Raw genomic sequence first — 139,827 nt, 5'->3', positions numbered from 1 at the left:
GCAAACAAATAGTGGGGTGCAAAAAGCTGTAGCCCTCAGGTACTCGGCTGACTCCTCATCTCTCAAAGCATTATGGAAATTTGAGCATGATGGCTGCTTAAACTGAAGAAGGCTAATGTATCATAATACTAATGGCAAAAACCTTTAATATCACCCTTTGCATCAGTTTTGTCTGTAACCAAAATCTAAATGATTTCATTGAAAAAAAAATGATAAAGAAGAATAACATCACTGACTTTTTTGCTATTCTTCTTTTAAACAAGCCTCTGCCATTACTGCCATCACTACTTGAGCCGAAAAAATAAATGCCGCAAATTCGTCCTGTGAAATGACACAATTGGTGTGAACGGCTGCATTAAGAACAGGCGAGTCCGAAAAATATTCGCACAGAATTTATGCGTCCGGTGTGTAAAGGCCTTAAATGGAGCATTTTTACGGACTAAACTAACATGAGTGGCACTTCATAGCATACACATTCCCGCTGTTGTGGGCATGTGTAGGTTGTAAAATGATGTTATGATGAGCTTTATTATTTGGGTATAAAGGGCCCGGCTCTGATTTGTGCGGCCAACAGTAACAAAACTGAATTGTAAATAAAGGCAACTTTTGCTGGCAGTCTCTCGCCAAACCTTTCATCCTCACTGACACTGCCATATCAAGATTAACGCGGAAGCCTATGTACTAATATTGAAAAGTTTTACGAGATCTCGCAAAAGTGCCTCTTTTTTTTTTTTTTTCCCTCCCTCGCTCATTACCCCCCAAGTGGAGTAGTGCGGTAGGCGCTGCTGCAGCGATCCGCTATTGGGGGGGGGGGGGGGGGGGGGGGGGGGGGGGGGGGGGGGGGCACTGGTGGGGATGCTCGCCCAGGACGCCAAACAAGCTAGGACCGCCACTGTACACACACATATAGGCGTAGGAACGGGGGGGGACGGGGGGGAAATGCCCCCCCAATATTGGAGACAGGCGCATTTGTCCCACCCAAAAATTATACCGCGGAGGAGAAAAATCTTTAATTCGCGTGCTTTTATTTTGAAGGCGCAACACAGCGTCATGCCACTGCGCTCCCCGCCCCCCTCTGAACGGCTCCGAGTGTTGGGAGACATCAGCAGGAGTCAGAAACTCCTTGAATGAGGTAAAACGGTCTGTCGGGAATGTTACCATGAATATGGCTTGTTTGTCAGTTTACTTTCATACATAGGATAAAGTTTACTTACTGGACAAGAAGTCAATTTGCAATGAATTTCAAATGAGAGGCGGAAAAATCATTTTGGCTCTTCTGCTTAGGCCAATGTTTTTAACTTTTTGTGTACCTGTTTGGCTAAATGCAGGGCTGTAAAGAGGCACACAGCTTGTCTATTAAATGTGAGAGGTATCACTTTTATTTATTTATTTTGCTTATTATTTTTATTGATATTTATTTTGATTTAGTAGATTAGAGTTTCAAACTGAATAGGCATATTTTAATAGCTGTTTTTTTTTTAACTTAAGGTTTATATTAAAAAGTGAATAATTTGTTCATTACATTATCTGTGAGGATTCTTTCATGTCAGAACGTCAACCTACACAAATGCATTTTTGACCATTATTAAATGTTTTCGACCAATAAAACATGTCAAACTTTGCACTTCTGCTAGTATATGAAGGAGTGTGAGGGCCACATTGAGAAAAAAGATCATTTTGTGCATTTTGAGAATACAGTCAAAATCGTCGAAGTCGTCATTTCAAGTCAAATAATGGCCACAGCTGCTATACTCTCTACAAAATGCCTGGGGTAGAAACAACTTGATCAGCTGTGTTATTGTGTCTTGTGGTTCTACATGTCCCCTCTGTACTACTGTACAAAGTTGCAGCCATCCTTCCATCTAACCATTGCCAGTTTGTGTGGTTTTTCCTTCTGAGCAGATGCAGCTTTCTGCACTCTCTCTTTAACATCCTCATACTTATCACTACATCGTGTTTATGTACTAAAAGAGAAATCATTTCCTTGTTACTAAAACCGATTCTAAAGTATAGTTTCACTAACTCATAATACAGGACATTCTGGAGGGGATAACAGACGTGTCGTGGCAGTTGTTTGACTTGAAACGACTTTAATCTGCACATTTCGACTTTTTTCTCAAAATTTTGAATTTATTCCCAAAATGCACAATTTTTTTTTCTCAACGTGGCCCTAATACTCCTTTTGTATTAGTACCAGTGGGGCTAGCTGATAAAGTAAGCCCTACAGCCTGGAATGACATGGTCATTATGCTTCATAAAAGACTCAAGCCATTTTGTTTGGTGGTGTGTCCACATCTTTTGATTATAAAACATATACATATGTAAATTATACATGCAATAATATCGGTGTACACAACACTATTTTTCCAAGAAACATTTAAAAAAGAAAAAAGTAAAAGATCAAATAGCATTTTATATGCTTTCCTCCAAGTATTTACGGATCTGTCAGGTTTCCTCTATGTGTCCCCCCCAATAGTAAACTCCTTCCTACGCCCTTGCACACACGCACACACAAAAAGATAACAAAAGAGCAAAACATACATATTAAAAATGTGAAAACTGCAAAGCAACATAATTGCATTCGATACATTAACACTAGGTTCAGAGTGCAAGAAAAATCAAAGTGGAAGTAACACATGTTTAGTACCTTCTTAAAACACATACAGCATATTTACATGTAACAGGCACAAACGGCATGAACACTCATTATTCAGTAGTCAGACTGCCAAAGTGCTAACAAAACCCTGTTAAGCTCATCGGTGTGAGCACACCCAGAAGAAGACTCTGCTCTACAAACACTGACACATCATATTGTGCTACTGCAGGCGATCAGCGTGTAGTAACTGGAGCCTTTACAATCGATACACATCATCTCAAATAGAAACAAATGCATACAATGACACTTCGGTTCTAAAATTAATACAATTGGCGTAGTGTTTTTTTTGTTATTTTTAATTCAACATCATCTAGCGTGTGTAATGACTTGTTGTGACTGAGATGTGTTTAGTTAACAGTAGATCGTGATGTGTTTCTATCCATCCCTTAAAATCAGGTAATAGTATCACACTAGCAAGTACTTCAAAACACTGCTGCAGAAAATGTAACTGTATTTTATTTTATAACCTACGTTGTAATAGCTGCGTCTCGCAAATATACTATAGATGTTGAAAGAATTTCAAGTACAGTGATGGATCAATATATTTTCTGTGCTATAACAGTTAGGAGCTGTATAAACTTACACGTTTAGCCACCTGAGTTTCAGAAATCCAATCCATGCTGTAAATTCCAGCATTATGACGACTTTTTTTTTTTTGTTTTGTTTTTTTTGTCATTCTGGTTGTACCCTGCAGTGAAATCTGCAACCTAAAGAGGTAAGCTTTTGTTTTTGAGAAAGCCTTAAAGAGGCTTTTGTTCAGGCTTGGCAGTGCTAGACTACATTGCTCTCATCCTTATACAAATATTACATTTGATGCAGATGGCTCTAGCTTACAGAACTCTCCTTGTTTTACTTGTTTCTCAAACGCTGCTGCATCCAAACAACACACAAGCAAAGACATCATCTGTTGTCAGGGGATATGGTGCTGCTGCTGGATGAGAAGAAGTCTTTGCCTTCTACATGCATAAATATATTTATTTCATATCTATATGGACCTGAAGGGGAGAGGGACTGCTGCTAAACCCTCCTCAGTGTTGTTTTTTTTTCTGCCTAGTCAAGACATCACGAGTCCCTCCCCCTGACAACAAGGCATTTCAGACAGGACATCAAGTCAAACTTGTCTTTTTTTTTTTTGGGTCAAACAGCTGAGTTCCAAAAACCAGCTTTTCAAGCTTGACCTCAATACATAAACCCCTAAATCCTGCAACCTTTTAACACTGAGAGTAGCTGAAGACCTCACACAGAGCATATGCTGATCCTCTTATGAGGTAAAAAAGGACGGGGGCTGGCACCGGAAATGTCAACAAACCTTAAGTACTGGTAATTCAGTTAAGTGTGCCCCCTCTTTAAAGGGAATTAAATTAAAGGAAATTCTGTAATTAATAAAGCATTTCTAACTTGGGGGTGGGGTGGGGTGGGGGGTCTTTAAAAACACTATTTCATTTTTAAAAAGGCACTTTAAAAGCATACATTTAAAATACTAAAATTATTTTGCATTTAGTACACTGAAATGGCTTCTTTAAAACACACACCTTTCATTGTTTCTGAGGTATGGAATATAACTCTTAATATATAAATATAATATATAATAATAGAACTCTTACAGTAGCTATGTGCAAGAAACATGTTTGCCTGCGTTGCTGCACCCAAAGTCTTCCTTCGTATCTTCTACAGGTATTCATTTTGTTTCTGAAGGCAGACTGACCATGGGAAACTTTTCTGTGGGGGACATAGGTGGAGGTTCTTTGTTTTCAACGACAATTGCCTCGGGCACCGAGGAATGGGGGGGTTTCCCTGTACTGGCAGCGAATCCTTGTGCAATGTCATCAAAGGTCCTTCCTTTTGTCTCAGGAACTCGCAGGTAGGTGAAGATGAAGAACAGGATGAGGAGGACCATGAAGATGAGAAAGACATAAGGACCACAGATTTCCTGAGAAAAGGAGAAGGAGGTTTGTTATGAGACAAACTTGAATAATATTTGTACATGTGAACATTTTTTGCAGGGGTAATAAATGTGAAAAATACCTGCAGTTCAGGGAAGCCCAGCGACACCAAGAAGTTCGCAGTCCAGTTCAAGCAACCAGCAACGGCCATGGCAGCAGGTCGAGGCCCCTGGGAGAAGAGCTCAGCCACGATGAACCAGGGGATGGGACCTGGACCCATCTCAAAACTGGCAACAAAGCCGAACGCAGCCACTATTACCAGAGATGGGGTGGTCTTCTGCTCAGAGAAAGAAATAAAGAAAATGAGGAAAAAAATGTCATTCAGCCACAACAGGATGGGTTTTAATTGTAAGCAGTACGACAACAGGCACTCACCACTAACAACAGAGAGATGGTCATGATGAGGGCGCAGATGGCCATTCCACCCAGTCCAATAAGGTGCAGTGTCCTGCGTCCCGCCCGTTCAACCAGGAAGAGCTAGAGTTCAAAGAGACATAATGATCGACTGTCATTCATTAAAATATTAAACCTGCACTGGATTAAGAAAGCACCTGTGCTGTAAGGCACTTACAGAGACAACAGTAAACACTGTGTTGACAGCTCCGACTCCTATGGTGGCGTAGATGGGCTGAGTTACACCAGCGTTACTAAAGATGCCCGTAGAGTAGTTAATGACCTGAAAGAAGGAATGAAGGAACAAATGAACAAAAAGTGTTTGCAATATGATTTCACTGCACATGCATTAGTTTGGTCATCTCTAACCCCTGAGATATTATCTGATTCTCTTGTAACCAAATTCTCTTTTATGCTCAGTCAACAATGGCTTTAATAGTTTCTTCCTCCTGCTGTGGCTGGAAACAAGGTTGCTGAGAGTGCAAGGATGCAGCAGAGTTGAGTGGTAATTCTCCATGTGTAGTCATTTGACTATAAAACTACTGGTAAATGCACTCACTGGAACAGTTACAGAAGGAAAATGACTCACGCTGCACCATGTAAAACTGCACTGGTTGTTTCCTGGTGAGTGATATGGGTCATGAGTGTTAATGCTGAATGTTGCAGCCTTTAGCCCCAGGCTGCAGCTTCATGGTGCCTGTCAGATCAGACAGCAGCTGCTAATGAATTTAGTCAGCCTGGGTACGTGACCTTATTAACAAAATAGCTATTAAATACCACTGTGCTTATCTTGTTTCAATCACCCTTAAAGACTTACATTATTCCACTCAATCTAGCACTGCCTGAAGCCAAGAAGCACCTCTTCTCGTGTGCTTGTCAAAAACATTTGTACAGTTTTAGTGAACGCTCCTTTAAACATTCCTGGTTGACTTTAAAGATTGCTCTGTCACTTCATGTGGACTGACATGTGATAATTATATCCCTATCATGGCACTGTATTATGGGATGTGACGTCTACTCACAGTGTTGATGCCAGACAGCTGCTGTGAGAGATGGAGGATAATAGCGATAATGATTGGCTGTCGATAGTTTGGAGAGCGGAACAGTTCTAAGATGGTCACTTTCTTTTCCATGGACATCTTCATCCCTTCTTCCTTCATCTCTTGAATGTCATCCTCCACGTCTTCAGTGCCACGCAGACGTACCAGAGCTACAAGAAGAGAAACAGATAAGAGAAAATACAGGGGAGGTAAGTACAAGTATAATCTGCAGTAAAAGGCGGCTTGGAGCAGTGAACTTTTCTGCACATCATTAAAAATAAGTCATATTAGATTCAGCCTCATTAATCCGATGTTGCCAGCTCGATTTAGAAGTATGCAAACGTAAGACTTAAGACTGACCTTTTCTTGCCTCTTCCTCCTGGTTGAGAACAATGAGGAGGTAGCGAGGGCTTTCAGTGCAGAAGGGCAGCATGATTGTCTGCAGTACGGCAGGGATGATGGTCAGAGCGAGCAGCAGAGGCCACAGAGCGTCTGAACCCAGGAGAAACTCCAGACCAAAGATCTGAAGAACACACAGGCAAAATATAGAAAATGAGGTGCATAAAATAGACCTATTTGAGTCAATTTACTCCTGGTATATAAAATTCTTCTCTTTCAGCTTTCAGCTTTCAGCACACACACACACACACACACACACACACACACACACACACACACACACACACACACACACACACACACACACACACACACACACAGGTATGTGCAGATGAGTGCTCCTTTCATTTCATGAAGGATGCTATTTTGATGAAATGAGGTGGAAAAAGCAAAAAAAAATGTGTTGCTTTAAAATAAAAAAAACAGGTTAGAAAACATCACATATTTTGTTTATTTATGCTCATCTAAATTTATGTATCTGCTGAGAGCAAATGTGTTATTCTGTAAAAAGGAAAATATTATCATGTTGGTTTGCATATTTAATATTCATCACGATAGTGTACCTGTGCCACCAGGATGCCAATAACTACACCCAGCTGGTGCAGTGTACCAAAGGCTCCTCGGACCGCAGTGGGACTGATCTCGCCCACATACATGGGTGTCAGTCCTGTGCACAGACCGCAGAACACACCGATGATCAACCGGCCGATGATGACTATCTCATAAGACTGACTCAGAGTCGACAGTCCCATCAGACCACCGCCCAGAAGAGCCAGGACGTTGTTTATCAGCATGGACTTCCGCCTGATGGTAAGGGACAAAAACAGAAGTGAAACAGGCACCCAGAGAAACCAGAGTGTGTACAGTATTCTCAGTAGTAGTGCGGTTTGGTCCAAATATGAGTCCAAAGCAAATATAGTGAAATTACATGACATAGAAAGATTTTATTATATGAGAAACCAAAACCAAAACACGTTGCTGCTTTTTGTTTACTAAAAGGCTGAAATGATTAGCCTGTTGTTTCAGCTGCAAAGGAAACAAATCATAATAGATATATTTGTTTTGTTTTTACCAATGTGAGTTACATTCAGAAAAATGGGAATTCATATTTTACTGCCTGATACGCTGAATGAAACTCTTCATCCAATCTCAGTGTTTAATCCTTCATTTTCTCACCTGCCAAATTTGTTGACCATCGCTCCAACAGAGAAGGACCCGATCATGCCTCCCACACTGAAGATGGCCACGGTAAAACTCCACACCAGGTTAACTGTCCTCGAGCTAAAGGGCTCCCCGTATCGGTCCTGGGACACATTAGTGAAAAACGTGCGCAGTTTCTGCCACGCCAAAGGAAAAAAAAAAGGGTGACAAGGTCAGGAGTGGCTTATTTTATGAAACATTAGTTAAAGTCTACCAGAAGTAGTGGTGCTTAGGAGGAGTTTCTGCTTCTACCACATGGTGGCAGTATTGCTTTTTGCATTGTAATAATAGAAATGAGAACAGACACATTTAGGTCAGAACTGCTAAACTAAGGAAGCACAAAAGATAACAGACATAGAGAAAGATTGATTAATGTTAATGCTGAACCTAAAAAGTGTTAGGATACTTTGGGTATTCAGTACTGTGCAGTTTCAGCCATCACTGCAATATTAATACGAGGAAGTGAGAGGGATGCATATATTATTAATCTAGGAATGGTGCAGACTCCTTTAAAGGCTTGTGCTGCTGTCCTAAAACATGGAAAAACTCTGCATGAATTCAATCGGCTGCAAACACGCACCTGCTCGGGTGCATTGATGACACCGATGTTGTAGCCAAACTGTAGAGAGCCGATGACTGCCGTGGACACACAGTAGAGCAGGTAAGGTGTCACCTTCTTCTTGGGCTGTTGAGAGAGAAGAAAACACTCAGTTATGATGCACTGTCACAATAAATTGCAGATGACACTTCTGTCCAATCATTCCCACAGTCTGAATGGCCTGTTCCTGGCTCTACAAAGCTTTCGTTGTTTACAGTCACACTGGTAATTACAAACAATGAGCCTTTCTCCATCTGCTCTCGCTTCTGGTTTTAAGATTGCTGCATTAGTAACTGTGGGCTGGCTGCAGTGCAGTGAATCTCCATGATTTGTAGCTCTAAATTACTTCCCAGATAAGTAGGTAAAGACTAGAGTTTAATCCCGGGATCCGGGATTCCCGGGAAATGCGATCAGAACCATTTCCCGTTTCCCGGGAAACGTTAAGACGGGAAACCGGGAAAAAAGTCGCGCGAAAGAAAAGAAAGTAAAGAAAAGAAAGAAAAGAAAGCTTCAGAATGTTAAATTTAAGGAAATATTGAGAGAAGGGTTCGTTTAATGCGAAAAGCATTACTCTGCATTTCAGGCACGTTCAGCCTCCGTTTAAGGCTGGCGTCAGCCTTCATCTCAAGCGTTTTAATAGAGGTATCTACACTTTAAGTTTTTGAAATCGTAGGCAATGTGTTTAGCCTAAGGTATTTTGCATTATATAATTATATATTGTTATATTGCATTATATAGCCTATAAAATATGCCTGCCCTGAACAATAAAGAAATATCTGTTTAACTTCGAGTGTTTCTTTTCCTCGTTTGCAGCCGCTTACTAACAATCATGAATTAGGATACGGGCCTATTGTGTGAAGAAAGTATCATGAATTACTTTAACATATTTCGCTTTTAAAATGGAGTTGAGTAAAATGTATATTTTTTAGGCTATAAGGATTGGCGGCCAATTTTTCAAAAGACGATTCACAACGAACCTACTTTAACCCTTAGACACGGCGTTATAAATTTGCTGTTGCCAGAATGGCAATGACCAAGTCGTAGTGCATTACTCAAGGCCCTGTGTTTTGTCATGTTATAGTGAAGTACGGTAGTTAACTTTTCAATGACTATTACAGCGTTCCACCGGTGGAACGGTGTGCATTGTGGACAGCGCAAGTAGCTGAGCCTTTATCAATGCTGTGTGGAGATGAACCGTATTGTTTTGCACCAGCAATTGTAAATAGCTTGGTATAATTCCATGTACAATGCAGGAATATTCGAATTATATTTGTTAAGGGAGCGTTGAGGAACAATACAACACCATAGCTCGAGCACTCGAATGCCAAGATGTAGGTTTTATTGCATTAATCAAGCCAACATTGCCCCCTACTGGACATAACAGGACATAGCTGGAAAGCTACCTCTACAATATCAAAATCACAAGCTACAGAAGGCCTAATTAAAATTAAAAAAAAAACTTTTTCCCGGGATTTGATTCATGTCATTTTTGGGAAAAATATTAAACCCTAGTAAAGACACTGTGAGACAGTAAGACTGAATCCTGTTGTGACTGTTTTCTACTGCAGGTTTCAGAATTAAACTGGGCTTAGCTCATACTAACAAGCTAATACACCTTACATGAATCCCTCACACTGGCATGCAAAAGCATTCAGTGAAGCAGACCTGCACACTGGTATAAATGACATTGTAACTTTACTCATGCAATGTGTGGGCAGCATATGGATAATATGGAAATTTCAATCCAAGTTTCACTTTGACTTTAAAACTAGCCCACAGAGATTTGTCCATGATATCACTGTCTGCATGGATTCAACATATTGAATGCTTTTTAGAACAGACTTCCACAATATTAGCAACAGTCTGACTTCAAAACAAGCAGCACACAGACTCCCCCAAACAAACTGAATGAAAGTTGAGATGAAGAAAGCTAAAATGTTACATATCTTAGGATCATCTGACTCGGGGTTGTATCGACCTGTCCTGAGGCATGCGGTTGCACAGGCACACATTCATATGTTTGTTTATACATGTGCCATTTGTAGCATTTGTAACATCTGCAGCCAAGCCCACAAGATTACTCAATATCTGCGGGTGAATTGAAAAAAAAAAATGACTGAAGAGTAGAATACACACGCTGGCCCAAATTTGTGTCTGCAACTAAGGATGTTGTAAACTTTACAACATCCTTAGTTACAATGTAAAGTATTCACCTAAAAAAAAAAAACCTATCATCTTCTAAACTTCACTCTTTTAAATTCCTGTATTTATTGCTGATTGATTTTTCCTCTTGCAATGTATAATTAAATAGAAGAATAAATAATAAGCACATGCAGTTAAACTGATACCAGCCTTTAAAAAAAAAAAAAAAAGAAACATGGCACAACTTCCACATTCATGTCATCTCGCAATTGTCTACGATTATGCAGAAAAAAAAAGTTTGGAAACAACCGTGAAAATGAAGTAACTGTAAGAAACTGATTACAAAAGACAAAGGTTTGCAAAAAAGGCCGGAGGTCAGAGGTAGCGGCGAAATGAATGCATTTAGTTGATTTTATGATTATCAAGAGTACTTGAGTAATAACACTGACTCTCCTGTGCTGCACACAACATTGTGCTATTGTTGTACATGAGTTTTCATGCCCCTTCTTCTCTGTCAGACTGCGATTCCCTCATCCCACCTCTCCAGGCAGGACGCAATAAAGACGAGGAACTGTAGCACACTCAAGTCTAGACTTGCCAGTCCTGACTCCCAGTCGCGCTCTCTTAGTCACGTCCTAAAGCGCTCAACTCTCACCAGATGGAAAGATACAGAAAACCTGCAGGTCTGTTGTATAACCCTCTGTCTGGTGTACTTTACATAAACTCATCATTTGGCAGTTATTGCTGGTGAAATTCAGCATCCGTTTCAGGATAAAAACGTGGCTTATTGTTTAAAGGGTGAAATTAACTTCTGATCATTAAATTGAATAAACATCAAAACAATATGAGCAACCCTTGCAACAGCATAAGTAAGAAACTGCTCTCTTTACCTTGTCATCATCCAGATGCTGCATCCTGATCTCTGCTGTTTGATGTTCACAGAAAGGATACTGAAGCTCGTCAAACTCAAGAGTCTAATTCCTTATGAAGAGGCCCCTGTGCAAGCAGTCAGCAGAAACACCTGAAAACAAACAAACAAAAGAACCATATTTTGCAATTTTAATGTAGATTTAAGATTAAAATCCATGATCAGAACATTCAAATAAACCCAGAGGGTTACAAAGGAAATCATTACCCTCTTGAAGCCTCTTAGAGCTTTTATGAGCTATAAACTGCATACCTCTAATGGAGTCTGGTAGTGGAGCTCACTCAGGCAGCTTAGGCACTTCTCAGCACTGTCTGAAATCTGTCAGTGGATGGAGAATTTGTTAGTGCTAGTAATGACAGTAAGTGTTAGCAGAAGGGACTCTAATTGGTTGGCTGCTATGAGTGGGAGGCCGTGGTATAAAACGGTGGCCTGCAACAGCATATGGCGATCTTGCTTCTGGTGACGCACACACTTCCGGGTTCTCATTCATGCTTTCTCCTAGCTGTAGCAGGTTAGAACTGAGTACATATTGTTGTTGCTGTAGGTCTGCTTGCTCTGGTCCTTACGGATATTTCGTGTTACAGAGTACACTGGTGGTAACCCCATTAGGAGCCCTCCCTCCATAAGCTTTGGGTATGGTATACTTCCTTTTATTGTGATGCAATTTTATCCTGTAGCTTATTGGTCTTTTAACTTGTAGGTAGTAGCTGGGGAAGCCCCGTACCGGCCAATTTGGTTCCCGCAAGCATTGACTGACTGGTATGTAATTCCGTAGGATTTCTGTTTATACTCATTATCTTTGCCAGTCATTTTAATATTTACTGTGTGTTATAGGGTGTTTGGGCCAGGGTTGGCGGCATGTTGCTTACCACGGCGCTGCCATCGCTTCCTCAGGATAAAGCTACAGCGTGCTGCTGTTTTGCCTTTCCCTCTTTTTTTTATACAAGTGTTTTATGCCCGCTGCCTTGTTTTATTATTAGTGCGATAACTTTGTTGTGCCGGCAGGAAGACTGCACATTGGAGAGTTTTAGCACTATTGCTATGTGCAGGCATGCTTTTTGTTTTATTGTGTTACGGGTCTGTGTTACACATGACAGATGAATGAACTGACTAGGCGTCCTATTGGATTCTGACATATATAGGGTGCATGACAGGTAAGTATGAATACTGGGTTAGTGGTGTGTATTGGAATGGCGATGTATATGGCTGGATGTGTCAGAATGAGGGCAGGGGAAGGGGTAAGCATCTGTTGTATTTACAGATAAGTGAGACTCATATGTGGGATGACCAAGAGATGGGTAAGTAAGTATTTGAGGTGGGTGTCTCTCTCTAGTGGATCGCCTGGGTGGGATAGGCAAACTGGGTTGAGAGTTTTGTCCATGTTCCTCAAAGTATGCATGTTCAGGCAGTTCTTGCACTTCCTCAGCCAGGGGCATGTTTGAAGGTGACAGCTGGCTCGCCTCCTGGTCATTTTTGTCCTGTCCACTAAGATGTTGTACTCCACTCTGCTTTTGTTCATACTCCACTTCATACTGACCCCCCTTCTGTGTTCCAGTTTGAGGTGGTATTAAGTTAGGTTCTGGTGTGCTTTGGGCCTCCATCTGTTCTGGTTCATCCAGAGTCCTGATGAGTCCCATTGCTCTTGAAGTAGGCATCTGCCTGGGGGGAACTTGAACCTCGGAAATGCCCATTGGCTGTTCACCGAGTGTAGCCCGTGAGTCATCCATTATGTTTGGTTCGGCCCAGTTTGAAGTAGACCTCAGCCAAAGTAGAAAATGAGGCGAGTAGCCAGTGGCTTCGTGCCAAGTACAGTTGTACGAATGTACATTATGTGGTAGGTTTCCATGACTCCTTTTCTTGCTCCGTCAGTGTCCGCAGCATTTGCAGCAGCGTACGGTTGAACCATTCAGCTGGATTACCCTGGGGATGGTATGGAGATGTCCGAGAGTGGCTTACTCCTGACAGCTGTCCAAGTCTTTGGAACAGTTCATTTTTTGAATTCGTGTCCTGGGTCACGATGCAGTTTGTGAGGGAAGTCAAAACGAGGTATGTAGTCATTGTATATTCGGTCTGCAGCTGTCCGTCCTGACTTGTTCTTGGTTGGATAAGCCTGCGCAAACCTGGTGAAATGGTCTATGACAACCAAAATGTATTCATGCCCGCCTTTGTTTTTCTCAAGATGCAGGTAATCGATACAGACCAGTTCCAAAGGTGACTGAGGGCACAGACATGAACTGTGGGCTTCTTTTGCTATATACAGGAACACCTTTTTGTCACATAATCTTCAACAGACTGTTTCATATAAGGCCAGAAAAATCTGTCTCTGGCCAGGTGGAGTACTCTCTCTGTACCAATGTGCCCCATGTCATTGTGGAGGTGGTTCAGAACAACAGCCAGGTGCTTTTGTGGCAACACTAACTGCTTTCTCTCAGGTGTCTTACGATACAGAACTCCATTTTCAAGGTGCAACCGTGTCCACTCATGGAGAAGTTTGCGGGCCGGCCCCCTCGCTGATTTGCGGATATTATCAGTGAGTCTATCACTCACTTCCTTCAGCCTCACTATCTCCCCTATTATCAAGTCTTCCTTTTGAGCTTGAGCCAGCTCATCTTGGCTCAACCTCTGCAGGGGTGTGTTAGGCTGTGGGACAACCTCAAGGGACGAGGCAAAGATGGCAGCCACCCAGGCCACATCTTTCTTTTGGGCTGCATGGCTTCCTTCCCAGGCTGCACCTACAACTTCGTGCGACAGCTCCTCGGTACACGTTGACATGTAATGGTCAATATCCAGTGGGACACGAGAGAGGGTGTCTGCATCAGCATTGACCTTCCCTGGTCTGTACTTGATGTTAAAGTAAAAGTCTGACAATTCAGCTACCCATCGGTGACCAGCTGCATTGAGTTTGGCTGTGCTCATAATGTAAGTTAGGGGATTATTATCCATGTAGATGGTGAATTGTGGAGCATAGAAAAGATAATCTCTAAACTTCTCACACACTGCCCACTTTACTGCAAGGAACTCCAACTTGCCGCTGTGTAAGTGGTAGTTCTTCTCTGCTGACGTCAGAGTTCGAGACCCATATCCAATGACTCGTGTCTTACATTTTGCTGTTGATAGAGGACAGCTCTGAGACCTTGTTCAGATGCATCAGTGTGTAGAACAAATGGTAAGTCAAAGTCTGGGTATGCCAGGACTGGAGGGTGGGTTAGCACTCTCCAGAGTGTTTTGGTGCACAGCAGTCCACTCTATTAGAGTTTTGGATGACAACTGGGGTCCTCTATTTTTACTTTTGTCTTTACTTGAATGGGGAAAGGTGGATGATGCTTGAGTTTTCACTTGGAGAAGCTGATATAGTTGCTTGGCTATACTTGAAAAAGTTTGTACGTATGACCGGTAGTAGCTGAGGAATCCCAGGACTCTTCTGAGCTCACCTATGGTCTGTGGCGTCTTGGCTTTGAGGGCCAGTACAGCATCCAAGTCCTTGGGGTCGATACGAACCCCTTCCGCAGAGACTAGGCAGCACACATAGCGGACTTCACTCTTAAACATCTCACACTTCTCAGGCCGGAGTTTCACCCCATGACATTGTAGCGCTTGGAACACCTTGCGGATGACCCCCACATGATCCTCGAATGAGCGGGAGTAGCAAAGGACATCATCAAGATATGGTATACAACACTCATCCCTCAAAGTACTCAACATCTCCTCCATGCTTCTCTGGAAAGCAGCAGGTGCGTTTGACAGACCAAATGGGATTCTCACCCATTCATAAAGCCCCCAGGGAGTGATAAAGGCCGTGAGGTGGCATGAACCCTCAGCCACAAAGCCCTGGTGATATGCTTTACCTTGGTCTAAAATGCTGAACCATGAGTGTGCCCCCAAAGTATCCAACAGGTCACGTGTCCGGGGCAAAGGGTGTCTGTCTGGCATGGTTTTCTGATTCAGCAAGCGATAGTCTATACAGAGACGTAATGTGCCATCCTTCTTTTGCACACACACAGAATAGGAAGACTTTGATTTAACAATCCATCCTTTTCCTAGGAGATCTTGGATGTAGTCTTTGACCTCCTGCAGAAGAGGCTTTGGGATGGATGTATATGTTCTCTGCACAGGGATGTCATCTTTCAGATTTATCACCATTTGCAGGCTTGGGAGACAGCCAATGTCATTGTCATCCCTTGCAAAGACTGACGACTCTTCATATAGCATCCTCTTTACGCCTTCTCGTTGCTCCCCCTCTAAATGATCAAGATTCACAGGTGGGTGCCACAGGGTTTTGGTTGGCTCACTTGGTGGCATGGTATGGGTGATCACCTCATTAACAGCTGCAGAGAATAAGGATGCCTGCCCACTGTGTGGGTAAGCGTCTATGATCCTTTCGAAGTGTTGTAAGGTGCCTAACACAGTCTTCCTTGGTAAGGTGATATCATGTTTGGTGTTATTGCCAACCGCCACTGTTACATAGGGTTTTGTGGGATTCTGTGTCTTGAGGAAGCAAGCCTGGTCCTAGGTCTAGCTGCTCCATTGTTTGACTGTTATCATCTGCTTCAAACAACACTAAGCGCTCTGTGGGGTTAATCGTTGATGGGACCCCACACTTCACCCAGGCAACCTGACCAGCAGAGACAGCAGAGCTCCGAAAGTGAAGCGTCTCAGCCCGGCGTGGCGCCTTGCGATCAACCGCTAGCTAGAACACCCCCCCCCCCCCCCACACACACACACACACACAAAACGCACCATCCGCATCCTCTCAACGCTTACTGTGTTCATGTGTGCAGATCACTTATTCATGGACTTATAAAATACAAGACTTCTATGACATAACTTACCGACTGTCTTTAAATGGGACAGGAGGAGGGGAGGTGAAGGAGCGCAGGGGCGCCTAATCAGCGCAGCGCCTCTGTTATTGATCATGTCATATGCACAGCTGTTCAATACAGAAAATGCAACTAGAGAAATATTTTCCCAAATTGTTTTGGCGACCCCCTCTTGTGCGGCGCCCCTATGCATTGCATATAGTGCATACCCCCTTTTTGCGCCACTGGGTATCGGTATCGGACATAAAAAAGTGGTATCGTGCCATCCCTAATCTCTGCCTCTCTGTCCTCCTGGTGTGAGATATGAATGAAATAATATGACCCCGAATAAAAGCCTTAAAGGCCTCCCAGACAGAGTGGATTCCAACCTCAGTAGACGCATTAACAGAAAAATAAAAATCAATTTGGGATGTAATTAATTTTTTAAAGTTGTCTACCGACAACATGTAAGAGCAAAACTTCCAATGCCTCTGGCTAAAAATGACGGTGGGAAGACATAAGTCAATAGAAACAGGAGCATGGTCTGAAATAACGATGGGATAATAGACCGAGGATGAAACCTGCAGAAGCAATTTATTATCAAGTAGAAAAAAAGTCAATCCTTGAGTAAGTATGATGAACACCAGAAAAAAATGAAAAAGTTTTATCAAGGGGGTGGGCAACTCTCCAAGGGTCAGAGAGACCAAGTTGGGAAGCATAATGAAGCACTCGGGCCGCAGATTTAGACATAGACAATTGCATGTCTGGGGGAGGATCTATCTAACAACGTATCCTGTACCAAATTAAAATCGCCGCCGATAATGACATGGTGCATATCTACATTGGGGAGACTAAAAAAAAAAATTGTCAACAAAAACAACGTCATCCCAGTAGGGGCATAAATACAGGCCAATGTTACTGGAAGGCCCGACAGTACACCAGATGCGATCACAAAACGACCATTGGGGTCTGAAAGTGTGTCAGTCAGTTCGAAATCAATATCCTTATGGATAATGATAGCCACCCCTCTTGCCCGAATTGAGTACTTGGAGTGAAAAAGATTATTCATCCAGGGCCTTTTAATGCAGTGGACCTCTGAGGCCTTGAGATGAGTCTCCTGCAAAAAAATAATGTCGGCCTGAAGGTGTTTAAGTCGAGAGAAAACCTTACCAATTTTAATAGCTTTGTTCAGGCCGTTAACATTCCAGGAGATCACTCAGAGACCAGTTAACATATCATGAAAAAGTGGCGGGACTGGGAGTCAGCAGAACAGTGATCACCTCCAGAAACGAAAGGGGGGGCAGAAGGGGGGCCAAGGGGTGAACTGGCGGGAAGGAAGGAAGGCAGGAAGAAAAAAAAAAAAAAAAAAAACATACATCCAAACAACACACACTCCCACATATACAAAAACCCAACATGGTATTCTAACGCACCATAAACATACCCTAATCCCACCCCTGTACAGTCCAAAAGGCTAGGCCTACAAACTAAACCTATCTAACACTCTTGAGGCTCAGTCTCCGATCACAAATGGAAAACCCTCTGTATTAAAAAATAAATAAAATTGTTGGAAAAGGCTAGAAACAAAAAAAATTAAAACCAGTCAATAAGTATTGACAACTAGCAAACCAATAATAGATGGCCTAAACAAAAAGTCACTTGAAGCTGTCAAGACAAAACAATGTGCAGCCGCACGTAACAGCTAGCTGCGTAACAGTCTACAGCCAAAGGCTCACCAGTCCATGGCAGGTCTCAAACGCTCATGAAACAACACACTATGGATCAGGGGATCGCTGTAATCTGAGAAAATCATCTGCTTCAGCAACCGAATTGAGTCTCTTCTTGTCGCCACCAGGAGAAGAGATGAAAAGTCTAGCTGGGAAGCGTAACACCGGGCGATGGCCCACATCGTACAGCTTCTTAAGCACATCCCTATATGCGGCTCGGTGTTCAAGGACCTCAGGGGCATAATCCTCATAAATAGCGATAGGGCGTCCGCGGTATTGCAGATTACCTGTCCGAGAGCGAGCTTCACGGATGATGTTCTCCTTAACTTGGAAGTGATGCAACCTGATGATAACAGCCCTGGGCTTGTTAGTGTTCTGAGACCTGTTAGCCAGAGCCCATCTATCTTTGGCGGAGAAGCGAGCACATCCCCAAAATACCTCTGACAGTAAATCAGCGAAAAAAGCGGTAGGGCGTTGACCTTCAGCAGACTCTGGCACACCAACAACACAGATATTATTGCGTCTACTGCGAGATTCCAAATCAATCATTTTAGCGTGCAGCTTAGCATTAACCTGTGTCAGCTCGTAGCATGTCGCTTCCAACGTCCGAACCCGTTTATCCAGCGAGTTCGAGTTGGCTTCGAATGAGGCAATTTTTTGACCATGGTCAGTTACCGTAAGCTGCAATTGGTCCATCTTGGACTCCAGCGTGGAGAGTGCAAGTCTGTGGTCCGCGCAGATAGCATTGCGATGTTCTTCGAGAAGTGCGGTTAGCTGAGCAAAGCTAACCTGCTGATCCTGGGCATCAGGTGAGGTAGCCTGCTCCTTCTTGCTCTGCTTCGTCGCCTTAGAAGACATCTCCAAATCAGACACAGCTACTATTAGAAGTGGTTATAGTGTCAATAGTAGGTGGTAAATAAGAGGGTTAAGCAGAACTGAGGTAGGAAAGTGAGATACAGCAGAGACCGAGCGGGACACGTCTTACTCTCTAGCCGCCGTCTTGGTCCGCTAATTTCAACTGCTTTCTTGAACTTGAGGTTTTCCTCAGTCAGAAGGCATTTCTGCACAGCTTCGCATTTCAATCCGCAAACAAATCTGTCCCTCAGAGCGTCCTCTAGGTAAGCCCCGAACTCACAGTGTTCCGATAGCTTCTTGAGCACTGCTACATACTGTGCTACCGTTTCTCCTTCCCCCTGATTTCGCTTGTGGAACCTGAACCTCTCGGCTATAACAAGCGGTTTTGGTGTGAAGCGATCATTAAGCACAGTTACAACCTGTTCGTAAGTCATTGTGCCAGGTGCCACGGGAGCTACTAAGCTACGAAGCAGTCCATACATTTTAGGTCCCATCACACTGAACAGTACTGAAACTTTCTTAGCCTCGTGAATGTCATTAGCCACCAAATAATGCTCAAAACGTTCAATATACGTTGTCCATTGCTCACCAGACTCATCGAAAACGTCCATATGTCCATATATTCCAGCCATCATACGTCTTTCTGGGATTACTTGCACTGTAGACAGTGACGCAAAAAGGGGGTATGCACTATATGCAATGCATAGGGGCGCCGCACAAGAGGGGGGCGCCAAAACGATTTGGGAAAATATTTCTCTAGTTGCATTTTCTGTATTTAACAGCTGTGCATATGACATGATCAATAACAGAGGCGCTGTGCTGATTAGGCGCCCCTGCGCTCCTTCACCTCCCCTCCTCCTGTCCCATTTAAAGACAGTCGGTAAGTTATGTCATAGAAGTCTTGTATTTTATAAGTCCATGAATAAGTGATCTGCACACATGAACACAGTAAACGTTGAGAGGATGCGGATTAGGGTTTAATCCCGGGATCCGGGATTCCCGGGAAATGCGATCAGAACCATTTCCCGTTTCCCGGGAAACGTTAGACGGGAAACCGGGAAAAAAGTCGCGCGCGTTGATTTGACTTTCAGAAAGAAAAGAAAGCTTCAGAATGTTAAATTTAAGGAAATATTGAGAGAAGTGTTCGTTTAATGCGAAAGGCATTATTCTTCATTTCAGGCACGTTCAGCCTCCGTTTAAGACTGGCTTCAGCCTTCATCTCAAGCGTTTTAATAGAGGTAGGGCTGCATAAAACGATTATTTTAGTAATCGAGTATTCTATCGATTATTCCATCGATTAATCGAGTAATCGGATAAGAAATACTTTTTTTATTAACAGTTTATCTGCATATTTTAACTTCCGTACTGCAGTTTTTCGCCGTGTGAACAAACAGCGGTGGATGGAGCAGCTACAAAGTTCTCTTTTCTTCACCTTAACACTTGCTGATCAGGTGCTTGATGAAGGACCTCCAGCTGTTTCCCAGTAAAGATTTTAATGCTGGTTACTAAAAGAAAAAGCTGCTGTTTTGGACGCTGGAAAAACGTTTCCTTTTGCACTACTTGAGCTCACCGTCTCTTTGCGCTTGCGCAGTTAAAACCGCTGCCTGCTATGAGTGTTTTGAAAAACTAGTGGCTGTGGGAGCCATGGTGCATGTGTGAGTAATGTTGTAATGCTTTGTATTCACAAGCAATCTCAAAAATACGTTTCTACTGCAGGTCTATATTTAGTCACTAATAAGGGATTAAAAAAAAAAATTTTTGACGGAGCCTCCCGGTCCTGGGGGGCGGGCCTTCCGGTACCGAACCATCGCTAGTGCTAATGGCCGGCGCTCTAGCAAACCAGTTGTGCTAGCTACAGCTGAAGTAAAGACAAAAATAACAGCTGAAATTGTCAGCGAGCACAACACACACAGACACACAGAGAGCAGTGGAGGCGTGGAAATGCATGTCAGCGATAGTTGCCACCCGTCCGGTAAAGTACGGAACCCCGCATGTTACGGAGCCGTATTCCGCGGAGTCCCGTAACATACGGGGTTCTGTATTTTACGAGACAGGTGGCAACTCTAGCGATGATCCACTCTGTGTTAAAGGAAATCCATCGCAGCGACGGAGAGCTTTTTAGAATCTGTGTGTGTGTGCGCGTGATTCACACTCCAGTCCAGTAGGTGGCGGTAATGCAGTTCTATGTTGGTTTGCCAGCCACCAATAAACCCACAAAAAGGCGACGGAGCACTAGTGCTAGTGAGGAGCGCTGCTTACACCGAGACAGCTGAGCGCTGCAGAGTTTAAACGAAGCATCGACACAGTAAATTTGTGTCGATAATTTTTTAGAATCGAATTAATCGAGTTAATCGATGAATCGTTGCAGCCCTAAATAGAGGTATTACACAATTGTACTTTTTTCCTCTTTAATTTGTTGAAATCGTAGGCAATGTGTTTACCCTAAGGTATTTTGTATTATATAATTTTATATTATTATATATTGTTATATTGCATTATATAGCCTATAAAATATGCCTGCCCTGAACAATAAAGAAATATCTGTTTAACTTCGAGTGTTTCTTTTCCTCGTTTGCAGCCGCTTACTATCATGAATTAGGATACGGGCCTAATGTGTGAAGAAATTATCATGAAATAGATTGCTTTAACATATTTCGCTTTTAAAATGGAGTTGAGTAAAATGTATATTTTTTAGGCTATAAGGATTGGCCAGTTTTTCAAAAGACGATTCACAGCGAACCTACTTTAACCCTCAGACACGGTGTTATAAATTTGCTGTTGCCAGAATGGCAATGACCAAGTCGTAGTGCATTACTCAAGGCCCTGTGTTATGCCATATTATAGTGAAGTACGGTAGTTAACTTTTCAATGACTATTACAGCGTTCCACTGGTGGAGATATAGCGCAACAGATGTCGCCACGACAGCGTGGCTGAGCCTTTATCAATGCTGTGTGGAGATGAACCGTATTGTTTTGCACCAGCAGTTGTAAAATAGCTTGTTATAATTCCATGTACAATGGAGGAATATTCGAATAATATTTGTTACGGGAGTGTTGAGGAACGATACAACACCGCATAGCTCGAGCACTCGAATGTCGAGATGTAGGTTTTATTGCATTAATCAAGCCGACGTTACCCCCTACTGGACATAACAGGACATAGCTGGAAAGCTACCTCTACAATATCACAATAGGTTAAGGCCGACACAGGCTACAGAAGGCCTAATTAAAATAAAAAAATAAATAAACTTTTTCCCGGGATTCCCGGGAAATGGCTCGTCATTTCCCTGGATTTGATTCATGTCATTTTCGGGAAAAATATTAAACCCTAATGCGGATGGTGCGTTTTGTGTGTGTGTGTGTGTGTGGGGGGGGGGGTTCTAGCTAGCGGTTGTTTGCAAGGCGCCCCGCCGGGCTGAGACACTTCACTTTCGGAGCTCTGCTGTCTCTGCATTTAGCAAACAGGAGCCCACCCCGCGGACTCCGCACCGGCTAGATCGCTGCTTTTAACCCCTGTATTATTTCACTGCAAGTTACAATCTACCACAGCGCAGGGAAAGTTCACAATGTGCACGTTTGGTGTCCCTAAGGTCATGCGCACTTGATTTCGCGGCTGCAGAAATCGAAATGACAACCAGCATGAATGAGGAGAAGTAAGAAGAAAAACGAAGATCATGAAAATTTCAGGCATGATTTAACAGGAGTGGATCATCGCTGACAAGTTTTTTCCACGCCTCCATTGTCTGTGTGGTTTTACTGGCTGTGCAGAGAATGTGCTGCTATTTTTTCCTTACATCAGCTGTAGCTGCCAGAACGATCACTATAACCTCAATCTGGTGGTTTGGTTTGTGCGATTGTTTGTAGAGAACTTTGTAGCTGCTCCATCCACCGCTGTTTGTTTCACACAGAGCAGGGGTGTCAGTCACAGGACGGGCCAAAATTGAAGACACATTCTGAGTCGCGGGCCGAACAGGATTAAAAATAATTATTTGAATCAGTAAAATAAATTTGAATGGCCAGAATACAGCAGCTTTTTCCCTCAACACATTAAATAAAATATAAAATTATATTATTCTTCAAAAATCACGCCAGGAAAAATGAATATATTTCAAACTGATGAAAAGTTGCAAATTTTTCAGGTAAAAATTGAAATGTGAATTTCTGCGCTTCACAGTCGGAAAAACGCTGCATAAACTGCGCAGTGTTTCCAGTTTATCAGCAAATAGCGCAGCTGCAAACACAGCGGTGGAGACTCACGCGGTCCAGTCCCCAAAGCTGCAGGGAAGCATTATGATGCTTCATGAGAAAAGCCGACTCTCACAGCCACCTTTCATCCCGGAGCCCTGCTGAGGCTTTTCCTGCACTTTCTATGAACTGACAGATTTCCTCAGGCAGCTCATCGCACCTGTGTAATAAGGCGTGTCACCAAATTCAGAAACTATTTACTCCAGAAAAGACTGAAACTGCTGTGATTTAAACCTTTGCCTCTTATATGTCTGTGTTTCAGTGTTTATGACGCGTTCTGTCTTCAGGACTTTGCTGCAGCGTTTCCTGCTGTGTGACGCAGTGATGGACTGTCAGCTCACCTGTGCAGGTCTCCTCTTCATCTTTTCCCGTATCTGTCCCACCAATTCGCTCTTTTCCCCGTAGCGCAAGTGAGGAAAAGAGACAGATGGTTTACCTGCGATGTCAGCGTTCAGGTCTTTTGCCTCCCACCTGATTGGAAAATCCCTGTTTTCCACTTTTCGTTGGGTTATTTTTGGGGAGTCAGGCAGCTTAAATGTCACTGTAAAAAGTGCTGACCGATGTTTTATCCACTGATCACTGATCAATCGGCAATAGGGAAAACGGGTTAGCACACAGTTCTTGGCCTGCCGGCAGCTGTTGCAGTGCCTCGAATTTGTAGTATAAGTGGTGGGAGCACATTTGCCCGCGGGCTATTAATAATAGCTATATGAAATCATCTTGCTGGCCGTGTAAAATTAGATCGTGGGCCGGAAGTGGCCCGCAGACCTTGAGTCTGACACGTGACATAGAGAAAAACTGCAGTATGGAGGTTAAAATGGGCAGATGAATTGTTAGTATGAAAAATTATTTCTTATCCTATTACTTGATTAATTAATGGATTAATCGATACAATACTCGATTCCTAAAATAATCGATAGCTGTATTCAGAAAGCCATAGTCAAACATTAGTTTTCAGCACCAGTGGAGCTGTGAAAGGCCTTTAAGAAAAATGACACGCACCTCAAGAAATGGAACTACAGGTTCACGAAGACTGTGATTAGGATTTAGATGTGCTTTCTGATTACATGTGTAGGCCCCTTCCCTCAATTATCAAGCAGGAGCAGCTTTTAGCGGTTAGTATTAGCTTGCTAATTAGTATTACCACCCCCGCCCCTCGGGGGGGGGGGGGGGGGGGGGGGGGGGGGGGCTAAAAATGTGTCCGCATACACCTCAGAAAGTTTAAAGCTGCGCCCCTGACTGTAGATGAACTCGAAGCAGGTATGAGCTGGGGGAAAGAAGAGGAACAAGGCAGGTGATGATGAGGACAGAGAAAAGAAAAAAGAAAATTTGGCTAGTGGAAATTCTGATTGGCCGGTAACTTTAGAGAGTTACCAGCCACATTGGCTGGTGATCAAAAAAGTTAATTTAGAACCCTGCCTGTAACCACCATTAAAACCTTTACTGATAAACAGGTGGAGGCCTTTCATCAACCACCTGATCAGCAAGTGTCAACATGAAGAGAACTTTGTAGCTGCTCCATCCACTGCTGTTTGTTTCACACAGTGAAACATCTGCAGTTAATATAACTCATTACTAAAACAATCGATAGTTGCAGCCCTAGATGACAGTGGATTATAGTTTTTAAAAGTTTTATATATATCACGCTATTTTAACTCTTTTGTATTGGCAGCATCACTATAAGAATTAAGTTCACTCAAATTAACATGAAACTCTTTAACTACATCAATGAATAAGGATAGTAAGTTTAAAGGTAAAAGTTTTACCGTTATGTTGGGTAAGCCTTTATGTATCCAGTAGAAGAAAAACAAGTCGTGTCTACATCACCCTCTGTATCTTCAAAATTAAATCCGCCTTGCTATCGGGGTGTTTTATAGAAAGCTGTACATGATCAGAGGCACGTTGCCTTCTCTTACTCACTCTTGACGAAAGCGTCGCGATGCGTAAAGTTTCCCGACCGGCCCACGCTTTTCAGAAGAAACAGCGCTTCCGCTCAGCTGGAGAAGGAGGGGGGTCAGGGAGATGGGTGAACAAACGGCGCCGGTGAAAAGAGGAAAAAGTGGTTTTACTAAAAGTACACGTACCTAAATTAAAAGGGCATATTATGCATGATCATATAGGTTATATTATCGACTGATCAATTATGTAGCGTCACTTAGTAAATTTATATTTTAAATTTCCAAAATAAAACAAGTAAAGGACAATCTTTGCATCCGAATATAGTGGTGCAGAAGCAGAAAGACCACGTGTCATAAAAACAAGAAAACTCAAATATTTTAGAAATCTGTTAAAAACATGTTTAAAATTCAATTCAATTCAATTCAATTCAATTTTATTTATATAGCGCCAAATCACAACAAACTGTCGCCTCAAGGCGCTTTGTATTGTGGGTAAAGACCCTACAATAATACAGAGAAAACCCAACAGTCAAAACGACCCCCTATGAGCAAGCACTTGGCGACAGTGGAAAGGAAAAACTCCCTTTAACAGGAAGAAACCTCCAGCAGAACCAGGCTCAGGGAGGGGCAGTCATCTGCCGCGACCGGTTGGGCTGAGGGGAGAGAAAGACATGCTGTGGAAGAGAGCCAGAGATTAATATCAATTAATGATTAGATGCAGAGTGGAGTATAAACAAAGTAAATAAGGTGAATGAGAAGAAACAGTGCATTATGTGAACCCCCCAGCAGACTAGGCCTATAGCAGCATAACTAAGGGATGGTTCAGGGTCACCTGATCCAGCCCTAACTATAAGCTTTATCATAAAGGAAAGTTTTAAGCCTAATCTTAAAAATAGAGAGGGTGTCTGTCTCCCGAATCCAAGCTGGAAGCTGGTTCCACAGAAGAGGCGCCTGAAAGCTGAAGGCTCTGCCTCCCATTCTACTCTTAAGTATCCTAGGAACCACAAGTAAGCCAGCAGTCTGAGAGCGAAGTGCTCTATTGGGGTGATATGGTACTATGAGGTCTTTGAGATAAGATGGTGCCTGATTATTCAAGACCTTGTATGTGAGGAGAAGAATTTTAAATTCTATTCTAGATTTAACAGGGAGCCAATGAAGAGAAGCCAGTATGGGAGAAATCTGCTCTCTCTTTCTAGTCCCTGTCAGTACTCTAGCTGCAGCATTTTGGATCAGCTGAAGGCTTTTCAGGAAGCTTTTAGGACAGCCTGAAAATAATGAATTACAATAGTCCACCCTAGAAGTAATAAATGCATGAATTAGCTTTTCAGCATCACTCTGAGAAAGGATGTTTCTAATTTTAGAAATATGCGCAAATGCAAAAAAGCGGTCCTACATATTTGTTTAATATGTGCATTGAAGGACATATCCTGGTCAAAAATGACTCCAAGATTTCTCACAGTGTTACTGGAGGCCAAAGTAATGCCATCCAGAGTAAGTATCTGGTTAGAAACCATGTTTCTAAGATTTGTGGGGCCGAGAACAAGAATTTCAGTTTTATCTGAATTTAGAAGCAGGAAATTAGAGGTCATCCAGGCCTTAATATCTTTAAGACATTCCTGCAGTTTAACTAATTGATGTGTGTCATCTGGCTTCATTGATAGGTAAAGCTGAATATCATCTGCATAACAATGAAAATTGATGCAGTGCTTTCTAATAATACTGCCTAAGGGAAGCATGTATAATGTAAATAAAATTGGTCCTAGCACAGAACCCTGTGGAACTCCATAATTAACCTTAGTGTGTGAAGAAGACTCCCCATTTACATGAACAAATTGGAGTCTATGAGATAAATATGATTCAAACCACTGCAGTGCAGTACCTTTAATACCTATAGCAAGCTCTAATCTTTGTAATAAAATGTTATGGTCAACAGTATCAAAAGCTGCACTGAGGTCCAACAGGACTAGAACAGAGATGAGTCCACTGTCAGAGGCTGTAAGAAGATCATTTGTAACCTTCACTAATGCTGTTTCTGTACTGTGATGAATTCTGAAACCTGACTGAAACTCTTCAAATAAACCGTTCCTCTGCAGATGATCAGTTAGCTGTTTTAAAACAACTCTTTCAAGAATCTTTGAGAGAAAAGGAAGGTTGGAGATTGGCCTATAATTAGCTAAGACAGCTGGGTCAAGTGATGGCTTTTTAAGCAGAGGTTTAATTACAGCTACCTTGAAGGTCTGTGGTACATAGCCAACTAATAAAGACTGATTGATCACTTTTAAGATTGAAGCATCAATAATTGGAAAGACTTCTTTGAACAGTCTAGTAGGAATGGGATCTAACAAACATGTTGCTGGTTTGGAGGAAGTAACTATTGAAGTTAACTCAGAAAGATCAACTGGAGCAAAAGAGTCTAAACAAATACCAGCAGTGCTGAAAGCAGCCGAACATGAAGAATAATCTTTGAGATGGTTATGAATAATTTTTTCTCTAATGTCTAAAATTTTATTTGTAAAGAAATCCATGAAGTCACTACTAGTTAACGTGAAAGGAATACTCGGCTCTACAGAGCTCTGACTCTTTGTCAGCCTGGCTACAGTGCTGAAAAGAAACCTGGGGTTGTTCTTATTTTCTTCAATTAATGATGAGTAGTAAGATGTCCTAGCTTTACGGAGGGCTTTTTTATAGAGCAACAAACTCTTTTTCCAGGCTAAATGAGCATCTTCTAATTTAGTGAGACGCCATTCCCTCTCCAGCTTACAGGTTATCTGCTTTAAGCTGTGCGTTTGTGAATTATACCACGGAGTCAGGCACTTCTGATTTGAAGCTTTCCTTTTCAGAGGAGCCACAGTACCCAAAGTTATATGCAGTGAGGATGTAAAACTATTGATGAGATAATCGACCTCACTGGGAGCAGAGTTTAGGTAGCTGCTCTGCACTGTGTTGGCACATGGCACTGAAGAGCATAACAATGAAGGAATTAGATCCTTAAACTTAGTTACAGCACTTTCAGAAAAACTAAAAAACTAAAACTAAAACTAAAAAATAATTAATTTCCTGAAACAAATTAACGTTTTAAATCCAAATTTGAGCCGCCACTAGACTTCTCTGAGAAGTCCGAAATTAATCAAGCATAACATGCAACTACTAAAACTAAATTTTCTGTTCATGAATGTAAGCAAATAACTAATTTGGCATCAAACAGCTTGTGTATACTGGTGGGTTAAACGTTGCAGAAAGATCAAAATTATCTCAATAATTAGAAATACTGTTAATTTAGGACACCTGTGGCACAAACCTTACACTGGGTGGTGGTCTAATAAATTTGTTACACACTATATATTAACACTGTAGTTCAATAAAAGCTGCATTACACCACTGGTTTTATCCACCCTCTCATCCAAATGTCACGGGCACTGTCAGATTAACAGTACTTAGTAGTAACATGGCACTGGTTGATTGGAGACACCAGAAGAGGCCAGTGCCACACTATACCCCAACAATAGACACAACCCTGGACAAGTCGGACCCTTTTGTTGGCTTCATATGTTAAAAAAAAAAATACTTGAATAACCAGTTTTATGTACACCTAATTAAAGAGAAATGTAAATAAATTATTATATTAGTCCAATCAAATGAACCGGTAAAAAGGTGAGGGTCAGTGCTGAGATCTGAGGTAGTTCCAGTTAAATGTAACATTTGATCATGTTAAAAGTCGAGAGTGAACAATGTTAGAAATAAATATACTTCCCACCTGCAGCCTTATCTGGAAATAATAAAAGAGGTAAGTTTCAGAGAATGACTCTGTGACTTCCTGACAGGGAGATTATTTTAAGATTATGAACTGATGTCTGTGGTTCTTATGAAGCTGCTATTACACGCTGTATGGAAATTTAGGAGATCTTGCACTGCAGGAGAAGAGTGACTGTGATTCACACAGGCCAGAGCTGAACAAAGAAAAATACATGTGTTTTTTATTTATTTAAGAAAATACCGTCAAACCACCAAGTTTGATGAGCCTTGTACACATCAATTTAAATTAGCGTTTAGTGTCTTGGAGTTGCTGTCCTCATATTTCTACAGCAAGGTTACGCCATAAGTTTTCTTATTTGCAGCATCACTGACAGCAGCTGTATGTGAGGTTCCTTTAAACGTGGGTGGCTTCTTCCCTTTTAGCCTTTCGAGGAATCACAACTATTTTATTTGATTTCGATGTGCTGATGTTCAGGTCCTGGGCTTTCAGTGCCTTAAGGGCTTGTTAAAAATATTCTTTGTGCTTCTAACACCCCACTTCTCTGTGCCAGCATCTCAACTTTGCTGCTGAAAAAGAAAAGAAAATCTGCAGCATCTCCTCTGGAGATTTGACCTGAGTGAGAAAATCATACGACATCTCAGAAATCACACGTACACAGGGGCACCGAGACAGAGGAAAAGGAAGTGATGAAAGCTCTGACTATTGTTGCGAGATGTTTCTGTCATTTCAGAGCTCTTAATACAGACTTAAATTAATTTCCTGCACACTTGCGCTAACCACTTCTTCCCTAATCCGTACCCCGAACTGAAATCAAGTCTTCACCTTAAAACTTAATGATTTATGTTATCAGAACTTGCTTTTCTTCCCCTAAAGGATGTTGACTCCACCACAAATGTGTGTGTGCTTCCTCAGTATTGCTAATGGTTTAAAAGCATCAACTTGTGTTTTTAAATTTGTCTTCTATCAGACTATTTATTTCAGTTTTGTTTAAACAGTGTTATCCTGTAATACGGTTCATATGAAAAGTAGAAGTAATGAAACACTATCATCGTCTCTGGAGCTTGAAAAAGGCGACTGGACTTCTTTTTGTTTCTTGAAGACGTTTCACCTCTCATCCGAAAGGCTTCTTCAGTTCTCAACCAAATGGTGGAGAGACCCAGGTATTTAAACCCCTGTGGGCGTAGTCCCCTGGAGGTGGTTATGACCCTCTATTGATCATGTGCTTGAACACATGAAACGTGAAACGTCTTCAAGAAACAAAAAGAAGTCCAGTCGCCTTTTTCAAGCTCCAGAGACTACTATGACCTGGATAACTGAGAATCTACACAGACAAACACTATCATCATTTCTCTTTTCTGTAAAGTAGCCTACAGCACCTCTTAGAAAATTTGCTTTCAGAGTTACAGCATATAATGTAATATATACACTCACTGGCTACTTCATTAGGTACACTTTGTTCATACAAATATCAAATCAGCCAATCACATGGCAGCAACTCAATTCATTTAGTCATGTAGACATGATCAAGACGACCTGCTGAAGTTCAAACTGAGCATCAAAATGGGAAAGAAAGGTGATTTAAATGACTTTGAACATATTGGTGATAGGCAGACTGCTCTGAGTATTTTAGAAACTGTTGATCTGTTGGGGTTTTCCCCACACAATCATCTCTAGGGTTTGTAAAGAATGGTCTGAAAAAGAGAAAATATCCAGTGAGCAGCAGTTCTCTGGGTGCAAATGCCTTGCTGAGGCCAGAGGTCAGAGGAGAATGACCACTCATTACAGCAAGATATGCAGAAGGGCATCCCTGAATGCACAACATGTCAGAACTTGAAGCAGATGGGCTATGAGAGCAGAAGACCACACCGGGTGCCACTCCTGTCAGGAAAGAGCATGAAAGTGAGGCCACAGTTCACACGGGCTCACCAAAACTGGACAGCTAAAGTTTGACCCTAATTGGGTCACACAGTAGGACCATGATGCCAAGCACAGCAGCAAATGTACAACAGAATGGTTGAAAAAGAAAAGCATCAAGCTGATGCAATGACCCAAAGTCCAGATCTAAACCTGAATGAAATGCTGTGGTGGGACCCTTAGAGAGCTGTGCATAAATGAATGCCTGCAAACCTCAATGAACTGAAGCAAAGCTGTAAAGAAGTGAGGCAATATTTCCTGACAATGATGCAAGAGACTGATCCAGGAAAACAAAACAACAGCTGCTGAAAGTGTTTCTACAGGCTGAAGGATGAAGGATGTGGGGTACTTTGTTTTTTGCACACAGCTTCTGCATTTTTGTCTTGGCATTTCTTAAATAAATAATAACATGGTGCAATATATCATGTGTTGCGCTTCATCTGGGGTTGTATTTTCCTGATTTTAAACCCTGCTGAGGACCAGATGATTATTATTATTATTATACACTCCTGATCAAAATCTTAAGACCAGTTAAAAAATTGCAAGAATTTGCATTTTGCACTATTGGATCTTAAGAAGGTTCTAAGTAGAGCTTCACAATGCTAAAAGAAGAAATCGGCAATTTAAGACCATAACTCAAAAAAAATCCGAAACCCCCCCCAAAACAGAAATCAAAGTGTCAAAAAAAGGACTCAGTAATGAGTAGCTCCACCATTCTTGTTGATCACTTCAAAAAATCGTTTAGGCATGCTTGATGCCAGTGTTTCCAGGAGGCTAGTGGGAACGTTGCTCCAAGTGTTGAAGATGGCTTCACGAAGGGCTTCCACTGTCTGGAACTGATGTCCATTTTTGTAATCTTCCCTTGCCATCCATCCTCAAATGTTCTCAATCGGATTTAGATCAGGGGAACATGCAGGATGGTTCAAAAGAGTGATGTTATTCTCCTGGAAGAAGTCCTGGAAGAAGTATCAGGCGGGCATTGTGAACTGCAGCATTGTCCTGTTGAAAAACCCAGTCATTACCACACAGACGAGGGCCCTCAGTCATGAGGGATGCCCCCTGCAACATCTCCATGTGGTCCATCTAAATGATGTAACCACATTAGTGTTTAAAAGTTGCAATTTTAAATGTCACTTAATAAGTGTTCCCTATTATCCTACATGAGTGTTGAGTTTAGAATTGTTTACTTTGCATAAGTAGTCCTGTTTGAAAGGAGTGGAACCTTTGTGCACCTCTCAGTCCCGGCTGCATAAGCTGGTGCAACTTCCTGCTCGCGCTTATACACAGTCTGGAGAAAGACATGAGTGTTGGTGTGCTTCTTACTCTTCCACTCTACAATTGCTTTACAGGTCGGTATTCAGTTGAAACAACTGTGAGTTAAAGCCTTAAGCTGTTCATCATGCTCAGATTGCTTAGTCACTGCGTAGGATGATTGGCGTGACTTGCGATGACTGTTTTATTGAGCAGCGTTGAGCTGCGATCGCGTTAATGATCGTCTTTCTCGCAATAATGAGCATTTTCCTCTCGATGTCGAATTCACGCTTAAAATGTGATTAAAAGAACCGAAATTATCATATTGATCACCTCATTCATATGTAAATGTCTCCCAATCTACTTTGTGTAATTCCTGATGTGGCTTGATGAGTTTTATAAGCACAGAATGATGCATAGTTCCAGATTATCAGTATTGTTGTGTTAATGCCAGACTGTTAGTGTTAACTTTATGTATTAGAGAAGTATGTTACAACCAAGAGAGTTTATAGTTAAGTAAAATTTCAAAGAGCTAAGTCCAATTATAAATAAGCTAAACATGCTTATGTGGAAGAACAGGTGATGCACTGAGTTCTGCACTATTTAAATAGGAACCTATAGTACATTAAAACTGCAATATATATGCATTGTTTACCAGCATTTCTAAGAGTCATCTGGAGATGAAAAAGTTGTAATTGCATCTAGTTCTGGGTAATAAGAAATGAATGAAAGCAGAATGCCACTCTATTTTGACTTTATCTATTTTGATGGTTTGTACTGGACATTTAAAGCATTGAAATGTATTGTAAATGAGTTGAAACAAAATTTTTAATATACACAGTCTGGAGAAAGACATGAGTGTTGGTGTGCTTCTTACTCTTCCACTCTACAATTGCTTTACAGACACTCTTTTTGTTACCGGAGTCCCTGTGTCAGTTGGGACCTGCAACATCCACATAGCCAGCTGCTGTTTGCGCTTTATGTGTGAATTCTTGTTGTGCTTACTGACCTTGAAACAATTTTATGTGGTACACTGCGCTCAAAAATATGTCGAAACGTTTTAATGCGACTTTGGTAAGAGATGCTTAATAAATATCGACATTTTCCAGAGCGTACAACAGGGGGGGGTGACACCCAGCGTACGGTTTTCAAATAGTTGAGCGCTGCCGTCTGACCCTTGGCCGAGGAATCCACACCACTGCACCATTGCGTGGTCTGCAGCGATATTTCCTCCCGTCTGGCGGATCAGTTCAAAGGCCTCATTGAATTCTCTAAAACAGTCCATCATCGATTCACAAAATGACTCTACTGACGATATTAGACAGGAACAAGCTGTGAGTGCAGTGCAGCAGGTGTGGAAAGCAGCCAAAACCGCCGAAGATAAATTCAAAATGAAGTGGAAGCATTGTTCCAGAAATAGAAACCGTATGCAGTAAACCGCAGAAAACTATGATGGATTTTATTCTGCATGTTCCTGGCCTATTTTCATCTATACTGCCCCGGATATTTATGTGTAATCTAGCGATCAGCGGCCGGCGCTGTTGCCAACTTTTGTGCAACAAAATTCGCTGTTGGCTGTCTCAAAAGTTGCTAAAGGACGAATCGAGGCCCGGGGGGGTGTGTGTGTGCTGTTTTCCTCTGTGCCCAAGAGAGGTCCGGGCGATGCCACAGCGTATGAAGGGACGCAGTACGAGCACTGTACGTACACAAAACACGGTGACAGCTGAGTTTTCAGGTTTCAGGTGTTGTTGTTGTTTTTTAAATATTTTTCTTTGCTGATATCAGTAAATAGACAGGCGCACAGGATTTAGGAAGGGCTTATATAGAAAATGAAGAAATTACTTGTTCTTACCTTCATTAATAAAGAATATATTGCAGCGTCTGTTAAGACGTTGAAGAAGATGGCGAGAGATTGCCAGCAAAAGTTGCCCTTTTATTAACAATTAAATGGTTGCTGTGTGCCGCAACAAAAACAAAACAGTAACAACGAGACTGACTCGGATAATGACGAGAGGGAGCCCAGCATGCTTGATGCCGAAATCTCCCAACTCTTCAACTCAGACACTGAAGATGAGGAATTTAAAATGTGAGGGTATTTTTCTGTATTTGTTACAACTGAACAATATTCTGAGTTACTGTGAATGAGTTGAACCCGGTGCGCCTTATGTGTGAAAATAGACCCGTTCATTGATAGTGCGCCTTATGGTCCGAAAAATATGGTACCCCCTTCATCCTTCAGCCTGTAGAAACACTTTCAGCAGCTGTTGTTTTGTTTTCCTGGATCAGTCTCTTGCATCATTGTCAGGAAATATTGCCTCACTTCTTTACAGCTTTGCTTCAGTTCATTGAGGTTTGCAGGCATTCATTTATGCACAGCTCTCTAAGGGTCCCACCACAGCATTTCATTCAGGTTTAGATCTGGATTTTGGGTCATTGCATCAGCTTGATGCTTTTCTATTTCAACCATTCTGTTGTACATTTGCTGCTGTGCTTGGCATCATGGTCCTACTGTGTGACCCAATTAGGGTCAAACTTTAGCTGTCCAGTTTTGGTGAGCCCGTGTGAACTGTGGCCTCACTTTCATGCTCTTTCCTGACAGGAGTGGCACCCGGTGTGGTCTTCTGCTGTCATAGCCCATCTGCTTCAAGTTCTGACATGTTGTGCATTCAGGGATGCCCTTCTGCATATCTTGCTGTAATGAGTGGTCATTCTCCTCTGACCTCTGGCCTCAGCAAGACATTTGCACCCAGAGAACTGCTGCTCACTGGATATTTTCTCTTTTTCAGACCATTCTTTACAAACCCTAGAGATGATTGTGTGGGGAAAACCCCAACAGATCAACAGTTTCTAAAATACTCAGAGCAGTCTGCCTATCACCAACATGTTCAAAGTCATTTAAATCACCTTTCTTTCCCATTTTGATGCTCAGTTTGAACTTCAGCAGGTCGTCTTGATCATGTCTACATGACTAAATGAATTGAGTTGCTGCCATGTGATTGGCTGATTGGATATTTGTATGAACAAAGTGTACCTAATGAAGTAGCCAGTGAGTGTATATATTACATTATATGCTGTAACTCTGAAAGCAAATTTTCTAAGAGGTGCTGTAGGCTACTTTACAGAAATGAGAAATGATGATAGTGTTTCATTACTTCTACTTTTCATATGAACCGTATTACAGGATAACACTGTTTAAACAAAACTGAAATAAATAGTCTGATAGAAGACAAATTTAAAAACACAAGTTGATGCTTTTAAACCATTAGCAATACTGAGGAAGCACACACACATTTGTGGTGGAGTCAACATCCTTTAGGGGAAGAAAAGCAAGTTCTGATAACATAAATCATTAAGTTTTAAGGTGAAGACTTGATTTCAGTTCAGGGTACGGATTAGGGAAGAAGTGGTTAGCGCAAGTGTGCAGGAAATTAATGTAAGTCTGTATTAAAAGCTCTGAAATGACAGAAACATCTCGCAACAATAGTCAGAGCTTTCATCACTTCCTTTTCCTCTGTCTCGGTGCCCCTGTGTACGTGTGATTTCTCAGATGTCGTATGATTTTCTCACTCAGGTCAAATCTCCAGAGGAGATGCTGCAGATTTTCTTTTCTTTTTCAGCAGCAAAGTTGAGATGCTGGCACAGAGAAGTGGGGTGTTAGAAGCACAAAGAATATTTTTAACAAGCCCTTAAGGCACTGAAAGCCCAGAACCTGAACATCAGCACATCGAAATCAAATAAAATAGTTGTGATTCCTCGAAAGGCTAAAAGGGAAGAAGCCACCCACGTTTAAAGGAACCTCACATACAGCTGCTGTCAGTGATGCTGCAAATAAGAAAACTTATGGCGTAACCTTGCTGTAGAAATATGAGGACAGCAACTCCAAGACACTAAACGCTTATTTAAATTGATGTGTACAAGGCTCATCAAACTTGTTGGTTTGACTGTATTTTCTTAAATAAATAAAAAACACATGTATTTTTCTTTGTTCAGCTCTGGCCTGTGTGAATCACAGTCACTCTTCTCCTGCAGTGCAAGATCTCCTAAATTTCCATACAGCGTGTAATAGCAGCTTCATAAGAACCACAGACATCAGTTCATAATCTTAAAATAATCTCCCTGTCAGGAAGTCACAGAGTCATTCTCTGAAACTTACCTCTTTTATTATTTCCAGATAAGGCTGCAGGTGGGAAGTATATTTATTTCTAACATTGTTCACTCTCGACTTTTAACATGATCAAATGTTACATTTAACTGGAACTACCTCAGATCTCAGCACTGATCATCACCTTTTTACCGGTTCATTTGATTGGACTAATATAATAATTTATTTACATTTCTCTTTAATTAGGTGTACATAAAACTGGTTATTCAAGTATTTTTTTTTAACATATGAAGCCAACAAAAGGGTCCGACTTGTCCAGGGTTGTGTCTATTGTTGGGGTATAGTGTGGCACTGGCCTCTTCTTGTGTCTCCAATCAACCAGTGCCATGTTACTACTAAGTACTGTTAATCTGACAGTGCCCGTGACATTTGGATGAGAGCGTGGATAAAACCAGTGGTGTAATGCAGCTTTTATTGAACTACAGTGTTAATATATAGTGCGTAACAAATTTATTAGACCACCACCCAGTGTAAGGTTTGTGCCACAGGTGTCCTAAATTAACAGTATTTCTAATTATTGAGATCATTTTGATCTTTCTGCAACGTTTAACCCACCAGTATACACAAGCTGTTTGATGCCAAATTAGTTATTTGCTTACATTCATGAACAGAAAATTTAGTTTTAGTAGTTGCATGTTATGCTTGATTAATTTCGGACTTCTCAGAGAAGTCTAGTGGCGGCTCAAATTTGGATTTAAAACGTTAATTTGTTTCAGGAAATTAATTATTTTTTAGTTTTAAACATGTTTTTAACAGATTTCTAAAATATTTGATTTTTCTTGTTTTTATGACACGTGGTCTTTCTGCTTCTGCACCACTATATTTGGATGCAAAGATTGTCCTTTACTTGTTTTATTTTGGAAATTTAAAATATAAATTTACTAAGTGATGCTACATAATTGATCAGTCGATAATATAACCTATATGATCATGCATAATATGCCCTTTTAATTTAGGTACTTGTACTTTTAGTGAAACCACAAAAAAAAAAAAAAAAAAAAAGAGAGAGAGAGAGAAAAGTCTGGAAACGCCCCACCATTGTAGGAGTGTATCTGGATATGTAAAACCTCAGAACTGAACAAACTTGCTTTCTTTTGACCATGACTGTATGCACCAATAGCTAATGATACTTAATTACATTTTTTTTTCAGTAAGCTCTTGTTATTTCCAACCATAGTTTTTAATGTTTATTTCATTTAAAACTGTTTGTCGCAACTAATTTTAGTTTTTAATTTAATTTTAATTGACTATTATACCTTTGTTGGGTTATTGGATTGAGGCAAACTGGAAAACTATACAGTGGGCTGACTATTAACATTTAAAACTCTTTTAGCTCCTCTGAGTCAAAGAGAAGCATCAGAGTTTGATAGTCATATGCTGCTACCCAGATATCTTTTTAAAGGAAGGCCTTGGTTATTTCAGATTTTGTTAAAACACATTCTGCATTCATTCCAATAGTACAGCTTCATAATGAAAGTCATATATCTCCCCTGGGCATCATGGCATTTGAGCTGTCTGCCTCTGGGTGAGTATACGTTAATAATGTGAAGATTCTGGGTCATGAGGGTTAGGAGGTCATTTATTTTACTTGTTAAGATCTGACAGACTGTGGAGGGATGGTACATTAACTAGAGTTTGGCATTTACTGACTTTTACTAAGTGCAACACTGCCACCTCGTGTTTCAGATTTGCTATTGATCCAAACAAGCGTATTTTAATACAGAATAGGAACCCTCCTGCTGAGTCATTTAGCTGGTATTTACAGAGTAGTGGCAGTCATAGACTTATAAATAATAAAAAATGAATTCTTTATGTCTCATGGAATTTTTCCTTCAGTTCATCAAATCATAGGAGGGACATAAACCCATTTAGCTGTGCCACAGATTACTGTTGCATAGTATAGGAACAGGTTTTAAAACATCTGCGAGACACAGAGTCCAAGTAAATATGAGATGTGTAATAAACTAAAAGAAAATGTGACAGTTTCACATGAAGATTGTAAGGACTGCAGCACTGTGTTCACCTTTAAAACTCTAGTGAATAAACTTTGACTCAAATAATAAATGGAAACTAATATTCAGCATATAATATGTAAGTTTTAGGTGCTTGCGTGTTTTATACAAACGTATTTTAAGACTGATGTACCCAATAAAGTTCTTACAATAATTATAATTTTATGACTCATCAGTTCATTACAAGTCCTCCAAAATCTTTGTGCCATACTGACTCTGTCTTCTTTCTGTGTCACAGCGAGAGGAGTTCAGTTGACCGGGCTGTCGCCACACACCCACCTCTGATGAAATCCACTACTGTTTCCACACTTGAAATAGTTTGCTGGCATAAATTTGGGTGTAGCACCAGCAACCTTTCTTAATCGCTGACCCAAAATTTGAACCCTTATATTCGGTTTGTGCCTTCACTGTATTGTATGGTCAGTTTTGATTCAGGCCAAGAATTCCCCTCATGTCTGTACAAAATTTTAAACTACAGATCGAGATAGAATGCACAAATCTGACATCCAGGAAGGAGAGCAGGAAGAATGCAATTTTTTAGATTTTACAACACAATTTTTGGAGAACATCTCACACACAGTTGTTTTACCCAAGAGACCATAGTTGTTATATTTTTTATTGAAAGTGAAAATGGCTGGAACATTTGGGATTTATTGTTTAACCACTGTAACTGTTAATCACTGTTCTCACTGATGAAAAATATCCTCATAACTACCATCTAAAATTATAAACCCCAGTCTCTCTTTTGATGTTTTAATCTCAGATCAGTTTAATCTCAGGTAGCTCACAATAATTGATTTATTTTTCAATGATTTTTTTCTACATTGCACTTGCAAACATACTCACATTTATGCATTTAGTGCTTTTCTAGTCTTACTGACCATTCAAAGCACTTCATCTGCCTCACATTCACAGCCAATTTAGAATCACCAATTAATTGAACACCCGTCTTTGGACTGTGGCTGGAAGCTGAAATACACAGAGGAAGCCCACACAGAAAACCCCAGCTGGGATTCGAACCTGGAACCTTCTTGCTGTGAGGCTATAGTGCTATTCACTGCATCACAGTGTAACCCTATTGTAGCTCTTATGTTTGTGTCAAGGGCCACTTGAGGTAAGGTCATCAAATTCCAGGCTAAAAGACCATCATTAAGGGTATTTTCCCTGCTGTCTATTGTAAAAACATGTCAGATTTGACTGAAACGGTATGTAAAGGGTTATTTCAAGCATTTTTGGCACGATTCCGAGTAGCAAAATAGTGGACTAATTGTGCCACCTTGTGGTAAAAAGGGAGATTAAAAAAAAAAAAAAAAAATCAATCAGCGTTTGACCTCATCACTACCACCACCAACCAGAAGGGGGTTAAAAAAAAAAAAGTTCCCTTCAGTTTTCAGAGAGCACATGTGAGGAAAGTTTTAAAGAGGATGAAATAAAATTGCTTATTCATGACATCATCACTGATAGTAACCCCATTATACTGTGACACAAGAATAATGGGGCTACAGGACAGCTGAAGGCCATGCTGGTTAACACAGGAGGGCGACAGGAATTAAAAACCTGTTAATGGCAAAGTGTTTATTCCAGACTAAACTTTATGACTAAAGTGGACAAATACATAAGAAAGCCACTGTGAGCAAACATCTGTGTAGTCAGATAAAGCTTTAGAAAATATATTAGTAACTGACTTTTCTTGGGGAGTTGTATCATGTGTCATCTCAATTTTAACTTACTAACTTGAAATGCTGAGAAAATAACTCAAATGATGAAATTTTTAGACAATAACCTGAAATTCTGACTTGACTAAAAAGTTTTTTTCTTTTCCAGGGGCAGAAAGAAGCTTCCATACCTTTTAACACAGTTAAGACCATCAAACACTTGAGGGAAAAATAAATCCAGCCCCTCTCCTCTTCTCCTAAACATGCACAGAAACTTATTCATTACAGAGCCACTCAGTCTTGCTTTGTGAAATCAATTTATTGCTCTCTGGAGACCCAGAAGTCAATCCAAGACAGCACAATAATGAACTTCCATTATCCATTAAATCAACCAAACTATAAGAGCAGTTTATAACAGATGAGAAATGTTTGAACTTAACCCTAGAACACCAACATGAGTTTTGTAACTATCACTCTTTCGTGTGGCTGAAAAATCACCCGACGTTAGTGTTCTAGGATTACAAATGGTGCTAGTTGTGCGTGTTTTTAGTTTGTTTGTAAGATCAATGATAATGATGAAAGGACAATGGCTGTAAAGACATTTGCAGGCACATGACAGAGGTCGAGGTGCAAGTAACAGTCCTGCAGCCAACTGTCACAGCTGCTGAGTTCAGATCTTTCCGGGGAAACTTCCATTCTCTATCTGCTCGTCCCACTTAGAAACCTGCAGGAGACATCAGAGAAAACAAGGTCTGTGTGTCACAAACTAACTCCTACTTCTTAACCTTGGAAACAACAATGATGAGACAAAACATTCGCTCACAAGTTACATGTGATCAGGAAACAGTTTCAAAACATCAACTGTAAAAGAGGTTTCCAACTTTGACTGCAACACACGCAGCAGCAGAGAACTTTTTGTCACAACAGTAAATATGATAAAAGACATGCAGCCTAAAGTACTTAAAAAGCCCCAAAATACATATAGTTAACTAATGAACTAGTCATTCAGAATTTTTTTTTTTACATATTATGCAAAAGTCGTAGTACAGCAGAGTATAAACCAAACCGCCCAGTCAGAAACCTCTGCAGCTTCTCCTCAAACTTACCCAGCTCATTGGGCAGAGGCTCTTGTAAACCCTATGGTACCACTCGCAGGGAGAAACATCATGGCCTTTAGCGGTCAGGGCTTTGTTGCACCTGTGGAAGTCTGGAGGAGCAAAAAGGGTTCAAGGTTTATTTATATGATAAAAGTAATCTTGAGCACAAATAGTGCTACCATGAAATGCAACTAAGAGCTTATTCTGGTTATCTAATCTTACTTGGAGAATAAGTCTTGCATTTTGTCCTTCTCAGTGGTTTCTCTTCAGGATTTGTTTGATCAGCTGCATGAATAACAATAGCTGTTGTCTGTTCAGTGCAGCAGCTGCTGTTACCGCACTGCTTTTTTATCTCATTTTTATCTAATTTAGCCTGAAAATGGTTTATCTTGGAAGCTGCTATTTTGTAAAGAAGAGACGTGTATATCCCCACACATTTACCTCAAGATGGATGATGAACGAACACAGAACGCTAACAGCCAGAAAACCACCATACATTTAGATCTTTTTTTCTTCTTCTTCTGGTTGATTTATGAAAAGGTTTAAAATACCCATCTGAAGGCAAGTAAAGCTTTCCATCTGGTCCTTTAAAAAAAAAAAAAATGTGTTTCACAGTCATCAAGTCAGGCATCTTTTACTCGTACTAATTTTTTTATAAACACCCTTTTTGAAAAGCAATTATAAAGAAAATGGTTTTTACATATCAGACTTCATCATAATACTTGGATGAACTATGTTACAGGGTGACGGTGGCGTAATAGTCTGTCACTGGGCATTATAACATGCACTTTGCAGGGTTCACAGTGAAATCTGAACATGACTAATGGGTTCATCGGAGTATTCCTGTAGTTACTCTTTCAATAAATAATTTGTCAAAAATTGTCACCCCTAAATGTTTTTGAATAACTAGATATCTTAAGAAGTAAATGTAAGGGTAATAAAAAAAAACATGACATACAATACAGCGCAAAATTATTGAGCCACCTTTCGTTTCTGTACATTTTGCTTCCAACGAGCCAGACTTTTTGTTTTTAAAGTGGTCTAGAGCAACAGTTCTCCAGGCTTTCTGACAATATTTCAAAGTCTTTCTGCCTTTTCACTCATTTTCCATCCAGTCCTGTACCTGACCATTTTCAGAGGAATTTTTAAAAAATTTGTCTTAACATCAACCCATGAAACATTTAAAAAGGGACTTAACTCGACAGATGAACCAATGTTGTACCTGCACATAAACAGCTTAGAACTCATTTTAAATGGCATCTTCAGGCACTCTGTTAGTAGCACAAGTCACCATTTCTATAGTTGAATCTATTAAAAATGCCAAAGATTACACAGTGTGACAGGTATAAAATAGTATTTTTACACCAACAAGGTGATTCCCAAAGAACTATTAGCCAGAAACTTGGCATATCTCAGCATGGTGTGCAGTGTCCTAATTAGTTAATTGGAAAGTGGAAAAAGGACAAAAGTGGCAGGCCTTTAAAAAAAAAAAAAAAAAAAAAAAAAAAAAAGGCCATCTAAAGCAGATGAACAGTTTCTGAAGGATACTGTTCTTAAGGAGTTTAAAAAAAAATAAAAAAAATTTTTTAATTCCAACAAAGACCTGACCAAGAACCCGAGCGATGGCTCTTGATCCATCTACTTCTCACTGAAGCCTAAAAAGAAATGGTCTCAGTGGAAGGGCAGCTGTCAATAAGCTATTCTTAAGGAAGGGAAACAGGGAGAAAAGGCTGAGGTATGCCAAATTACACAAGAACTGGACTGAAAATCAGTGACAACAGCGCTGATGGAGTGATGAATCCAAATTTGAAATATGGAGGCAGTCAGGAGAGAGGTACAACAGTGAGTGTCTACAGCCATCTGTAAAACAAGGTGGAGGCTCTGTCATGGTTTAGGGCTGCATTTCAGCCAGTGGTATTGTAGAGCTTGTCAAAATTGATGGAATTATGGACACAGAAATGTACAATCAGATTTTGATACACCATGTAATTCCATCTAGAAAGCTTCTGATTGGCAACAGCTTCATTTTTCAGTATCACAATGATCACAAACACACTGCCAATGCAGTAAAACCATACCTAGATAGGAAAAACACACATGGAACACTATCACTGTCATGGACTGACCTCCCCAGGACCCAGACCTCAACATTACTGAAGCAGTGTGGGCACATCTTTACATAGAACACAACAAAAGGCAGCCAACATCCAAAGAAGAGATCTGAACATCCTTCAAGAAGAGTGGAGAACTATTCCTGAAGACTGCTTAGACATTACAAGAAAGCTGTGTGAGAGAGTTCAGGCTGAGTTGAAAAACAAAGGCCAAATACTTCGTTAGAATTGTACAAGCTCTGTTTTTGTCTTATATGCTGCATTTCCATGTGTGCTTGCCCACGTTTCAATAAACTGCTGCACTTACTTCCCATTTTCCATAGCAAGATGTAAAGAAATTAGTGGATTTTTTAACACTAGTGTTGGTTGGTTTGTCTTCCATATGCAGGAGTTTTAGATTAATGTTTCTTCTATTAATAAACTGGACCCATCTGTTAAGAACTATAATAAATACGTGTAGCCCTAACACTAATAAGTATACACACAGGGGTATACTGTGATATTAGGACAGATTTCTGGTCAGGTTAATGTGCGATTACAGCACAGTGGTCCTCACCCAGGTAGTTCTGGAAACAGTTTCGGGTCTGGTTGGTGTTGGGGAATCGGGCGTCAAACGGAGCCGTCCTGTAGTTCTTGATCTTATCTGACACGGCCTCAGACATTTTTTTTTCTATCCTTCGGTCAGGGTACGGTGTGAGACAGCCTGCAGAGGAAACAGGAATATAAGCGCGTAAAACAAACGACACATTTAATTAATGGGACCTAATACAAGATGGACGTTAGGTAGCCGAGCTACACTGAACTGCTTTGTTCAGTCTTAGTGCTGCTCAAATAAACTCGGAAACACAAGTTATACGTTTAACTCGCTTGTCATAACCACACAGCTCAGTACAGAAATGAGCACAGCTAATATAACCACACCCAAATAAACAAATTGATAAAAACTTAGAGGACACTTGCTAACGCTTAGCTGTTAGCTCACTACTAACGAGTCAATCTATGTGTATACGGTGGCAAGATAAATGCTGTTCTTAAAATTGCTTCAAACGCCAAAGAAACACTGGAAAGACACCCTCAAAGGTGCCAAGAAAGTTCGGAAAATAACCAAAAACTTCGAAGTTATTAGCAGCTAACCTTGAAACGTTTCTTTAACGCGTCCGCTCCAGAAAAATGTCCTTCCTCCACCGCGCAAGGCCTCCTGGGATAGGTTTGTGAGACGTATGTTTGGTTTGTTTTCTGCGACAGATATTCTTCTTTTCCAGGCATGTTTTTGGATAAAATTACGTGTATATTGTTTTTCAGAGGTAAAATGTTAGCGTGTGACCAAATAAGAAATACTTCGTGGGCCAAAGAAGAAGTTCACAATTTAGATTATTTATTTTATTTTTATTTATTTATTTATTTCAGTCTCTATCCTTCCCCCCCATGTGACCTGCACAGTTGTTGCCGCTTGAGGGAAAGCAGTGGTTTTGATTTTGCGACATAATATTTCCAGATTTGGGATCAAAAGATGACCTCACCTTCTTGCCTTTAAGGCTGTTTGGTTTTAAATCACTTAGACCTCAGATTAAATCAATGCCAGACCCAGAATATATTTCTCGCTCTCTTTTTTTTTCTTTTTTCTATTTTAAATCAGATACCTTCCTGTTTTTTCTCCTGTTAATGTGCTCTCATGTTTTGCTGGGTTTTTTCCACCCTGCTGTTTCCGACACTGTGACATAGTAGACAGAAAAAAATATGTAATCTATTAACAGCAATTTTTCAAAACGTAGCTTAACCCAGGATTTTTTATTTTGTTGAAGTCTTCTTCTGTTTGAAACTCAGGTTTGATCATCACCAAACATTGCTTTTAAATACAGTATGTTGCATATATACCCACCGGCCACTTCATTAGTTACATCTTGTTAGTGGTGAGTTGGACTCCCTTTTGCCTTCAGAACTGCCTTAATTCTTCATTGCATAGATTCAACAAGGTGCTGGAAACATCCCTCAGAGATTTTGGTCCATAATGACATGACAGCATCACACAATTGCTGCAGATTTGTTGGCTGCACTTCCATGATGTTCATCTCCTATTTCACCATATCCCAAATGTGCTCTATTGGACTGAGATCTGGTGACTGTGGACACCATTTGATTACAGTGAACTCATTTTCATGTTCAAGAAACCAGTTTGGGATGATCTGAGCTTAGTGACATGGCACATTATCCTGCTGGAAGCAGACGTCAGAAGTTGGGTACACTGTGGTCATAAAGGGATGGACATGGTCCTCAAAGATACTCAGGTAGGCTGTGGTGTTTAAACAATACTCAGTCAGTACTAAGGGGCCCAAAGTGTGCCAAGAAAATATGCCCCAGACCATTACACAACCACCTACGCTCTTCTGCATATCTTAGTTGTAACAAGTGGTTATCTGAGATACTGTTGCCTTCCTATCAGCTCAAAGGAGCAGCCATTCTCCACTGACCACTGGCATCAACAAGGTGTTTTCACCCAGAGAGCGGTCACTCACTAGATATTTTCTCTTTTTCAGACCATTCTCACTAAACCCTAGAAAAGGTTATGCAAGAAAATCCCAGTAGATCAGCACTTTCTGAAACTTTCAAAGTCACTTAAATCACCTTTCTTCTCCATTTTGATGCTCAGTTTTAACTTCTGCAGATCGTCTTGACCATGTCTACATGCCTAAATGCATTGAGTTGCTGCCATGTGATCGACTGATTAGATTAGCACTAACGAGCAGTTGAACAGGTGTACCTACTGAAGTGACTGGTGAGTGTAGGTGATACATTCTGTACTTCCCTGTTTATCAAACAATGTGAAATTGTCATAATACTTTATTGGTACTGACATTAACAGCAAATGTTACCATTGCTGTACATTTAGTCCACATTTAAGCACAAGTAATGTATTCTTTCCCTCTTTAGTCATTGCAGGAACTTGGAAATGCTGAAGGACCCTTTGAAATGGGACAAACGTTACTGGCCCTTTACAACGACCATGACAGTCCTTTCTCTTTCGATCAACATCTTCCTGTTGAAGACCAGGTCAAAGATCACAGGTGCCTCGCTCTAGCTTCCTGTCTCACTGTGTGTTTCCTTCATCCTCTTTTCAGCAAAACTTCAAACTGGGTCCTCATTTGTGTTTCTTTCTCATCAGAAATCACAACACAGTACCTGATTTAAATCAAAATAATATTTAAAATCCAATAAAGGTCTTAGACCCATTTTCATATAATTATGCTTAAGTCTGCGAAACAGTGACAGCACATTTTCGTTTCACTCAGAAGGACCAAAAGATAGATATCAACATTGTATTGTGCTGACTACAATATAGTATATTATATTCCCAACAGGGTGCCAAACACCCGTGTGTGTGTGCATAAATTTACTCTTCTCTCACTTCTACCAAACTCTCCCTCTCTTTCTCACTCAGTCAGGATATAGGTGTTGTCCAAAGCAAAGGAAGGAAATTCTGTCACTTAGAACAATGGGCCGGTTTCTCTATCTATAGACCCAGAGCGGCCGAGAGCCATAGAGAGGGAGGTAGCAGCCACTTAGAGTGAAAAACTAATGAAACGGGCATTTTCTTTCATTTTCTTAGAATTAAAGATGTCTTTATACATTTTTAAGGAGCCGAGGCCTTTAGAAAATGGATTTTCATCCTGAGGAGAAGGAAGAATACACGTTTTTTAGGGTGCTTTGAGCTGCGCATTTGCATTTTGGTGGCAAAGGATAATAAAGACACACTATAAAAGGATTCAAAGTAACTGTGGGTAAGTTTCTTCAAAACCAAATAATTTGAATCATCTTTTACTTTTAATATTTCACATTTTGTCAAAAATATTCCAGGGCGTTTTCTAGGAGAGGAGGCCTTTCTGCCTAGAATACCAATAACAGATTTTAGGTGTGGACACATGTTTAGATATGACCTGTCTGAGGCAATAGCTTTAAAAATGAATTAATTTTCCACAGAGTAATTGCCTTTATCTCCATATTCTAATTTTAGGTAAAAGAAAACATGTGGCCCTAAATTGTGATGGTAAGTTAAATAGAAGCATTACTGAGAATTGTACAGGCAGTGACCTTTGGAGTGGGTTTTTCCCTGTCACTGCGACAGCTGGACCCGAGTCCTAAAAAACACGCTTCCTGTTTGAGAATGGGAAAAACATACTGTGATTTTCAAGGGCTGTTGGGAGGGCTGATGTCTTTTCATTTGTTTTTGTCATGTTAACAACCTGCTGTAGGTATCCTGTTGATATTTTTGAAGGTTGACATCATTCCATTGTTATATTGTTTATATCCTGGCACTGGTGACACACAATCTTTGGTATGGTGTGGAGGTAGATTAGAGGAAACCTAATGTTTATATATCTTACGATAAGATAGATTATTAAAGTGATTTTAAAAGACAGTTTCTCTTAAATATCTGAATTCTTCTTGGTCAGATGGAGGGATCTGGCAGTCCTCGCTTCAGAAAACTCCATTTCCCAGTGGGTTTGTGGATCAACTCCCCCAGGAAACACTTTGCAAAGCTCGGTGGTCGTTGGCCCAGCGCTCTCTCTGTCAAGTCAGTCCAAAGCTCTTTAACTCACTTTTTTTAATCTTGAGTTTTGTTGTTGTCCATATCATGCAGGTAGAATTCAGTTTGTGTACTGATGTTATCTTATCTTACTTCCACTGTCATTTGTATCCTTGTCCTCCATTTATTTTAGTCCTTGTTGTTTGTCAGTCATAACTCACAGCTGACTGGTCCCTTCCTTTCTGCTTCCTCTCTCTTCCATTTGTCTTCCCCTCCTCTGTTGTTTCCAGGTCAACTACCAGCTCTGACGCAGCCTCTCTCCACGAGGCCCCCTCTGCTCCTTCCTCTTCTCTTTCTAACTCCACCCCCTCGCTGGCTTCCCCTACCCCATCCCCATCTCCTTCCCCGGCCTTCCTCAGGCCGCGGCCTGCTGCGCCCCAGTCCCGCACAAAACGCCTTTCACATCTCTTCCTGCGGGGGCGTTCCAACAGCGACCGGGACCGTGCAGTGGGAGAGAAGGAGAGAGAAGTTTGGGCTCATTCTGCTGCCCCTTCCACCCACCACTATTTGCCCCCTGCCTCTTCCTCCGCCCCAGGCCTGATCAAGATCTATGGGGATGCACTCTCTAGTGGAGCCAATTATCGCTCCCTGCTGGCCAACATACACTCTACAGCCAGGCAGCTCATTGCCCAGGTCATCACTCGCTACACTGAAAGAGAGCGGGAGGAGACAGATGACGCAGGTATGAAAGGGAAATTTTGGCTCATTTGGACATGTGCTGTGATCCATGACTGGGAATTGTTTGCTCAAATATTTTCTACCAATTGGGAATGACTTAATATAAACATAAACAGTAGTGTTATGGAAAAATAATTACCCTCTCCCTCTCCCTCCCCCTCCTTTCCTCCATTACCTTCTAGTTCTCCAGAAACACAGCCCCGAGGACTTCCTATTGTGTGATGTCATTGGAAAGCCCATCCAGCAGCCAGATGGAGCTATCAAATGGGAGACAGAGTGCCGGCGAAGCGTTGCCCCATGGGAATGTCCTTTGTTGTTAGTGGACATGTGGCGGCCTAAGGAAGGATTTGAGCGGCGCTTTGAAATCCAAAGGAAGGAAGACTATGAGAGAGAAGAATCTGAGAGGGAGAAGGAGCGTGAGAGGGAAGCAGAGAACAACCAAGGTATGTGTGAGGCACCGCAGACAGGTGTGGCAGCATGCAAAAGAAAAATCTGGCCATTTATGCACAACACAGAGTGAAACTGATTGATGCTCGGGTCGTCTGGGTAACAGGTGTGCGCTGGCGGCGGAGAAGGACGCCATCGGGCAGCGGAGCAGAGGAGGACGAGCGGGGTCACCGTGGAAGGAACACAGAGCTCAGGAGGAGCATCAGTGACATGAATCTTAGTCTGCGGCGTCGCCAAGGCAATCATGTCAGCAACGACCCCCGCGGTTCTGGAAATCGGCCTAACAACAGTGGAGGGGTGCATGACAGGAAGAACATTGTGAGCATGATCAACCCTCACCCAGGAGAGGTAAAGAGAAGGATGCAGTAGGTCGAAACTGAACTGACCACACATTTGGTCTTCTAACCATCATAAACCATTTCTGCAGATTAGGGCGTCAAAAGCTGAAGCGAAGGTTGGATGGACAAACCAGCCGGCAGAGGACGAGAAGGATTATTCCAGCTGTGATCTGGAAGTGATGTCACAAAGTCTGATCCTTCCACCTACAGACCGACCCTACTTCCTGTTGCTACAGGGTTATGATCAGAGCAAGGCAAGACATGCTGACAGATGGTATCACACATACACATACTCACAAACAACACCCACACACACGTACATTATGTAAACACATGAACACACACAAACAGCAATGTACTCTTTGACATGCGCTCTGATGTGCACGTAATCAAAGGAACAGGCATGGTGTAGTGGAGCTGTGCTGAGGAACACGCATGCACACACCCTGTGCATTACATCATACCTGCATGTCTGTAATCGCCACATACCATCAGGGTTTCCATCCCTCTACATGCTTCTCCCATTCACCACCCAGCACAAAACAGCCTCAGAGCAGCACAATGCCAGAAAATGTATCCATCCAATGCACAAAACCCCTCTGTGCACATCACTTCATCTCACACAATGACCTCACACAGGTCTCCATTGTAATAAACTGTGACACACTTCATTCCTTATCGACTGCCTTCTGTTCAGCTTAAAATCTGATAGAAGATTGATATAAACTATAGCACTTAAAAGATAACAGACCTCCCCGACTCACTGACCCACTGTGTGTTTTGTTTAGGATTTTGTTTTGTACATCATGTCGGGACATATGCACGTGTTTGGAAGAAAACCCACAATAAGAGAGAGAGAGAAGGATAGAGAGAGAGAGAGGAAGGGGAAGAGGCCACTGAAGGTGGACACATTCCTGTCGGCTCCGGACCTTTTGGCTAGACACTTACTAGTCCGAAGAGACTCCGCTGTTCCAGAGACACCCACTGGACAAGGTACACTGGCACAGATCATCATTAGAGTCATGCTGCACACACTTGTACAAAATACAAAACTAGAGCAGGTACGTCCAAAGACACAATCATTGTTCTCAATGCTTTTTTTCTCTGTAAACTCTTGGTTTTGCTGGAGGTTTCTTCCTGTTAAAAGGGGCTTCTTCCTCCCCACTTTTGCCAAGTGATTGTTCATAAGGGATCATTTGGTTGTTGGGGGTTACCTCTGATACTGTAGAGTCTTTACCTTGAGATGGTTATCATGAACTGTTGAACAAAACTGAACCAGATAATATTATATAAATTTTATCCCAGCCCTGATGCGACCCTTCAGAGGAGGTGCAGTCACGCACAATGGAGTGGCCCTTTACAGGGAGACAGTCCTAAAGCCAGGGGATGTGATTGGTCTGGGGAACCACTTCCTTTTCTTGTATCGTGACCCTCGTGTGACTCCACCCCCACCGCTGGCACTGACCTTGCCGTGGCAGACTGATGCCTCCACCACCTGCTGCCCTTCAGGGCTGGTGGACAGACAGGAAGCTCTGAGGCAGTACCTGGGCTCCACTGAAGCAGTTTTGAAATTCCATTCTCGCCACTCAGATACCTTGTTACAGGTAAAAAGGGCAAACAGTAGACTTAACTACAGTCAGACCATAAAAGTTTATCTAGTTGAAAAAACAGCCTTTATGACATACATGTTGATCCCTTACTTTTCTCTTAGGAGATAATCTCCAGAAATTCCTCTCCCGACTCTGGCGGTGGGCCTTTAGCTCCTGCTTATCTCCTGTCAATCATGATAGATCATGCCTCCAAACACCTGGACCCTGCTCTCCTACCACAGATATTACTCAAGTCAGCCAATCTTATAAAAGAAATTGTGTGGGTAAGTAACACAAACAAACAAAAACAACGGCTTTATATGATAAAAGAATATACATGGGGAGCCTTGGTGGTACAATGGATCTGGCTTAGTACGTAAAGGTGTCATGTTTGGCATTTTTACTTGTTTACATGTTATTTTTGCTAACCTCAGTTTAGCATTTTCTGGTCATAAACCAAAGTACTGAACAAAATTAAAACTTTAAATGATGCTACATGAAAAGTCAAAATGTTTCACACTAAAATCTCCCAGTGAAGAGAATGTGCCAGCTGATACATATTGGTGTAATTTTTTATGTCTCTTGCCCACTGAAATAAAGGCTTTATTACTTTTTCAAACCTACCTGAGTGCCCGTATCTGGATTTTTTTTAATTCAATTTTTGATCAAGTCTTTCCATTTTTCTTCTTACTGCTGATGAAACAGTGTAGGGATCAGCTAAATCAGAAGGAATCATCCTCTAGGGATCACAAGTCTCTGTACCAAAGTTCAAGGCAATCCATTCACCAGCTGTTGAGATAATCTAGACACAAGTGATGGACCATCTGACAGACACACATTCCTTCCCAAAGAGCTATGCTGCCAATGCAACAAAAAAAACAAAAAAAACCCCTATCTATGGCATGACCTATGAATTCATAATATATCTGAGGAGATCAGACAGAAAAATCAGCAGACAGACATATGCCCTTCATTGCGGCCTACTGGCTTATGAGCAGGAGTGAGGATGAGTTGATGTCACTTCCCTCCTGCTGGAAAATGTGCTCTAACTGTCCAGGCTGCAGGGCTAGACTCCACTCCCCCTCCTCCACCTCCACACTAAGTCTCCTCTTTTCTGTTTCCAACTATCTTTGCAGGATAACATTAAGGAATTTGGGGATAAGCATCCCACGCAAAAGTAAGAACATTTTTGCCCTACGTAATGTTTCCTCTGTTTAGAGATTTCCAGCTGAGTGATTCATGATACATTTGTGCTTGTGCTGTTATGTCTTTTGTAAATTTTTGTGGTATGATGAAAGCATTGCCTCGAATATAGCTGGATAATAATAACTCACTCTATTTTTACTTCCAGCATGGATCATTTCTCTTTTAGAGCACAAACACAAAACTGACAGGGAATGTTCACAACACTTAACAACTAACATATCTTTGGCATTACATAAATGTTGTGTCCAGTTCAACAGAGCAAGAAGGAGAGATAAGCACACCAAACGTCCAGAAACTGTCATCTGACCTTCGACCGCTCATGTTCTGGATGTCAAATGCCACAGAGCTCCTCAACTTCTTCCAGGTTAAAGTAGAAGCGATGGAGAAAGAGTGGGAGTTTGAAGGTGAGAATGATTTAAAAACAACAGAACAAAAAATAAATAAACCCTTTAGAAGATCAAAAGTATAAACTGGCACAGGAATTTGGCAAAGTTGAACACAGAAATGAAAGCTGACACTGAGCCTGGAATTGATCATTAATGATGGTTTCTTTGAAGCGCCTGGGGATCCAGTTTTGACAGCTGACATGGACACCTGCTCAGAAGCTCTGGCACAGTTGGATGATGTCATTATGCACACCTTCCAGCAGTGTGTGTATCACCTTACCAAGGTAAAGAAAAAAAACTCTACATATTGTGATCTCTTATGGCTTAAAATCGATTTTACCATTTTCTCTGTAATGCTGCATGCCTGTTATACTGTAACTCCGGATAGCCGTTTCTATTTAACTTCACAGAGACAGCACAAATGACTTAGGACATAAAAACTGTTCTTTTCTGGAACAGTCTCACCACCACCCACAATTGATTTTAATCTTCTCCAGCTGCATGCAGCTCCTCCATTTCCTTTGCATTGTATTGCATTATGGGAGAACAGTATGTATCAGCTGTAAACTGACCATATTTAGGATGTGCTATTTCATTTGCATATTCATAATTTTGCTGTTTTTTATAAGGTTTTGTATGGAAAAACTGTATGGATGTGGGACATACTGACATGGAAATAGCAACACAACTAAGGTTGACATAAGTGTCATTAATGTTATAAAATTGTGCATTTGTTTATGAACACCAAGTCTCACCTAATGATGGCCCTAGAGGTCAGAGACTTGGACCATTACTGTCTGTACAAAATGTCACGATAACTATGAATGTTAATGTGTTTCAGTCTGGATCTAAATGGTGGAATCACAGACCAAACCACTGCTAGTGTTTTGTTTTTTTTATTTTATTTTACTTTTAATATAAAAGAAATTAACTCAATTTTTTTGTCCTTTCTGTCCACAAAGACACTGTACTCCCTTCTTCCAGCCCTCCTGGACACCAACCCATTCTCCAGTGAGGAGAAGGAGAAAGAGAAGGATGGAGCTCAGGCTGCAGAGGGAGAAGAGAAAAAAGGAGGAGAAAGAGAGGTGGATGACGTGTCTGCCTTGCCGCCCAAGGTTGCCGGACTGGTGGAAGTGTATCGCTGCTCCCTGATGCTGTCGCGGGAGGCGTGCCTTTCCCCACCACTCACCTCGCAAACCTTTGGCTATCTTTTCTTCTTCACCAATACCTCCTTGCTCAATACTTTGCTGGAGAGAGGTGAGAAGGCACAGAAAGAAATCCTGTGTAGTTATTGGTTAAAAAAAACAAACAAATACATAAAAGGAAGACCCGCCACTTTACTTCTTCTGACACAACAAACAGTTTTTTCTGTTTTTTCCAACATCCTTTTTCCTTGTTTTCAGATGGACTATTTTCATGGTCCAGAGCAGTACAGATCCGTACAAACTTGGACCTGGTTTTGGACTGGCTACAGGGGGCAGGATTAGGAGACATCGCCTCTGAGTTTATGAAGAAACTGTCAGTCACAGTCAACTTCCTCTGTATTCCCAAGACTCGCCTCATCCAGGTAACACAGCTATATGTGCAATATGCCCTTTCAGCCCTCTGCTGGAACACCATCTAACATTTTCTCTATTAACTTCTCATTTCCAAGTCATCCTGGGCCAGTCTACAGGAAGAACATGTTTTGTTAAGTCCTTCTCAGCTGCACCACCTGCTCACCCATTACAAGCTGGGACCCACCAGAGCTCCACCGGCATCCTGGGGCCCTCCGCCAGGCACTGAACTGAGTGGAGGTAATAAATTAAAAGCTTTATGACTGAAAATTTAATAACTATAATTAATAGTGGGATTATATGTTAAGTAAACTGTTTCTCAATCTTTTCTCATTTTTCAGACATCTTTGAGAGCTTTTTGGACCATCCTCCTCTTATCCTGCCAAATGAGACTCCACGCCTTGACCTCTCCCAGCCAATCCCAAGCCCTGAGCTACAAAAAGAAGTTACACGTCTCCGCACCTTCTTGTGGGGACTCGACCAGGATGAGCTCCCTGCCAATCAGAGGACTCGACTCTGAGGAAGCCCATATATGTCTCTGTATTGATGGGTCATCAAAGTAAAAAGGATATCACCAAAAAACATCAAACTGCACACCAGAAAAATACAAACCGGATATGCTTTTTGTATTTTATTGGCTGGTTGTTGCTTTTCCTGACACCTTCATATCATCACATTTATCCACTTAGATATTGTCAAGCAAAATAAATGTACTGGCTCTGGTATGTCTTTATAAGATTTGTTTCAAAGCAAGGACTAAAGCCCCATGTCTGTTAGGTAACATAGTGTTATGCTTTACTTTACATGACTGTTTTCCTTGGCTTCCGTGTATGTTTTCAAACTACTTGTTTTTAATAAAATGCTGAATTCTAGCCTAAAAGACTTACAGTTTCCGAATGGTCTTTGACAAGCTTGTTTCCCACAGCAGGGCCCCTGGGGCTTGGCACACACTTCTACTCCTACACCAAAGAAACATTCCACAAGGTGGCGATGCAGGACTCATTCCACTTGTAGGATAAACCATGAGTCTGCAGGTAGAACTGCTAAGGAGGTGACTGTATAACTACATTATCGACTGATCCAAAGGCACATTCTCATTTCCTGTAATAATGGTAGCATTTTACGCAGGGTCATGACTCAGGCAAGAAAATGAGACTGTGATCATCACACTCAAAGGTTACCTTTACCGAGGTGAGCTGTTGCAAAGGCCGAAGCTGGTGACTTAAAAGCAGGAGTGAGTTTTAATTTCCCTTTGGTCAATGTGACACACTCATGGGTATGGTTTCAATTTTCATTAATGTGGTACAATCCCCCTAACTCCTTGAAGAAAAAGTCCAGCTCATTAAGCATAAAACAGCAAGTAGCTCTCATGAATATACAGCAGACAGGTGATATCACTGAGAGTGAGTAACATGAAAGTGCGTCTGATCCAGTTTTGTAATATCCAGTCAATTTCACTGCAGGGTCAGCCAGACGTCTTTAGAAAACAGTTCCCAACTTTCTTTGTTTTGACAGTGAAGCTCTGTGACGTCTCAAAGAACTCAAGTTATCATGCTCCTCCTTTGGCATCCACCCAAATGGCTTCCTTTCTTCCGGTCAGCTTTTCAGATGAGTTCCTTTACGGTAAAAGCCAAAAGAAAAAAGAAAAAAACAATCCCTAAAAAACATCAGTCCCGTGAGAGACCCCCCCCCCTGCTTACGTCATTACTGTTGCCTCTGGTTCTGTCCCCCCACTTTCTAGTGTGTGGACATCAAAAAACATGACACTGAGAAAGGCCAGTTATAGATTATGAATCATGAGGAGAGCCTCCATGTGGTTAAATTCATCAATTAGGTGATTGTAATCGCTCTCATTTGAAATTCAATGTGGCGTATGAGTGAGAGTGAGACTGTGTTGTGTGCTAATTTAATCTTTCCAGTAATGCCATACAGATGTAGTCTGTAGCTTTATAATTAAACACAGATGTAAGTCAGACTGGTATAGGTCCATACTCATTGTGTGATAATACAGTAGTCTGTAATACAATGTGGTGACCAGTGTCTGAGTACTATCACTAACAAGTGAGGTTTTGTAAGGATGTGACACACACAAGGTTTTCTGTGATCTCAATCACTAACAAAGTGTCGATGTCAGAGTCACTTTCACCCAGAATTGCATAGTCACACACAGACACACACAACCCTTTTTTTTTTTCTGTCTGACACACACATGGACTAAGTACACTTCTTTACCCAGGTGCACAGCCCCACACCTGTTGTTGCCATCCTCTGTAATTAGCTCAACACAATTATCATTGGTGGATAGTGGGAGGGGGTGAAGACAATGGGGCAGTTATTCTGTCCCTATCATCTCTTTCTCTCTCCCTGCTGTCGAGTAATGAAAGATTCTTCCCTTCTTCAAAGAGACGGAGTTTCCTACAAAACAGCTGAGTCAGAGAAGAAAAGGAGGCAAGGATGAAAAGAAAAGCAGAACAGTAGGGAGGCAAGGGTGGTAATGCAATGCTGCTGGTGTGAGGCCCAGTGGACCACAGTGATTGTGTTCATTGTGCACACACAGGAGTCAGGAACCAGAAAAAAAAAGCCCATGGCTCTCACACTTAACACTAACAGCTACAGCCTGGCACAACCTCAGTATCTATTTGTGATCTGGTTGCACTTTAACTGAGCCTTGCGTCATGCTAAAGCCTGTAGTATAAGAAGGTTTTTCAGATCATACATCAGGCAAAAATGGCAACAAAAAAAAATTATGACAATAGGACCACTGATGAAGGTTGTGATACAAAGAAATCAGAAGGGAAATTTGTGAGAGTTTAAGTCCAAACTAATAGTAGTAGTGTGGAGTCTGGTTTCTCAGTTTGACTGAAAACATTTAAGAAACAGGCTGTATGAGACATATTCACCAGAGTCAGCTCCGGATTAAAACAAAATGAGAGTGGAATATTGTGCATGGCCCTGTCTGAGACAGACTGGGGGGGGGTAGGAATCTGTGTGGGGTTTGAGATGACTGAAGAGAAGGTCAGAGGTGCTTCATTCTGTCATCTGTCAGACAACAGAACAAGGTTGAGGCTGGAGATGGAGAGAACCATGATGAACCCGACAGCAGAACCTCAGTGAGGTGATTAAAAGGCCAAGAGAAAAGCTCAAGGGACAGATTTGTTTTCTCCTAGTTACATCACCCAAACGTGAACTCCACACATAAACACATAAACTTTTCTCTTTTTTTTTGGTGCACGCATGCATGCACCTACACACAAATGCACACAGACATATGCAGTGATATAAAGGAACCCCTGTGAGGTCAGATCCACTGAGCTGAGGCTGTCCACTGTTAGTAGGACTAGCCAGGTAAGCCTCACAGTCTCTCTGGCAGCTACAACCACCACCACCAACCACTGTATCTTACCCTGCCCTGTCTTGCCCTGCTGTGGCCTTCTCTCCACTGGCGGCTGTCTGTCCTTGCCTGGAGCTTCTGGTTCTCTGAAGCAGCTTTGCCTTTGTGTGCATTCTGTTCAATTTGGGACAGGGGCACAAATTTGGAACTGGTGGTCTTTCCCTTTATTCCAAAATGCCCTCTTCTACCTTTTCCCTTCTTCCCTCTTCTTTTCTTCTGTTTTCCTGCTTCTCTTGCTCTTTCTCTCTCTCTCGTTCTTGCTCAGTATGTTTCTCTCGGGCCAGGGGGCCTGTGGGCAGGGGCCTTATTCCATCAGCCTGGGGCTTCTGTCAGAGGCTTGTTCCATTTTGCGTCATGGTGTTGACTGAGCGGACCCCACACTTAACTCCCATAGAGCCATGGGGTTGGGCGGCAGGGCGGCCGGCGCGGGCTAACGCGGCCCCGTGTTCAGCGTGGTAATCTGATGGCCATGTTTATTTTATGTAGCGCTCCTTTGATGGAGCAGAAAAAGTCTTTGGGCTTTTTGTTTCAGCACTTTCACTGCCAGGTCAGAGGTGCTCGCCGTGGTTACGCTCAGGAAGAATAATATTTGCCCTTATATTCACTCCAAACAGGCTTTTTTCCATATTAGTGTCAGGGATACTCTCTGGGTTTCTGCCTTCCACTGATTTGGCACATTGGAGGTGAAGGGTGGCGGGGCACGGCACCTCAAAAGCATCACTGCCTGGAGCATAATGAGGGTGTTCCACAGGTCGTCCTCGGGCCTGTTCTTATACCCCTGAGTGAACCCCCGTCACACTCAGCTTAGAACCTAACAGACAGGCCTGCAGCCATACACACAAGTAGCTCGTGTGTGCGTGTGTGTGTGTGTGTGTGTGTGTGTGTGTGTGTGTGTGTGTGTGTGTGTGTGTGTGTGTGTGTGTGTGTGTGTGTGTGTGTGTGTGAGATTTCTATATGTATGTCCCAATAGTGAAGGAAAACACACACATAAACACATGAAAACACTCTTTCCTCCTGCTTGGCTGCCACAGGCTCCACCTCAGTTGTCAGTCATCCAAACTTCCCAGGGGTTCTTTTTAATGGAGTTAATGAAAAAAAAAATCCTTCTTGTCTGCCGGAGCCTTTCACTGCTTCACCTCAAAACTCACACACCCACTTATCAGCTTTGTGTCAGCTGTTTCAGATGGGTCGAAAAGCCAGAGAACCACACAAGCCATTATATGAGGTTTTGAACTAAACATACAAGACAAAAGCATAACTGCCCACATTCACTGGATTGAATTCTGACCTGGGTTTCTTCTGTACAACCACACCATAAAGTACAAATGGAGTCTCATGTATTGGCTCTCATCTCATTGGTCTTTACTTACTGTGTCTCCATTAAGCTTTATAATGTTGACCTGGCTTAGGAAAGTATTTTCTGACTAGCAATTTAAAAGACCTGCTTTGTCAAGCAAGAATGCTTTTTACTTTGAAGATTAATTAATACATAGCTTTTGAGAGAAGAAGCCCAGATTGTGGCTGGGAATACTGTTTATGTGTCTCAATTTTGTTATTATATCTGGCCAAGGTCTATGCTATGATTGCAATATTACAGGAATGAATCAATGTCATACAAGATAAGACACCCTTGGGAGTTTTTTAATGTTTCGTTTCCTTCTAGGTTGTTATTTATGATCTGGAAACAGAAAAGACTGGGTTTAAGCCAGATAGGAACAATAAGCAAACATGCAGAAGCACATATACAGATACACACAAGCATGTATAAACAGAAACTAGATCGCCATCAACCATCTTCAACATCTCTTATCTTTCCATTGAGCAGAATAAAAACCTTACACAGGAAGAACTGTTTACACTTCCTGCCTCAATTCATATATCCTATTATCTCCTTTGTACTCTAACATGTCTGGCATGTTTTTGGCCTCCCATGCAACTGTGAGGTATGTGCTTACTCACAGATGAAGGTGCTGTTCTGATGCAATCCAGGGAAAACAGGGAAACAAGGAGGGGGGTACTACCCGGGTGGCAGGTAACCTAATCCCTCTGGTTTCAATTTGGCAACTCAAAACAATTACCAACCGGCTGTCCCAAAAATCAGGAACCAGACAAAAGGGGTGTAGGCTTGTTAAAAGAAGCTGATGTAAAGTCACATTTAGTAGGTCACTACAGACGGGAAGCTAATCTGGATCAGGGTTTGGCAATGTTGTGTTTGCTGTTTAAAATGCATTTGAAAGCCTCTGCAGATGGCACTGCGTGGGAGATGGTAAGAAAAAGTCAGGTGAGTGAGTCATCTAGAGGCTGTGTCAGTCAAACCAAAGGATTCACCAGCAAGAAATCCGTCTGTGAGGTGTGTGTCCTCTTCCCAGGCACAGTCACCCATTCAGGGGCTGATTAAAGAGGCTCATCTTTCTTATGACATGCCTCTATCTGTACGCCTTCTTCCTGTCCCACAGCCGTCCCTCACTCTCATTCAACACCCTTTCGATGGGCTATAGGTTGTATTACGTCTTTGCACTTGCTATCTTTAGTCAGTCATTCTTTTCCATGGAATCACTTTGTTTTTCAAATCCACCTCTTCCTGTGCTAATTTGCTCTTTTCCCTATTACTGTCTCACCTATCTCAGTCCAGCCATCCCTACCCCTCCTATTCCTTTCTCATCTCTTCATCTTCTCTCTCAGCCTCCTAGTAAAGCCACTCCCTTTGTTCATTGTCTTAAGAGTCATAACCTGGATCTGTGTCAGTCTAGACTTCCTTCTTCCACCTTATCCAATCCCACTCTTTATCATCATCCATTATCCCGTGCCGAATGTCCGGGGCCTGTTGTTTCCGGGCTTTTAGTCCAGTCTGCTGCAGGGAATTTTACTGCTTATCATTCACTGGGCCATTCCTTGCATTCTTAGCATACTTGCTGGCACTGCTGGGGGTCTAACCAGACGGAAGGGTGTCTGCAATACAAGGCAGGCACTGAAGCCAACCAACATCATTCATATATTCAGGAGTGACCTTTTGATGAGGACGGACAGGGTGATTGATGAACAGAAAGAGAATGAGGAGCCAAGGAGAAGGAGGTGACATCAAAAGAAAACTATCAATCTGTGTGAACTCTGTGCCAAAAATAGAACATTCTGGATAGCTTTCATTTATAAGTCCTTGACTCAAAGAATGTTATTGAAAAAAGGAGACATGCAAGGCATTAAATGTCTCCCGACAGAGCAGTTTATGGCTAATTGGGAACAGCAGGGGGGTCAAAGTGCACATAAACATTGTCAACAATTATAGAGAGATTAGAATAACTTTCATGTCGTTCCTCTTAGTCACAGACCTCAACGATAAAGGCGTCCAAGACTGAGCTTTTTTTTTTCTCTTTTTTTTTTTTCATTCCCACGATGAACAAAGGTCAAGAAAATAAAACTTAAGAGACACTGGGGTTTGTGACAGGGCGTGCAGATGTGCAAGGAAACGATGGCCGTCAAACTTGTCAGCTGGAGATAACGATGGTTAAAAAGAATGCACGCAAACACATTACTTCCATATCTTACTCTCACTATTCTAGAGATAAGATAGCATGTCCAAGAAGTATGAGGGATAGACAGTTCACATTTTATATAAACATTTACAGTAAATGTTTTTGTTCCTCGGGAGAATATAAAAAAAGAAAAGAAAAGAAAACAAACAGCAAGACAACAACTGCTGAAATTTGAATCTAAAAAGGAAGACAGGGTATCTTCTGTGCCGTGTTTGCACTGCTTTTAGTCAAAGTCACTTCAAACCAAAGCTGACATTTCAGTGAACTTGAGGTCCACCTCCCCTCCCTGTGCGGTCAAAGCGCAGCCTACTGAATATGGAGAGAAGTCTTTCTGATTTCCAAACATTTTCAAATGTACTCTACATCTAAATCGTTGTGCTCAGCTCATGATCCCTTTATGTACTCTGCTTCAAAACATAAACAGTGACAACATGCGGATATGAAATTTCCTTTCCTGTGTTTGCTCTTAGTTATGATGAAATTTACACACTCTGTATGGCTGACGCACAGGAAGTGTTTGGCAGAACGAGCTGGCCATGTGCTCCCTTATAAGTTGTGTTATCTGCTATCGTTGTTGTGGGAGGTTGATTTATGATTGTTAGTGTGTAATGAGCGTTAATTTAATGAATAGCAAGTGATGAAGGGACCTGAAATGCGTCAGCATTCAGAGAAACAGCCGGACCATGTCAGGTTAAAGGGGATAGAGGGTTATAAATAGTTTTAAATGCTGGTGTGAACAGACGTAAGCATATGTGTCGATGTGTATGTAGGTGTCCATCTGTCTGCAAAAGGGCATCCTCCCGCCTCCTCCATGTGACTAAGGTCATGTCACATTGACAAAGTGACTCTGTAGGGCAAACTGCGACGTCACACAAGTCCTCTTGCTTTTGTCTTCTTCCTCCCCTCACTCTTTCCCCATCGTCTCAGCAACCTCTGCCCCCCCCCCCAACACACACACACACACGCCCCTCACCACACATTCAATTACACCCTTCCCAGTTTCCCCTGTGTGTTTGTAAGCAGCTCTCAGCTCCCAAAGAATAACACGACAACAGGCCGAATGTGTGGCTGACGCAGATGCACGGCGCGCCGGTAAGTAGTGGTCAGCTTTGATAGAGTACACATCTCACATAGATGTAGTAACTCACCACAGAAGTGGTGCAAGGCTGACAAAGAGACAGCAAATGCACAAGTAATGTCTCTGGGGTAACTACTCTGCAAGCTGAGGAATGCACCAAAAATAGGAGCTTCAATTTCACTCCCCTCTTTTTATTCCTTTACTTAAATTAAAAAAAAAAAAACTGTATCGAGTGATTGGTGTATTGATATTTCGGCCTTTGAAATAAAAATAATAATAAATCATTTGCTTGAGTAGTATTTCCCTGATCCTTCTCTGCACTAGCCAGCACCAGAGAAAACAAGGGGATCAGGAGGAGAGAGGTGAAGTGGAAGGTATTGAGTGAGAAAGCAAGAGGGAGCTGAAGGGAAGCACTTTGAAAAGGAGGAAGAGATGAGGAGAGAGAGAGGGATGCAGACGGGACACACCATGACAGGGGAGGAAAGAATGTTTAGGGCGACTGAGAATGAGAGTGAGAGGAGCGGGAGGGAGAAGGAGAAAGCAGGAGCTCTGAGACAGGCCTGGGCTCTCCAGTGTATTAACACCAGTCTGAGATGAAGGAAGCAAGCAGGGTAGATGGAAAGACTGTTTGCACAGTAAAAAGTTCCTTGTGCGTGGGTTGCTTACTTCCCGCTGTACACCCCACCACCCCTCCTCTTCTCCTTCTCATACTCCGTCTGTGACCTACTCCTTCAACTAGAGATTTCCTCACTGGCAGACGCAAAACTGCCTGGAAGCAGTGAGAGTGTGTGTGTGTGTGTGTGTGTGTGTGTGTGTGTGTGTGTGTGAGTGTGTGTGTGTGTGTGTGTGTGTGTGTGTGTGTGTGTGTGTGTGTGTGTGTGTGTGTGTGTTGGCGGATGTGAGCAGGTGAGCAACACACAGTCAGAGAGGGAGACGGTTTCGGCTGTCTCCCTGTTACACATACATGCATACACACATGCACTGTGTTTTGTCACATACCATATAGTTTGGTTTCCAAACAAAATGACCCTTGTAAAAGTGTGCTTAATAGAGAGCTGATTTAAACGTTTGGCTCCCCCACTTTCTGCCAGGAGAGACCTCTGCTTCATGCTCTCCCTTTCATCCCTGCATCCTGCTCTTTGCACGGCTCTGAACTGAGCCAGTGGAGGAAACCTGCCATAATGATGCTGGCTAATATGCTCCTTTAATGGTCGAATAAAAAGGCAAAGCAGCAGATGCACAACAGCCATATCTGTCTTGAGTGGGCTGTTTGAATGGAAAAGGAAGAGAGCAATTGGCACGCATAATTTGTAAATCACGTCTACAGGGAGTTTTCTCAAATAAGAGCTCGCCAGTAGAGCAGAGACGTGGGGGCTTGAAAGAAGCCCCTTATGTCAGATAGTTGTTTGAAAAAACCCCACAAGAGTAACAAGAGGACATTAAAGTTGATCTTTGACATGGACAAAGAAAGTCAGAGACGTCATTTTATAGCCCCCCTCCTGTGTGTCACTATTTCTCCTCTTCCCCTTCAGAACTATTAGCACACTCACTCATGCTCTGACGTAGGTTGAGGTACAGTATGAGGGGGTAAGTGGAAGAAAGAAGGGGAATGGGGCAGTGATAGTGGTGGATAAGAAAGGATACCCCACTGGAGTCCCCCACTTGGGAGCGAGCTGGAGAAACTGAATGACCAACGGAATGACGGAGTAGAGAGAAAGAACACTGGAGGCTGAGGAGGTCACAAGGAAACTTGAAAGTGTACTGTTATAGGAGAGTAAATATTAACAGTAATAGGTCGGACCTTTGGTTTCCCCTTTGAACGTAATCTCCGGGTTTGTTTTTTCAGGCCCTGCTGGAATTCTCTAGAGGAAATGAGGGTGCAACATAAAAATGATTAATTTATTACTACTTCTTCTCCTGTAACCCTTTTTACCATCGAAGCAAAGTTGCGTCAGGGCCAACGTTTTCACTGTTTACTTATTACACAGAGGTAAGCAGAACATGAGACTTAACCCTAAAATCCACAGAGACTACTTTTTCATCCACCTGGACATGGATATTGACCCACGGCAATAAACATTTATGGGAAAACCAACATTAACAGAATGGGCTGATTTGGTATGAGTTCTCATAATCAGAGTACAACCACAAGCACACTAAAGTAAACACTGAACAAAAAATCCCAGCATTACAAGATCTATTCTTCAAGCGCTTCCTTGTCAGTTTATTATAGGATGTTGCAAAAAAATACACAGGGGTTTTCTTTTTGCTTTGTTGGCTTTCTAAGTGACAAATAAACTGAGCAGCTGTGTTGATTAACAACCCAGCAAAGTGTAAGCGAAGAGAGTGAGGCATTCAAGTGATTCGAAGCAAGAGCAATAATGTGAGTACATGCTATGGCGCACAGCAAACCCAGTGTAAAGCATGAGCGAATTGAGAGAAGTTTGTGTGAGTAAAGTTTGTCTGGCAACGAGGGCAGGCTGGCAGGCTCTGTCACAGGTTCCCCTTCCTCTCTGATGTCTTTGAGGTCGTAGTCTGAGTGTCTCACTCTGTTTCTCCTCCTATGGTGGTTTACACAGATTGGTGATGTAATGGGTAGCATATGAAGGCCACACACAAACACACTCTCACGCACAGACGCGCACGCAAACGCTCATGCACGTTATACAGACACCGCACTTGTACCACCGCATACCCATAATTACACACATATACTGTATGCACACCCATTTACACAAACCCTGGATTCCCCCTTTTCCAACATGCGCTGCTCTGTGCTCACTCTCACACACAAAAAGCAAACGTCTAAACAAAGATACATAACCCTTTTTTTTTACTTCGCACACTGGCAACTCTGCATGTGTGCAAACTTCCATGTGCACACACACACACTTACACACACTTAAAGGGCACCCTCCCTGTGTCATAGTGTGTGAGTGATCAGTGCTGGCGGATGGCCTAACAGAAGACTGCGTGCTTCAGAACCACCCAGGAGACCCCCATCAGAAGAGGCAGCCCGGAGAGGGAATGAGGGAGAGTGACTAACTTCACTCTTTCTTTTCTTCTCTCCCCAGCTGTGTCTTCAAACGTCTCTTTGATGTGGGAAATTAAAAAGAGCGAGTGTGTCAATATCTCCCTACGTCCAACCGCACTCATCTATTTCCTCTTCTCCTTCCCCTGCTCTCTGCTTTCCCTGCTTTTCTTCTCTCCTGTTGACCCGAGAAAACAGAGCATGACCCTTTTTCACCACAACAACTCCACCACCCACTCGCTGCCACCAGGCCCTCATCATTTGGAGGGTGTTTGTTTGTCTGTGTAGGCCCACCGCCGGACTGGCAACTCTGTGTGTATATGTGCATGAGTGTGCAAGTGTGCGCATACAAAGCCCACCACTAATTATTTTCTAACCACACCATGAGTGTATGTCTGTGAATGAGGGTCTCCTAATCTCACACCCAGACTCAAAAACGCTTTCTTCCCTTTCCCTGCTCCCCTCTCCGTCTCCCTCCCTCTCTCTCACTCTCTCCCTTTGTGTATGTCTGAGTGAGATTCCATTGTGATTTACTTTACAGTGTGTGTACAGTATGATACATTAGCTGTCCCAATGTGATGACTGGAAACTCATTTTTGCCCTTTTGCAACAGTGGGCCACGCTTTACTGCACCTGACTGAGTGTTTCCAGGCTGCCCCGCTCTATATGTGTGTGTGTGCGTGTTTGTACAAAAAAAAAGAGACACAAACAAGTTGGAGTAGCTAGTCTGTGATGTTTCTGCATGCATCAGCATGTGAGTTTTTGTGCCAGAAAAAGACTGTTTTGGTTTATTATAGCTGTATCTTCCTTTCTGTGACACATCCACGTGCATGTGTCTCTATGTGTTGTTGACCCAAACACTCCCCCCCCACACACACACACACACACACACAAACACACACCCCTGTGGTGTGTGTCCGCTCACTGTTTCTATGCAACACTTTCAGAGGCCCCTTCTGGTCTGGACAGCACCTCTCCTGCTCCTATCCGTCGTCTCTCACTCCTCACTCTTTCCTTCACTCTGGAGAGGGAGAGAAGAAGCGAAAAAAAGAGAGAGAGAGCGGGGGGGGGGGGGGGGGGGGGGCAGTGGAAATAACAGGCTGCTGTCTCAGGAGGGGTTCTGAAAAAAGGAGCAAGGGGTGAGAAAAGGAGGAAGAGAAATATGGGAGAGAAAAGGTGTTTGCTAAAAGGCATTAGCTATAATACAGGGAATGTGACATGTGTAGCCTAAACCACAAGTAGGAGCACAATTTCTGTGACATGTCACCCTTAAATTAAAAAAAAAAAAAACAGGGCGCAAGAAAAAGATAGGACAGGTAAAACTAGAGTGTAGAGGCTCTAAAAGATACATGGTTACATAAGATATACTGATACACATGAAAACAATGGGCTTTTTAAAACATGTGCAGCGATAGAGTGTTGGGGTGGGGGGGAAGAGATTTGGCGATGGAAAGATAGAAAGAGGTAGATGCGACTGATTGGCGCAGGTAGCGGGATGCGACGGAGGAAGTGCTAGAGATAGGGACAGAACAGGATAGGGAGAAAGTGATAGACGAAAGAAAAAAAAACAACGGAACATTTTTTTTAAGTTTCGCAAGGGGGACCAGGGTGGAAGGGAGGGGAGGAGGAAGGAGAGAGGGAGAGGGAGAGGGAGAGGGAGAGAGAGAGAGAGAGGAGAGAGAGAGAGAGAGAGAGAGAGAGAGGAGGGAGAGAGCGAGAGAGAGAGTGTGTGTGTGTGTGTGTGTGTGTGTGTGTGCGTGTTTTTATGAATGAAGTGAGTCACTGCCTGATGTGTCATAGGCCCGACGTCTTTATAAAGGAAGTTTTAAACAAGCCTAAACACTTCACTGCGCGCAAAAAATTGGACTTACCACACTCGCATCCCTCTCTCTGCATTTCTGTAGCCTCTCTCTCTCTCTCTCCAAACTGTCTAAGTGCCTCTCTGCCTTCTGCACTCTATAAAGACTGCAGGGGCTCCTCTCAAACTTTTACTAAAGACAGAAAGTTTGACGATATTTGCCTTTTACCTTTAACTTTCTGACTTTCCCTCTGAGCGCTCTCACTCATCACTCTGCTCTCTCTCTCTCTCATTCAGTCTGTCCTAACAACTTTCCTCCTCACTCTGACAGAAGAGTGAGAAGAAGAAACCGGAGCACGTGACAGTTTCCGGAGTTCAATTTATTTATTAATTTTCTATTTATTTATTTATTTGTCTCCGTTTGTCTGCTGGTTTACCTATCTCTTGGATCCGAACCAATATGAAATGTAAGTGATTATATGACCGTGTTTTTTTGTTTTTTGTTTTTTTTACTTATAAATGTTTAATGTGTCAATTTTCAATTTTTGATCAGCTTTGTTTCATTTTTTTTTTTTTAAATTTGAGGTTATACAAAGTTGTTTTTTCCCCACTGCACAGGTTAAATTATTTAGAGATCAGAGAATTTAAAGAACTGCATCTTTATTGCTTGACTGGTGGCTATGGACAACTTTATCCTTTGGTGATCCCTAAACTGTTAAAGCTGCTCTGGGACGGGGAGCTCAGATGCTTCTGCAGTGTTATTTTGGCTGCGATTCTTGTGGTTCACCTGTAATTATCAAGCATTCATCATCTCAACACCACTGTGGTTCCCTTTTAATACTTAGTCTACCTTCTATTTGAACTTGAAAGGACAAGAATGAATGAGCTTACTGTTAGGAGAGTTGACTTGGCTTGGTCTATATAATTTATACCACCAGCTCACGTACCTATCGAGTTGCAGGTGTGACAATCAGCGGCATTCATTGCCTTGCTTATGGTAAAGAAGGGATGGAGCTATTCTGTGTCAAAGCCTGGGTTTTAATGTTTTAATGATTTGCATTCAGCCTGTGAAAACATGACTCTGAATCTCTCCAGGATTCCTCTTGCCAAGTCTGGAGCTATTGTTTATATCATGGTGCAATATCTTCCCCTAAAGCTGACAGCCGTGCCCCGAGGCCATTATCATTATGGCGAGATGACAGCGCCTCGCCACTAATTGCTTCCGTTTTGTTCTACCCCTGCAGTGCTGCTGGACTCCTCCTCATCTCTCCTCTTCTCGCTGCTATTGGCTCAGCTGCCTGTATTCACGTCTGCCTCTCCGGTACCACAGCGGCGGCCCAATGACTTGGATAAACTGTCCAATCAGACCAAACATCTAATGAAAATCACCCAAGAACTGCTGGTAAGTGAAGACAATTAGCCTTACCAATCAGCCCCTGATTGGGGGAGAGGCTGCGAGACCCTGACCATCCTGCGTAAATTGAATTGGAAGACGATGCTGGCCATTACACCACAGACTGATCTTTTACTAATTGGATTTGGGTTCTAATGTTAGCTTTCAGTCTAGGTAACCTCACACATTAAACTGCACTGGCTTTGCATCATGCACTGTTGTGGAAACACCTACCCGGTTTGCTCAGGGCTTCAGTCCGCCTTAAGCTGCTTTCATTGATGACATACTGGCTGGAGTCCATCTGCATGCTTAGATCGGGGCAGCAAACTCCTCGGGGGGAGATTTGACTGAGTGATCTCACTTTTAATCCAGGCTGAAATCCTCAAGGGAGAGGCGGTCTGACTCAGCAGCCTCCCGGTGTGCGTGGTCACCCCCCTGGTGGCGGTTGCAATAAGACTTGGTGGCCAAGTCACCGCAGTGGCAAAGAAGGTGCCAACAGAGGTGCGGTGAAATTAAATATACCTGCATCCAACTGCAAAACACACACGCATGCCATGTGAGAAATGACAACAGCGTGTTTCACATGTTTGTTTACACGGAAACATGTTTATTAAGTTCTGCGGCTGGTTAAGTGTTGAGATTTTCTCGTCAATGAAGTGCAACAAGTCTGGCTCGAAATCATATTCTGATGACAGTCAAGTTAGTAGGGAAATCAGATTTGAGAACTTAGACAAGATTTGGATCCAACAGGCGATTGTGTATCAACACTATGTTTTAACAGGTGAAAAGAAAACGGCATCATATCTCTGGATCTTTGGTTACACATGACTGATCTAGATTCTATTTTTGCATTATGCAAATCTTTAAACTCTTCTGTTCAGGGGATAAAATTAGAAATAGTCACATACTCTCTCTAGTCTTGCCCAGTAGTGTTCAGAAAGTGTGTGTGTGTGTGTGTGTGTGTGTGTGTGGTGTGTGTTTTATTGCCTTTGTTGCTTTAAAATAATGTGACAGCCATTGTGCAGCAGCAGTACAATCTGAAATTCAGATGTGAACGAGTAGGATTATCAGAGGGCATTTGAAACAGTGTTAGACCTTGTTCAGTAACACTGGGAATTTATTTTTAATTTTTTTTCCCCCTTTTTTGTGTGGAATTCCTCCAAAAAGAGGACAAAGTTAGGAAAGATAAATAGAATGGGAATCCATGGAAAGTCCCTGCAAAAAAGCAATGAAACTGATGCTTCAAAGAGGGACAAATGTGTGTCTGTGTATAAACATAGTTCTGTATAGGCCCAAGTTTTCCAGTGTGACCGTGTATGTGTGCAAGCATGACTCTGTGCATGCTTGCATATACACATACGTGTATATGTGTGCGCATGCATTTGTCTGTATGCATTTTTGTGGCCATGTGTCTGTGCATTGAGGGCTCTAAATAGCCGTGGTAGTGTAGGTGCAGTGTTTAGTGTTTTGCTTTCGGTCGCCACAGCAAAGTGACTTGATAAAAATCAAAAAGATTTATCACATTCCAGTATTTGCATTCAGGAAGAAAAAGGCTGGATGCTAGGTTCTGTCGGGTGAGGTCATGGTCTAGGATGAAGAGAGCGAGAGAAACTGGGATAAGAGGCAGAATTAAAGGCTGAGAAAGATGGAGCAAAAAACCACAAGAGATGAAGAGATCAGAGAAACAACTAGATGACAAGCCAGTGGTGTGTTTGTGTGTGTGTGTGTGTGTCTCTGTGTGTGTGCGTGCATGCACACATGCACATCATGTTGCATGTGCCTGTGCACCTGGTATGAGACACAGGGAGAGGGGAGAGAGGGGGGAAGTAAGGGACAGAGGAGGAGAATGGCAGTGGAGACAAAACATTGGACCACAAACATAAGTGAGCTCTTATGAAAGGCTATGGAGAGACAATGCAGGACATTTATCTCTAAATACATCAACACAAACAAGTGGAAGTGAACAACAAGTAATGCAAGGGAAGCACAGAACAACAGGTTAAGGAAGCAATAAGCACACAGTCTGTTTATACAAAACATTTCTCAGCAATCATTATTCTAATGTTGTTATGTTCCTCTACCAATTGGAAATGACGCATGCCACATCAGTCATCTCTATTTGTCCCTGTTCATTACTAAAATAGGCCTACATCTTTAATACTAAATTGCACTTCTGATGAGCTCAGCTGCCCTTCTAAAGTAGAATACCATAAACCTGGCATCAGGTTGTTTATCCCCCTCTGCTGGTCACAATGGGCACTACATCTACTGTCTGGACATAGTTTACAACACAGCGTGAGCTGGGCAGCAGCACTGCGTCATTCTTTCTTTTTATAGCTGTGACCCTGGAGTTTCCCCACAACCCTGTGTTGTCTGTCCCACTTGGAGCTTTCTTAGTCACTGCATATGTTGTTATCCACACTCCCAGCAGAAAACATCCTGTGGGTTCAGGCCATTTACTCTTATTGTTGACATTTGGGGAGGCTGAATGTGGGTGAACTCACCCTGACCCAATCAACCACACTCCCCTCAGTGAGAGCTACTGTCTGTAAGAGCAGAAAGCAGGCACCCAATAAAGGTGCTCTACTAATACTTTCCTCGTGTTGCCGTGACTTGTTTCAGGATGAGTAAAATTGCGCTGATGTAAATTGCTAAGGGGCTGCTCTGTGTCTTGTTTTCTCTTTCAGAAAGAGCATGCATTTGACTCAGACGTGGAGCCCCACAGGTTCAAGTCTCTGCCAGAAATGAGCAACAGATCAGCCCATGACCTCAACAATCTTGAGGTAATGGTCTGATAATGTATTTGTGTGTGTGCGTGTTGCGAGAGAGGGGGGCTGATGTGTTTTGACACACCCATGCTAAGTCTCTGAAGTATTTTTGTGTTGTTTCCAGCTGAAGCCCACGCTCTCTCAGCTTCATGCTGACCTGAAGCTGTATGAGCACCACTTTGAGTGGCTCAACAGGGTGTCGAAGAAGCACCACCACCCTGCAGTGCCCAAGCTGGTGGAGATGGTCAGAGAAATGAAATCTCTTATCACTCTGCTGCACCGTCATGTGAGGAGCTGAATTTTTCAATTTGATCCTCAGCATGTGCTACTGCTGCAAATGAGTTTTTTCTAATGCGTCTGTTTGCCTGTTATCTCCTCCACAGATGCTGAGAGTCGAAGCACCAAGGCTGAGTCCAGCGACCCCCTCCCTCCCCCCTCACCTTCCCTATCAGTTTGATGTCCTGCAATCTACCAATGAGCTTCTTCAACACTTCAAGCTCTTCTGTGACTGGGCTTACAGGGCATTTCTCAGCCTCAAGCCCAAGGTTTCTGCAGTGCAATGATGGTCCAGGAAGTAAAGGGACTGCAGGGCCAGTGAGAATGCATGGACTTCTGTCTCTGCCAAAGGGGAAACAAGACCATGTGCACTGTAGTCAACAGCATCCCTAAAGAGGCCAAAATATCAACCTGTGTGTCATCATGTGTGTTGAAGAATGTGTCTTTCCATCAGAGCCATTGAGGATGCACCACAATGCAGCCAGTTACAACCATCAATTCCAGTTCAAGTTCCAGTTTAAGTCCAATGATCATTTCAAGAGTCCCCAAACTTTCTCCTAAAGGCCCTTTTCATGACCTTGTTATTTATGTATTTATTTATTTATTGAATGTTAGTTATTTATTTAATTTTTATTTATTTGAGGTTGTAATGTGTCACATCTTATTTCTGTACTAACGTGAACTTTGCCCACATTTCTGTAATCTTTTCCTGTCTCTTGTGTCTCACTGATCCTTTAAAAAAAAGACAAAAAAACAAAACAAACACTGTAGCACTTCCTGAACTGATAGCTCTGATAATTACTTTTGTATAAATCAACTTAATTTACTTTGCATTTTTATTTTTCAAATGACATTTCTTCCAGTAGATGTAGCATGCATTTGGGACAGCCAAGGCCCTCACTATTGCTTATTTAAAGTACACATTTTAGAAGATGTTAATACAATCTCCAACCATGGTAAAAAATGCCACATATTAACGCATCAATTCCTTATCAAATTCATTTAATTTCTTTTTTTTTTAATGTTAGGAAGAAGAGAAGCAAATCCTTTCTTTCATATCATAGATATGTGTTTTCAGTGCCTGTTTCTCTCATGTTCTGCATGAGGAGACCTAGTTAACATTGTGGTAAAGTAATATGAATGTGCCCTGTTGCTGAGCACTGATGGTCCTGATTAGATTCTTTGCACAAACTTGTCGGGATTAGCCTCTTTGAAGAGTGAGATGGCTGATTTTGAACCTGTGCTTTGGTGTAGAAAAGTTTTTTTTTTTTTTGTTTTTTTTTGTTAAACACCCAAAGCCTTAAAATACTATGTATTGTGACACTATGTTCTGTACAGATGTACATAAATGTACAAGAATGTAAATTGTTGTATACAGTGCTTTTGTGTATTATGTCATTTTCTACCATATAGTGTAGAGGACCAATTTTATCACTATAATTTTTATTCATTCCTATTCTAGTATTTGTTACAGTATTGACTATTTATTTAAGTAACTTGGTGGAACTATTTATTTTGTGCTGCAGTGGAGCAAGTCTCCTATCCTTTTGTACTTTTATACAGTTTTTATTGGTATTCGCCTTTATTATACCATCACGTTTAAATTATTGTTCTAACATCAAGATGCCTCTTACACACACTGATTGGCCTCAATGTGAAATATGTGCCTTGGTCAAATAAAAACTTAAGAATGTGTACAGTGGGTTTTGTGTGTATCTTTAAATGTGCATGGCTTACTACCACACCTGCAATATAAACTCTGACAGCTGGACGTTTTCTTGGGTGGTACACGCTGAGAAACTACATTACCCAATAGTCTGTGCGGCAGAGTCGAGACAAAAACGGATAAATGTTTAGTGTAAGTGTGAGTAAAGTTTTATAAATTAATTTGGGGCATTTTGTAGTGTGCACACATTACTACTAATTGACTTCCGTCAAATTTTGTTTTTATATTTTCCCGTAAGATTAAAAAACGTCAACCTGTCTGTTCAAGCTCCCAACCAATGGGAGTAGCTCATCTATTGTACGTATCAGCCAGTCGCCGCCGCTGTTCTTGAAAGGCGGCATTGGGTGGAGAGCTGCTGTTAGTTTGTGCTGTGTTTATTGTTAAGGTTGTGTGGATTAGCACTGCGGTACCCAGTTTCTTTTCACATGATCAACAATATAGCTTTAAGATGAGTTAAGTCCGCGCGGTGAGTACTGCTTCAGCCTGCATTCATGCACATTCATGCCGAGCAGTTAGGAGAAGCTGTTCCGCACTGAGCAGGAGGCTTGATTAGCTTTAAAAGCAGGCCACTGGCTGTTTTTTGTTGGTACGGCAAAGAATCTGTATGTGTGTGTCTGTGTCATCTGCTGACTTGAAGAGCTCGTTGGACACATTGGGACAGTTATAAAGTAACTCAGTGGGTAACTTTGCGGTAGCCTCTGGTTTGTGTTGCTAACAAGCACCGCACTGCGGGGAAGGACAGAAACCGTGCGCCAGTGTGGAGACAGAGTGCACACGGACTGACGGCCAGAGGGAGGACCAGCTTCAGTGACGGGAGGGAGGGAAATTTAAAGGGAACACTGCAGACAGGATTCAGAAAGTTAGTAATACTGTATTTTTTTTTCTCCATTTCCCTTTATCTCAGACGTGCCCTCATTTCACTGCTTGGGATGACAGCCGGTGCTTCAGTGGCCGCCAGGGAAGAACTTTATGAAGGCACAGAAGAAAAGATGAAAGACAAACTATGATGTTGCACTCAAACTGATCCACAACCTGCCTCCACGGAAAATTCTCATCTGCCACCAGATTGATCTGGTAATGGCTAATTCAGTGGCCCTAGTAGTCCAAGCAGAACTCTTACCGACTCAGTCCACTGCCTCCCTCTCGCCTTTCCCGTCCCTTCTTGGTTCAGGAGAGGATGGCGAGGATGACAGGGAGAGAGGGGAGCTGGTGGAGGGAGACAAAGAGGGAGTAGAAGGTGGAGAGGAGGTGGTTCTGGGCATGGTGTCATCATCGGTGTCTGGGCCAGCCACGCAGCCGGAGCAGTCAGATCATCCCTTCCAGTGTCTGGACTGTGGCAAGAGCTTCAGGTGGTCATCCAGACTGACCCACCACCTGCGGAGCCACAACAATGAGAGACCCTACCGCTGCAACCTCTGTCCCAAGGCCTTCAAGGGCTCCTCTGCTCTGCTCTACCACCAAAGGTTCTCACAGTAAACTTATGTTATTACTAGGGATTCACAGATTGTGAAATTCTTGACCAGTACTGATGTTTAAAATAACATTTTGGCTGATAGCAGATGCCAATAATGATATGTTTTTCCAGTTTGGTTTCTTCTGTTATTTATTCAGTCTTTGTGTCAGGGGAAAAAAAGAAATGTGTATTATAAAAAATAACTTAATTGTCTCTCAGCGCTTCATCAAACTATCTTTTGAGCAATTAGACACCCAAAAACTTGATGCAACCCAACAGGTAAATGTCATCTTATTTACAGATATGTCAGTGTCAGTCAACAAGGCTGATATCAGCATTGTTGACTGATATCACCCATATTGTGTTATTCTATTATTATATAATTAAACTGTAACACTGTTACAGTTTTGTCTTCAAGATTAATACAGCACAACGTTAATAGGTTCAGTCATTTAACCTCCCTCACCTGCACTGAAATGAGCATCCCAGCATGCCCTCATTAAACACCAGTCTGTTTGCCAAAGGTGTGCATTACAGTTCTGTTGAGTAAAACAGTCTCATCATTTATGTCACTTTACAGTGTGTTAATAAATATTGTAGAGTGAAATAATAAAAATTTAAATATTTATATATATGAATGTAGGACAACTCTTTTTTTTGAAAAGAAACAAAGGATTTTTTTGTATATGGTTCTATACATTTTTGGACAGTGATGTTTGTTTGTTTTTGTTTTTTTTGGGACTTTTGCTTCTGCACACCACCACAGTAGTTTTAAATAAGACAATCACAATGTGAAGTACAGACTTTCAGCTTTAATTCAAGAGGGTTTTAACAAAGAAAAGCTGGCTTTCTTGTCATGGGATGCTCTGCTAAACATTTACTGCAGCCATCCTCAGTTGCTGCTTGTTTGTGAGTCTCTCTCTGACTGTTTTGTCTTCAGTAACTGAAAAGAATGCACTGTTGGGTTGAGATCAGGTGACTGACTTGACCACTAAAGAATATTGCATGTTTTTGCCTGAGAAACCCTTGGGTTGCTTTTCCAGTATGCTTTGGGTCATTATCCAGTTGCACTGTGAAGCGCAGTCTGATCAATTTTACAGCATTTGAGTGAATCTGAGGAGAGAGTATGGCCCTGTACACTTCACAAATCATCCTGCTACTTCTGTCAGAGGTCACATCATCAATAAACACCAGTGACCCGGTTCCACTGGCTGCCATACATACACATGGTATAACATTCCCTCCACCATGTTTGACAGATAATGTGGTATGCTTCAGATCTTCCCATCATTCTGGTACAAGTTCATCTCAGTTTCATCTAAATGTTTCTTTTTGTTTGTTTGTTTTCCAGAACTGTTCAGGCTGTTTTAGATGTTTTCTAAAGTCTAATCTGGCCTTCTTGTTCTCGAGTGTTACAGGTGGTTTGCATGTTGTTGTAAACTCTGTATTTCCATTCATGAAGGCATCTTTTCATTGTAGACTCTGACAATGATACATCTACCTTCTCAAGCGTGTTTTTATCTTGGTTAGATGTGAAGTTGATTTTCCTAACCATGGAAATAATTATGTCATCATGCACTCTAGTTGGCTTTCATTTTCTTTCAGGCCTTTTGGTGTTACCGAGTTTGCCAGTACATTCCTTGTTTTTAAGAAAGGGTCTCCTAAAGTTTATTAAATCGCCCTGATTTATTTAGTTTTTTCAGCCTAATGGTGACCTCCTTCACTTGGATCAGCATCTTTTGGGCCTCATACTAAGAGATGCAGTGAAAAGCTACCAAATGCACATTCAACACTTGGAATCAACTCCATATATTTTATCTGCTCAATTTGTCATGAAATAACAAGGGAACAGGCCTTATCTGGACAATTACTTCTGAGCTCTGAAAATTGGGGACAGTCCTAGACACTTAAGGCAGTACTTTTGTTAAACACCTTGAATTAAAGCTGAAAGTCTGCACTTTGGTCACATCTTGATTACTTGGTTTTGTGGTGGTGTACAGAGGCAAAATTACAAAAATGTATCATTGTCCAAAAAAACCTATGGACCTAACTATAACAGGGTCTTTAAGAATTTTCAATTATTTTTTTTTTCTTTTTTGCTTCAGCCATGAAGCATCCATTATCTAATATGATAATCTATATTCTAAATATAGAAGACATCCTGCAGTCACAGGCTTTTGTAATTAAAATGCAATTCCACAGATATTTTAATTCTTGCAATCTTTAAATGCACAGTATGTCATCCAAAACACTGTTTTATAAATCCATGTTCTAGAATTGCTTAAATAATGAAACAACTTCAGTTTTGCTCTTGGCAGCTTTACAGAGTAATCAGTTCAGAGATCAGTCAGAAACAGCAGGTGAATGAGAGGTGGAGTGAATATTTGCAGTATGAAGTATAATCTAACCAGTATCTCCCAGTCTCACTCTCCCTTTTTTCATCTTTAGTTGGGCCAGTCAGGTTGGTGGAAAATATCAAAAGGATACATTTTTATGTAGAATAAAGAGCTAATTTCTCACATCAAACAAGATGTTATACCTGTGCCAATGTACATCAAAAGAAATTACTTGTATGTGGCTTTTGCTGATTGAATTTTGTATAAATAATGAGGGTATATACCATGCTGTCCTTCTGAGTAGTTACCTTTATCTTGCAGGTCTCACTCAGGGGAGAAGCCTTATAAATGTCAGGACTGTGGCAAAGCCTTCAAACGCTCATCTCTACTCCAGGTGAGATATCAAACCAAGTCATTTTATAAGCTTTTTTTTATGCTTACAAATGAGATATTTCACCATGTCTGTCTGTCCCCAGGTCCATCAGAGTGTTCACACTGGAGTGCGTACTTTCTTGTGTCCCTACTGCCCCCTTACTTTTAAGTGGAGTTCTCACTACCAGTACCACCTGCGGCAACACACAGGAGAATGCCCATACCCATGTGACACTTGTCCCAAGGCCTTCAAGAACTCAAGCAGTCTGCGGAGACACAAGAATGTTCATCTCGGTCTCAAACCTTACACCTGCACAGTGTGTAACAAATCCTTCACGCAGTCTACCAACCTGAGGCAGCACATGAGGATACATACAGGCGAGAGGCCCTACATCTGCAGCGAGTGTGGACGAAGCTTTACTCATTCGTCGAACCTGGCGCTGCACAAGAACTCTCACTCCAGCCTCAATGCAGGAGGGAAAGAGGGAAAGAGGGGAGAGGATGGAAGGAAGAGAAATGAGGTAGTGGAGGTGGTGGTGGGGGCAGAGGAAGTGACGTCATCAATGTTGACAGACATGGTAGGATTTGTGAGCCAGGAAGGAACTGATGGAGTCGGGGTGGGAATGGAAGAAGTGTTCCTGTCAACCACCTCCTCTGGCCAGAATCCAAGCCTTCTCCCCCAGCTCACCCTCACTCCTTCTGGGGAGGACGTGTGCACGTCTAGGGCCATTGGGACAGAGGTTCACCTGAGCACAGACACCGGAGCCAGTGTGCTCCTGTACAGCTGTGGCAGCTGCAGCCACACTTTTGGCACCCGGACAGACCTAGAGGAGCACCAGGCCATCCACATGGCTCCGGAGGACCATGGGGCTAATGGGGAGGCAGGGGTCGGATCCGGGATGGAAGTTGGGGATGGGCTGGTGGGAGCTGGACACCTGCTTGCTGACTTTGAGGAGGTGGTTGAAACTACCACAGTGGCTGAAAGTGGACACACGACAGAGGTGCTCCTTGGATTATCAGAGGGAGCAGATGGCAGCAATGCAGTAAGTGATGAGTTCAAATGGATAAATGTACATTGCATAAAAAATATTGAACTCAAAATCCACCAACATCTCACACTTGTTTAATTAAAAAGTTTAAAATAAGTCTAGTAGTCTGACAATTAAGGCCACTTTAGACCCTAGAAATTATAGGAAAACATTTGGTTAGTAAACAGTGATAAGCATGGGTTATTAGTCATGCACTTGAAACAGTTGTTAGACACTTCATAGACTGACATATGTCTCTGATAACTTGCGGCAAGCTTTTAAGCTGGCTGATCATGGCAACTGCTATTGCAGTTTCTATCATGTGAACATGATGTTGGTGTGAAGGCCACAATAGATCAACCCCCAACAAGCATTGCTGACACGAACCCGGTCGTATACAAAATAAATGACGTGAATTCAGAAGGTCAGATGGCCTATCTTCTGTTTATGTAGTGTGGGGCAGAATTATAAGTACTCTTAAAGATCTGAATAATCTACTTTTAATTGGGCCAAAAAAATAGAACAACTCTATAAAGCCAATGAGTTCAGTTTGAGGACATATATTTTTGATATGTATTACTACTTCCTTTGGTTTGTCCTCAGAATGTCGGCACCACCCAGGCCCAGTTTGACCTGTTACAGAGCTTCACTGAGGTGACTCAGAGCTCTGAGACCGTTCAGCCAGAGGCCAGAACCACATGGGCAGGGCTGTCATGCGGCTACTGCAATAAGACCTTTAAGACCAGCGGAGGCCTCAATAGACATGTATCGTTGGTGAGAATGACTGTTACAACTGTTTTACTACTAACACTTTTATGCAGATTACAGAAGTTATTACAAGAATAACATTTATCCATCTTGAAGTTCCCATATTATACCCCTGGCATCTATCCAGAATGGGACTTTGATGGATTGTTCTATCGTGCCTGCATAGCCCTTTTCCAGACAGGCCTTTTCTGTGTCTGTGGCTCTAAATGAAATGAGCTACAGCTATCTAACAGCTCTTTCCAAAAGAGTTTTGTGCCTTTCCCGCTGTTGCCATGAAAAAAAAAAACCCATCACATTAGTTAAATAGCATAACCTCAGATTCTTTGACTTTAGGCATAGCCCTCGAAGAACTGTTGGTAACAACAAAAAGCCCAAATTGTACTTGTTTGAAACCAGAATCTGACTCAGTACAGTGATGCATTTATGCATAAAGCACAGTTTTCCTGTAGTGGTGTTATCATTTCCAACATTACATTCATTGTTAGCAGATTTTTCACTTAGTTAGGGAATGCTCTGAAAAAAAAATCCAGCTGAGTTTAAGTTGCACTGTATGTAAAAAAAAAAAAAAAAAAAAAAACTGTACCCCACACCCATTCCCTGTTTATTGGTCTGAAACTGGTCTTTGAGTTTCCATAATTTCCGATTTCCCCACAAAATGTTTTTTTTTTTTTTTTTTTTTCCTGTTAAGGGAACATTGCCACCAAAAATAAAAGCAGTCTATTGGGCCTTCAGTTCTTCAGGTGCCAGGAGTGCATGAAGACTCTTACATGCTTTTGCAGCAAGCAACAGGAAATTTAGTGTCATTTATTGCTTTTCTTGTGGCTGAGATGTTTTAGAGTTGGAGCTGGCAGTGCCGAAAGGGAAAAAAGTTGGACTGTTGTTGTAGGTGGGATGTGGGGGGATGGGGGGGTAGCTAAGCTGAGGGTGGTGACTGAAGACTTGCGGCATCACAACATTACAAAAGTCCTCATAGTTTGTTTCCAAGGCAGTTTCTGAATGAGCTGTGTGCATTACTCCCTGGATGCCTCCCTGTGCATTTTACATAATTTAACAATATTTATTTAGCACCTAGGGGTGCTTTATATTAAAAACACATAGAAATATTACTTGCTACAGTGCAGTTTCTTTTAAAGTAACTACATCCTGTTTTCCCTCTTTTGTTTCTCCAGATGCACTCTCTTTCATCACAGTCCCGTTCCCAGTTCAGCTGCTCTGCCTGTGACCGCTCTTTCCCTCTTCTCTCCTCACTCCTCACACACCAACACTCCCACACTCCTGAGCAGCGTCTCCTGGCTGAGGCAGAAGCTGAAATCGTGTGCCCTCCGTCGCTTTCCTTATCTCTCCCCCTTCCCTCCTCTCCGAGCCAGGCTGACAAGCAACAGGAGGGCCAGAGGGAGATCCATGTCAATATCATAGCTGTCGGAGAGGAACAAGAGGAACAGCCAGCAAAACCAACCAAAGCCCACAAAAAGACAGGATCCAGCAAAAGCACTCCTGCTGGAGGTAAAGACATTTAGGAAAAAAAAGCAGATCATACATATAAAATTATGCTGACATTTAGATGCTGCCTCTTTATTATTATCGAACTCGTTATTCTGCTGTATTTTTTTTTTCTTTTTTTTTTTAAACTCATGTCACATTTTCACACAGAGAGGCCGTACCGCTGTTCAGAGTGTGGAAAAGCCTTCAAAGGTTCATCAGGGTTAAAATACCACATGAGGGATCACACTGGGGAAAGGCCCTACCGCTGCACAGAGTGTGGAAAGAGCTTCAAGAGATCATCACTGCTCTCTATCCATCAGAGGGTAAGGCTCCCGTTTCTGTTCCACTCAAATAAATCACACGTTTATTTACCAAAATGAGATACTTGTTTGTGGTCTGTGTAAAATTCAACATTCCTTATGATTAGATATTCTAGCTCTCTTGTACATACTTCTGGAGATGAATGAGACAAATGCAAAAAGCAACAAAAAATATACTGTCAGTGTAGCGCTCTGCAGTTATAGGTCTCTTATGACTAAAATCACCATCACACACTGCTGCAGTTGTAACCAGCACTGTTCTTGTATGTTGCTGTTCCCTGTGCTGACGTCCACTCTCTAGTAAGCTCAGCGCTAGATTCTCCTTTTGGTAGGACACTAAAAATTTGAAGCCTCACGCAAAAAATAAATCTCAATATTTTTTTTTCTCCCCTCCCCCCGTGTACCTTACCAAGGTGCATACAGGTGTACGGGCATTCCAGTGCCCTCACTGTCCTCTCACTTTCAAGTGGAGCTCCCACTACCAGTACCACTTGCGGCAGCACACAGGTGAGAGGCCATATGTGTGTAAAGAGTGTGGTAAGTCCTTCAAGAACACCAGCTGCCTGCGCAGACACAGTCAGATGCACTCGGGTTTGCGGCCTCATACGTGCACCATCTGCTCCAAGTCCTTCTCCCAGACGTCAAATCTAAAGCAGGTCAGTGCAGCCACAGATTCACTTTATCAAATGTTCAGTTGAAAAGATCTGTTTTTATCTTATCAACCAATTTTCATAATTTCTCTTCTTTCCATGTTGGTTAATATTTCTCTGAGAGCAGCATGAACGCACGCATTCAGGCGAAAGGCCTTTTCAGTGCACCCACTGCAGTAAGAGTTTTACACACTCCTCCAACCTTCAGCTCCACCTTCGCACGCACTCCTCACGCAAGGACTTCAAATGCCCGTACTGCTCAAAGGAGTTTGTCATGCACTCCTACTTGCAGAGGCACATCCGCACCCACGGCACTGGCGTTGCCCTGCCTTGCCCAGGTGGTGGAGGTAAAGACGGTGTGGCTGTGAAAGCCAGTGTTGGAGGAGTAACCACTACTACAACCCTGCTGAACCCCATCACCCTGGAAGCCTCAGGAAACAGTGGCAGTCTGATTGTGTCCCAACCAGCACTTAATATTCCACCTAACACCTCCCAGAACTACTTCATGATACAGACAGCAAGTGGCCTGCAGCTCATTCCTCTATCATCCCCTACGCCAGTGCAGCCACCTCCTCCTCCTCCACCACCACCATCCCAGCCCCAAAACTTTCTCCTCCTGCAGTGTCCCTCCAACAATGGCAGCCAGTCCAGCTTGATTCTTCTTCCCACAGCAAACAACCCTCCACCAGCTCCAGAGCCTCAGTCCCTCCCTGTACTTCAAACTATCCAAGCATTCCAGCCTGTGCTTAACCAAAACCAGACTCAGATACCCCAGTTTCCAACTGTATCACAGCAACAACAGCAGACCAGGATCATAATTACTAACAACAGTAACAATGCACACACTCCAGTTGCCACACCAACACACAACCTCTCAGTCAGCTCCCTACTGACGAAGCCCATATTAGGGAAGAGCACGCGGACTGCACGAGGCAGAAGGGGGCGCAAACCAAAAGTTGCTCTTCAGAAATCAGCCCCAGCTCCTGTCAGTCACGTTGCAGGTGGAGCTCTTCCTGTAACAAACTCTAATGTGACCAGTGGCACCCAGATTGTTACTGCTGCGAACACTACCACGGAGTTATCTTCTCTACCCACAACATCCGTCACTAATACCCCGATTCTTTCATCCCCCGCCACTGTAGCCCCCACAGTGGACACCTCAGGACCCTCACCGACTGTTACCATGGTTACACCAGCCACTACACTAGCTGCAGCCTCAGTTTCTACTCCTGTCCCTGCAGAAAGGAAACCTCATTCCACTGTGGAGCAAATGAGGGCAGGGGAAACTATGACAAGGAAAGAGTTTGTGTTATGTTTTGATAATGAAGAACAGGCAAAGGATGGGATGAATATTGAGGAGGCTGGGGAGTCATATGTGTTGCAGTTTGAAGGAAATGCATCTGGGGAGGCAATCGATGGAGGGATGGGTGGAGAGGGAAAGTCACTTGTGTTGCAATTCAAGACAGATGGGCCAGGTGAAGACGAAAAAGGGGGTGATAAGGAAAGGATGATGTCACTTCTGCAAGAATGGGGTGGAGAAAAACAGGATGAGAGACAATCAGGAGGGGACGGCAACCAGGGGGAGTCATATGTCCTTCATTTCCACACCGAGTCGCAAGACAGTGTTCCATCTGGTGCTACCTTCAGCCAAGGGCCGGACAACAGCCTGCAACTTTCCTGCACGTCTACCCAAAGCTTGGTACCCCTTGATGGGCAGGAGGTGGTGTTTGAGCTTGGGGGTGAGACTAAGCTGGAACAGGAAAGTGAGGAAGGCATGCAGATGATAGCACTTATAGATGGTCAAGGAGGAATAATAGGCGAGGAGGGGCGAGGTTGCAGTACTGTAAGTAGCACAGTTACTGAGGGTGGAGGAGGTATGGAAAGTATATTTCAGCTGGAAAGTGGAGATGAAATTGTAATAATTGAAGTCAGTACCAGTAGCTTAAGAGAAGGGAGAATGGAGAGAGGAGGGGACGGGGAGATCTCACAAAGTAGCGAGGTGAAATATGAAGGTGTAACAGAAGAGGCTAAGGAAAAGTCTGTAAAGGAACTAAATTCTGCAGCCAGCACAGAGGTACAAACATCAGCTGAAGACACAATAAATGGACCTAGCTCTAAATCTAAAGAGATACAGTTCTCCAACTGAGAACAGTGCGTGTTAAAAGAAGAATAAAGCGTATGTCTGAGTAAATGCCTCACTTTTTGTGGGCTGTTTGTTAGCACTTTATAGTCAGTTGAGTTCTCTTGGAAGTGAAAGAGAACATGCAGTTAGATGAGTACTGTGTTGTAATGCCATGCCAAATGTTATACATTTAAATAGGCTGTACATGGACCTCAGAATATTCCTAAAGATTAGTTTAAATGATACTGTCATTGGCAGTTTGTTTATTAAGTAAATATGTTTTTGTGAATAAATGTTGTATATTGCCTACTTTCTTCACAATGTTAATAGTAAGTAATTATTAATAAATCTGTTAATACCTTTTATCGTTTGGCTTTTTTTGCTTCCTTTTTCTTCTCCCTTTTCTTTTTAAAACCTAAACATACAGAGGTAGAGTGACCAGGTCAACACCGAGCAAAATGTGGAGCAAAGAGTGTTAAAACTGTTAACTCATATTTCACCTGCTCTGTAGTTTGCCTTTATGGATACATCCAGAGATCACACCTCCATTTTTGAGGTACTTGTTTCTTGTGAGACACAAGGTGGGACAACTGGTCATTCTCTGCTGCAGATGTAAAACTCATTTTGGTTCTTGGGCTGCATACCATCAAATTTGATCTTAAGTGAGCCAGACCAGTAAAGCCATGTATTTAAGAAAAGGAACGTTCCTCCTCCACTTTCTTTGCCTTCAAAAACAAAAAAACAGAACTGGTAAAAGCACATTCTTAATGATTCAAAACAGATGAACAGCCTGAGTTGTCTTTAGAAAAATAAGTGCAGTTTCAACAATATGTCTGTTTTTCCACATCCAGTACAGTAACTGATCACAGAGGAGCTAAGGCACAAAACCTTCACATGTAGCATTTTTGTAGTAAAGCAACTATATTTAATATATTTGAATCAAACTACCTAAAATGCGTATCTTTTAATATATTTTCAGTATTGTGTTGTAGTGCTGGCATTACATCACGGCACCAGAAATACCAATGCATTATATGCTCACCAGCCCCTTTATTGCTTGCATTGAGTTAGACCCTTTTGCCTTTTGAACGGCCTTAAATCTTTCAGCCTGAAATATTTGTGGCACAGATTCAACAAGGTACTGGAAACATTCCTTAGAGATTTTGGTCCATTCTGACATGATAGCATCACTGATGGCATCTGTAGATTTGTTGGCTGCAGATTCATGATGTGAATCTCCCGCTCCACCACAAAGGTGCTCTATTGGATTGAGATCTGGTGACTGTGGAGGCCATTTGAGTACAGTGAACTCACTGTCATGTTCAAGAAACCAGCGTGAGATCATTAGAGTTTTGCGATGTGCCGTATTTTTTTCTGCTGGAAGCAGCTGTCGGAAGATGGGCACACTGTGGTCATAAAGGGATGGACATGGTTACCAACAATACTCAGGTAGGCTGTGGTGTTTAAATCATGCTCTCAGTGTTGCAGCAGAAATCAAGACTCATCAGACCAGAGAACGTTTTTCCAAACTTTGCTGAGTCAAATTGGAGTCTCAGTTTCCTGTTTTTAGTTGACAGGAGTGGCATGTGGTGTGGTCTTCTGCTGCTGTAGCCCACCTGCTTCAAGGTTTGACCTGTTGTGCATTCAGAGATGCTCCTTTGCTTATACAGCTACCATCGCACGTACGCGGTGCTGTCACGTTGCGTTCGTTATTCACGTAGCGGTTACGCAGTGCAAATTTTACGTACGCAAATGGCGTAGATTGCCACATTGAAAGCGTGTAATGGGCATAAAATAGAGTAAGTTCGTATTCATAATTCTCTTCTGTCTGCGAGAAAACATGCTCTGGTCATTCAGTACAACGTGCCAAACGTACACGGTCTAAAAACAAACAGAAACAGCGCGTTTCACATCTTTCAGCTTGGTTTAAGGTACGCTGTGCAGAAGGTAAGCGGGGGGGGGGGTTAAATGTGTCAGGAGACCGCAGCACTTCGTAATAACCATATAAGGATTTGAACCAGGGCTTTTCGCTTTCGCGTGTACCTTTGATGATCTCTGTTAAATGTAAAGGTGAAAGCTCGATGTATGTGTATTATACAGTACTGAAAGCGGTGTTGCAGGCTGCAAATCCCCCATAATCTCCATCTGTTTGTTGTTTGGAGCCAGCGTGGGTGTGCTGTTACAGTGCAACTACTGGCTCAATGGAAGTGAAGTCTGGTGCATTTCATAGTATATACGTTTTGAAATATATTGACCTATTTTAACCACATTACATCCGTCATAGTATGATTTTTTTAAATGCCACTAACCAGTCTTTCAGTGTGCAACAGCATCATCCACAAGCTTTTCACTAACCCTAGCCCCCCCAAATAACATCCTCCTCTTTAATGCTCCCTGTGTAGACGGTGTGGATGCTGATTTTTTCCAACATAGAACAGTGTTGGAGCAGGACAGCTGTTTGAGCAAAAAGCCTGAACATGGTGAGGCTGGAGCTTGACCAGGTGGTGATGAGGAGGATGAAGGAGGAAGATATTGAAATGGTGAAAGCCCTCATCAAGGTTTGTACAACAATCCTGTTGGGTATTCAGTCAAATTTTTGTGAGGTTTATTCCCATTTAAAAAAAAAAAAAAAAAAAAGCATCAATTTCTTTGCAGGAGGGTTGCGAGGGCACCGAAAATCGTCTCATCCTCCACATCCTCACTCGCCCACTCTGCCTTTTCATCCTGGCTGTTTTCTCCTCAATTCTGCGCTGCCTTGTCCACTCTTTTATCCTGGCCCTTGCTATTCCTGTCTTCCTGCTAATCATCTTTCTCAAAATCACCATGCCGCGGTCAACTGGGGTTCTGGGCAGCAGCCGCCCCTACTGGGACTATGTGGGTAGCACCTACAGAGGGGCACAGGATGATACTCTGCAGAATCCCTATTGCAGGATCAGTGGCAAGACGCCACTTACGAGAAAGGTTAGTCTGTTGACTTGCTGAAAGTTCTCAGTTTTTGGAGCAGTTTTTACTTACACTAGTGGCTAAATATGACTTCTCTTCAGCCAAGGTGCAGAGCTGGATCCAAAGACAAGGACAAGGACATGTCAACAGAAAAGATCACTCCAGAGAGGGAGCAGGCAGCAGGGCAAGTTTGGGTGGCAGAGAGTGAGGGGGAGATCCTGGGCTGCATCTTCCGGGAGAGCGAGACACGAACGGGCATCAGGAGGATCTGCAGGCTGGTGACAGGCTCTTGGTACCGCAGGGACGGCCTCGGTCGGCTGCTTGTCCAAAGTCTGGAGCAGAGAGAGAGGGAGACTGGGGCACACAGAGTGTATGCACATGTCCCCTACCCCTCTAAGGTGGGGGAAGCCTTCTTCAGGAAACTGGGTTATTGCCAGCTGGGGGAGGGGACTAATGATGAAGATGATACAGAATTAAATCAAGAGACTCCTGAGAGAGGCTTTCTGGGCCACCCCCTCACTAAAGTGTTTTACAAAGACTTGTGATTGAGTTACAATGGACATGTGCCATTAAAAAGATAAAGAAGAAACACATTTGATCTCTGCGGCAGCATGTTTGAAACATTTAGGTTAATTTATGGAATCTTTATGCTATTTATTAGAGTATTTATTTAGTGTGTTGTTATCATGACTATTAGTTTGTTTTAAGTTTATGTTTTTATCATCCTGTCATTTATAATGACATTTCATTTTAATAAAGCAAGTGATTGTTCTTTATTTATCATTCAAAGATAGCATGATTATACTTCAGGCGTGCTGTTCTCTGAATATTTGTTATAAAGTAAAATTTAAATTCAACTGTTTGTGCAGTTCTTTAAAAGAAAAAAAAAAAGTCAATACTGTAAAGTGTGTGTGAGTGTGAGACTGCATGCATTTCTTTGTGTGAAACCAAACAGATGTGTAGGAGGCTGTACAGTATAGGAAGCGTGTGTGGTTTAGTGAATATGCAGAATTTATCTACTTTTATCTCTGCACTCTTTGACTGCCGCTGCTCACCTTCACAATAGTTTGTGGGTCGATGAGGTTGCAAAAACTGCACACCCTTGCTTATGTTTCCTTCCACTTTTAGTTTTCTTTGTTGTATTTTTGGGGACAGCAGAGATATCAGCAGCAAAAAAGAGTGCCTTCTTTAATGCTGATAATGCTAGTGTTGGTTAAAATATTTAGAGCTGGAACTGTGCTCTTAAATAATGGACAGGAAATAAATCATTAGGCATTTGCATTTTATTCATCATTGTTAATACATACATTGTGCTATTTGTTTTTTAAAAATTAGAAATGATTTTGGTTTACAGCCTCTCAAATAGGATTTTTATGCTTTCTTTCTCATTTCATTTTTAAAGTTCTTATCACAGTCTTACATATTTAATAAGGTGAACAAATTTAGATTCATTTTAATGAAAATAAATGTTAGCTGCATTCCCAAAATACTGCATTATTACAAAGATGTAATCAAGATGAGTTATATTTACATTTGTATGCAGACTGTAACATGGTACATTAAATTTATACATAGGTAATCTGACTTAAGCATGTGTGTGGTTTGCAGGTAAATGGTAGTTTAAATGACTAAGTGGGGAAATGCACACAACCCCCCCCTGCTTGAGGCTAACCTTAATATGGTTAGCAGCCCTTGCGCTTGCATTGCGAGTCTACCCCACTGCTAACCTCAGACGATGTCAGTATAGCATCAATCTGCCACACATAAACACCACAGGATGTTTGTGCAGTGTTAATGTGTGTGGGAAGGAAGCATATCACACCTGATGTGAAGACAAATATAGGCCTATACTTTACTGCTAAATCATGCAAGCCAAGCCAAGCCATAGTGGAAAATCACCGTCCTTTAATTAAATGAAATGACAAAGCTGAAACACCTAGTAACACAACAGTGTTGCAACACGTACGAGTATGTGTGTGGTCAGGGCATTTTCACCCTGTAAAAGCTGTATTTATTACTTGTGACACTTCTCGGTCATCATCAGGTTGTTTCCTCGCGACTGTCAAACAGAAGACACCTGTAAGCTGGGCCTCTTCCCGCCTGATCTGTAGCTATTATTGTTGTCAGGAAACAGATGTGAGTTCACACACTGGAAAGAAAGTCTGTTTGTGACTGTGGTCATATGCGTCTGCACGGTATGGCTGTGTGAGTGTGTGCATGCGCACGTGCGTGAGCAGGGTGTGGGCGGGTGGGTTTCGGAAAATATGACTTGGCATTTCTTACACCCAGTCTCTCCCCCCTGACTACGGGTTAAATGCACGTCTGGCCATACTGTACTACTCCAGCACAGACGCACGCAGACAGTGCACTGGAGGGGTGGTAGTACACGTGAGCGTTCATGTGTGACTGTGAGATGACCTTGGTCAACTGTGGTCAAACCCAGAGAGGTGGTTGGGAAGTGGTTGCATATAGTTTGGCATTTGATCAACCTCTTGAAGTCCAGAAAAGACACATGCGCTCAAGATCAAATGTGCAGAGACATTAGGTTTAGTGCACTGTCAGAGTAATGCAATATGATGTGAGGTTGCTCTCAGCATGTAGACACACACACACACACACACACACACTCATGAATCACTTTAAATTTGGGGGCAGCACACAATCACAGGATAAATTAGATAAATTTGTTCCAGATGATGTATAACATATAGACTGTGTTAATGACATGCTCATACAGATGGCCAACACACACATGCTTGCACACATACACACACAGATGAGCGCCAAAAACAGCCACCCTGGGAAACGGTGAATTCCCCAAACCACAGAGTGCATGAGAGGGTGAGGGGAGTCATGGGAAAGCAGGATGCCTGCATGCAGTGCTACTGAGGGAGCAGACTGGGCCAGAGCTAAAACAGACAGAGCAAAGAAAAGACGAGAGTAAAATAATACACATCCTGATTTGGCACCAAACGGATGACAGCATCTGACAGTTCAAAGGTTTGTGAGTGAGATTTATCCACCCGCTGTGGTCGGTCAGCTGGCCAGTCAGTGAGGCAGGCACGTAGGGTGAGGGAGGTCGATTACAGGTCTGCTCCCATCCTGACACAGTTTGGGAAAACCCAGATGAGAAGACAAAGTTAAGTGTTACGTCTGGGAACGCCTGTAACTCCACCAAATCTTGGGGCCCCTGAGGAAGTGGGGGGAACCAGCTAGGTGGAAAAGGCTGAGCAGCACTGTGGATCAAGGTGAGAAAGGTATCTGGAAGTTTTTACTTAAGGATATGGGAAAACCAAATAGTCGAGGCCAGAGACTGTATGAGTATAAAGTGTCTGGAAAGTTCCATCCAGTTGGCAACATTTACTGACGTCTGTAAAAACTCCAAAGGTTATAAATCACGTCAAACGCTCCTCTCATGTGTGGTCACTCAGATTATTTTGTAAAATCTGCATTGTGTAATCTCCCCCTCCAATAAAATTCCTTTATTGCCTTTCACAAAAAAGAACGGTTTCACTTTAATCACTGTTTAAACAGATGTCAAATTCTTTAAATAAACATAAAAAAACCATGAAGCATTCAAAAAGAAAACATTTGGCCAGTGAGTAATCCAGTTACAGCTTTAATTGTTTTGCAGCAGCACGGTGTAATCCAGCCGTCTCTTCTGTATCACGCCCCCCAAATCATCTTTGAAAAATCTTTCTGTCCAACCAGAAGCTGCCTTCTGTTGTATGCAGGATGTTTATGTTTAGAGGTATATCTTCTTAGTTCCCTCCCTTTAACCCCCAACACACACACACACACACACACACACACACACACACACACACACACACACACACACACACTTTCACTCTTTCTCATTTACCTCGCTTTATTGTTACCCAAGCCCGACGAGTGGCAAAGCGCATCTTTTGAAATGATTGCAAAGTTAGACAGGTGAGTGAAAGGGATTTATTCATTTATATTTTGCATTAATCTTTCCATATGACAAACATTTGAACAAACTATGCATGCAAATGATTTAATTAAGAAAATTTTTTTCTTTACAGTTCTTTTACCACGCTACGATACTTTGATACTATAATAAGATTCGTCAGTGGAAATCAATAATTATGACCCTTTACTCCTGAGTTATATCAAAGTTTCAGTATTAATAACTGTCCTGCTTTCACTAAAAGTCGTGAAACTGAGAGTGAGAAAAGTTTTGTGAGTGACTGTAAGCTACTTTCTGACTGTCCACTCATGTTTGGTTAACCACAAGTTTTGCATGCATTACTTGTGCTAACTTATGTGATTAAAACTTGCATTAATGAGTGAGCCATCTGAGTAGTAACAGGAGTTAGTCTCAGACTTTATAGCTATGAAAGTATTAATTGTACTGATTACTAGTGACTCTATCTGACGCCAAAGCTGCCACACTTTTTGCAACAAAATGTTGACTGATGAATTGAGAGTAGTGTGCTTTCTGTACGAGTATCTTATCTTTAAAATAATGTGCTTACTGCAGTGTGTTTTTAATGTTTTCTCCCTTTATTTCAGCATGCTTCTGCCCAGAAAAAAGTTCCTCTATCATTATAAGAATGTACGCTGGGCGAGGGGCCGGCATGAGACATATCTCTGCTTTGTAGTGAAAAAACGAGTGGGCCCAGACTCCTTGTCCTTTGACTTTGGACACCTCCGCAATCGGAATGGCTGCCATGTAGAGGTAGGTAAAGTGGGAGAGGATATGAAAAGGGCCTGTTCAGTGACAAGAGAGAAAGCAGCAATTGAATGCAGGCTACATAATGATTATTTTACTCTTATTTTTCCCTGCAGCTGCTGTTCCTGCGCTACCTGAGTGCATTATGCCCTGGTCTGTGTGGGTATGGAGCTCCTGGCGAGAGGAGGGTCAGCTACTCCATCACCTGGTTCTGCTCCTGGTCTCCCTGTGCTAACTGCTCTTCCAGACTAGCCCAGTTCCTCGGACGGACACCCAACCTTCGCCTCAGGCTCTTTGTCTCTCGCCTTTACTTCTGTGACATGGAGGACAGCCGCGAAAGAGAGGGTCTAAGGCTGCTGAAAAAAGCCGGGGTGCACATCACAGTCATGAGTTACAAAGGTGGATGAATAAATTAGTTTAAGTGAAAGATTAACAGAGAAAGTAGATATGTATTTGATTCTAGAGTTGCGCGTTATTCCCTAAAATAATCCTTCTGTGGGATTTGTCAATTGTTTTCAGACTTCTTCTACTGCTGGGAGACCTTTGTGGCTCGTCAACAAAGCAAATTTAAGCCCTGGGATGATCTGCATCAAAACTCAGTTCGCCTAGCCAGAAAACTCAACCGCATCCTCCAGGTACAACATGTAACACACAGCATATTTTCCCTCAAGCAAGCAGGATGAGGCCAATCGAAATAATGATGTGTTTAGAATGATAATAATGTCCTGTTTCTGCCTTTTCTCTTTCAGCCCTGTGAGACAGAAGATTTAAGAGATGCCTTCAAGCTTCTTGGACTGTGAAACAAACCTGTGGCTGCCTCTGAAGTTAGCATTAAGTCTATTATTAAGTCAGACGAGAAAAAGATATGTTGGTGTTGGACCATCACTACAAGTGTTAAACTGAGAATAAAAAAAAAACTGAGAAAAATGATAATATGCTTTCAACTTGTGGCAAGGCTTTAACATTAGGTAGGTCCTGCTTGCTGTGTCTGTAGCAAAGTGAAATAAAATACTTTACAATAAGATACTGGGTTGTGTTGTTGATTGCGATTAGCATTCCTAATGTTATAGTTTTTAACAATTATTCTGGGCTGATCAGCTAACTGCTAGCAGCTGGTAGCTAACCATAATCCATAACTGTGGGTTGTGGTTAAGAACTGGCTGCAGTTATTCAGATTTAAATTGTACTCTGGCAATAAAGAAAAGCAGTGGAGGCTTAATAGTCAAATTTTCAAGTTAAAAAATCTTATAAAACAACCAAGAGCTATTAATCCTTTAAATGTTATAGCTTTGCTGACCCTTTAGCGTGGAAAATATGTGTAACATCCCTTTAACGTGGCAACGTATCGGTAGCAATGGCGCAGTGGGACCCGCTTATGCGCAAATACACCATCTAATACGGTCAAGTAACCGTTAACGCGGCGCGGACACACCACTCACCGTCACCATCACCGCCACCGGCGTACTCCGACTGAGTAAAAGTCAAGATGGCGACCGATGGTCAGTTCGAGTATGAGTCGATCCTCTGTGTCAAACCTGAAGTTAACGTTTACCGAATCCCACCGAGAGCATCTAACCGGGCTATCAGGTGAGGGATGGCGGAGGCTGGGCGGCGGGGTTTCTGACCCAGCATACGCGTGCTGCCGCCAGTTAGGAGCCGTTGCCTCAGCGACCTACCTACCTACCCAGCTTGCCCGCTAGTCACGAAGCCTCACGTAACGGCGACTGTAGTTTATGAGCAGGTTGTTGTTTTGGCTGTGTATTTACAAGGTCATGGACTTGTATCGGGCCCTGTTAGCCCACTTAATAAGGACAGTGTCGGATCGCCTGCATCCCTAACGGTGTCCCAGTGTTCGTGCATTCATCCTGTGGCATATCGGGAGAGACGTGATACTTAAAAATCAGTTATTTTATGAGAACAGCTTGTTATACATCCTAATTTCGCTAGTTTGTCGTTTAAGTACTAGACAAGTAAGCATCCCTGGGGCTGTAGAGACCAGGGTCCTGCTCAAGGACGCAGTGTTTGACGTGGCTTCATGCCAAGGGGTTAAACGTGGGCGCCTCAGCTGTGAGGCAGTGTGGTCACTTCAATCCATTGTTATGTCTTCACTGTGCAGGTAATGCAGATTCTATAAAGAGGTCGATGTTGGTTTGTTTACCCCATTTTTCATTGGCTGCTCCTTCAGCCTGACCTGCCGCAGCTGCTTCTGACTGGACATTACACCAACCAAACAGTAGCATGTGCCTCAGTCCCATGTGACACAGGATTGGTTAACCACTGACCATATGTATTGTGAGTAAGGATGATGATGTAATATTTCATCCTGATGTCTCAGTGAAATGTCTTAGTCACGTTTCGCACACGTAGAAAATGAGTGCGTCTGAGTATGACAAATCATAACAGTAACTTTCCTCTGTCTTGCTTATTCACCTCCTCTGTCAACATCAGTCTCAGTAAACTGTCATCAGTTCACCTACATCATACCGTCTGCCTCTGTGTGTGTCTTAGGGCTGCCGATTGGAAGCTGGATGCCCCTGATTGGACGGGACGCATGCGTGTGACAGCCCGGGGCAAAGTGGCCTACGTGAAATTGGAAGACAAAGTCTCTGGTGAGAGACGAGCAGACAGGACAGCGCCATTGTTTACCGGTGCTGTCACTGCTGTAAATCACTTCACTGTGTAGTCTCCTGTTTGTCACCCTGCTCTCTGTTACTCATCGATTCCAAGGTGACCCAGCCTGCAGTTGAGCAAGCAGTCTGGAGGGTGCATCAGTGCATTTTTTAGAAATATACTGCACCTGGGTTTTTTTTATTCAAAACCCACCTATTTTTTTTTTACACCTTCATGTGACCTGTACTCAAAATCACACGTAAACTCATTTGAGTTTATGGCAATGGTCAAATAGTCAATTTTGCTTACAAAAGTTCCTCACTGTGTTAAGTGGCCCGGCAACCATAATAAGAAAAGGTGCTTCCTTTACTGCCTCCTTTAGCATAGGATGCACCAGACTATCCTTTATGCAAGTGAAGGAGATAAAGTCCCACAGAACAATCAAAATAGCCAAGAGGTGATGCAGATCATGTAAATGTTAATTAACCTAACCCGCTGATATGTTTTGAACAAGCAGGCTGTTAAACTCACAAGTGAAGTGTGGACACAGCACTGTTGTGATAAAATCTGCATTATATGAACTAAATCAAGATTATGAGCTATATTAAAGTGATCAAAGGGAGTTTAAGGTTTACAGTCATTCACCTTGCATCAGTTATAGTGCTGTGCAGTCTTGAGCCACCCCTTATTTCTTTATATTTTGCTTCCAAGGAGCCAGATTTCTGTTGTCTTGAGCAATAGTTCTCCAGGGTTTCTGAAAGTCTTTCAAAGTTTTTTCTTTGGACATTGGCTTTTTTAAATTATTATTATTATTATTCATTTTCAGTCCAGTCCTTGTACCTGACCGTTTTCAGAGGATTGTTTTTTTTGTTTGTTTGTTTGTTTAGCCACTTAACACTGACCTGTGACTCATTCAAGTGTAAAAAAAAAAAAAAAAAAAGTACCTGACTCAAAGGATGAAGCAGTGTTGTGTCTACATATAACAGACAACTTAGCAAAGAACCAGTTTTAAATTGTACCTTTAGGCACTTTGTTAGTAGCAGCCTGTCACATAACACATAATTTGTTTCCATGTCTTTAGTTGAATGTACGGAAAGTGCCAAAAATAACACAGTGTAAAGGCATAAAATTGTATTTTTGTACCAACAAGGTGATTCCCAAAAATTTGACGTAACTCAGCATGGTGTGCAGTGTTTCCTTGAAAAATTACGCAACCTGGACAAGTGGAGGACAAAAAAAGAAGTGGAAGGTCTAAAAAAAAAAAACTCTACAGCAGATAAACTTTATCTGGAAGTCATGTCCTTATGAAATAGGAAAAAATCCAGCAAAGACCTGACACAGGACCTGAGATGCATCTGGTCCTTCAGTGGATTCAACTCCTGTTCACTGAAGCCTCATCAGAAATGGTCTCAGTGCTTCCACTGGTTCCATTTCTGAACAGGCTTCAGTGGTGGTTCGTTCAGGGTGGCTGTCAAGAAGCCATTCTTAAGGCGTGAAAATAGGGAGAAAAGGATGAGGTATGTCAAATTACACAAGAACTAGGCTAAAAATCTGTGGCAACAGGTCTGATGGAGTGATCCAAATTTGACATTTTTGGCTCAAATAATTGTCAGCATGTACAGAGGAGGTCAGGAGAGAAGTGCAACAGTGAGCGTCTACAGCCATCTGTAAAGCATGGTGGAGGCTCTGTCATGGTTTGTGGCTGCATTTCAGCCAGAGGTGTTTGAGATCCTGTCAAAGTTGATGGAATTATGAATACAGAAAGGACAATCACATTTTGATACACCATGTAATGCCATCTGGAAAGCATCCAACTGGCAACAGCTTTATTTTTTAGCATCACAATAATCCCAAACATACTGCCAGTACAGTAAAAGCATACCTGGATAGAAAAACACACAATGGAACACTTTCAGTAATGGATTGGCCTCCCGAGAGCCTGGACCACAACATTACTGAAGCAGTGTGGGATCATCTGTACAGACAACAGAACAAAAGGCAGCCAACATCCAAAGGAGAGCTTTGAGTGTCCTTCGAGAAGCCTGGAGAACTATTCCTGAAGACTAATTAAAGAAACGACAAGAAAGCTGCCTAAGCGAGTTCAGAATAAAAGGTGGTCATAAGAAATATTGACTTTCAAGCTCATTAGAATTATGCAAACTCTCTTTTTGCCTTATATACTGTATTTCCATGTATGTTTGCATATATTTCAATAAATCATTGGACATGTTTTCTATTTCCTAGCAAAATATAAAGAAATGAGGGGTTACTCAAGACTTTTGCACAGTGTTTTATGTCTGTTGCTGCATTGCTGCCTTTAGGATTAGCATTCATTCATTTGACTTCATTCACAAAAATCTTAACAAAGGTAGGAATTATACTGGATCATCTCTCCAGGAGGGAGTAAATATAAGAGGAAAACTAACAGCTAGCACTAACTAGAGAGGACCAACTAATCTCAGTATGACAGGGATTTTTACTGACTGTGTAGACCAGATATTTCTGTTTAGCTCAAATCACAACTGTGGTAATAAAATGATATATTTCATCAGTGGTTCTCATTTATATAACCTGAAACATCAAACAGCATTTATAAATGCAGTCAGATTCTCTGAGCGTCATGCTTTTTTCCCAACTCAATAATTTAATAATTCTCCTTCACATATTTTCTTGACCTCACGGTATTTTCCATCGTGGTCAAAGAGAAGTGTGGTCTGAGGTCATTTTTTTTTTTTGGACTGTTTGAGCACAGCCCTAGATTTTTAGTGTTTCTTCATGATCCTGCTCACCTTCAGACCATTTCTCCAAGCACATAATGAATACATATCTTTTCAGGGGAGCTTTTTGCCCAAGCGCCAGTGGAGGAGTATCCTGGCGTTGCAGTGGAAACCGTTAGCGACTCAAGCCGTTACTTTGTGCTGCGCATCATGGATGACAACGGTGGGTAAACCGATAACTGCTAAGCCATGAATGTTGAGTAAATGTGTTCGTTCTTTAGAGGACAAGTTTTTCCAGTGCAGAAGGCCATTTTAATCTGAATGAGCTGCAGGGCTGTCAGTATACTAAAATATTTTTCATAGTTACAACCACTGATCAGCGTGACATTTTTAGCAGTTCAGAATCCAAACATTTGCTTTACTGTTGTGTGATGCAAAAGAAAGAATCAAATACTGTCTGTTGTGGGGAATACTGCACTGTTGAATAGCTGTAAACATAACTTGTATATAGAAGGCAAAAATATCCTACATAATTTCAACTTTGTTCAGTCCTAATTCTTATTTTTTAGATCTTAAAAAGGTTTCATTGCTTTTTTAATGTAATACAAGGACCCTGATAATTAGACAGCATAAGTTTCTATACAGCACATTTAACCCAGTATGTGTTACAATGTACAGATTATTCTGAGAAACCTGCAGGTTTGTTCTGTTTGTTATTACTGCTCTAACATGCTTGTTGTGTTTTGTTTTGTTTTTTCTTTCTCAAAGGCCGCACTGCATTCATAGGCATCGGGTTTGGAGACCGAAGCGATGCCTTTGATTTCAATGTCGCACTTCAAGACCATTTTAAGTATGCAGCTGCTCTGTAACACAGCATTACTCATGACTAATGGAGTTGTCAGCAGTTTTTTTTTTTCTTTAGTGTTTCCTGAGATACATTTTTGTGTCTCTGCCTTTCTCTCTCGTCTTTTTCAGGTGGGTGAAACAAGAAAATGAATTTAGCAAACAGGCTCAGGCTCCAGACTCCACTCCCAAACTTGACCTGGGCTTCAAAGAAGGACAGACCATTACTCTTAATATTGGGGTACCCTTATTTTCAATGAGTTCATTAGTTGTAGTGTGGTGTTTAGTCTTTTCATAGCTGTAGAAATATGTCTCTGTAGACCTCAAATGCATTGGGTGTGGTATATATATATGTTGATATTTACTGCAAGGTTTACTGCTATGCATCCATCTTACTGTCCCTCACTGTGCCCTCACTCATGCACAGCTTTTATTTCCTCCCATCTGCATCTTATCTAGCAATCGAAAAAGAAGGACAGGTCTCGTCCGCAGAGTTCAGGTGGCTTTGGGCTCCTTCCACCTCCCCCTGGGGGTAAGCTGGCTCCACCCCCTTCAGCCAGATCAACAAATCATAACACACAACTGTCAGCAGGAGGAAGTGACTCTGGTAGGTAATAATCCAACAACAATCCCATGTTTTGTTTTTTGTTTTGTTTCATTTTTCTTTCCTAAATGCTCTTTCTTCACATCAGTTTACAGTGTTATGAGTTCAAGGAAAGATATAAAGGAGAATTCACGAGTAGGGCTGTGTCATTTCATATCGTCCGCGATAATACCGGTATACATTTTTACATGATATAAAAGTGTCATATCATGATATCAATGATAGAGCGGCGCCATGTGTTTACATTCCCTGGTGTGCACAATAACCAAACAAGCCCAGGCATGTCTGACCGCGAGAGCGGCATGTCAGCCTCCGATTAGTAAAAAGGGAGCTACTTGAACAACCTCCAACACAGTGCTTTTCCGCTAAAAGTGGAAACAACAAACCTGTTCGCACCACTTGAGACAAAAATTCACCGTCGAGTAAAACGCGGCTGCAAACGAGGAGATGCTAGCAGCTTTTGATGTGCGACCCAAAAGTCAACAAATGTCTCATGTGAGCATGGCCCGGGCACTCGCTGGCTGTGCTCCACGTGACAGAAAGTGCAAACAGTGGATGGAAATTACTGATGCGGTTATATGGTGTGAAAGCAGAGCTTTAAGCAGCTGGTTAAAAAGCTCGAACCAAGCTAGAATGTCCCTGGTAGAAAATGTTTTTCACTTTCAGTTTTGTTACATGGCAATATTGTGCATGCTTCTGAAGAGTTACAGGGTTAAGTTACTTATTTGTTCAAATTTACACAGCTTTTACACCCCTTTGGCATCTGTTATTCTTACTTATAATGTGTCTCTGCTATTGTACTATAATGCTGCTCCTGCTGCTGCTGCTGCTGCTGGCACCTTGTAGCAATAGATTGGAAAAGAAGGATGGAAAATGGGTGTGGCTGGATTCCATTCCCTCAGAATGATGCTTGCAATTCCACCAGGTGCACCGCAGCAGCTCTCTGCTCTGCGTCACTTAAAATCCAGTCCAATTTTTTTTTTGCAGTCTGTGTTAAGCTACACAGAGCCAGTAAGGAGGGCAGGAAGTCAGGTACAGGAATCAAGTTTTCTAAATAATAGACCCGATACAGACTGAATGCTCTGTTTCTGAAAGTGTGATTTGAAGTCATGCTAAAGACAAAAGAAAACCGCATTGGAGACACGATTTTACAGACAATCAGCAGGTGAATTTCAGGGGTTACTCTGAAGAGAGTGCACCTGTGCGGTTTGCTGGTTCAGCCTAGTTTTGACTCACTGTCAAAAGCAGTTTTTTTGATTTACAGTATAAATTAGGGTGAACCTTATTATCCCAGTAAAGCACCCAAGTTCAAACTGCAGGTTCTTCTAGATGGGTGCTGCTTTTTCATTAACAGTGGGACATGAAATATGACCTGGTAATAGCACCTCAAAGTGGAAAAAAGCTCCTTGCAAATGAATTAGAGGGAAGTTTTTTGTTGATGAAGGCTTGTATTTCCTTGACCCTGTCTGTTTCCATTGAAACACAAGTCAGTCTTCACAGTGGATGTAGTGAGTACAGTGTTATGCTGACCTATTAGACAAATCTATGACAATTAAATTCTAAAATAAAAATAAAAATCTTTCCTTTAGATTATACTGTTTCCTGTGTCTTTCTGTAGCACAGATGCTTACAGAGGTAAACTGTGTCACAGTTTTCTACATGCTTCTAGTGGTATCTAATGATGCATGCAGTTTCAGTTTCATGTATTAAGATTTGTAGATGCCTGTGTGAGATTTCCTCAGCCAGTCTGTATAGAATAAAGGTGAATGTGTGTTCAAAGCACCGAAAAAACATACAAAATCTTGTCTTTCTGAAATTATGTCTTCTAACTGATACAGTGTGTGGTTTATCCAGAGCAAATGTGTGAAAAGACTCACTAGTTCTGAGTTTCAAATGGAAATTTTCAGTATTTTACCACCATTGTGTTTGGGTGGTGGCAGAAGTTTCAGAGGTTGACATCTAGAAAGCTCAGTGCATAAAACCGAAACCACGTGCATCGCTGATAACAGCCAGGGTAAGTCAGAAAATAATGTGACTATAACTGCAAGTAAAAAGTTGTAAGACAATATTTTCTTGCTGTCTGTAGAAATAATATTTTTAGTGATTGAGTAGAGCCCACAAATAGTTTTAGAGATCCTTGTATGTTACAGATTCAGAGGTGTGTGTGTGTCTCTTTTTCTTTTATTTCGTACTACCAGGTTGTTTGCTAGACCTGGATTCCAGTAATTCCAACTCCATGGCGCCATCCAACCCCAGCTCAACAGGCAGCTCTGACCTGTGGGGAGACTTTGATTCGGCATCTCCGAAGTGAGGAGCGATTCATCCTATTTTCCTCCCCGTTCCCTCTGTAAATTATGCAGCACTTTTTGCAACCCCCCCCCACCATTACGGGGTCCCGTATTTCTCCCTGCCAAGCAGGGTAACCCCCTGTAATAGTTTGTTTTATTTCAGTTGAATTCCTCATAGCTTGTTCTGACCTCACAGCACAGTCTTAATTACAGCTACAGCTGCAGGCCCTTCACTACATCTGTTTGGATTTTCTGTATTTCTCTAGCCCTGTAACTCCATTTATTCTGCTGTTCTCCCCGTTCTTACACTGTTTTATTTGCTAATTTCTATTGTAGCTGTTGCATAATAGGAATATCAAGGGAGGCATAATCTTGTCATCAACATCTAATGATGAAATCTATTGAAATGTTCATGAATGACTTTAATGTACAGAGAATATTTATTTTACATGTGTGTAATTATTGTCATTGGTCTATATTCTGTTTCTCCAAGTCTCCAGCAGTGGGACTGATTATATGCACTGACTGACGGTCGCATCTGTCTCTGTGGTTAGTAATTCATGAAATCCGCAGTGAAGACAGGGATTGTCTCATTCTAGATTCAGATTATTGCGAAATTTACCGCAAAGTCATTCTACTTGAAAGAATCCTGTTGAGTCGCAGTTGATTTACAGAGTGGTCGCGTTCTTTAGCACTCTCTACTCTGCCCTTGCGGTTCTGCAGCTGCTGAACACATATTCCACCGGGGATGGGCCCGGGTGCTGTGTGCATTGTTTTCACAATAAATCAGGACACTTGGAAGCAAGAATGCTGGATGGGAGAGGGTGTTAGCAAAAGAAAGAGAGGCATCAAGTGCTTTTATCTTTGCCTCAGGGGGAAGCAGATATGATTTAGTCCATGTTATGTCATCTTCACTCAGCACAGCTGTTAAAGTTGTGACTGGTGAGTCATTTAGGTGACGGCCTCTCTCCTCGTCAGTGAATTGGTCTGTGTTTCTGTCTCCTTAAATCTTTATGAGAAAGGTCATCGGGTCATGCTCAAGCACAGCATGTTGTACTGTACAGATGAATTAAATGTGAACTCCAGTTCCATATCAAGGTGTTACTCTGTTAATGGTATTCTGATGCAGACAAATGCAATGTGGAAACAAGATAGTCTGTGTTTGATGCAGTGTTTTGTGGTGATATTGTTGTGTACCATGAGATGGATTATGTAAAAATGATATCACACGCACGTGTTGTAACAGATGTGCAGTGGAAAGTGGTGTGATGATGGATGTTGATCAGAGAGTGTGTGAGTGCAAAGCCCCAAGGATGCTTGTCAGTGTTTGTTTATTGTCTAAATTATTTCTCCCAGATGTTACCTGTTATTCAAACTGTAAGTGTGTATGGAAATGAATATGCAAAGAAAACTATAAAGTAAACACTTAATGGCCATAACTTTCATTTGTTGGGTTTTTTTTTTCCCCTCAAATTAAGCAGTAAAAAATTAATTATCTCATGAACAACTTCCATTATATTTTATTGAATACAATAGTGCACGTAATACTGGAATTTCAGTGTGTACCTTAAAATCCACAACAGGATAGGTCTTTGTTTTGCTTAGTTTTTTCTTATATGATGACTCAGTGCTGCTATAGGCTCATTACTACAGTACCTAAAATGAATCGTAAACCATGGAAGACATGACCTGTGTCCAATAACACACAGACAACATGAGCGCACAGTCGATATTCACACACAATAAAAAGACTAACACATAAACATATGTAGATATGACTCAGCACACGTGTACGTGTGGAAGAAAAGGAAAGAGACCCTCAGATGTGGAGCAGTGGATTTATGGCGTTTTTATGGGGTGTTTTTATGATGCTGCCCCCGGGTCGTGTCTCTAAAGGGGCACCGTTGTCACCGGTGGTCATGTGGTCATTCTAGTGTGGTCATCAGGCTTTGTTTGCCCAGGTTTGAGTGTTGCCACGACGATTGTGACAAGGTTTCCTATTGGATGACCTCTGGATACGTCTGGGCCATCCAGACAACTCTCTGCATAGTTCAGCTGTAATATTTTTTTTTTTTAAAAAACAAGGTTATTTATTTGTGTATATATTTTCATGGACTGTAAGAGCACTGCACCTTTATGTAGACAGGTGAAAAATTAAAGGTGAAACCTGCCCCTACATGCTGTAGGGGTAATTTCATAACCTGGTTTGGGTGACTTGTCTTCTTAGAGCGGCAGTTTTCATGTTGAAAAACGTTCATGCCCCACCTACCGTAATTTTCATCTTTCTTTAACAATTAAAAAAAAAGAACCAAGTTTAATTTTAATAAAATAAAGATAATCATTACAACATCAGCAAACTGTTATTGGTTTATTTACCCCAAAAATCAATTTAAACTGATGTGTTAAACTACACTCTCCAGCACCATCAAATCACCAAGTGAGGGAACGTGTTTCCTCTCCAGTAGAGGCTCAGAGACCTGGAGAATCCCTGCCAATGAACATCGAAACTGCTCCAGTGGCGCTTGTCGCTTTAGGTTGGTTTTTCCTTTAATTTTTCACCTGTCTGTACATCAAGAGTAATTCACCTTTCAGATTCTCATCATCTTGGCACACTGTCCTCATACAGATCTCATTGTTGATCACGTAGACACGAGGGAGGCTGCAAGAGCAACAGGATAAAACGTGAACATTAAGAGTATGCCTATAGGCATTCAGTCTGACAGGGTGACAGTGTTTAGTAATGAAGGTCTTATAAGTTGAAGACATTTACGCAATATTGTATATTAATACTAAGGTACTAATAATTCTGCAACCCCAATATATTTATTTTTTTGTAGCATGTTATATACATACATAAACACACTTGTTCTCCAGGCTTCTTGAAGGACATTCAAAGTTCTCCTGACCTCCTCTGTGCTGATGATTTGGACTAAAAATTTCAAATTTGATTCATCACTCCATCAGACCTGTTGCTACTGATTTCCAGTCCAGTTCTTGTGTAATTTGGAATACCTCAGCCTTTTCTCCCAGTTTCCCTTCCTTAAGAATGGCTTCTTGACAGCCACCCTTCCACTGAGACCATTTCTGATGACGCTTCAGTGAACAGTAGATGGATCGACTGAAGGGCCAGATGCATCTCTCAGGTCCTGTGTCAGATCTTTGCTGGATTTTTTCTTAGGGACATGACTTCCAGATACTGCTCAACCTGTCCAGTTTTCAGGACACACCACACACCATACTGAGATGTGCCAAGTTTTCAGCTAATAGCTCTTTGAGATTCACCTTGTTGGTGCAAAAAATACTAATTTATGCCTGTTAAACGGTGTTATCTTTGGCACTTTTCAACTAAAGAAGTGGGAACAAAATGTGTGTTTTGTCACAGGGTGCACAAAGTGCCTAAAGATACAGTTTAAAACTTGAGCTGTCTGTTATGTGTAGACACAACACTTGTTCATACCTTGAGTCAGGTGCCTTTTAATGCTTGAATGATTCATAGATCAGTGTCAAGTGGCTTAACAAACAAAAAACATTCCTCTGAAAATGATCAGGTACAAGGACTTGGCTGAAAATGAATGAAAAAAGCAGCCAATGTCCAAAGAAAAACTTTGAAAGGACTTCAGAAAGCCTGGAGAACTCTTGCTTTCTTCTTTTCTTTTACCACCTATCTCTGAAACACTGAAGAAAAAGTGACGTACAACACTTGGACCTTTATTGCTTCATTTTAAAGCAAACAAGTCATTTTTCTGGAAAAAGGCCAAATTAAAAATGTGCAGATCACCTGTAGAGACAAAGACTACCAATACATTTCTTGATGGGCTTGTGAACTGAGTACATCCTGGTGCAAGGATACATCTCCTCCCTACAATCTGCGGAGAGATCCAGTGGAGATATATGTCGTATTTGAAATTGTATACATCACAATGACAAGATGAAGCACACCAAAACTCCCCAAAAGAGGAGCTACTCACTGGGTGGTAAAACACCTCCAGGTGCCTCTAGACATGCGGAAAGAAAAAACAAGAAATGGGTAAAACTTACAGAGTGACAGATGTCTATCATCAGTATCAAAAGTGTGTCTTGTGAGAAAAAGCTTTACCGTTTGGCTGAGTCTGGGCTACGGCCATGAGTGCTGTGGAACAGAAACCACATGAGGGGAGAGTTTTGCAGCATAAAAGCAAAAACACAGCGACTCAACCATAATTAAACACAATGATTTGTGTGTCCTGTTTGGTAATGTTACCCTGGAAACTGCAGAGGAGCAGGACCACTGGGAGGCTGCCCATTCCTTTAGCTTGTAAGAGGTGAACTTTACGAGCTGCAGGAAACCGAAGAGGAAAAGAGTCGGGATGATTTCACAGAGTGAAACTGCTCAATATCCTCACTATGATTTTTTTTTTTTCTTAGCTGTTTATGTTTCCTTTAATCCCGTTGCATAAATGCTCCCAACATTCCAGCTCAGGGTAATGTTTTCCTTAGAGTCTTACTTCAGCTGAAAACACAGATGTGTAGCGCAGTGCTGCACGAGAGCGCCTGATGTCATTTTTCCTACATTTATTTATTCTAGTATTTATTGGACTCCTTGTAAACAGATAAGTGATGCCTGATTTCCTTCCTCCTTTTTTTCCCCTTCCCTCTCTCATCTCCCACCCTGCACCATTCCTCTCGTGATGTGTCACTGTAACTTTGCAGTCCAAGATGTGAGTTCTCTCAAAAGAATGTGTTTTTTTTTTGTGCCCTATTTGAGGACCCCTCCACCCCTCCTCTGTTACAGTTGCACATTCTTTGCCAGCTTTATTTTCAGAGAACATATTGCTGCTTTCCAACTGTACAATCATCACCAGCCAGTCTGAGCCTGATGGTTTCTTTTTTTTTTTCCACATCTTGTCCATCTTGTGTCGATAATCCCGGAGTCACACATTTGCAATTACTCAGCTGAAAACACTGCATTGTTCTGGTTTAGCTGGTTGCATGTCTCTTTTGGTTTGTTGGCTTGTGAGATTTTTTTCACTGGTTGTATCTGCTGAAATCTGCATGCAATCAACCCTTCACTGATCTAGAAAGTCTTCTGAGACGTTAATCAGTTAACTGGTCAGGCATTCTTCCATAACCTGTGTTTACACCTAATCAGTAGGACATATCACCCAATTAATGTCTTTGGATGTGAGTTATCTTGAATCTGTGGGTGTTCCTCCATGTAATTCCTACAGAATCTATAAAAATCAGGTGAAAAAGAAGCAGAACTTGTACTCACAACTTTTGCTGTCGTCCACAACTGCTTTAGTTTTATGAATCTTTTGTCTTCTCTTCTTTTCCCCTCCTTCCCTCTCCTGCACCCTGCTCCTCCTCTTCTTCCTCCTCCTTCTCTTCCCCCTGTCCTCCTTCACATGACAGTTTTCATGCTTTTTTCTTGCCTCAGTTTGGTAAAACTTTAGCATTCAGCTAGAGTCACCTGCCTTTGGCTTCATTCCTGGTGGTTAATATATCATGAAATGCCCTTAAAGGTTTGTCCATTTGTTAATATACAAAGTTCAGTGAACAGTAAACACCAGAATCAAATCATATTTGTTGTGATAACACTTTAAAATCTGTCTGGCTCTCACTCTGTTGCAGAAATGTGTTCTTCTCAAAACTAAAGATGAGTCCTTGTGAATGTCTGTGTGCTCGGGCTCATTGTTCTGATGCAGAATGAGTTTAGGAGGCATCCCTGTGATGGATAATAATTGAAGCTGCCTAAACCTTTGCATAGTATTATTGTATAAACATGTCCAGTACCCTGTGTTGTGCTGTTTCATTGTTTCATCACCATAAATTAGCAATTATTCTTCAGTGAATAGGTAGATCAAGTACATGCATTACAGTTGGCTCAGTGACTCAAAAATTTCTCTGTAAATAAGACAATATTTCCTTGTAATAGCATGCATAAAGCTTAAAGAGTTTTGATTTAATATTCCCTCTTGTTGCATTCTTGTGTCAGATAAACGACTGTAAACATGAGCTGTTTATTTCCTGGCATATGTTAGTATTTATTTCACAAATTAACAGTCAAGTGCTGGCTCCAAATTTGACTTTGCAGTATTTGGTACAACCAGCAGATGGAGCAATGGACACAAGAAAGCGATGCTTTCCCCTTGAAGACGCTCCTCTTGTGTCATAAGGACCAGTCAGTAGAAACAGTTGAGTTAAGATGTGGGTTTAGTTTGTTCTTCTTCTAATCTACCCTGAGGTGAAAAGAAACCATTACTGTTATACATTTATAGAAGTGGGTGACATTAGTGTGGTTTCATACATGCTTCACCCCCTGAATCAATATACTATGATAAAAAGAAAATTATTGGTGCCACTTTTGATGTACATATGGTAATGTATGTATTTTGATGTATTTGTGTGAGCTGACTTATTATTTTGTTCATTATTAGAAATATTCAAATTATTTATTAATAACTTACTAAAATAAAATTGTTTTTGATGAAGCAGCAGCAATACAAGTTGATAATACACTCACTTTATTAGGTACACCGGTTCAACTGCTCATTAACGTAAATCTAACCAGCCAATCACATAGCAGCTCAGCAGCTCAGTGCATTTAGTCATGTAGACATCGTCAAGATGACCTGCTGAAGTTAAAACTGAGCATCACTTTGAACGTGGCAAAATAACGTGAAAAAACTTAAAACCCCAGTTAAAGAAGATCAGCTGTGTTTAAGGCTCACACAGGCAAGAATCTGTCATGAATGCACTCAAGAAAATAACATGTAGCTCCAAAGAAGGTTTCTGATCCCTGATAAGCCCAAAGAAAGTGCACTCTGTCATCAGCTCGTGCTGCTCACCATTTGTTCTTGTTTGAGACAGAGAGATGTGGCACAATTGCTTGGAAAATTTGGACAAGGGATGCTATTATACACGTTACTCGCATCCACTTGCATGCAGCAGATTCTAAGAAAATTTGTGGGCAATTTTTATTTCTGTATATAAAATTAAACTTGTCGTCTGTGCGCTGCAGTTCATTTATAATCCGGTTACATAAGCTACCCTTCAGAGTGATTATCTGTGTAAGATGAAGGCCATAGTTCCTGACCCATTGTCTCAAAGGCTCTTTGTGTTGAAAGCTTGCTTTCATTGTGACCTCTATAGCAGCTTTGGTGAAACTTGACTCTTCTTTGGCTCCTATGAACTTGACTAATATAAATATTGCTACACATACTACTGAAGTCACAAAGTCTCAGTGGCTCTCACCCCCTGGTGGGCCTAGTCAACTCAATGGGGGCACACTCATCATCTACCTTGACATATTCAGGCTACACTGACTCCAGGGTGAGTGTGTGGGGTGGCCCTAACAAGGTCGACTGGGTGAGGCCCGATGACAGCTTGACAGATAGAGGCAGTGTAAGCAAAAGAGATGGAGAGGAGCCAACAAGCACAATCAATCATGTGGACGCACCAACCTGCTCCTCAGCCCATGCTTCTCTAGCAAGAGGCAGAAAGCAAATTCAGGTCCTGAGCAAGGCAAGAAGGACCAAGAATGGTTAAGGAAAAATATGCCAGACCGTAAACACATGATAAAAACTCCAGTTGTTTATTAGTTGGATGGCATTGCATGAGGCATGCCAGCACTGCAGTACATACTCTCTCACCCCAGAACACTCCACCTTCACTCTTCGTCTCTCTTACAGTCTCTGGATTCCAACCAACTAATAGATGATTTCTCGTACTGCTGCACTTCCTGCACAATGAACTTGGCACATTGCACTTTGTGACATTTTCTAAACCAGATCCAGTGTTGCTTATTGATGCTTCTCACTATGCAAAACTGATCTGAGGTTCTCCCAGTCAGCCAGAATCACCTCTGTCAGTCCTGTTTAAGTAATTAAATCTGCTGAACTGCTGCAAGCAGCCAGGTGGAAGAAAAAGTTGGGGGTTGCAGTGGAAATATTATGCCATGATGGACTGAGTGTTGGGCTTCCATGTTGGGTTACATTTCATTCATTTGGCCATATGAACATTTTGTTTGCTCTATTAATCTGGCTCTTATATCGGGGTCCATTTTTGCAGATCTCATTCTCATGACAGGTGAAAACCTTCAGCAGATACCTGTCTAAATATCTGTTACATCTTGTGTACTTTTCCAGCTGGTCTTCTCTGTACCCTCTTAATCAGAAAAAAAGTCAGAAAAAGAAAATGCTGAATTTTCCGTTATGGCGTGATAAGGGTATAAATAACTTAGAACATATTATCCAAGATGGAAATTTTATCACGTTCCAAGAACTTATATCAAAATATAGAATTGGCAACGGTAGATTTCTGGAATATCAACAAGTTAAGTCCGTCCTACAGGGAAGATTTAACCTTAATCAATTGAATCTAGAAATGCCTACTTGGGTAACAGAATTTCTTAACCTCTGTACCCCAAAATTGTTATCAAAATTATATAAATTATTAATAAAAACTGATGATTCAGTTTCCCTCCCAATTACAAAATGGGAGCGTGATCTTTCTGTCAACCTGGATCAAAATTTATGGACAGAAATATGTTTAAATATCTTCAAAATGACTAAAAGACCCCAAATACAACTTGTACAATATAAGATTCTCCATAGAACATACTACACTGGACAAAGGATGTTCCAAATGGGCCTTACACACTCAAACATATGCACCCACTGTACAAGCAATTCAGAGGATAATCGTCTACACGCTCTGTGGTCTTGTGTACCAGTTCAGAGATTTTGGCAGAGGATTTGTGAAGATCTATCCACATGGTTTAGCTGTCATATCCCAACTTCCCCCAGACTATGCATCTTAGGTGATGTCAGTGAATTAATTATGGAGTTAAATATATCACACATAGTTCTTACTGCCTTGTGCATCGCTAAGAAGATGATCCTCATGAACTGGAAGACAAAAAATAAACTATGTATTACTCAGTACAGAAATTTATTAGTAGATCATGTTAGTTTAGAGAGAATGTCTGCTTCTTCTAAAAACAAATTGGAGGAATTTGACTCTCTTTGGTTCCCACTGCTCAGCTACATTACTTAGTGGGGGTGGTGGGCTGCGGGCTCTGCTCCTGATGTGCTTTGTGGGGGGGGTGGGGGGGGACTCCGGGGGCCTGGGTAGCTGGTAGCCTCCTGAGGCTGGGGTCCTGGGGCGACCTTCTGGTGATGTCTGTGTGCCTGTCCTGGTTGATGGTGGTGGGGGCTTGGATGGTGCTGCCTTCGGTCCTGGGGTGTGGGCGGGGTGCTTGGGGGGGTGGTGCCGGCCCTCGGTCGGTTGGCTGGTCTTCCCTGTATGGCTTGGGGGCTGGGGTCTGGGGCCCCGGCACTGGGGCCGCGCCGGCTCCCGGTGGGCCCCCCCTGGCGCGGGGGGGGCCTCTGCTGCCCCGGCCGCGCCGCCGGGTGGGGTGGGTTGGCCTGACGTCGGGATGTCCGGTCTACGCTTTTGGGGCCCTGGGGTGCCTGCATTGCAGGGGGGTGGGGTGGGGGATGGGGCCGCGGTGGGGTGGTTGGGGGGGACTGGGCACTGCATTTCCATGCCCAGGCCAGTATGTCCTGTCGCCTGTTTGTGTCTATTGTTGAGTGAATGGGCATCTAGGAGGAGCGGGCCGCCCTCTGCGGTGGGGGCGAGGGCGCCAACCTCGGGTGCTGCAGTGCTCCGGGATGCTGTCACCGCGGCCCCGGGCTCACCTCCCCCTGCCCTGTGCTGGGGTGTGGGAGGTCGGGGTGCCTATTGAGCCAGCGGCCAGCTGGCTCTCTTCTTCCAGGATTTTTCCTGGTCATATGCCCCCCCCCCCCCCCTCCCCCTCCCCATACACAAACACACACACACACACACACAGAATACACATCACTCACAGATGTAGGATGGAGAGGCCACGTGGAGAGCTGCACCACCACTTGCCTCTCCGTTTTAATTGCACTTTAGTCATTATAACTCACAACACATACACACTTACACCCTGATACACATAGGACCTTTGGGGCAGGCATGTTACTCAGAGGTTGATGAGATGGGCCGCTGAGGTGGCCCCACTCGGATCCTCGTCACTGTCTGTCTCCAAATTTTATTTGCACTTTAGACATGGAGGGTTTTGGGGGGGCAGTGTGGGCAAGCGCTGACGACCAACAGTTGGCGCTTGTGGCATAACTGTCCCCTCAATTTTAACTGCACCCTATACACCTCATTCACTCACAAACATTAACACATAGACCTACAAGTTGGGGAGGAGGAGGGGTGGATGGGTCATCTTACACCCCGATTTCTTGCGTCTCGCCCGGGGTAGGGGTCGGGTGGTTCCTTGGGGACCGGGCTGGTGGCGTCCTGGGGTCGCTGTTGGCCCTGGGGTGGTTTCCACTTGCCCCGCCTTCAGAGGGTGGGTAGCTATGGATGAATGTGTGTCTTTGTGTATTTGTCACCGTCTCCGTGAGTATGGGTGGGTGAGTGAATGTGTATGTATGGCATATCTGTGTGTGGGTAAGTATGTATGGGCATGTATGAGTATCTGTGTATAAATGTGTACACGGGTGTCTGGGTGTGTTTGTATGTATGGCTGGACCTGGGTCTGGGCCTTGTGCCTTGCCTCCTGGCCACTCCTTGCTGGTTGCCTCCTCCCCCCTACCCCCCTGGGATGGGGGTGCCTCGGGGTTCCTGGGTGGGGCTGGGTGTTCTGGCGTGGGTACTGGCCTGCCCCCCTTGGGGGTGCGGTGCGGGGCTGCGTTGGCTTCTTCGGCGTGGGGGGGGCTCTGTGGAGGGTCGGGCGGTCCTTGGGTGCCGTGGGCCCGGGAGCCCTGCCGCCGGCCAGTGCAGGGGGCTGGCCGCTGGGGGGGGGGCTGGCTTCTCATCGCCTTGGGTTCCCTGGAGCCCTCGCTCCTCGACTGGGGGGGCTCCGTCTGAGACCACCCTCTCCCGTCTGCTGGGGTAGGTGTGCGGTTGTCTTTGGACTGAGTGGCCGGGGGTCTTCCTGGTCCTTGGTGGGCTGCTGGTGGCCTGGGGTTCTGGGGGCTTTCCGTACCTGCCTCTGGCTTCTGATGGGTGGAGCTGCAGCGTTTTGCCCTCATTGGTAAGTACGTTCCATGACACAGACACAAACATGACACAGACACAAACGCCCACTCAATCACAACTCAACAAAATTGTTGGTGTGCGTAACATGCTTTGTTAGTTTTGTTTTTCACACACAAATTTATTTTTGCAAGTATTGATAGTATTTTTTTATATGTTAAAGTGATGAAGTATCTGATTAATAGACTTGTGCTCTTTCCCCTTTTTTTTTTTTTTGCTCCCTTTCTCTCTCCCTTTTTCTTCTCTTTATTTTCCTCTTCTTCAGCCTGTCAGCTCTGGCTGTTACATAGTATGTGGAAAAATAACTCAGAATAAATAAAATAAAGGGTTAAAACAACAACAAGAAGAGCCTATTGAGAACCTATAGAGCTCATCTTGAAATAGCAAATATGTTTGGCACAACAACGCATTCAGATCACAGTTCTGCTTGCAAGATCTACCAGACATGACAGGCTAAAAAAAAAAAAAAAAAAAAAAAATCTGCTGAACTGCTGCAAGCAGCCAGGTGGAAGAAAAAGTTGGGGGTTGCAGTGGAAATATTATGCCATGATGGACTGAGTGTTGGGCTTCCATGTTGGGTTACATTTCATTCATTTGGCCATATGAACATTTTGTTTGCTCTATTAATCTGGCTCTTATATCGGGGTCCATTTTTGCAGATCTCATTCTCATGACAGGTGAAAACCTTCAGCAGATACCTGTCTAAATATCTGTTACATCTTGTGTACTTTTCCAGCTGGTCTTCTCTGTACCCTCTGTCTCATCTTTCTAAAAACACACTTTTACGAACACTGAGGAACATCTTCAGAGTCAGAAAGAAAGTAAAGGCCTTATAATCAGGGGTGAAAGTAGTTTTAAATTCTTGCCGGTACTATGACAAAAACCCCGTGTGTGCGTGTGTGTGTGTGTGTATATATTTACACAATTGAAAAAATATATTCCACAGTGTCAAGTGCTTCTAATTTCTGCCTTATACATCAATCAATATTTTACTTTACCTGTACTTGACAATGTGGAATATATATTTTTCAGTTGTTAAGGAACTGAGATGTTTGCACACACTGTACATTTAACACAACTGATGACCACCGCCACGCATTCTGGCTCTGTCCACCAATACAAAACTTCTGAAAAGAAATAATCACCAAACTTTCTCAAACCTTTGGCCACAACATCCCTTTGTCCCCTTCTGTCTGCTTACTTGGCAATCTAGAAGAATTGAACATAAACTCCAAACAGGCCCAAACACCGCTGCTTGTGGCCCTGACTATCGCCAAGAAAACAATACTGCTTAACTGGAAAAACAGGAAAAAAAATCAGTACATCACAGTGGCTAGATCTTCTCACACAACAGATATCAATGGAACAACAATCAGCAATAGATAAAAATCTATTCGAAAATTTCAATAAAATATATTCCATAATTTTAAACGCCATTTCAATGCCAGTGAGTTAATGCCACTGCGGAAACAAAGACCAGGGGAGGAGAGGGAAAATGGGAAAACCTACTAATAAGATCATAAAACGTGTTCGTTAGTTATCCTTAATTTATTTACTTATTTATTCTTGTCTGGCATGTTTTTTTTGTTTGTTTTTTTCTCCCTCTCTTTCCCACTTCTACCCAAAATATCTGTGTGACCCTAGATGAATTAAAACAAGGAATATTAGAGAAAAGGAAAATAATAATAAAAAAAAAATCAGAATATAACTGCAAAGATTAAAAGAAAAAAAAATGTATCCTAACTCACATATGTTAAACAATTCCATTTTTGTTGTGACCCCACTTGGTTATGTTCTGTGTTTTGTCTTTGTCCTAAATGTATCCATTTTAATGTGTACCCCCTTTTTTGTTCGTTTATTTTGTTAGTTCTCTTATCTAATTGGTTATTTGTTATTTTGTAGATCAATACCTCTGTTTGTTAGTCTGTAATGTTTGTTTTGTATACACTAATTGGTGAATTGGTGGTCTGTGCACCACCTGTGTAAAATCAAATGCACCAATCTCCTTGGCAACCACTGTGTTTTGGAGGTAAATGCGCTCTCGTGTAGCGTAAATCAAATCTCCGGTCATAAGCTGTGTTTTCGAGCTGTGCTGTGTTGTTGAAATTGAGCAGAATAACATGAAACACAATTACTCTTTGCTTTTAATTTGGATATTTTGTAACGAGCAGACAGACATTAAACATAGCGGTGAACGATTTAAAGGCTGGCTGTTGAGGAAAGCCTAAAATTGAGGCTCCAGCATAGCACGATTAGTTCAGAAGCAATTTGAAATGAGAAAAAAAAGCTGTTTATTAACTGATTAAGTTGTGTTTTAGACTGCTTATTGCTAGCGGATCTATTCTGACCCAAAGTGCAGCCGTGACTGAATGGTTCTGAATGACGGCTTTACAGCAGACAGCCGCTTCCCCTCTTCCAGGTACTGCGTACCGGCGCACAATCTTTTAGTGGTATGGAGTACCGGACCGTACCGGCTTACTTTCACTCCTGCTTATAATGTTAAAATGTAAAATCAGGAGGTGGTTTGAAGGCAGTAAATGTGGCACGTTGTAGACCTTCACAAAGTTTCAGACTAAAGTGTGCTTTGTGCAGTATTGGTAACATGAAATCTCAATCTTGCTGACACCTAAATTCTGGCTTCTTGGGTTTCTGGACTAGGGAGTATGTCTTTCATCTTGACAAATGTTCAAAGGTCTGTCGTGACGTGTGACTTGGAAGTACATATGTGAGTTAAAATAAACTGAGCCGCATCTCCAGCTCAGTTTAGCAGTTCAGCAGCAGTCCACATGTGTAGCTGTCCTCGTTTCTCCTGTTTTCATCATCCCTGCTATCTGTCCTTCTGGATGTCCAACAGATTTGCACCTCGATGAGCATCTTTGTGTTGGCACTCGATTGTCTCAGTGATCTGCACCATGTGTTTCCATTTGTCAGGCTGTGATTCTCCTTTAATGCCCCACCTGAGTGTTACATGAGCGGTTTTTCCCAGAAACCGGCGTATCCCAAATGGCTATTGCCAAAGGAGATAAATGTTTTCATCCAAACAGTCAGCAATGTGTGACACAGCTGATGTGTTTCTTAATTCATGTTAGCTGAGATCTGAGATAAAAACAAAAAAAGAAAAGGAAGTCCAGAGAATGGGGGAATGACAGCCGTCAAGTGTGAAGAAAGCAGATCCGACTGTAATAGCAAAGATGAAAGGGAAAGATCAGGTCCAAGTGGCCTGGCAGAAGAAAGGGAAAAGTAATCTGCACCAGGGCCAGAGATAAAAAGAGACTGAAATGAGAGTAAATGGGCAAGATGGGTCAAAGTGTTCCATCAGATTATGCTGTTACAGGCCCATGGGCGCCAAGGCAGCCTGACTTTTGCCTTTGGAGGGCTGTGGAGTGCAGATAGTCAGAGGGAGGTGATGATGTGCATGGTTTGCAAATAGATGGGCCAGGGGTCTATTTATAAATCCATCTGGAGTGGCCCTTAGCAGGGGTTAGCACAGACCCTACCAACATGCACACATGCACGCACTGCGCATTAGCAGCTTGCTACCAACAGGGATCCACTCCAAACTGAAACTGATATTGTGAACATTTGAAAAGTGAAGAGTGAATTTGAATTTGTGAGATGCATTTGCTGCACATTAGATGGTGCATTCACCATCTAATGTGCAGCAGGGTGAAGACTGTATTGTGATTTACTTCATTACTACTGGATGCAAGTTCTTTGTATCCACACTAGTGGCTAGTTAACATCATAGCATGGTTCAGTGGCGGCAAATGTGAACAACGGCGCTATTAGCAATTCCATGATATCTATTTGGAGGGTACTGTAACAGGCATGCAGGTAATCTTTCAACAAATAATTGTTCTCTTTGACAGATACGGGACAACTCAGTCCTGAATCAGTATCAAGGTCAGCTTGCCACATGAAGATTTTCCATGAGGTGTTTTATTGTCAATAAATCATGTACAATGGGCATCGCCAAAGACAGCATAACAAGGTAATTTTAGCCCTAAAATCCTTTTCTCTCCTAGTATAGGTAGCACGACTGTGATTTTCATCACAGCAGGATGAAAGAAGATCATGCTGGTATCACTATCAGACTGTATTGTTTGTCCAATTTTAGATGTGCTCCTGCTGTTCTGCTGCACCTGTTGCTTCAACACCACATCCAAGATGTCACTGATTTCCATAGGTGTGCTTTTCTATGTGATGTCTACAATGCCTGCAATGTTTTCTGAATGGATTAAGATTTGGGTTGCATTGTACTGTCTTCAAATTTTACTTTTGAAGTATGTGAATAAGTATGCTCTTGCAAATCCCCTTTATTATTTATTTTACTGCTGTGTGTTGCTGCTTATATAACACATGCAACACCAATTTATTTAATTCAAGCAGCAATTCCAGCACAGATGTTTATTAGCATCATAATACAGCTTGTTGTTCAGACATCAAACATTTGTCTGTGTAGATTCTCAGTCATCCAGGTCATAGTAGTCTCTGGAGCTTGAAAAAGGCGACTGGACTTCTTTTTGTTTCTTGAAGACATTTCACCTCTCATCCGAAAGGCTTCTTCAGTTCTCAACCAAATGGTGGAGAGACCCAGGTATTTAAACCCCTGTGGGCGTAGTCCCCTGGAGGTGGTTATGATCCTCTATTGATCATGTGCGTGAACACATGTGCCCAGGTGTGTGTGCCCACAGGGGTTTAAATACCTGGGTCTCTCCACCATTTGGTTGAGAACTGAAGAAGCCTTTCGGATGAGAGGTGAAACGTCTTCAAGAAACAAAAAGAAGTCCAGTCGCCTTTTTCAAGCTCCAGAGACATCAAACATTTGTTGCATCATTTTCATGGAAACACACCTATTTACAAACATTCACAAAGAAATATATACAAAGTTCTAACTTGAGTAACGATATTTATAAAAATATGAAAAATGCAGCTTCTCATAGTGTATACATTTGTACTGATGTCTTGAAACATACATAAAGACAACATTTCACAAAGACAAAGCTTATCTCTCGCCCCTTCCTTCCCTGAGCAGCTCTTCTTCCACTCCTCCCATCTCTCTCATTTTTCTGGCTTCCTTCTCTGCCTCCTCTGCTTTCCTTTTCTCCTCTCTCTCTGTCTCCATCAGCCACGGCCCCCCCAGATAGCTCAGGATCTCCTCTGGACTCCCTCGGTGCTTGGGCTCAGGGTGGAGAATCTCCTTCAACAGAGTCATCACTAATGGGCTGAGGCCCTCAAACTGTGAAGGGGGAGGATTGTCTCTTTGTTTTTTCTCCATAATGATGTAACCATCAGTGTCCTCCTCATCCCTCCACTCAGCATCTCTTATTTTCTCATCGCGTTCGGCCTCACGGTCAAACCACTCCTTGTATTTTTGGTAGCCACGGTCATCGTGAGTGCTCTCCTCCCAGGGGAAGCAGCCAGTTAGTAGGCAGTAGACTAGTACACCAAGAGCCCAGCTGTCAATACTGGGCTCCACTGATATCCAGATGTCTTCTACTTCGTCTTCGGTTCCTTCAGCCTGCCTTCTCTCCATCTCCTTCTCAGCCTTCTTGGCAGGTTCCACCTCAGGTGTGCAGAAGGGCGACTCATACCAGACAGCTCGAACAGTGCTGCCGATGGCTCGGGCGAGGCCAAAGTCACCCAGTTTGACCCAGCGACAGGAACTGTCACAGAGGAAGATATTCTCAGGTTTGATGTCACGGTGGACAAAGCCCAGAGAGTGGAGGTGTGTAACTGCACCACTCAGCTGGGACATCACCCTCTGGACGCAGTCTTCATCCACCCCAGCCTGAAACAGACAGGCAATATCGAAGAGTGATGCTTCACAATCAGAAAATTATTATTATTTTTCATATGATATTTAATGTGACATTTAGGTCAATTGGAGTCTGATGGGAGCACTATGTTACTGGCACAAAGGCAATAAAATCTGCATCACCAAAATGGTCAGTGACGCATTTGGAAATCCCTGTTTAACTTCATCTACTCTCTCTTCATTGAGTGAGAGCGGGATGTCCTTTTTCTTATCAGTGCTCCATTATGTTACTGGCAGAGACACAAACAGGGAAGTAGGTGAGCTGGAAGCTGGAAGTTGTTGTCAAGCATGTTTTAAATTTTGGCTTTTGGAAATGAGTGCTCAAAAAGTACAAATTCCCATAACTACAGTAAGATAACAGCACTGTAAAAAAAAAAAGAAATCACATTAGGAAACTGCTGTAGATAACAGTTGCTGCACAGTGAAGGTAAATGCTTACAAATATGCTTACCAGTACTTTAACAGAATATGGTTTGTTAGTAAAGTTCCCTGCGAGCTGAGCTGACATGCAGGATTTCCAGAAGCTTTCCAGATTGCTGGTGATTCAAATTTGCCTGTCATGGACATGCCAGTATAGAGTTTTGCTGTCTGGATGATTTTTAGCAAGCAGTGTTTTTTATGCTTTGGATAAAGTGACAGAATTATTTGGATTTTCAGGGCTTATAAAGTGAAAATATCCTAATGTTTGATAAATCAGGATCAGCGCTGTGGCCCTTTAAACATGCGTTAACTAACGCCTGTATTGAGTTTTGCTGCTATACATGTTTTCTGTTGTATTAGTAGAGTATACATATAATTTCTTTCATGCCACACATCAGCCAAACTGACCTCGGACACTATAACACTGTAGAGGTCACCATATAGACCGGCTTGCTGGGCAAACACATAGTAGGATGGCGTAGAGAAGAAGATGCCAAGGGCTCGTGTCAGAGAAGGATGGGTGCAGTAAGAAAGGGACAGATTGTATTCACGCAGGAAAGAAGTGAGCGAGGTAGACTGACGAGGGAAGAACTTCAGAGCCATAGGAGTTCCTGATGAGAGTAAACCAAGACAAAATGTGTTGAGAAAGGCACTCTCTAATTAGCTTTAATATGCTCTTTTAAAACAATGTCACCATTGGTGGCATGTGAGTGTTGTCCATCACTGACACTGTGAACAAATATAACTTCCCCTTTGGGGAGACCATGTTTCACAGCTATACCCCAGCTGCAGCAACTCTATCCCAGAGAATGTAAGAAAGCTCTTCATTAGAGCAACAGAACACTATCAAAAGATGGATCTGCTCTCACATTGCTGCAGAGCTGACCCCACAAAAAACATGTAGCTTCTTCATTAGAGAGAAACCTGAGCCTGAGGTGCCCAGAGGAGATAGTTTTGCAATATTTCAGATAAGCAGTGTGAGTTTAAACATGGAAAAACTGTTAATTAAACACACTCCCACTGAACTGAGTCTTGCACTAACCTCTCGTTCTGTGTACAGCCAGCATGACCTTCCCATAGGATCCTTCTCCCAGGAGCTTCACCATCTGAAAGTGTTTGGACACTTTCAGATTGGGCATGGATTGCGCCGACAGGAAACATAGCTCGTCGAGTTCTCGAGCCGCTGCAGCCTGGGCACACATGAAAGCGCACACACATGAATCCATATTCATGAAATAAAATCCGCTGCCTGACCAGCATGTGTTGATGTTATTGATGGATAACTTCAAAGAATGAAGTCTGAATCAGACGGTGCACATTCAGATGTGCTACCTAAACCTGGAGCACGACAAGACCTTCAGGCTTTAAACCTCATACACTTCATTAGTTACAATAGTAAAAGCTTAATAGCTCTCTCTTGAGAGTTTAAAAAGCTTGTTCCATCCCAGCAAGCATTTGGCAGAAAATACTGGAACATACTGGGGTATACAGACACTCCAGACATCAGGGTGTCTTATCAGGATGATCAGAACATTTGGGGGCGTGATTTAGTGTCCATCCCTATCGGCATTCTTTGCTCACCCAGGATGATTTCCTTTGAAGTAGATCCCCCACCACATACCCCAGAGTACCAGAACGGGTGTGAACAACTAAGACAACAGCTTAACACAAAAGATAAAGAGACTCCAGGAGGATAACAAATTTATACTTGTGACCTTCCACATATTGCGTAACTGTGCTTACTGATTTTAATTTAACTTAAAATACAGCTGTTATGTCTCTGCGAACACCAGTAATATTTGCAGCACTAGTATCAGTCAGTATTTCTGTTCTGAATTAAGATAATAAGCCTGATTATTATTACTACAGAAATGTTTCCAGTCACTAATAAACCTGGAAATGCTATTCCAAATATTTAGAAAATGGATTCATTTCAGCAATGAGTCATTTCTAAGCAAACTGATGGATCTGATGAGCAGCCAAAAATAAAACTGAATGTTCTGGCTATGTTGTGCAGATATGCAACCAGGACAGCTGTATTTTAAACAGAGGCGATGATGGGCCGTTTCAAGATTGATAGTGCAAAGACTGACGCTGCAGGTCCAACAGTAGGATCCTGTCTGCAGCGCCTAAAACATTTTATACTCTGCAAATATCCCAAAGATCAGATTTCAGATTTCAGAGAACTTTCTTCATCCCCAAGGGGCAATTTATCAAACACTATCAAACACTACATTTCTAACAGTTTTCAGATGCATGAAAGTAAAATTTTGACATATTTTTGAGCACACCGGTAACACAAGAAGATGAAAATTACAATGTAAATTTCCCTGAATTCAAATCTGATTTCATTCATTCATTGGATTTCATTCCTGGAGCTGTTGACACAAGTTGCAGTTATTACACTGTTAGATTCTTCTGCTGCTCCTCATTCCACACATGCTCAAGTGAAAATCAATATAATTTGTTGTAACTAGGTCACACTTTAGCTGAGTGATTTAATGACACATTAATCACACAGAAGCATCTAACACATTTGTAGCATCCTGATATTTGCCATGTCCTAATAAGCTAAGTGATTATTAATTAAACCCCTAATAGTTAATGGCCTTTGGCATAAAGCAACAAGTGCTATAAGATTTGAATGTGGCTCAGGTTGTGCTTACATCACAAATTTGAAGTCCATTAGAATTATCAGGCATCAAGAGCTGAAACACCACTTAACAATATAGTCTGCAGCCTCAGAGAAATGTTGCAGTAAAAGGCCATCAGTGCATTCATGTAAAGCTTGCATGCCATCTCATCAACTAGAGGCAAATGATTAATATGATACAGAAAACTCCCAACTGTCTGCACAGACACGATATAATTGCATTTATGTACGCGTTTTCTTGGCATTAGTTTTTGCTGCACCACATGTCAACATTATGAGTTTGATTGAACTCACACACCTGTCTTTTAAATCTGGATGCAACGGTTTAGATTTATAAGGACAGGAATAATGCGCAATACTTACTGTCATTTTCTGCTCAGTTGGATGATCTCTACTCAGTTTTCTCTGCTCTTTTCAGCATCTAATCAAAGACTCTTTAAACTCTTGACCAGCTGCTGTTAGGAGCTACTCTAGCTGCTGTTCACTGCTGGTGATCTATTGTATGTTCACAGCTAGACTGATAATCAGACTGGATATTTTTGCCTTTGCTCCCTTGTTCCATGCAGTAGCACAGCTGACTTTATAAAGGAGGCTTATAGATGTTTACAGGAGACCTGGATACTGACTGTGTGCTTCTCCCCATGAGACACATGTTAACTCCCTCCCTCTCTTTTCCTACTCTTGTGCCAACTCTCTTGCTCTCTCCGCCTCTAGCCTGTTATGCTGGCAAATACCAGTTACAAGGAATTTCAAACCTCTTACTCCCCGTATGCCCCTCTCTACTGCACAGCACTGTTAATATCCCACCGCTTCCAATCTGTCTGTCAGTCAGCGTGACCACATTATCCCATGGCTCTCCTGCCTCCCCTCTCCTCAGCTGTCATTCACCTTGTACACCCTCATTTTCTTTCCATGTCTCTTTCTCACCCTCTCAGCAAGTCTGAGTCAGTGAATTCTCCCAACAGTATAGGATTCCTCTTTTAATCAACAGGTATGCTGGAATGATTGGAATAGGCCAACAAGCTGTATCCATGATCCCTGAATCTTATTGGGATTACAGCCTATAGTTATGGAGCCATTTATTGTCCATTATTGATGTTCTTTCTTGCTTGCCCTTCATATCCGTCAGTCTCAGCAGGATACATTTAAAACTGATCAGACCACTCATTCCTCTTCTTGTAACACACCACGTCTGACTTGCTCTTTTTATCAAGCACACATTATTGCACCTCATCACAGACTCATATTACCAACCTCTGAAAACTTGCTTTAAAACAAACAAATAAACAAAAAAAAAATTTCATTCTGTACTGTAAATGCCAGCTTTATTTCCTAGTTAACACCAGCTGTAGGTCAGGTCTTTCCACCAGCTCCTCCTCTTTCTGTCTGCTCAGATGGATTTCCCCTGGTTCTACATACTATAGAACTATTATTGCCACTGGATTGTGGGCCGTGCATTATGTAACACAAACACTGGCTGCTATCACAACGGGCCAGTCCCCTCTCAAGTTACTAACACCACTGCTTGTGTTCAGCTGGTCATCACTGATGGGCGGCATGTTTGTCCCTGCACCATGAGGCTCTTTGGCCCCTGCTGTGACAACCAGCTTCACCACTCCACCAACAAAACTTTCCTTGCTCTCACTAAGTTTCTGCCAAGAGTGAGTCGGTTTCATTCACAATTACCGTGTGCAAGACACACATGTAAAAACTGCTGATATATTTCCCACTTGGGTGCTGATGGACAGATGATGTTTCACACAGACCCTCAGCTTTATGTAACTGGCACATAATATACACTGTATATAGAAATAGATCTATCTAAAATATCTAATACAATAGAGGCCCGTTTATTCAGGGTCTGTGCTTGTTATATAGATAGGGGGCACATTAAAGAAAAAAACCTGAACCCTTGATTCCTGCAGTGACTAGATGCAGTGGCTGTTGGGTGCTGGGGTCATGCTCTGGTTGGGATTGTTTTCTGGCACAGTTTAGTCCTCTTGTCCCCCAGAGGAAAGGGTCAGTGCAAATCAATACAAATAGTTCAGAGTCACCTTCATCCTACGATGACACATTTCCATGCTAATGGCAGTAGTCTCGTTCAGGATGTCAGTGCCCCTATCCACCGGGGTTTGATAAGTGTGATGATGATGGTAATCACATCAAATCATTTAGGTCAGGTTTCAGTTTGCTGAGAATGGTTCAATGAAAGAAGTAGTCCATGATCCCTTCACAACAACCTGTCTTTCTCATGTAAACTTAGCACAAGAAGGAAACTTGTTTATTTCCCCTTAAATGGTGCCAGATTTGTAAGGTGGATTGAGCAGCAGAGTTGAGCATGAAAAACCTGCCAAATCTTCTTTACCAATGCCAAACTACTGACTCTTGCTTGGTGTCTTTTATTAGATTGGATGATTGAAGTTTGAAGAAATGAGACATATTGGCAATTTAACAATTTATTAATTTAACCCATACACTGAGAAACCATACACTGCCTCAGCAGCCTGGCACTTCCTCCTCATGCTGGTCACCAGCTTGGTCACACACTGCTGTGGGATGTCAGCATTTGTCGCGCAAGTCAGCCAGTGTGGTTGTGTTGGTCACTCTGGCATGAACAGCACACCCAAGTTGATCCCACAAGTTTTCAGTGGGGTTGAGGTCAGGGCTGCAGGAAGGACATTTCATCCTCTCCACTCCCAAATTCTGGAGGTAGTCTCTGATAAACCCCACTGTGTGGGGCTGAGCGTTGTCCTCTTGGAGGATAGAGTTTGGTCCCAGACTGGGGAGATATGGGGTTGCCTCTGGTTGCAGAACCTCATCTTGATATCTCTCTCCATTGATATTTCTTTCAATGATGACAAGTCTGATTATCGGCACCTGGGGTACCAGAAGCTCAAAAGAAGAGTCAATAGCAGAATAAGCTGTTTGGCACTGGCAGAGAAGATTTGGAAATTTTTTTCTTGGGTGCAACCCACATACTCACCTCTGCTGCTCAACCCACAAATGCAACATGGCTAAATATGTTAAACATGGCTAAATTTCCAAATAATTAGGTCAAAGTGATCAAAGTGGTTAAAGTGATATCTTTGAGCCAAAAGTTGCTCTAAACACTCAGTTTATGACATTTTTTTCTACTGTTGAATCTTTGTGATGTCAGAGAGGATATATTCTTTATATGGCCATGGGACTGTTGTGGTAGCCAATCAGAAGAAAGATTGTTATAGGGTTAGTGGCCTTGAAGGGAGAGGAGCTAAAACAGCATCTTTCAGACAGTGGATGAAATGAGGTACTTCACCCAGGACGAGTAGATGATAAAAAAAGAAAGATTTTGAAATGTGAACCATGCAAAGCTACTCTGATACAGCCCAAGAATAAAAAAAAAATATGAAGCTGGAAATGAGCAATAGCTCTTCGACTTTTTTTTTTTTCCTGCTCTCGGTGGAGACGGACGCATTTTTCTCTTCTCCCCAACCTTCCCTCTCTACCCCTGCTTTTTGCTGCTTCGCTGCTTAGAGCGGCCCTTTACCCCTTTTCCCTGAATTGGAATTTAAATTATGGATCTGGTCAACTGGTCTCTCAACACTATCGATGATCAAATTCTCAACAAGATGTGAGAACAAAGGAAGATGGAGAGTTCCTGGGTGCACAGGAACACCAAAAGCAACGTGTATAAAATGTAACATGCACCTCTGTTTTACAGCATAGAAGAACTGTTTTGTGAAGTTTCACACACAGAATGACACCAATAAATATGTTTCAATTGTTTTTCAGTTCTTTGCTTCATCATTTGTTTACATTTTTGGAAACACTGTTGGTGTTTTTATTGCTCTTTAACAGTTGCCTTATGATCTATGAATTAATAATTTTTTCTGTGGTTTTATACCATTGTTGCACAGCGTTGCCCACGTTGCAACAAAAAAATATTTTGGTGTCTGAAATATAAAAAAAATTGTTTTGCCAATAAAATGGCCCAAAATGAATCAGTAAATGATGCTGAATAATTTTCAGCATGTACCATCATTATATGTGCAGTAGAGGGTTAAAACAACAGCTCACAAGAGTTTCAGTGCTAGTTTGTTAGGTTTGTCTTCTTTAAAAGGCCCTCCTCAGGTTGGGTGCAAAGTTTCACTGTGACACAACAGTGAAGCAGCACCTGCCAGAATAACTTACGCTTGTTATAATCACTGACATTTTGCTTGTCTTCACAAGATTAGTGTTTCCAAAGCAGAGCAACATTACATTACAGTTATATAGTTTGCTTGAGTCACACTGCAATGTTTTCTTCAATCCCCTCCTCCCTGGAGAGAAGGGAAAGATAAAGGGATAAAGAGATGAAGGATTAAAGTGGAACTTGTAACACACATGCATGCCAGCTGTTGTTCTGATGCAGGAGGCTTGCAGGGTATTATTCATCATCCCAGTGAAGGCAAAGCTGGTCTGGTCTGGTGTCACACCAGGTAGTTCAAGGATGCCTCTCTGTGGATGGTGAGGGTCATTGCATTTCTGAGAAGAAATAAAATTTATCACTGGAAGATTTATCACTGAAATTTAGGGTGTGACTTGTCACGCCTTAATTAATTAAGAAGTGAAATATTTCCTGCTCAAAAATGTGTCAGCATTTTCCAAACCATCAGTGTGTCTTCACACAAGGCTTGTATTTAAGTAGGAGTCAACACCAATTCAACTCAAGTCTTAATGGAGAAAAAGGTGATGTACAATTCAAAGATAAAAATATACTGGGTTACAGGATTGGGACTGTATGGCCTGCATCTTCATTGCTCAAAAAAAAGGTTGTGTGTGAACAACAAAGATGTTGGCTGATCAATTCTAATGTTAAAGGACTGTGCAAGTAGCTACTTTAAGCTGCTCCCTTATTTTTTGAGGGTTCACCACAGTGGATCCACGTTTGATTTGGCACCTATTTTACACCATATGCCCAACCCTCCTATTTATCTAGGCTCACGACCAACATTAGGAGTAAACTGGCTGGTCACGAATCACAAATCATGGATCTTTGACCTGTTAACCACTACGCCATGGAGCCACTTGTTTTGCAATTATAGTGACAATATGGGCCAAATTATCTAATGGACACAGGCTCTGAGGTTCACAACACTTGAGGGTTCATTTAAGAGACACAAAAACCAAACAAAAAAAAAAAAAATTTTTCTCTTGAATCTTGATGTTTTTATTACCAAAACATAGGTGTATATACCTATGGTGATGTACTGATGGTGATGACGATGAGACGAATGTACAGTACTGCACAGCCAAGAAGAGCATTACAGATCTTCTGAAGGCACCACTTCATCAGACGCTTCATCAGGTGGTGCAGTATCTTCACCCTCGACCATAACGTCTATTTCCACTAAAGGCGTAACTGATCTCTTCGTCCGAGTGATGATGAACATAGTTATGTAGAGTAATATAAATACCTGTATACCGCAAAATCCCACAATATAGTGAGAACTCCGCGATACAGATTTAGATTTTTTTTTTTTTTTTTTTTTAAACCCACAATACAGAAGCTGCGTGCACTCAGGACAAGCTCTCTAAAGATATTTAACCAAACATGGCTGCATGTTCTCAGGCACATAGGGGAGTACAATATTATTTCAGATTAGTTGAGGGAGGTGAATGGGCGAGATTATCTCTATTTATATTGTTTATGTATTATTTATTTGTGATCAATCTAACTAACCTGGGTGATCCTTCCTATTTTATTTTAATCTTAACTTATTTATTTACTTTACCCCTTTTTTTTGTTTTTTTTGTTTGTTTTGTTGGGGTTTTTTTGTTTTGTTTTGTTAATTGTATGTATGTGCACTTATGTGCATATATGTGTGTATGTGTGCGTGTGGAACGCAGGTGGGATGTGTAGAATGTTCTTGTGCTGTTTCTTTTCTGTTTATGTATATTTATATGTTCCATAGGTTCCATTCATGTTTAATAATTCTCTTTACAATTTAGGGGTATGGGGGTGGGGGCAACTAGTACCTTATTTGAGGACAGTGCAGTTGCCAAATGTTGTTTACCTATTCACTGTTCTTTGTCTTCTTAGTGTCTTTTTTCCTTTCCCTTTTTATCTATTTTTGTAACTTTGCTATATTGGAAAACTTTAATAAAGTAATTGGAAAAAAAAACAAAAAAAAACCACAATACAGTGAATCCCCAATAAATGAAATATTTAATTGTAGTTAAGCGCAGATTTTTTGTACAATAACGTGATATTTTTCATGTTTCTGATATTCTTATCAGCATGGGAGTGGACAAATATACTTGCTTTATGCAAATATATTGTTTATTATTGTTGCAACAATCCAATCCAAAACAATGACAAATACTGTCCAGATTATTCTCCAGAAAAACCTCAAAGGTACTTCATGTTCATAAATATAAAAAAGTACAGTTAAGCAGAGATGGCAAAAGTAAAGACATTCTGTACTTAATTAGAAGTACAGATACTTGTGTTAAAAAACACTATGTTAAAAGATGAAGTACTGATTCAACTTCTTTACTCAAGTAAAAGTGAAAAAGTGCAGGCTCTGAAATGTACTCAAAGTAAGGAAGCAAAAGGAGCTCACTGAAGGACAGTGACCAGCTATATTTGTGTAATGCTAACTGAACCTGCTACAATAATATAATAACAAAATGGTATAAACTGAGAACACATTATTTCAACCTAAATTCTAATAAATGTACTCAGCTTGAATCTGTTACCTGTCATTCCTGAGAAGGTTTACCACTGTTACAAGTTTTCTCCATTGATGGATAATGTCTCTCACCATGGTTCACTAGAGTCCCGAAGCCTTTGACATGGCTTTGCAACCCTTTGCAGAATGAAAGATGTCAGTGACTTTGTTTCTCAGCTGTTTATTTAGATTATTTAGGGTGGCTGTAGCTCAGTAGGTAGAGCAGGTCACCTATTGATCGGAAGGTCAGCGGTTCGAATCCTGACTACTCTAGGCTACATGCCAATGTATCCTTGGGCAAGATACTTAACCCCAAGTTGCTCTCCGACCGTTCTGTCGGAGTATGTATGCGTGTGAATGTTAGTTAATTAAAAGCACTTAGCTTTGTAAAAATGGAAGTGCTTGTATGAATGTGAGTGCATGGGTGAATGCAAACAGGTTGTATAAGCGCTTTGAGTGCTCATACTGAGTAGAAAAGCGCTATATAAGAACTAGTCCATTTACCATTGTGGCATGATGTGTTGCTTTTTGAGATCTTTTAGCCTCCTTCACTTTGTCAGACAGGGTCTAGTTAAGTGATTTCTTGATTCAGCAGGTCTGGCAGTAATCAGACCTGGGTGTGGATAGTGAAATTGAACTCATTAACCAGATGTGGTTAATAACAGTTAATTCTTGATTTAACACACACACACACACACACACACACACACACACACACACACACACACACACACACACACACACACACACACACACTTCCCCCTCTGTGCTCCTACCACAATATAAGAATCCTGAAACCAGGGGCAATTCTCCATACTGCAAATAGTTTAGTCAGTTTTCTAATTAAGGATTCTTTTCTATTTACCACACAGGCTGTCTAGAGAACTTGGAACAAACGTGCAAAAACATAAACAATGACAAAAAAAGAGGATGTGATTTTTTCCCGTCAACACGAAATTAATATTAATGAGGAAATTTAACTCAAAACAATTAAAAATATACGCCCCTATATCTCGGATGAATGTAAACAGCAACAAACCACCGTTTTTATGTCTCTTTATTTGAGACTTTCATTTCGGCTCAATTAATAATTCATGAGGCTCCTACTACCATCACAGGAAAACAAAGCTACAGGGGGTGCGGTCTTTCCTGTAGGAGAGAACGGAAGCGGAAATTCGGCCATCTCCTCGTACATTCAAGCTACAGCAGGGTCAGTACACACTTATTTTAGATATTTATTGTGCCGTGTTGTCAGCCCTTTTCGACTCTTGAACGCGTGTATTTAGTAGTGTCCCGAAGCAGGACGTGAAGCTGGAGCTCGTACGGTCCGTCAGTCATGTAGCAAACTAGCAGCAGCTAACTGCTACCAGGCTAGCTGGCTAATGTGTCCGAGCAGCAGCAGAGCAGCAAAGTGATTTCTTTTATCAGTCAAAGTGGCAGGTAACCTTCACCTTCTTATCGAGCCTGGAGTAATTCACCTGTGGGACAGGAACGACTCGTTCAGTTTGGTTTCCCCGCTTCTTTGCGCCTAACTAAACCCCCTCCGTACACCTGTTTGTACTGCACCCAGACTTTTTGGTAGCAAAGTGGCTGCAAACAGTTTCGATTAGCTTAGCTGAGAAGAAGAGAGTTTCTTCCTCACCGTTAGTTGAGAAATTAAACCTTTGTGACACAGAAGTGCTCGTTTAACACTATTGTGTGGCAGCTTACAGCGGACGCTAGCGTTTGCTGGCAGCTAGAAAAACGTTAGATGACAGTTTGGTTGCTAACATATCAGTTAGTTAGCCTGCTATCTTAATAGGTGTGACAGGGAGCTCAGCATCTGTCTGCCAGGGCTGTTAACGTTATCTGGGTGGGGGTCACGTCTTCGTGGGGCTGTGTAGTGTTAGCTGGATGTGAGTGATAGGAGGAATAAATCAGTCAAGCCTGATGCCATGCTCTTCGCTTTTTTAGCTGGCTACAAGTTGCACAATCCAGCCTTCATATAGAGCAGCTTCGTGTGGCGTGGCTTATTAGTAAATAAGCGTTACAGCACTTGATTTATAACTTGTTCTGTGTATGATCTAAATGAGGCATCTGTGTATTTTTAACCCTTGAGGATGATAAAGTGTGTACTGTAGTGTTTCAGAGCTACTTATTGAAACTTTGTGGGGGTTTCTTCTTCAGTGTGGCTACAGACTGAAGATATCCGAGAAGAGGAGATATACAAAAGGTATGTTATGTCATTTATCAAAGATTAGCTGGCGTGTCTGAACTTTGGCACTAGGCTTCAGGAGTCTCTGCACTGACTTTTGCAATGGTTACTTTCTGTTCAGTTATGCAACATGCTCATGTTTATCTGACCTACAAATCTGAGCCCCTTGTATCTGTCAGGCTCACTTAAAACAATGTTTGGAGCAGTTCTTTTTTTTTTTTTTTTTTTTGGTATAGTATAACTGATGTATCTCACAAGTAAAAGGTTTTGTTTTGTGCCATGAAAAATGTGTAATCCAGTGGCTTTCAAACTTTACACCTTCATTTGACAGTTTAAATTGTGAGAATGATTATTTTAACTGTGTTAACAGACAAAAGCCAGGGTCATCCCATCACAAATGATGAAATATTTTCTGCTCCACCATCTCTGATGTGCTTAAATATTTAATGGCTCAAGGTTGGATATGTATAATGATTGCTGTAAAATTTTAATTTCTGTAAACTACTATTACACATTGAAATCTGAGGTTATGTTTGAACACAGAACTGTTAGATAAAAGCTAAAGATAAAAACCTGAAATTTTCACTGCATTTTTAATACATTTTTAATATGGTATATTTTAAACTTAACCTGAATTACAAGACTCCTCCAGGGCAGTAGGTCTCGGAAATGGAAAAAAAAAATGCACTTATTTAACAAAATTACTTTCTCAGTTATAATTAGTGTGCCGTCTGGGAACTACAAAATTTTGCTCTATTTGGATTAAATTATCTACTGATAATTTTTGTTTTTATTGGACAGCTTTAATATTTTCTCAATCCAGCATGAAATTTTAATTAAAATGGCATTTTCTTCATCTTTGTGACTAAGAATTTCATGTTAAAAAGTATACTATACATTTCATTTTGTATTTAGTGTACTATTGTTAAACACATACCCGAATTATACCCGAATATTCAGAAATTGGTGCTTGTTGCCTTGTAATGTCAAGTTTTTTATTAGTTTATACTAAAATATTGTGATTTACAGGACAGATTTGTTTTTTTTTAATCTTTTAACTAGCTGTCTTTAAGAGTTTTGGCAATATTTATTTTCAAACATTCTTAGATTTGAAAGAAAAATATACTATATAAAAAAACATTATATATATATATATATATATATATATATATATTATATTATATATATATATTATATTATATTATATATATATATATATATATATTATATTATATATATATATATATTATATTATATATATATATATATATATTATATATATATATATATATATTATTATATTATATATATATATATATATATTATATTATATATATATATTTATTTATATATATATATATATATATATATATTTTATTTATATATATATATATATTTTATTTATATATATATATATATATATATATATATATATATATATATATATATATTAGGGGTGGGACTCGATTAAAAAAATTAATCGAATTAATACAAGCTTGTAATTAATTAATCGAAATTAATCGCATTTTAATCGCATTTCAATATTTGACATGAGAAATATTAATTTAAGTTTAGTTGATGAATAAATCAATATACATAAGCTTAAACTTCAAAATCTTGTTTATTTTCCCACCAGTCTACTACACAGACCAATGAAGGGTGGCAGTGCTCCTGTGATAAGCAAACTCCTGAAATTAAAGTTAAGCATCATAACTGGATAGTTTTATTCAACATTAATGTCTCACTTGTTATAGTTGGAAATTAATCATTCGCTCAGCTGTATTCCTTGATGTTGAAATGTGTTATGCTTGTTTTAACAGCTTATTTTGAATTAAAGACTTAAAATTAAACCACAAAAAGGAGAAAAAGTTCGTTCTCTGTTTAATCAGCTGCTTTTACACAGCTGTGCTTCGCACTCACGGTTGCTAGGCGACATGAGCTATGCAGAGGTGACGGCAGCTGATATGACGGCTAGCCGCTCACTTCCGGCCTTTGTGGTGTTCGTGGGCTGCGAAAGACGTGGGCCTGGTCCTTCGCAGGATGCGGCCCCTAATTTGGACATTGTGCGTCGATATAATCTGTATGCCTGGAACTCGCGCACTGAGAAACGTTCCACGGTGCAAATTGCGATTTAAATGCGTTAAAATTTTTAACGCGTTAATTTCCCCATAATTAATTAATCGAAATTAACGCGTTAAAGTCCCAGCCTATATATATATATATATATATATATATATATATATATATATATATATATATATATATATATGCTGCAACTAAATATTATTGGTAGTCAACTAATCTGCCAATTATTTTATCGATTAGTCAGCGACTAATCCTGATATTAATGCAAGAAAAAAAAATAGACAACGTAACTGCTCCTATTGTCCTTCACTCGTTAGCTAACATAACTGAAAAGGTGCTGCTTAGCAAACATCATCCATGAGAGCTTGTTTCCGACAAGTAAACTTACAGAAACATTACTGTACAAACATTAACAGGTACTGTATCAACGTGATGCACTAACTCTCTAAGACGTACCCATCCAGAGCTGACGTCACAGCTCCAGGGTGCTGGCGTTTTAAAAGCTCATGCATTTCAGTGATGCTGCCGTGGAAGGAAAGCTCTGCTTTAAACAGTCTGCATTCAGCTTTATTTTTGTTTTCTGTGAAATGCTCCCACACCTTTGACAGTCTGTCTCCATTTTCTTCTTAATATTTCTTTATTTATTATTTAATTGCCACAAAAATCCAGATTTTGGATTTAAGCAAATCTGAGATGGTGGAACAGATGGCCCATGTTGATTTGCAATTGAATGACCCAGTGGTTTTCAAACTTTACATCTGCATTTATATCTGTAGAAAATAGCCTTTATGTCAGCTGAAATGGTGTAAATGACTATTTTAGCTGTGGTATCAGATGAAAACACTTTAGAGCATGACACATTCAATTTTTTTTGCCTTGCAGCTCCACAAACACACAACTTGCCAGCATCCCCTTATCAGACACTTTCACAAAATCCAACAAACTGGCTATGATTCAGATCTTGTGCTTTACAGACTAAGACTATGTCTCTCTCTGGATATTTGGTTTCCAGGTGCTTTTTGCGCTTACTTGGCACCATGTTAGAATTAGTTAAAAAGTAGCTTTTACATTATTTCTCCTGACAGTTTTTGATCCTTAGGTGCACTTGTACAGTAATCATTTTCCATTCAGGCACACCTAGACCTGCCCAAGGCACACCATTGTGCCTCACCTTGCCACACCATTTGGGAACCACTGGTTTAATCATTGCCAACAAGTTAATTTATCACCAGAAGTTACCATTCATTTTAATAACTTACAAACAGTCAGATCCAAAATCAAAGCTAAAATCTTCATTTTCTTTCTTTCTTAACTAATCTCCAGTTTGTGTCCTAACTAGCTGGTTGTAGAGGTTTGTTGTGTACTTTATTTGGTCAGTATGAAAAAGGAACTGCTTGAGTAGAGAAATAGAGTAGCACAGTTTCCTGTCAATGCTAGTTTGCCTGCTGGAGGAAGATACAGTGGGTGGGGAGAAACTGATATATATTATATTCTAAAGGAATAACATTGTGCTACTTCTATTTTTGAAAAGTAGCAGTCCAAGGAATTACTCGAGCATTAACCTTTCAGATGATAGTTGTTTTCCTGCTGAATTTCAAATTTTGAATTTTTTTATTTTGAATTTTTTTTTTATAACTTGGTATAATAATGACAGGAAACAACCACATGTTCTTTTATTTCAGGGAAGCTCTCCAAATGTTACTGTAGATCTTAACACAGCAAAATAAAGTCTGAGGGTGACTCTTGAGAATGCCTTTTATTGCCTCCTACAGTTAGGTCCATAAGTGTTTGGACAGTGATAGATTTTTTTGTCGTTTTGCCTCTGTTCACCATTACAGTGGATTTTAATTCAAACGATCAAGATGTGATTGAAGTGCAGACTTTAAGCTTTAAGTCAAGGAGTTTAACAGAAGTTTTGCATTGACTGACAAGCAGGTTTGTGGAAAAGTGAGGCCAGTTCCCTTAACAATTCTGTCAGTGTCCAAACACTGATAGAACTGACTATATTTTTGGAGCAGAGGCTGAGGTAGCATCTGTTATGCAAGAAAATGCAGATTGTGGCAGTGAGAGCTTGCATCTGGTTGGCAACAGTGTTTCAACCTGATGCATGAGCAATCAGATACTAAAAAAAAAAACCTCAGCAGGTACTGAGGGATGTGCTGTTGATTCACAAAATCATTCTCTGCATGCCTCTTTGATCCTCCATCAGCAAACAGGATGAGTCCATCATTTTAAGACCAAATTCCAGCACTGTCACTGGTGTTGCACAGCAGAAACTATATATTATTGCACCATTAAAAAGTTTCCCGCACTTGTTAGTCATCAATTAGTTCTGATTAAATTGCTCATTTAAACTCTGCCTCTAGTTAATAGTTTGTTTCAACCATGCATGCCCTTTTCTTGACATCTTTATGTGACTCTGTCTCAGATTATCAACACTGGTTGATGATGCTGTTTTTTTTAACAATCCATGATTCTACTCCTGGTGCCTGTTAATGTGGGTTCAAGATAAAAGTTTATGGCAATGCATTGGTTAGAGTACCTGGAGTTAAGTAAACAGATCCCTGCTAAAATATTTATCTCAGTGCTACTCTTGTATAGTTTTACCCTGGTGTGAAGCTGGAAGTTGCCTTAATGTTTAGAAAATGTGAAAAAGAAATTATTGACTTGGTTCAGGAGTCAAGGTTGAGGTGCTTAATTGTGTACCTGAAAGTGTGAACGTCATGTTTTTCTGTCAAAAGTTGGCCAATCAAAATTCACTGCTGCAGTTTAGATCTATGACATGAACCATTTTTTTTTTTTAAATTGACCTGTTCTTCCTGTTTCTACTGTTTGATTTGATATTTTTTACTTACATTTTTTCATTTTAAGCAGCGATGCACCGATTATATCAGTCTTTATATAATCAAAAAGATGATTTTACTGATGTATTTAACATAAATTTATCAGTTTTGCCTAGGATAAATCTTCAGAGATGATGTAAAGAAGAGCAATCAGACTTTAAAACGCCTTTAATAATTATTTAGAGTAAAGATTTATTGTTTCTCTTCACATAACAGAATAAACAGGAAAAAAAATTTGTATCAGCTTTGGGTCAAATGGTCATTTTAAAAATTGCTGCATTCCTATTTTTAAGCTGTTGACTAGTGAGATAAAGCATATAATGATAAGTTGTATCTCTATCAAGCATGTGTGGATCAGCAACAGATCATGTGATATTTGGTGCTGAATATCTCCTTTGTCCTTTTTTTTTTTTTTATAATTATATTAATGGTTACTTTGGATTTAGTCAGAGATTAAGTTTCAGCCTGCTTGTTGTGCTATAGCAGAAATTTCCAAGTGACGATGCATTTACATTAATCTCAGTCCTGCTCTCTAGTTTTCATCCCCCTAAGTCCGTGGTCTTGAGACCCAATGTTGCCACGGGAAGAAAGAGACAAACCGAGACAGAGCACTCCATGAATGAGTGGCAGCCAAGATAGAGGAACGACAACATACCAAGAGGAGAGACCCTTTTTCTGCATCAGTCTTGCGTAACAGGTGTGCATGATGCTCTTTATTCCTCGTTTGATACTGATTTCGGTTGCAGATGCCACCTTCCACTCATTGATTGTTCTTCTCAAGGTCTCCTGCTCTTTCTTTCAGTCTCTTGTACACGCACACTTCCTCCCGAGTATTTTAACTCTTCATCGTCTTTCTTGCTTCATTTTGCTTCATTTGTAAGTCTTGTTCATTTGTGTGTGTTGGAAATAAACATTTTATTTGTATTGTATTAACTGTACTTTACATTTCTTCTTGCCCATCTGCTGTTCAGATTTCAACAGAGCTCAGTGGCCAGACCGTTGCCATGTCGACCTCATCGCTACGGCGACAAGTGAAGAACATCGTCCACAACTATTCAGAGGCTGAAATCAAGGTTGTTTCTCTCGGCTTCTTAGCTGGGTTTTCTTTTTCCCATTTCTTTTTCTGCACACATTCCCCACGTGTCCAGGATTTAAGTGTAGCAAATGTATCTCTGCCACACAGATGCAATTATGCAGCTTCTCATAATCTAATATTTCTTTGGAGAACCTCCTCACTCTTCCTCTTATGTACAGAATGAGCTAATCTAATCATACCATAGCCATTCATTATTCTCTGCAGCTTGTGATCTGATTGAATTTATTTTGTTACTCAGAATACTGTGCACCAAGCTGTCACAAAGTGATGGCTGAAATCATTCCCATCTCAGTCAGTTTGAATGGAGTGATTAACGGTAACAGCGTTCTTGTGTCCAGGTAAGAGAGGCGACGTCCAATGACCCATGGGGCCCCAGCAGCTCTCTTATGTCAGAGATTGCCGATCTTACCTACAATGTCGTGGCCTTTTCGGAAATCATGAGCATGGTATGGAAGCGCCTCAACGACCACGGCAAGAACTGGAGACATGTGTACAAGGTTTGTGAGTGTGTTGAAGTTGGGAATAGCTATTCGGATTTAAACGCAAGACAGTAAAGTGCAAGAGTAAGATAATAATGTTCTTTCACTAGATATATTATAGTAATCACACCAGGCTTCTTTGCCAGTTGAAAACTCTAAAACACAGCATGTCATTATTTCATCCATGAGAAATGATGCATTTGAGTGCTGCTAAACTGATGTTTTTGTTTTTTTTAAATTCAACGCTTCATCAGACATCTAGTATAATAATACGTAAACCTGGGGCCCTGTAGTGTGCAAGCTGTTAATTTTATGTGTATATTTCTAGCTTTTTGCTTAACTAAGACCCAGCATATAAAATGTTCCTCCAAACATTGTTTTCATTGTTTCCATTAGCTCAAATTAAAAACTAAACAAATGAACAAATGTGAACCAAACTAAACCTGTTACTGTCTGGCAGGAAGTAAATTTGGACTTTTATGTAGAGGCAACAGTAAAGAAAAAAGATGTCCAAAACAGAATGCAACATAATCTTTCTTTTTCTATCATCTTGTTTTAATAATTTCTGGAAACTAAATTTGTATTTGAAATTAAGATTCAATTAATTGTACAGCCTTAGTCTCAGAAGAAAAAAAACACATCACCCTTTTAAAGTGTCTTACAATTTCAGTATCTGCAAGTGCGCTGCTTGAGTCCAAGTAATGTAAATTTCCCCATATCAAACCGTGAGCTTGAAGCTATGTGCAGACATCGCCACGGCTGCCAGTTTTTATGGCTGCACAGATTAGTTCACAGGACATTACAATACAGTGCACCACCTGTGCGCCCTTCAGGGGGACTTCAAAGAAAGTTTTCCAGCTGCAGCTGTCTGACTGCAACAGAGTATAATTGCCATCTAAAAAGTTCTGGGGCTTTGGGTGGGAATCCAGCTGTAGAGTGATTATGTCTGCAGTACAGAGATAGTCAGTAATTAGGTGTCGTATTAAAAACAAATGGCTCAGATATTATACATTTTTTTAATTTGTTGGTTTCTGTTACTTCTGGTATTTTTGCAGTTTGTAGTTTTTAAATGTCTTTTCTGTTTGATGTGTAACTATTTTTAATGGTGTGAATAGGTGTAGTACATTATAGGGGGACACGGTAACTGCTTTAGTATTTGCATTTTTTTCTGCACTCAGTGGAAAACATTTCTGGATACTAAGTCACTGCTTGTGATTTTTTTTTTTCCCTTCTCTTTATTTTCACTAGGCTATGACTCTTATGGAGTACCTGATCAAAACGGGTTCAGAACGTGTTGCCCAACAGTGCCGAGAGAATATTTACGCAGTCCAGACCCTCAAAGATTTCCAGTACATAGACAGAGATGGCAAAGACCAGGTATGCAGACACACCCATGTCCACAAAGCTGAATAGAAAGTTAGTGTGTGGTGATTAAGATCCGCGTTTGTGGAATGCAGGCACACTTTGTCAAATGTCCTTGACTAAACTACAAGCAGCATGTTTGACTAAGTGACTCTGACCTGTTGTGCAACCATATAAAAGCCAGCCATAAAGGATTGTTGGCTGTTGATAGCTAAGCTTTGCTTAAGTTAGTGTTTTAAAGTAATAAAGCATGCACTATAAGTAACTGCTTTTTATACTGTAATTATGTAAGTGAATGTATCTGTTTTATGTAATGTGTAACATTAACAATGGTCCTCTCTGCAGTCGCTCACTGTGCTTAAAACATTGTTTCCCAGGGGGTGAATGTTCGAGAGAAAGCCAAACAGTTGGTGACACTGTTGAAAGATGAAGAGAGACTAAGAGAGGAGAGGATCCATGCCCTGAAAACCAAAGAGAAGATGGCACAGACCTCCAGTGGTGAGATGCCTACTCTAAATAGTTAAAACAGATTGTTCCAGTGGTCACAGTTTCAGTATTGAAGAATTTAGAAGAGGGTTGGATCCCATCTGTGCATATTTATCTCCACTCTAGCCTCCTCAGCCCCCTCAGCACCCAGCCTGGGGGGCAGCCTTTCGCTGGGCTCTCACTCCGGTGGTGCTGATAGTGAGCAGGCTTGGCCACAGAGCTCTGGAGAAGAAGATCTGCAGCTCCAGCTGGCTTTGGCCATGAGTAAAGAAGAGGCAGAGCAGGTAACAGCAAGTAGACCTGTTGAGCTAAGCTTGCTGGTCCTGTACTTCAGATAAGTTTGCAGTCAGTCTAATGCACACGGCACTTATGTACACAAAGGCATTACAAATATTGTACAGCACACCTAGCCTTGCTCTCACTATTTAACCCCTGAACTCCCCCAGAATAGCACGGACCCTCTGGAGGATGCAGAGCTCCGCTATGCACTCACACTCAGCAAAGAGATTCACCAACAGGTCAGGGGCAGAGAGTGTGTCCAACTGGCTGGAGAGCCTGTCATCAACTATCTGTCTTTCTGTCAAATGGAATTTCTCAAGCAAATGTCAAGTATTGATCAATTAGGAAAATTAATTAATGCTCGTATTTGCAGTAATCCTGTTACAATTATTCACTTTATGACGTTGCACCTGAAGAGGTGCTTTTCAGGTCCTCATCAAGATGTGTTTAAACTGCGAAAAAGCGTGCATCTAAAGAATTGATCATCTGCCATTTAGTCATAGAGTTTGCATGTCATTGGCAAATATTTACTATAATTTATTAAATTTAACAGTGAGTGGCTTGCAAGTATTGATTATTCTTTCCTTCCTCTCGCCCTCTCTGATAGCATGCACTTAACCCAAATCTTGATTTGAAACTTTGTTCCTAACCTCTAACATCCTTTTCCTGTTGTTGTAACTTCCTGGATCTGTGTTTGTTGAGTGCTAACCTTGTTTGCCTGTGTCAAGTGTTTGCAGTCCTGCACCTGCTGTACACCTAGACTAATTTAGAGTCTTTAAAATGTAATGTTAATGTTGCGTAGTGGCATCAAATACAGTCTGTCTCTTAAATAAGTCAGTGCTATGATGTCTGTCCTCATTAAAAGGCATTAGAATAAGTTGATATTCAAGCTTTGTATTGGGACTTAAATTAATTGATTTTGGTAGTGATTCATATAAAGCGCTGTCCTTTTTCATGTAAAAGTTTTGCGCTTCAGGTGATAAAGCAGCTCTGCTGTGCTCAGCTAGCAGACTGATACTGATTCCTAACCATGAGCACTGTTAGCAAGGGAAGCACAAGCCGTTAAAACCCACTTAGCAGTTGGAATATTCACAATGGCAAGCAAGCCAAACTGAACCACAGCTGCTTTTGCATCTGTGCCCACCCTCTCAGGAGCTGTTTTGCCAACCAGAGTCTAAGACTTCTTCGTGCCACCATCTTTAGTTTTAAAGAGCTGCGTGACAGCACTTGTGATTTAAAATGTGTTAAACTGTGTTAAAATTACAAGCTCATTCACGCACACATTGTGTGAACAGCATTAATTATCTGTTGCCTTTGAATCGTGATTAAAGATTTGGTTTTCCTCCCTCACTCATACTGACTTTTTTGTCGATTTGTAAAAGAATCCTAAATCTGTGCCTGTGGTGGGTTGTCCACGTTTACCAGTGGATATAATTGTGTGTTTGTGATTGGCAGGAGGAGCGGCTGCGCAGAGGTGATGACCTGAGACTGCAGATGGCTATCGAGGAGAGCAAGAGGGAGAAGCCAAAATCAGAGGTGTGCATATAAAATGAATGTAGACAGTCTATATGGCTTTAGCTGGGTCTGTGTGTTCTCCATGAGCAAGTCGGCAAGACAGCAACTTTGTTAGCTGTGTATCCGATTAATAAGCCCACTTTGATCCTAAGTGGGCTGGACCCCAGAAACTTCCCTCAGTCAGTGTAAAGAAGTTTAACTAAACATTTAATCTCTGAGATATCTTAATAAAAGAAAAAGTTCAGTTTCAACAGTACATCTCAGGTTTCCTACAGAACAAAGAAATCTGTCAGCACAACTCATTGGGCTGAAATTATTCAAGGATTCTTTATTGTCATTCGCATCACATTTGCATGCAGTGGAATGAAATTCTGTCCTTAGGTCCCATGTTGCCCATGTAATAGTTATGACATTCAAGTAATTTAAAGAAGAATGATAAGAAACGTAAACAATTACAGAAATTCTGGTAGCTCATTGCCCAGAATTTTTTGTTAATTTATGGAAGATTTCTTTTTTACTCTGGACCGGTTGTATAAAACAGAAATTTCTGCAGTCGATAGTGAAAAAACAAAGTTTTGTCATTTAATTGTTTATTTGTTACTTAATTACTTTGGTGTAGTATTAATGGCTATGGGGGAAGTCCTTATCAGTAGGAAAAGTTGTGAAACTTATAAAAATGCAGGTGAAACTTCAAAGTTTATGCCCTCCTCCACATTTTCCAATATCATCTACTGGGTTCGATTGGAGTCTTGGTCCAGCCAATTTTGGCTTCTGGTCCTTATGTTTGACACCCCTCATATAGACAGACTGTTCAGCTGAAAAAAGTGACCCAAAGTACTCAAAAGCATTATCAGCTGTCTTATTTGACTTAATGTTTAAGCAGTGTTAAGGATTCAAATTTGAATGAAGCCTGGAGAGACACAATGTTTTTTTGTACCCAACAGGAAGACGCAGTATGTGGGAGTGAGGATATCATTTCATCATATTTCGTGAAATACACAACGTGTAGATTTTATGATAATTGATGCAATAATCCACTCATTTGTAACAAAGCTTTGTGTCCAGA

At 41.6% G+C, this 139,827-nt stretch overlaps 11 protein-coding genes and 1 long non-coding RNA gene across 21 annotated transcripts in view; 7 read left to right on the top strand and 5 right to left on the bottom strand.

Annotated features, from left to right (window-relative positions):
* Positions 1–3,094: 3,094 nt before the first annotated feature.
* Positions 3,095–24,739, bottom strand: LOC115794253 (solute carrier family 2, facilitated glucose transporter member 3-like). The gene is made up of 12 exons (XM_030749636.1): positions 24,689–24,739; positions 11,552–11,617; positions 11,262–11,392; positions 8,212–8,316; positions 7,608–7,768; positions 6,995–7,235; positions 6,393–6,555; positions 6,015–6,202; positions 5,171–5,275; positions 4,975–5,076; positions 4,682–4,876; positions 3,095–4,586 (listed from the first exon to the last, which is right to left on the bottom strand). The coding sequence occupies exons 3-12, from the start codon at positions 11,283–11,285 to the stop codon at positions 4,335–4,337; spliced, it is 1,536 nt and encodes a 511-aa protein (XP_030605496.1). The 5' UTR covers positions 11,286–11,392; positions 11,552–11,617; positions 24,689–24,739; the 3' UTR covers positions 3,095–4,334.
* A 15,129-nt stretch (positions 24,740–39,868) lies between these two features.
* On the bottom strand, positions 39,869–44,067 carry cox6b2 (cytochrome c oxidase subunit 6B2). Its single transcript, XM_030750487.1, has 4 exons — positions 43,911–44,067; positions 43,333–43,479; positions 40,675–40,775; positions 39,869–40,292 (listed from the first exon to the last, which is right to left on the bottom strand). Exons 2-4 carry the CDS (start codon positions 43,436–43,438, stop codon positions 40,239–40,241), a joined length of 261 nt encoding a protein of 86 aa, XP_030606347.1. The 5' UTR covers positions 43,439–43,479; positions 43,911–44,067; the 3' UTR covers positions 39,869–40,238.
* A 2,240-nt stretch (positions 44,068–46,307) lies between these two features.
* On the top strand, positions 46,308–54,438 carry rasip1 (Ras interacting protein 1). Of its 2 annotated transcripts, XM_030750943.1 has the most exons (17): positions 46,308–46,552; positions 46,786–46,818; positions 47,225–47,346; positions 47,589–48,040; positions 48,219–48,479; positions 48,590–48,831; positions 48,911–49,075; positions 49,610–49,814; positions 50,127–50,425; positions 50,533–50,694; positions 51,547–51,587; positions 51,866–52,020; positions 52,174–52,286; positions 52,965–53,259; positions 53,406–53,569; positions 53,657–53,798; positions 53,900–54,438. In XM_030750943.1, exons 2-17 carry the CDS (start codon positions 46,816–46,818, stop codon positions 54,076–54,078), a joined length of 3,000 nt encoding a protein of 999 aa, XP_030606803.1. In that variant the 5' UTR covers positions 46,308–46,552; positions 46,786–46,815; the 3' UTR covers positions 54,079–54,438. The 2 variants fall into 2 exon arrangements, with proteins under 2 accessions (XP_030606803.1, XP_030606804.1); XM_030750944.1 differs by lacking the exon at positions 46,786–46,818.
* Positions 54,439–66,595: 12,157 nt separating this feature from the next.
* Positions 66,596–72,456, top strand: il11a (interleukin 11a). Its single transcript, XM_030750589.1, has 5 exons — positions 66,596–66,853; positions 67,631–67,788; positions 70,467–70,562; positions 70,672–70,833; positions 70,931–72,456. Exons 1-5 carry the CDS (start codon positions 66,847–66,849, stop codon positions 71,108–71,110), a joined length of 603 nt encoding a protein of 200 aa, XP_030606449.1. The 5' UTR covers positions 66,596–66,846; the 3' UTR covers positions 71,111–72,456.
* A 424-nt stretch (positions 72,457–72,880) lies between these two features.
* On the top strand, positions 72,881–83,443 carry znf628 (zinc finger protein 628). Its single transcript, XM_030750891.1, has 9 exons — positions 72,881–73,015; positions 73,454–74,012; positions 76,660–76,732; positions 76,815–77,753; positions 78,342–78,512; positions 79,676–80,009; positions 80,157–80,311; positions 80,722–80,964; positions 81,086–83,443. Exons 2-9 carry the CDS (start codon positions 73,627–73,629, stop codon positions 83,102–83,104), a joined length of 4,320 nt encoding a protein of 1,439 aa, XP_030606751.1. The 5' UTR covers positions 72,881–73,015; positions 73,454–73,626; the 3' UTR covers positions 83,105–83,443.
* A 1,437-nt stretch (positions 83,444–84,880) lies between these two features.
* nat14 (N-acetyltransferase 14 (GCN5-related, putative)) lies at positions 84,881–86,796 on the top strand. 2 transcript variants are annotated; one of them, XM_030749385.1, is made up of 4 exons: positions 84,881–85,027; positions 85,483–85,638; positions 85,736–86,041; positions 86,125–86,795. In XM_030749385.1, exons 2-4 carry the CDS (start codon positions 85,558–85,560, stop codon positions 86,566–86,568), a joined length of 831 nt encoding a protein of 276 aa, XP_030605245.1. In that variant the 5' UTR covers positions 84,881–85,027; positions 85,483–85,557; the 3' UTR covers positions 86,569–86,795. The 2 variants fall into 2 exon arrangements, with proteins under 2 accessions (XP_030605245.1, XP_030605246.1); XM_030749386.1 differs by having other exon boundaries at positions 84,908–85,011; positions 86,125–86,796.
* Positions 86,797–89,871: 3,075 nt separating this feature from the next.
* aicda (activation-induced cytidine deaminase) lies at positions 89,872–91,717 on the top strand. The gene is made up of 5 exons (XM_030749392.1): positions 89,872–89,959; positions 90,563–90,728; positions 90,839–91,121; positions 91,242–91,357; positions 91,472–91,717. Exons 1-5 carry the CDS (start codon positions 89,940–89,942, stop codon positions 91,520–91,522), a joined length of 636 nt encoding a protein of 211 aa, XP_030605252.1. The 5' UTR covers positions 89,872–89,939; the 3' UTR covers positions 91,523–91,717.
* Positions 90,058–92,301, bottom strand: LOC115794108 (uncharacterized). The gene is made up of 3 exons (XR_004021158.1): positions 92,162–92,301; positions 90,857–91,078; positions 90,058–90,760 (listed from the first exon to the last, which is right to left on the bottom strand). It is a non-coding gene; the product is annotated as an uncharacterized LOC115794108 (long non-coding RNA).
* LOC115794105 (adaptin ear-binding coat-associated protein 1-like) lies at positions 92,110–101,223 on the top strand. Of its 3 annotated transcripts, none has more exons than XM_030749389.1 (7): positions 92,110–92,221; positions 93,231–93,331; positions 96,168–96,272; positions 96,818–96,899; positions 97,025–97,133; positions 97,352–97,499; positions 99,695–101,223. In XM_030749389.1, the coding sequence occupies exons 2-7, from the start codon at positions 93,274–93,276 to the stop codon at positions 99,805–99,807; spliced, it is 615 nt and encodes a 204-aa protein (XP_030605249.1). In that variant the 5' UTR covers positions 92,110–92,221; positions 93,231–93,273; the 3' UTR covers positions 99,808–101,223. The 3 variants fall into 3 exon arrangements, with proteins under 3 accessions (XP_030605249.1, XP_030605247.1, XP_030605248.1); XM_030749387.1 differs by having other exon boundaries at positions 92,171–92,309; XM_030749388.1 differs by lacking the exon at positions 92,110–92,221 and adding an exon at positions 92,714–92,838.
* Positions 101,224–101,286: 63 nt separating this feature from the next.
* On the bottom strand, positions 101,287–105,135 carry mfap5 (microfibril associated protein 5). The gene is made up of 7 exons (XM_030749390.1): positions 105,036–105,135; positions 104,025–104,099; positions 103,881–103,913; positions 103,753–103,779; positions 103,563–103,650; positions 102,370–102,443; positions 101,287–101,839 (listed from the first exon to the last, which is right to left on the bottom strand). Exons 2-7 carry the CDS (start codon positions 104,065–104,067, stop codon positions 101,727–101,729), a joined length of 378 nt encoding a protein of 125 aa, XP_030605250.1. The 5' UTR covers positions 104,068–104,099; positions 105,036–105,135; the 3' UTR covers positions 101,287–101,726.
* A 10,651-nt stretch (positions 105,136–115,786) lies between these two features.
* On the bottom strand, positions 115,787–120,328 carry sbk3 (SH3 domain binding kinase family, member 3). Its single transcript, XM_030750636.1, has 4 exons — positions 120,094–120,328; positions 118,120–118,267; positions 117,486–117,688; positions 115,787–116,630 (listed from the first exon to the last, which is right to left on the bottom strand). The coding sequence occupies exons 1-4, from the start codon at positions 120,097–120,099 to the stop codon at positions 115,845–115,847; spliced, it is 1,143 nt and encodes a 380-aa protein (XP_030606496.1). The 5' UTR covers positions 120,100–120,328; the 3' UTR covers positions 115,787–115,844.
* Positions 120,329–127,520: 7,192 nt separating this feature from the next.
* epn1a (epsin 1a) overlaps positions 127,521–139,827 on the top strand; it is a 16,409-nt gene continuing 4,102 nt past the window's right edge. The window contains exons 1-10 of one of the 6 annotated variants that reach the window (XM_030750634.1): positions 127,521–127,632; positions 128,589–128,634; positions 134,081–134,241; positions 134,516–134,617; positions 134,979–135,137; positions 136,368–136,496; positions 136,859–136,979; positions 137,094–137,251; positions 137,414–137,485; positions 138,702–138,782. In XM_030750634.1, the coding sequence (XP_030606494.1) occupies positions 134,549–134,617; positions 134,979–135,137; positions 136,368–136,496; positions 136,859–136,979; positions 137,094–137,251; positions 137,414–137,485; positions 138,702–138,782 (789 nt within the window). In that variant the 5' untranslated portion in view covers positions 127,521–127,632; positions 128,589–128,634; positions 134,081–134,241; positions 134,516–134,548. Of the gene's footprint in view, positions 127,633–127,690; positions 127,863–128,588; positions 128,635–134,067; positions 134,242–134,515; positions 134,618–134,978; positions 135,138–136,367; positions 136,497–136,858; positions 136,980–137,093; positions 137,252–137,413; positions 137,486–138,701; positions 138,783–139,827 lie in introns of those variants that run through there. The other 5 variants (XM_030750629.1, XM_030750630.1, XM_030750631.1 and 2 more) reach the window with 5 other exon arrangements.

This window comes from Archocentrus centrarchus, chromosome 16 (assembly GCF_007364275.1).
Source record: "Archocentrus centrarchus isolate MPI-CPG fArcCen1 chromosome 16, fArcCen1, whole genome shotgun sequence".
In the NCBI taxonomy this organism is placed as follows: domain Eukaryota; kingdom Metazoa; phylum Chordata; class Actinopteri; order Cichliformes; family Cichlidae; genus Archocentrus; species Archocentrus centrarchus.
Note: the sequence above shows the minus strand (reverse complement) of the source record. Positions and strands in the feature narration are given on the sequence as shown.

What these genes read in the sequence shown, in the direction of transcription:
- LOC115794253 (XM_030749636.1), bottom strand. Translation starts at nt 11,285, where the DNA reads ATGCAGCATCTGGATGATGACAAG. An exon ending in AGCATCTGGATGATGACAAG is followed by an intron (nt 8,317 to 11,261) that starts GTAAAGAGAGCA and finishes CTCTCTCAACAG; the next exon opens with CCCAAGAAGAAGGTGACACC. An exon ending in AGCTGTCTGGCATCAACACT is followed by an intron (nt 5,276 to 6,014) that starts GTGAGTAGACGT and finishes TCCTTCTTTCAG; the next exon opens with GTCATTAACTACTCTACGGG.
- cox6b2 (XM_030750487.1), bottom strand. Translation starts at nt 43,438, where the DNA reads ATGTCTGAGGCCGTGTCAGATAAGATCAAGAACTACAGGACGGCTCCG. An exon ending in CTGTTTCCAGAACTACCTGG is followed by an intron (nt 40,776 to 43,332) that starts GTGAGGACCACT and finishes TTGCTCCTCCAG; the next exon opens with ACTTCCACAGGTGCAACAAA. An exon ending in GCCTCTGCCCAATGAGCTGG is followed by an intron (nt 40,293 to 40,674) that starts GTAAGTTTGAGG and finishes TGTCTCCTGCAG; the next exon opens with GTTTCTAAGTGGGACGAGCA.
- rasip1 (XM_030750943.1), top strand. An exon ending in TCAACCCTCACCCAGGAGAG is followed by an intron (nt 48,832 to 48,910) that starts GTAAAGAGAAGG and finishes CCATTTCTGCAG; the next exon opens with ATTAGGGCGTCAAAAGCTGA. An exon ending in AGGGTTATGATCAGAGCAAG is followed by an intron (nt 49,076 to 49,609) that starts GCAAGACATGCT and finishes TGTTTTGTTTAG; the next exon opens with GATTTTGTTTTGTACATCAT.
- il11a (XM_030750589.1), top strand. An exon ending in AAATCACCCAAGAACTGCTG is followed by an intron (nt 67,789 to 70,466) that starts GTAAGTGAAGAC and finishes TTTCTCTTTCAG; the next exon opens with AAAGAGCATGCATTTGACTC. An exon ending in ATGACCTCAACAATCTTGAG is followed by an intron (nt 70,563 to 70,671) that starts GTAATGGTCTGA and finishes TGTTGTTTCCAG; the next exon opens with CTGAAGCCCACGCTCTCTCA.
- znf628 (XM_030750891.1), top strand. Translation starts at nt 73,627, where the DNA reads ATGGCTAATTCAGTGGCCCTAGTAGTCCAAGCAGAACTCTTACCGACT. An exon ending in GAGCAGATGGCAGCAATGCA is followed by an intron (nt 77,754 to 78,341) that starts GTAAGTGATGAG and finishes GTTTGTCCTCAG; the next exon opens with AATGTCGGCACCACCCAGGC. An exon ending in CAAAAGCACTCCTGCTGGAG is followed by an intron (nt 80,010 to 80,156) that starts GTAAAGACATTT and finishes ATTTTCACACAG; the next exon opens with AGAGGCCGTACCGCTGTTCA.
- nat14 (XM_030749386.1), top strand. Translation starts at nt 85,558, where the DNA reads ATGGTGAGGCTGGAGCTTGACCAGGTGGTGATGAGGAGGATGAAGGAG. An exon ending in TGGTGAAAGCCCTCATCAAG is followed by an intron (nt 85,639 to 85,735) that starts GTTTGTACAACA and finishes ATTTCTTTGCAG; the next exon opens with GAGGGTTGCGAGGGCACCGA. An exon ending in AGACGCCACTTACGAGAAAG is followed by an intron (nt 86,042 to 86,124) that starts GTTAGTCTGTTG and finishes ACTTCTCTTCAG; the next exon opens with CCAAGGTGCAGAGCTGGATC.
- aicda (XM_030749392.1), top strand. Translation starts at nt 89,940, where the DNA reads ATGATTGCAAAGTTAGACAG. An exon ending in CACAGTCATGAGTTACAAAG is followed by an intron (nt 91,122 to 91,241) that starts GTGGATGAATAA and finishes AATTGTTTTCAG; the next exon opens with ACTTCTTCTACTGCTGGGAG. An exon ending in AACTCAACCGCATCCTCCAG is followed by an intron (nt 91,358 to 91,471) that starts GTACAACATGTA and finishes TTTCTCTTTCAG; the next exon opens with CCCTGTGAGACAGAAGATTT.
- LOC115794105 (XM_030749387.1), top strand. Translation starts at nt 92,209, where the DNA reads ATGGCGACCGATGGTCAGTTCGAGTATGAGTCGATCCTCTGTGTCAAA. An exon ending in ATTGGAAGACAAAGTCTCTG is followed by an intron (nt 93,332 to 96,167) that starts GTGAGAGACGAG and finishes ATATCTTTTCAG; the next exon opens with GGGAGCTTTTTGCCCAAGCG. An exon ending in GCACTTCAAGACCATTTTAA is followed by an intron (nt 96,900 to 97,024) that starts GTATGCAGCTGC and finishes CGTCTTTTTCAG; the next exon opens with GTGGGTGAAACAAGAAAATG.
- mfap5 (XM_030749390.1), bottom strand. Translation starts at nt 104,067, where the DNA reads ATGGGCAGCCTCCCAGTGGTCCTGCTCCTCTGCAGTTTCCAGG. An exon ending in GCTCCTCTGCAGTTTCCAGG is followed by an intron (nt 103,914 to 104,024) that starts GTAACATTACCA and finishes TCTGTTCCACAG; the next exon opens with CACTCATGGCCGTAGCCCAG. An exon ending in TGGAGGTGTTTTACCACCCA is followed by an intron (nt 103,651 to 103,752) that starts GTGAGTAGCTCC and finishes ATCTCTCCGCAG; the next exon opens with ATTGTAGGGAGGAGATGTAT.
- sbk3 (XM_030750636.1), bottom strand. An exon ending in GGCTGTACACAGAACGAGAG is followed by an intron (nt 117,689 to 118,119) that starts GTTAGTGCAAGA and finishes TACTCTCATCAG; the next exon opens with GAACTCCTATGGCTCTGAAG. An exon ending in ACAGTGTTATAGTGTCCGAG is followed by an intron (nt 116,631 to 117,485) that starts GTCAGTTTGGCT and finishes TGTCTGTTTCAG; the next exon opens with GCTGGGGTGGATGAAGACTG.